Below are 144,179 nucleotides of genomic sequence, written 5' to 3'. Positions count from 1 at the left end.
CAACCTATACGAGGTCAAGACTCGGTATCGATGGTCGTAGACCGGTTGACTAAATTATGCAAGTTTATTTCAACCAATCCAACCATAAAGACTCATGAATTAGTTGGCAAACGAAAAATTCCAATATGTTAAGGATTTTCTCCAAGAACATATGGATATGCAAAAAATCGCTCATCAGAATGTCCGACAAGTGCGGCTTTAGAAATTCTGAAGGGTAGGCTAACACCTAAATTATCTCCAAGATATTGTGGACCTTTCAAGATACTCAAGCGAGTTGGTGATCGTGCTTACAAGCTCTCGTTATCGACACACTCTCGTGTCCATCCGGTATTTCATGTAAGCAGTTTACGTAAACGTTTACAAGGAAACGACAATGTCATTGCAATACCAACAGATTGGTCGATTTCGTTGAACCTTCGTAGCAAGATAGACCTAAAGAACGCTCCACTTGGGAAAACATTAGTGTTCTTCAGAAGACGTTTCCCACTTTTGTTTTCAAGGAGGAAAACACTTCTCCAAGGGGGGATGACAAACCTATACAAAGCCTCCTTACATTTGCACACTTTGTCCTCTTGTCCTTTTATGACAAAACCGCGAGGCTGCGTTACATAAACTTCCTCAAATATGTCACCATTCAAGAAAGCAGTAACAATGTCTGATTGATGTACATCCCAACCAAAATGAGCTGCCAATGCACATAGAAAACGCACAATATTCATACAACAAGTCGAAGCAAAATTCTCTTCATAATCTATGCCTTTTTGCTGTGCATAACCCTTTGCAACAAGTCGAGCCTTATGGCGATCGATCTCACCATCCGGCTTGCGTTTCAAGGTGTAAACCCACTTCGTACCAATGGCCTTTTGCCAGGAGGCAAATTACATAAAGTCCATGTGTCATTTTCTATAAGTGCATCATATTCTGATTGCATGGCAGCCATCCAATTTTCTGAATTTTGTGCTTCATCAAAAGACAGAGGCTCCTCAACATCATGTAAACTAGACACAGCCAAAGCATAACAATCTGATGCATAAGATGCATGGCGAGAGCCTGAACCAGTACGACTAGACAAAGGTGCATCCAATTTACTGTCACGCAAAGTGTGCACCAACCATTTTGGCAAACCTCTAGCTTGCTCATTTTCATCCCTTTCCTCATCAAGTACATCATGTACATCTGCATCAGTAATAGGCTGATCTGTAACATTTTCAGAAACCCCCATAGGCTATACATTTGCCTCATTGGAAATTCCATTTGTATTTCCACCACTGAAAAGAGGCAACAAATTGTCATAAATGTCCTGTGAACTTACATTACTGTCTCTAGTACATGACAGCAAGGACTGAACAGAATCTTCCACAAACACTACATCCCGTGAAACCAGAATACGTTTTGTTTGCGGATGATACAACCTGTAACCTTTGCTTTCAGCACTATAACCAACAAAAATACATTTGACAGCCTTATCATCCAATTTTATGCGCTGTGTTTTTGGCACCAAATCATATGCCAAACAGCCAAAAACACGCAAGTGCTCAATAGAAGGCTTTCTATCATGCCATGCTTCATATGGAGTAATAGACTGCAAAGCTTTCGTAGGACACCATTTAAGTACATAAGTGGCACACATGATGGCCTCAAGCCAAAAAGAATGCGGCCAAGCTTGACTTTTGACCATACATCGTGCCATTTCCGTAAGTGACATGTTTTTCCTCTCAGCAACACCATTTTTCTTAGGTGTATAAGGCACTGTATATTGGTGTTTTATCCCACAACTAGCTTGAAATGCATTAAATTCATGAGACATATACTCCCCCCCTCGATCGGAACCGAGGGTGCCCATAGTACATTTTGAGACATTTTCAGCCATAGCCAGAAATTTTTTGAAGCACATAAAAACTTCAGACTTGGCTTTAAGAGGAAATACCCATGCATGCCTGGAGTAATCATCTATGAAAGTCACGAAGTACAAGTAATTGCCCCAGCACAGAGTTTGCATGGGCCCACAAACATCACTATGCACAAGCTGCATGTGGCCCAAACTGAACCATCCTTTCGAAAGTTAGAACGTTGCATCTTACCCAAAATATAGCCTTCACAAACATGTTTGACAGGTGCTTCAAGAGGCGGCAAAGAAGCAACCATATCAGATTTCTACAAACGCAGCAACCTGGCAAAATTAAGATGACCAAAACATGCATGCCAAAGTTTTGCATCTGAAATAGCCCTTGAATTTGCAACAGCATTTGCAAAATTTTTTCCACACTTGTCATACAAAGTGATCTTATACAGCCCACAGCACAAAAGCCCAAATGCAACAATTTCATCACCAAAACTGAGATCATGAACTGTACATCTGTCATCCCCAAATTTGACTACAACTCCAAGTCTAGCAAGTGCGGATATAGACAAGAGATTCTTTTTAATCCCAGGTACATAAAGTGCATCAACAAGTGTGAGCAACAGTGAGCACAATCTTTCCAACTCCCTGAACTGGATAAGAGGCATTGTTGGCACAAGTGACAGAATTCTCCTGAGGGACAGACTCGAGAGAGGTAAACAATTCACGATGTGAGGTAATGTGCTTTGTAGCACCACTGTCGAAATACCACACATGTGAATCTGCAGCAACTGACAAGCATGCATCATGGACAGTAGGATTGTAAGTGCACTCTGTGCTGAAAGCCCATTCTTCATCAACATCAACATCACGGCATCAAGAACAGTCTGCACAAGGGAGCTGTCCAAAATGACTTCACCTACAGAAATAAGTTGCTCATTGATATCCTTGACACTAGCAAGGAAAGTGTCCATATCATCTTCCTCATGCATAATCTTCGACTCCAGCTCTTTACGCAGCAAAGCAATTTTAGCCTCATTGTGGCTTGCATAAAGACCTGCTAGAATATCCCAAACCTGTTTTGCAGATTTTGTTGAACGGATGTGAGGAACAATGGTGCGCTTCACAGACAACGCAATCAATGCATGAGCCTACGCATCCTTTACATCCCAACAAGCTTGTTCTGTCGTAGGCAAAACAACTCTTATAGTAGCAATCCTTGCAGCAAGACCTGCAACATTCTCAACATCGCCTACATCCTCAGAACCAGGACGTACATCAATGCCCTGCACAATGTTCTAGATGCCCTTTGACACAAGAACATGTTGCATCATATAAGCCCGCATAGGGTAGTTGTCCCCATCCAACCTGTCCTCAAAAGCAAACATCTTGAACACATCTGTGTTGTTGTTGTCAGCCATGGTAAATGATGCACCTGATGTGAAAATTGCCCGAAAATAGGAGAAATGGAGCGGGAACAACACGTGCTATATAGCACAAACCGTAGAAGACGATAAGGCACCTGTTATGCAGAAAATGGCACTGACAAAAATTTTGCACAAAATGACGAAATAACTTGTGCAGTACTGCCTGTAGTGGAAACTGAGCCCGAAATGAGCCCAAATCAAAAATTTGAGCAGACGAGGCTCTACAAGCTCTCCCAAAATAATTGTCGACCTGCGAACGCTAGCCAAAGCTCATTGAAATCGGAGAAAGTGAGCAGGCGTGTACTGGAGTAGTTGGCGACTAAGCCCGGGAGGACGCAACCTGCTCTGATACCAATTGTTGGAATTAGGGTTGCAAAGAAACACACACAGCTTGGAGAGGACAAAGGAAGCTCAAGGCACACAATAGAGAGTATATTACTTAGTGTGCAATGGAAAGATAGATTGCCCTAGAGTGATGGGCGTATATACAATGCACGGGGGAAAAAGCCTCCTAAAGAGGGAAAAATGCCCCGGCGGTCCTAGTGTGTTCACACACATCACTACCACATGTATATGGTAACAAGTTCCAATTTGATAGAAGATGAAGATTTAAAAGCTACACAAAGATCACCACCAAAATCTCCTCCGAAGAAACAAATTCTGCCAAAAAGTACAATGGATCTCTTAAAATCAAAAGTTGCCCAAATGCAAGGAGACAATGCTCATTGATTGCAAGCCTACATGGTGTAATATTGTGTATTATTTAGATGTTGTTTGAAAACATGTTGCACTTTTCTTTGTTATCCAATAGAACATTACATTTGACACTTGCTCCATTTCACTGCTAAGGATGATAGCTCAGGGGGTATTCACTAGGGTTATCGTATGGTATGACATGAGTGTACAATAGGGGGGTTTTCTAAGCCCAAATGGATAGATTTTCCATAGGAGGGTCCCATATGTAGGGGTTAAAAAGGCAATTTTGTTGCACGCAGGTGGCACCCCCCTATTACTACTAATGAATCCCCTGTGTGATAGCTATTCTCATTAGTGCTTCTATTGAAGATTTATTTCCATAGTCTTGTTTTGATCTAGCTTGGTCTCTATGGAAGGTGACTTAAGACTTTGAGTTCCACTTGTACTTCCATTTGCTTCTTGGTTGTTTGCAACCTCGATCTCCTTTACTTCTTGTCTTTATGTTGCTTCCATCTCATTGGCTCGTATGGTTGTCATCTGTTCTATTTGATATACACTTACTATTGCTTGATCTGCTTTAAGTTCTTTTGAAGTTAAATTGGTTGGGGATGAAACATCTTCAATAAATTTCTTTGGCATTGATCTCCATTTTAATTGTGCTTGAGGACTTTGTGATATCTTTCGCTGTGTGACAAGTCCTGGTTTTTATTCTTGGTTGTCTTTGAAGACTGCATCTATTTTGCACTTTGTATTTCTAGAACTTGATGGGCTAGCGGCATTCCCAAGAAGATGTTTTTTGCTATATCTTTTGTTGTGATCACATGGACTTGGGCTATGATGTCTTTGAACCTATTTGAATGGTGGTGGAAATGATTCCCCAGCACTCTACTCATTTGTTTCAAGATACTTCTAACGAATTTAGGAGCATCTCAGCTAGATGTGTTGGTCACATTTTTTCCAAGTGTGAAAAGTCATGAGGTTTTTTTCTAGCTGAAAATATAACTTTACTTTGCTTGATAGCTTTTCTTGATGTTCACCAGTAATGTTGCACTTGATCTTCTTAGGATCTTTTTCTGTACTGACTGGCCTTATTGTGATGGTGTCCTTGGATTGAACTTTTGTTACATTTTCTTTGCTTTGTGCACCTTCTTCAGACGATGTTGGCTCGTTTGTCTTAGATACGACACCTTTAGGATAGCAGAGCAATGCGAGGTCTGGATGCATGTAAAGGAGAAATGGTTGCTATTCTTAGCATCTACAAGCATGAGAGTAGGTCAAGTTTCAAGTAAATCCTTCAAAAGACATGCTTGTAGATGTCATCCTTGGACATCAGTGGTGTAACATTTAATGGCCTAAAAACTTGTGTGTAGCGGAAATTAGCATGAACATAGTGGGCATTTCATTAGAATAGATTCCTAATGAGAATTACAAGAGTGCTTGGGTGGAGAGAGCAACAAAAAGCATAAGACCTAGTTAGATAGCATGAACAATACTTTCAAAAGAGAGAGAAATTAAGCTATTGACAACAGTTGAGGACCGGATTTACATGGAGCTGGTCCCCCCTCCAAAAGGCTTTGTATTATGGTTTCTCCCATCAAGAGAGACATTGTACAATACAGTTCTTTGTGTTCCTTCAAGACGAGCTAGTGCAATGAAGATGAAAGCTTCATGCACCAAGCAAAACACTTATCAACCACAACATCAATTGTCTCCAGTCTCAGACCCAAGACCTCACACACCTTCGAAGATGATGAGAGCTAGCGGGGTATGAGAGTAGATTGAGAGGAAGAAGGAGTATTCTTACGAGAAAGATGTACATCTCCTCACATAATCACTCATATTAGCATAGCTTAGCTTAGTAATTAGCATGGTAGAGGAGATGAGCATGCATTGAATCTTGGCTCTTGGTTGGATTTGCATCACAAAGCCAAGAGTTGTTGGTGTAGGCCTCCCTTCTCACAAGCTTGGAGTAGGTGATAAACCTTGAGAAGGAGAGAGAGTCTTCTTTACTTCACACATGAGATTGTGTGAATGTGTGTGTGATAATGCCTTGCAAAAATCAGCCGCCTCTCTCTCTTGGTCGACCCCTCTTGCTATTTTCTCATGCTACCCTCTCATTGGACCTCCCTAGGGCTAGCCAATGACAATTAAGCAGCATAAGTGATAGCCTTCTGACATGTGTCCCCCTTTTCTCTTTTGTGAGAGCTTTAGGTAATTTAATAATTCAATTAAACTCTCATTGGACCCCTTTGCCTCTTGGCCAATAGGAATCAGGCAAGCCATTGGGCTGCTGAATGCTCATTGGACCCCTTGGGAGACTGTCCAATAGTCTTCTAGAGGGCTTAATTCTCATTGATTCTTTTATTAAGTGTTTTTAGATTAATTAAACTAGATTTAATATATCCTAATTCTCATTGGTCCACCTCCAAGGCCATCCAATAGGAATTAGGTACACCTTGTGGGCATCTGGGCTAGGGAGCTGACATGTGTCCCTCATTCCCTTTGTGTAAAGGGAGCTTGTGTGTGTGTGTGTGACTATCTCTCTCATCCCCTACAAGCAAGGCTCGCCCCCTCCTATGTAGGGATTGCTAAAGACTTTTGGGGCACACACAAAGCATCCAATTTTCCCAAAGTTAGACCTTTGGACACAACCTTTGAATTTTGGAACCTTAGCATTTTGGAAGTCTTAATGGGCTGAACCTTAGGGTCTTTTAAGCCCATTATTGCACATGGCTCTTTTGCAGATGGCCCCCCCTTCGGATCCCTATTTTCCCTCCTTTGGATCCCTATTGTGGGGCCGGTCTGCTAGCTTAACCAATATTCTAGCCTTTTCTCCCCTGGCACTTCCCCATATTAAGTGATCAGTTTAACATGAGAAAATCATTTAGGAGAATTAGATATTGATTATTATGACATTACCTCTCTCTTGAAATCATAGTCGTCCTCAACTATGGGGTAGAGAAGATAAAGCATATTCATTAGTCCTTTTCTTAGCGGGTAGAGGATCCCTATGTTACCCTACGACATCATTCCACAATGGATGACTAGTCCATTTGGCGCTTGAGAGTCTGATGCTGCCGCAAGCATGTCTGCACATTAGTCCTATCAATCTTCCATAGTAGAGTGACAAGCTCTACTTGGTGTTTGGGAGACGTTGTCTCCGCAAACTTGATCTAAGCATGCATACTACTTTATTTTTGTGCACAATAAAGAAAAAGAGAGTCTTATAAGACAAAAACTTTGTTCATTTTTAACATTTTGTACATTTGCTTACTCTTGGGAAGCATTGTAAGCATTGACAAGGTTTAGATTATCCTTTAATTGTATGCCTTGCATCCATCTAGCATCTTCAAAAGGATAATTACTTAATAAGATATCGTCGGATAGTGTTACCGCCTCTTAGTACCTTGTTTTCATGTCGGAGAATGGACTCGGGCTACAGCACCTCTTCTTGGTCCTCGATTTCTGGTGGGTCTTCAGTAGTTGGTTCTTAAGGTGGCTCTCCTTTGTAAGGCTTTAATAGGCTCACATGGAAAGCATTGTGTATGAGCCAATGATTGGGCAACTTGAGTTGATAGGCCATCTCATTGATTGCCCTAAGAATCTGGAAGGGACCATAGTACCTTTTTGCTAGTTTAGCATAGTACTTTTGGTGTCCCGTATGATTCTTGCCCGTCGTGTGCCTTAATCGAGCCTTGGGGAATTTTAATAAGACACAATCATTTTCTTTAAAGGCTTGGGCTCTTCTATGCTTGTCAGCAGCAACCTTTTGCCTTTGTTGTGAGATAGAGATAGCATCCTTAATCTTTTGAAAAGATTCTTGTAGGTCTCGGCTATACTCATCTGCAACAAAGATCTTCCCATGATGTACCTTAAGTAGCAAGGGACTTTTTTATCTTCCCTCAATCACCTCGAAAGGTGATTTTCCTGTGGAAGTATGTACAGCCGTTTGTTCTTTAGATTTGGCCCTCATCATATTCGATAGGTTTTGGGCCTTTCTTTTTCTTTTTTTTTGTATCTCTTCTTCTTTGAGCAGCCTCTCTTTGTTGATGTTTTCTTTCTTCTTCTGCCCTTTGCATCCTTTCTTGCTCATCGTTTGCCTTCTATTTTCTTTGCTCCATCCTCTTGGTGAATGACGACACTGGCTTCCTTTCTTGAGTAGTGGGATCCAATTGCCCGAGCTCATTTTTCTCTTCATCGGTCTCCGATTTAATTGATTCATAATTCTTGGCCCCTTCATCTCTCACACATTCTGGTTGTGTTGTCCTTGTAGCTTTGGTGGCCGTGCGAATGTGGATGGTGCTTCCACCTTCTTGGTTTTTGGTTGCCATACTCTTTCTACCCATTCATTTGAGTTTGCGGCATCTTCTAGTGAATCTCGCTCTTCAATTAAGCAAGCCGCCATTTTGGTTAAGAATTGACTCCCTCGAGGTGTGGGATGCTGGATGGTTTAGCCCACTACTTTTTCTCTAACAACTCTATGAGCCGATCAAAGCCCCATTTGGCTAAATCTACAGGTGCATGCTTATATTGTGGTATTAACTTGTCGAATGTCAGGGCTACATTACTACCAGGCCTGGTGTATTTGGTTTGTCTGCTAAAGTGGAGGTGCCGATACAAAACCCTCATCAACTATTTTATTCTTCTTTCCTTGATGCTTTTAAATGTTGGCAGCTTCATGGTAGCAAAATCCTCATCGGCATATCCTTGAGGCTTCATTGGTTCTCCCCTCAACAATTTTGTGATTTTTGCTATGCAATCCGGGTTGACTTCGTCTACCTCGGTAAGAGTTGCTATCATCCTATCTTCATCTACCTTATGTAGAGTGGTGATCAATTCATGAGATTTTCTATTATCAGCTCGTATGATTGGTTCGAAGAGGAAATCCTCAATTCCTAGCCTTTATATAGCTTTGTCGGCATTTTGAGGTGTGTATGCAATGGTATTAAAGTCTTTGGGCATCTGGGGTGCCTCCCACCTCTTTCCTTGTTCATCATTCCATACGCTATTGAAAACCTTGAGGCCATGCTAAGTTTGAATGGCCTCATTGACATAACAAGCTTTGGACCCTGTGATGTGATCCATGTCTACTTGGTAGCTTTCCTTCTCCTTGAGTTTGTAGATGCTTCTATTTTGCTTTTTTTTTTTAAGTATCTATTCTTGTGGTAAACAAATGATGAATCCAATTTTTAGTTGGCATGAATGTGAGTCATTTGTGCCGTTATTGCTCTTGAAAGTTAGTTTGGTCAATATCTTGAGCTTAGAGTGTCCAATTTTGACATGCAAGGTGTCATTGGAATCTCCTTAACACTTATCATGGTCAACTCCCATCTCAAAAAGTTGACAAATGGCAGATATTGTGGTAGGTGTCATTTGTGCCAAATATGACAGTTCTTCTCATATCTTGTATGTTCACCTTTCCCTGATCCCATCCATGCTATGCATGATTAGTTTGGACACCTAAAACTTCAAATTAGGCCCAAAAAGTTTTTGGACCCCATCTGACTTGGTCCTTCCAGAGTTAAGTTCGAATTTTTGACTTCTTGACCTACTTTACGACCTCATTTTTGCATTATACTCTTCAATTGGGTTCTCTAAACTGGCAACATGCTATAGTTTGTCAACTTGCCTAGCTCAAGTGCAATTTTCTAGTCATTTGGCAGCAACCACGATATCTATCATCTGGGGCGAAATTGCACAAATTTGGTACCCTTTGATTCCTCTTGATGTGTGGAGCCTATTGCTACCCTGCTTGATCAATTTGGATCATTGGTTTGATCACCACTTATTATTTCCTCTTGTCAGGAGTCTGGTTTGTTAAGCAAGCCCTAATTATGGTTTGGCAGTTGGGTTCAACCCTTCCATATAGCCTCCTATAATCATTTATGTGCTTCTCAAGGCTTGGCTGTAAACTTTGTCCTCTGGACTAGCTACTTTGCCAATTTTTAGAAAAAACGCACTGAAATTGCACTTTCTGGTGATAACTTAAACTTTCGTCAAATTTTTGCCCCATTCCCTATGGAAATTTGTTCTTCATGGTTAGGTTGAGCTTATGGTCAAAAAATACAAGGCTTTTGCACAAGTTTAGCCGAGTTTTGCAATTTTCTACTTGTCACACTGTGAAACCTGTAAATCTTGAGTGGAGAATTCCTTGTTGGTCCAAATTGAGCAAATGAGGTATCATTGGGACCTGTTGGCCTGTGGAAACTTTTGATGCTAGATTTTACCTGCTTTGAGCCTTGTGGAAGCAACTGTGGTACCTATCCTCTGGGGCAACATTGCATAACTTCGGTATGGTTGGGTTCCCCATGCCAAGGAGGTCCTGTTTGGGTCATGCATCTTTGATTTGGTCACTTGTTCTTTGATTGAGGGTAGTTTTTGAGATCCTTGGTACTTTCCTTTTTTTGTTGGGTTTTATATATCCAAATGAAGTGATCATGGCCTCACTGGAACCCTCTCACGATGTGCAACCTTTGGGTATGAAGTGTTCCTGTTTTAGTGTAAGGTGGCAACTACCGCGGTAGCTGTCATTGGGACTTATAGCTAGCTTGGGTCATATCCCTACCTTCTCCATGTTTTGTGGAGTCCTTTGATGCCCTGCACCTATCTTTTGGACATTTCTACTTTGTGCAGTGTCCAATTCTCTACGTGAGGTGCCTAGACCCTGTTTTTGTGTTTTGGTGGATGGGTTAGTTGTTTGCATGCATACACATGTTCTATGAGCATTACAAAACTTACCACTAGATTTGCTCTCCATGGGAATGCCTGATTTGTGCGTATGGGCTCTCCAAAGCATGCGTGTGGTTGCTTCCTTGCTCTTCTCGCAAAGTCACTAGGTGGAAATGACTAGAAACCCTATGTTAGTATATGTGCCTAGTGCTTCCAAAAACCCATTTTCCTTTTTTATTCCATCATTCCTTGTGCATACCTTATATTTTTTATGGATCTTTCATTTTTGTGTTTGGACTTTGTATGACCCAGATACGACGGGTTTACCAGCTACTGCTATATTTAAGCCAAAATTTGACGTCATCAATTTGCTTCCAAATTTTTTCTGTGAGTTCGTTTTATAATGGAATTTCATTGTTTTTCTTAAGATTCTCCATTTCTTTTTTAAAAAAATTATTAGAATTATAGGAAGAAAATCCTGAAAAGGTACTAAAAAACGATGAAAATTCTCAAACTTGAGCTAAATTAAGCCAAAATCAATCTAAAAATTAGTCAAAATTAGATAAATTTTTCTTGGAATAGAAAATTAATATTTTTTCTATGTAAAAAGTGCTTTAAGCCATCCTTAGTCTATTTTTGTGACCAAGGTTGACTGCATTATTAACCAAAAAAAGTATGAAAAACTTTTGTATGAAGTATATACAAGAGTATGGGGTTATTTTGGCCTTGACTTGTCCAAATCCCCCTTTACTTGATTTTCTGGCATTACTTAGCATTTTTTAGAAAATATTCAACCGCAATAAAGCACAAGAAGGTTTAAGCCGATTGTAAAATAATGCCTGGTAATATATATAAGCTTTTTTGCATGAGTTCTTCCATGTGTTTTGACATGTCTCCCCCCTCCCGTGTCTGAGTCCTCCTGTACGAGTTGGAAATTATGGGTTCAAGGTGGGTGGAGCCATAGTTCTTGGTCTGTATAATCATTGTTGGAGTATGGAAATACGTGCTTGCATAGATAGCTAGAAAAATTCGACAAAACTAGCCGTGTCCATGGATTGCCTAGTCAGTTTTGGCTGCCAGACTTGTTGTTTCTATACTTGCTTTGATGCCTGGTGAGTTGATGTTTGCATTGTTTTTTTTTCACTGGTATCCAGATCCAAAGCTGATGTTTTTGTGCTTGATATACTTCTTTGGCTATCCCAAATTTCATTGTTGACTTGGTTAATTTTGGATTGTTGAAGTGGTGCTTTGTTGGTTTGTTGGCAATATATCAGGATTCAGCTGGTTGCGCTTTGGAATCCAAATAACTCCTATGATTTTTGAGCTTAAATCAACATCTTTGGCACCCATATTCTTGTGGATTTATCAGGGGTGGTCCGTATGGGTATGTTAGATGTTACTGAAGTCGTTTCTGGTGTTTGGGTATTGAATGATGTTTCAACATGTATTTCATCTTTCTAACCCAAATGTGCTTTGTTTTAAGTTGTGACTTTGGTAACCATCTTGGTGTTTTCTTTGGTAGTTGTTTTGTTGGATTCTTGGTTGATGATGGTGTGGATTGAGCTAATGCCATCTTAGCTGAATTTGTTGTCGTTTGCTTGGACTCTTTGGGAATCCATTGCATGGTTCCTATAGGAAAACTTTCTTTACCCTTGTTAGTATTCATTTCCATTGTTGTCCCTGGGTCTGTGACTTTGGTTAATGGAACCGTTTTCTTCTCTGATTCAGCCTAAATTTGGATCATATTGGATTGCCAATCTATCTGAACATTGTACATCCTTTATCATGGCTGTCTTAGGGTAGTAGTTTGTGTTGGTTTTGATTGTCTTCAACCACATAGAATCTATGTGGGTAGACATAGTTATCGATTTGAACATGCAAGGTAACCAATCATAATGCTTTGATCCAATGATCACTATAGCTCTGCATCTTCTATGATATCTTGTGGAGCTATGCTTCTTGGCCAATCTGCTTATACAAGCTAAGGGAAATGATGTTTCCTTGGGCTCCTATGTCAAGTAGAGTGGTGGCGTCGACTTGGTTGGGACCGATCTTGACTCTAATCATTGGGTCCACTCTATCCTCTTTGAATTTGTTTATGGAAATGGCATTGATCCATAGTGGTCTCCCATGTTTTTTTTGCTTGCGTACAATCCTTTGTTGAGCCATCCGTTCCTTGGCTTCTATCTGTGCTTCTTCAAAAACCCGTTGCTTTTCTTTTGTCCATTGTTTCTCATCATGGATTTTTTGTCGCATTTCTAGGGTTACTAGTAGATGATACTTCTTTAACTTGCATCCACTAATCCAGTTAGGTATTTTCTCTCCATTTAATCTTGCAAGTTTGATGCACACTTGGTGACAAATTTTATATCACAAATGGTCCCCTCCCTTGTTTTTGGAGTTTCTTAGCATGTGGTTTCGTGTATACACCAAGACGTAATCCCCAATTTAAATTCTTTTGACTGCATATGCTTGTCGAAGAACTCCTTTTGGCACCTTTTTTTAGCACAGATTGACGCTACCGCTTGAGGGCGTAGCTTTTCCAGCTTTTCCAATTCATCTATCCTTGATGACTATTCATGACCGGTCCATTCTAGTTGCTTAGCTACTCACAAATTTGGGATTAAGAATATAGTGGGGAGAATGAAATTAAGACCAAACACCATATTGTAGGTGTCATTCCAATGAATGTCTTGTAGGTCACTCTATATGCCCAAGGCTGAATGTAGGTTTTGGTCCCAATCTGCTCGTAGTTTTGTCACAATTTTTGTCAATACTATGCAAAGTGTTTTATCAGTAGCTTCTGCTTTGACCATTGGCTTGTGGATGGTACGGGGTAGATTTATTCTGAATAATCATGAATTCGTAAGTAAGATTTTCAATAACTTCATTTTAAAAATGTGTGCCTCTATCACTGACAATTTCTATTGGCAATCTGTGTGTAGTGGTTCTAGCATCTGCCTTTTGTGTGGCTCTTGCTTTGGCCTATTTTGTGAGATAGTCCGTGGCAATAATGATATATTGGGCAAGTGTGAGGTCCCCAATCTTGAGAAGATTGGGGTGACTTGATAGATGGTCATCCTTTATTCTCCTTTTGCATTGACGACACCCTACTCCGTTTCCACAAAGTAGAGATATGAGCAACAGAAGAGAAGAAGTCCTCTATCCATCATATTTGTGGTTATAAGGGTCATACATCACAAGCCAGGTCGATAAATCAAGGCAACTAATGAAAACTACTTCCTAACATAAAGATGAAATCCCATTGACATATTTAGAATCCATAAACAACATCTTTTTTCCCACGTCTAAGAGGCATGGCCGCCATCCATAAACCATAAAAATGATATGAGACTTAGTCTAACTAACTAGAAATCTTGTGAAAAGTACCCGACTAATTGAGTCCATAACTTTCAAAAGCACGTAGATTTTGGGACATCTCGACTCTTGGCACAATGATTCTCTAATTTCACTTCTCTTAATAAGAGGGAGTGGAGAGTTTCTCGACTAATCGAGACCACCCATTCTTGACTGGCAACTTGAGCCACCTCCACTTTCCACCCCACACTCACACTTTGTAGCTTGTTTTCTAATTACTACCACACTGTTTCACATACACAAATATTATTCTTTTCTTAATTCCACGCACAGGTTCTTTCATCCAACCCTTCAAACATCACCAAAACATTTCTTTCTCAAACATGGTCTAATGAAGACAGTCCTATAGTTCAGCAAAAATGAATCTTTCAATTATTCTTAAGAGTTTGCCGCTACCCACGGACTTTCTCTGTTTAACCAACAGAGCCTTTGTAAAGGATTTACTTATTCATTAACTGTGAAATGTACATATTTTCCCAGTCGCTAACCGCAAGGGAACATCCCGCTAACCGCAAGGCATGCTGTTAACCACAAGGCATCTTGCTAATTGCAAGTGACAAAAAAAGAGAGCCGATAACCTCAGCTTAATCTACGCTAAACGCGGAATCACCTTGCTAACTGCGAGTTTCATCTGGAAACAAGATATTCTTTCAGCAATTATTTTCTTTAAGTGATTTCTCAACCATGATTAACTAAATTCTAATATCAAACTGAGACAATTTATCAAACACTAACCATAAATCAAACAATTCTTTCTCACTCTATGAAATCATATGCTTGTTTCTTGTGATATAATCACGTTTTTTGGACAGTTTAAGGGAATTCTTAGGCTTGACTTATCGATCATCATGTATAACGATGCAGAATTATAAATTCATCTTACCGGATTAGCAACACGTTTGACTATCTCTCGTGGTTGAGGTTGGACAGCTTCGACTTCTATCGCAACCAGTACCTTTGCTTGAGGAACAATTGGAGTAGTTGATGCCTTCCTCTGCACCTTTCTTGGAGGTGGAGCGACATGAGCATCCTTCGAGCTTCGAGTCACTCACTTCGGGACCATCGTATTGTGAAAGAGAAAGGCTAAAGTGAGAAAAAAAATTCAAGAATTTGAGAGGCAATGCGATGATGGTAGAGAAAGACTTAGGGATGGAGATGGCTTGAGGGTAAGAGCTTGAGGGAGAGAGGTTGAGGGAGAGAAGGTAGATCTGACGTCAAGGCAAGAGAGTTTTCGCTTCTGAGAGTGTGTGTCTCAAAGTGAAGGGAGATGGGTCTTTATATAGGCTCTCAAGGCCAGCTAAGAATAGAGGGAAGCAAGGAGAGATAAGTTCGTGCACGTTTGCGGCTCTTAAAAAAATAAAAAATAAAAATATTATTAATTATTTTGCAGACACGGAATCCGATGCATGATTTCGAGCCTCTAAGAAGAAGCTTGGCTTCCAAGAATAGAGATCTAAACTAAGCTCCTCCTCTCTCTTTTTTAAAAATATTCTTTCTTTCCTAAAATTACTCCTCTTGCTCCTTCTCTTCTAAAATTACTCCTCCTTTTCTAAAAGGTCAACTCTTTATTTTAGATACAATCTTGAGGCTTAAGTTCCCATCAACCTATTGTTTTCAAGTGAATAAGGGTCATAATTAATAGCTCTAGAGTCTGATTTTTGATCCAATCGTTCCATTAGAATGCTCTTTGAATTAATAAAATGCAAACCTCAAATATTTGCAAAGTAAATGAAATACTTTTATTGAAAAATGTTGGGTACATTACAATCTCCCCAACCTAAGGATTCGAGATTTCCTCATCTCGAGAAAAAGTGAGGATAGTCCTTCTTTAGGGTGGCTTCATCTTCACATGTTGCATCTTTTTCAGGATAGTCTTGCCACTGAACAAGGTGTTCTCTGAGAACTCTATTTCAAAGAATCTTCTCTTGAGACTCCAAAATTCTAGAAGGTTGGAGTTCCAAGATGTTTTGAGTAGGCATGACAATTTTGTTCATCGTTGAGGAGTCGATCACCACTGGAAATATAGGGCTTTAATAAGTTTACATGAAATACTTCATAGACTTTGATGTGAGCTGGCAACTTCAACTTGTAAGCTTGGGTTCCTATACACTTGGTCACTTCGTAAGGGCCACAATAACGTGGGCTAAGCTTCTTATAATTTCCAAGTGATAAGGTACTTCTCTTTGGATGAATTCGAAGCAAAACCTTGTCACCTTGTATGAATCTTCTTTTGGATCTCTTGCTATCCGCATACTGATTTTGACAATCTTGAGTTGCCTGAATATCCTTTCGGATGGCTTTTGTTTGATTTTTCATTTCTTCCAACATCTTCTTAGATGCTTCAACTATGATAATAGGGTCAAAAAAGTTGAGTGGAGAGACACATTCTTGACCATACAAGGCACAAAATGGGGTCATACCAATGCTTTCATGATGAGAAGCATTGTAAGCATATTCCACTAGAGGTAAAAATTGAATCCAGTGCTTAGGTTCTCAACTGCAATAACATCTAAGAATATCTTTGATGACTTGGTTGACTCGTTCTGTTTGACCATCTGATTGAGGATGGTATGCGATACTAAGTTTAATTCTGTTCCAATTGGCTTGAAGAGTGAGGTCCAAAATTTTGAAGTGAACTTCACGTCTCAATTGTTTACAATCCATTTGGGCAATCGATGCAATCTAAAAATCTCTTTAACAAATAGTCGTGCAATATCAGAGGCGGTAAATGTTGTCTTGACTGGTATGAGAGGCGCAACCTTCGTGAGTAGGTCAACAACTACCATAAGTGAATTATATCCTCCTTGTAACGTAGGTAATCCAATGACGAAGTCCATACTTATACACTCCCACTTCATTTGGGGAATGTCCAATGGTTGAAGTTTACCGGGAAGTTTAACTCTCTCAGCTTTAATTTTTTGGCATGTTAAGCATTGACGAACATAGCATAGAACATCTTCCTTTTGCCCAATTGAATACAAACTTTCTGTACGGCATTGAGAGTCTTCGCATATCCTGGGTGTCCTGATGTAGTGCTATCATGGGCCTCAAATAAGATAGCCCTCTTTAAGTTAGGGTTCTTTGGTACACATAACCTATCTCTATAATAGAGGCAAGGTCCATCATGTGAGAAGTGTAACATTGAAGGTATATTCTTTGAATCCCCATATTGAACAAAGTTAAGCTGCCTTTGATACTCTAAATCAGATGACGCAACTTCCTTAATCCTTTCAATGATTGGTATGTTGGGTATAGATATGAGGCTCAAAAAGGGTTTTCGACTGAGTGAGTCTGCAACCATGTTTTCTTTTCCAGGATGATATATAATATCAAAGTCAAATTCTTGCAAAAGTTCAACCCATCGCCTTTGTCACATATTCAAGTTTTCTTGGGTGAAAATCCACTTTAAGCTCTTATGATCGATTATAAGTCGAAACTTCCCTCCTAATAAGTAGTGTCTCCACAGCTTCAAAGCGTGAATGACTGCCAATAGTTTGAGATCATGGGTGGGGTAGTTATTTTCATGAATCTTAAGCTGACATGAGCTGAAATCTATTGGTATGACTTCTTGAGCTAATACTCCTCCAACTTCTATTCCACCAATGATGACTTCAAAGGCCTGATTGAAATCTGGTAGCTTTAGGCACGGTGCTATCATCACATACTGCTTAAGTTGGTCAAATATTTCTTGGTGTAGTGGTCCCCAGCTTATCTTCACTCCTTTCTTCAAAAGATCGGTCAAGGGTGAAGCAATCACTGCATAATCTTTTATAAAGATTTTATACCATCATGTGATTCCCAAGAATCCTCTAAGCTCACTTGCATTTGATGGTTAAGGCCATCTAACAATGTCTTGAACTTTAGCAGGGTCCACTGAGGTTCCTTCATGTGAAACAATAAATCCCAAATACTCAATCCTTGAAGTGAAAAATGAACACTTGCTCATCTTTGCATATATCTTGTGTTCTCAAAGAATATCCAACACCTTTCTCAGGTGGTCTTCATGTTCTTCTTCATCCTTTGAGTAGATTAGAATATCATCAAAGAAGACAAGAACAAAGTCATCTAGGAACGACCTGAAAATATCCTGCATCGATTTATTGAATGTAGCCGGAGCATTAGTGAGACAAAATGACACTACTATAAACTCAAAATGTCCATATGAGGTGTTGAAAGCTATCTTTGGAATATATGATTCCTTTATTTTAATTTGATAATAACCAGATCTTAGATCTATCTTTAAGAAGACCTTGGAACCATGTAGCCTGTCCAACAATTCATCGATTCGTGGGATAGGATAGTTGTTCTCAACTGTTACCTGGTTTAGTCCTCTGTAATCAATGCAGAGTTGTAAAGTCCCATCTTTCTTCTTCTGAAAGAGTACTAGAGCTCCCCAGCTTGATTTACTCGATCTAATAAATCCTTGTTCTATAAGTTGATGAAGTTGTTCTTTCAATTCAATGGTCTTTGGTAGCGCCATTTTATAAGATCTCTTTGACACTGGTTGACTTCTTGGAAGAATCTCTATCTCATGATCAATCTTTTGATTTGGAGGAAGAGAGGTGAGATCTTCAGGAAAGACATCTGAATATTCATGAAGCCAAGAGGGTTTTATAATGCTTGGTTTTGGATCGATCTTATTCAACTTGACCACATATATTTGTTGTCCACTCCTCATGCCTTTGAGTAGACGGTTGGCTCTAACTAAGTGAATCTTTGGAATCCCATTCTTTCCCTGTACTTCGACTTCCTTAGCCTCACTATCTCTAAAGCTCATACTACCTAGGCCACAGTGGATGCTAGCGTGATTCTTGAATAACCAATCCATCCCAGGAATTCCATCATACATCCCAATTGGTAGGGTTCTAAAGAAAGCTGAAGTAGCATGTCCTCCTAGTTCAAAGTCAAGGGTTCCCACAGAATATCGTGATACCACGAATTTCCCATCAGCCAATTCTACTATCATGGGTTTAGCTTGTATTTTATTCACGTTCAACTTTTGTAATCATTTTGGGGATAAAAAAGAATGAGTACTGCCACAATCAATGAGGAGGTTGAAAGGTTTACCTTGATAGGTTTCTGGTGTTTGAATAATAGAAAATTGTCTTTGGGCTCCAGGATTGTCAATAGCTACATAAATTCTTGCTCTCTCTTCTTCTTCACCAAGGGTAGGCTCTCCTAAGATTGCATGTACATGGGCATTCCTACCTTGACCTCTTCCAAAGGCTCTCACTGCTCTTCCTCGTCCTTTACCTTGTCCATTGTTGTATCCAAAAGGGCGGTGTCTTTGATCTACTCAGTTGTTGTTGATGCTCTATTAGTCAGACATGGACATTTGTTTCGATAATGCCCCAACTCTCCACACTCAAAGCATCAAACATCCAAGCGTGAAGGGTTTTGAGCATTAGCAGCATAAGCTCTTTGTGGTTTTCCATTATTATTGGGAAGCCTTTTGGTCATCTGGCACCGTTAAAACTTTGATTTTGTTCAACTCTCCTTCTAATCCCTTGCTACTTTATTAAGGTCTTAGCTTGTAGTTAAGCATCTTGCACAATAGTAGGTTCCATGGCTTCTAATCGTGAGCTGATTGGTTCTCTTAAACCTTGATAGAAATGGGCTACTTGCTGCTCTATCGTCATTGGCGGAGCATAACGCCTAAGCCTTACAAACTTTGGGTAGTACTCTTCCAAAGTTCAACTGTATTGCTTCAAGCTAAAGAACTCATTCATCTTCAATGCTTCGTGTACAGGAGGTAAGTATCTTTCATTCATTGCCTGTTTAATTTCCCTCCAACTCTGGGAGTTCTCCAATACTCCCATGTCACGACAATGTTGTTTCCACCATCATTTTGCTTCACCAAAGAGACGAAACATCACTAGCATCACTTGATTTGCAGGTGTAGTCTTTGCTGCCAAGAAGTAATCATCCATAGCTTCGATCCATACTTCTGCATCCTTCTCAATATCGACACCCTCTCCTTTAAAAGAAGGTGGCTACATTTGTTTCAGCAATAACTTCTTCTCCTGAATCTCGGTATAAATAGCATTGTTCTGAGAGTTTTCTATTATAGGAGTGATTTGAGGGTTATCCTGAGTATACGCATATATTAACGTTAATATTCATAAAAACCCAAAACACTAAGGTATTCTTTGGCTTAGACTTATCCAGTCCACTAAAGGTTCAACCACATGACTTTATTATTCATGACTTATCCAGTCTATTAAAACTTAACCATGTGACTTGACCGATTCTAACTTATTCAATCCATCATAACTTAGTCACGTCACTTAACCAGTCATGACTCTTGTCAATCACACGATTTAACCAGTCATACAATTTTTATTTTTATTTTGCAAAAAAACAACCCAATCAAATGACTTAACCAGTCAAACAATTCTTTTGAAGCAAAACATTACTATCCATAAACTCATCAAAAAGCCATATAGGGGTCTACATTAGATCTCTCCATGAGAATATATAATAGTTGACATGTCATAAAATATTGGTGGTTGGTGATGTGGATGTAAGAAGCGAAACACAAGAGGAAGCTTGGGGTAGCCAATGAAAACTTTTTCCTTGAAGGTCAGTCGAGTGTGATTGTTAATAACAACTCGATTGGTAGGGATAATTGATGTCACTTTGTCATAAACCCATCGATTACAAATTGTGACTCCATCCCGGGCCATGACAGTTAGTGGTGCTTTGTAAAATTGAAAGTATGAAACCAGCTTCAATTCTTTAGCCCACTTGATCTCCAAGTGTTCAATGTGACGTGCTCCGATAGCAAAGGTTGTTCCACGAATCCAATGACCTTTATATAACCATGTATTTGGTGGGTCAAAGTTGATGTGAGGTGCAAAAACCTTGTCAAGGATGTGGAACACATTCTCACAAAATTCAAATATTGGTGATTGGCAAGCAATGTGATATATTGCCTTAAAGATAGTTAAACATTCGGTGTCCATAAACTTGTGCTACAAAACAGATAGGGTAACAGTGTCAAGCAAGTATTCATGCAATCAAGCCCAAGAATAGTATAGACGGTTCAAAAACTAAAATTTAAAACTAAGGCTCTGATACCAATTGTGAGGTCCCCAACCTTGAGAAGATTGGGGGGACTTGATAGATGGTCATCCTTTATTCTCCTTTTTTGTTGACGATACCCTACTCCGTTTCCACAAAGTAGAGATACGAGCAACAGAAGAGAGGAAGTCCTCTATCCATCATATTCGTGGTTATAAGGGTCATACACCACAAGCCAAGTCGATAAATCAAGGCAACTAATGAAAACTACTTCCTAACATAAAGATGAAATCCCATTGACATATTTAGAATCCATAAACAACGCCTTTTTCCCCACGTTTAGGAGACACAACCGCCATCCATAAACCATAAATATGATATGAAACTTAGTCAAAGTAACTAAAAATCTTGTGAAAAGTGCCCGACTAATTGAGTCCATAACTTTCAAGAGCATGTAGATTTTGGGACATCTCGACTCTTGGCACAATAAGTCTCTAGTTTCACTTCTCTTAATAAGAGGGAGTGGAGAATTTCTCGACTAATCGAGACCACCCATTCTTGACTGGCAACCTGAGCCAGCCCCCACTTTCCACCGCACACTCACACTTTTTAGCTTGTTTTTTAATTACTACCACACTTTCACATACACAAATAGTATTCTTTTCTTAATTCCACACATAGGTTCTTTCATCCAGCCCTTCAAACATCACCAAAACATTTCTTTCTCCAACATGGTCTAATGAAGACAGTCCTAAATCTTTCAGTTATTCTTAAGAGTTTGCCGCTATTCGTGGACTTTACCTGTCTAACCAATAGAGCCTTTGCAAAGGATTTACTTATCTAAAACATCATGCATGGTCCATCGCAAATTGCTCCTACATGTAGCACAATTTAGAACATAACTATGTACATCTGCATGAATACTAGGCCAATACACTCCCAATTTCTTTAAGCGCTGGTGTGTCTTCTTTTGAGAGCAATGCAAAGCTATGTCTTGTACATGGGCTTCCATGAGATAGCATTCATATCCTTTTGGACTGATGCATAGCCGTAGGATCCCTTCGGAGCAGAGATGAAAAAATCATCCACATATTAGTTGAAAGTTTTTTGCTTGTCTGATTGTTTTTTGCTTACGTTGTGAGCGGGATGAAAACACACACAGCACCTCTATAACGACCCGACACACACTCTTGGGAAGATACACACACACACTAGGGGGCACCACTCGGCTTACACAACACACCTGGCCGAGACAGGAAACACACCTATGGAGTGAGAGGAGAGAGATTATCCACTTGCCCACTCCACACAGAGACACACACACACACACACCCAAAAAAACTCAGCTCAAAAGAGGAGAATTTCTGATGTTTAGATACAATTGAGCTTGGGCCAACACCAATGGGGCAAATAGCTCACACAATATAGGTAAAATAAGCCACATACAATCACAAACTAGAGCAGAAACTTCGCTCATAGGAGAAACTTACACAGAAAAACAGCAGGAAAAGAGTGAGGAATTTGGCAAAATGGACAGCGCCATCGCGCCCGGAACGGCCCAAAACCCCAGTCTACAATGTCAAAGTGCTCAAATCCGACCTCGGATGAGCAGTTTACGGCCAAAACAGGCTCCAAAAACACCAAAAACACACCTGCGGTTGTTCCTCCTCTCTTCTCCACGTTTTTTCTAGTCTTCTCTCTGTTTTTTCAGTTCCCACACTTAGCTTTATTAGTTGGGCACCCTTGGCCTTTTAGATGACCTCAAACAGACCCCGAACAGGCCAAAAACTGACCTCGCAGTGCATAATTGTCACCTTTTTCCATCATCCGCACACCTGGCACTCATTTCTTTTCAATAATGCGTCTCGTAACCACATGAAGTGGCCCCAAAAAGTGGTCCTAATGATGACCTTTTTGCATAACTCTCACAAGAAAACACCCACGTTGTGTCCATCCTCATCCGCGTGCAAATATTGACCCCGTTCGCCCTCCTGACGCCACTAGATGCCATCTGACGCACCTGCTTACCTCATGTCGTCGGCCCGTGGATAGCTTCCTCGAGAAGTTTTATGCGCTATAAACTCCTCATTATTGTAGAAAAAACGTACTGGTACTGGTGATAGTGAAAATCGATGCACTATGTACATGCTGTCCTACCTGTACACATGTGGGCCCCACGTAACCACCTGGCTCTGGAAAATGGGCAATTCTTTATTTGATGCACTATGCATGTGTATGTACATATGCACAATCCCTTGCTCCAAAAAACTCCTGACATAATTTGCCCACCACCTAGCCTGCTAGAGCATTCATGCTCAGCAGCAGCACTAGTAGATGCTCATTCCACCTGGATCAAAAGGCCAAAGACATATTGCCTGATTCACAAGAAGAATCATAACACCACACCTACATTTGTCAACAATCAACCAAAATGCACCATAGGCATATCCAACTAACACATCCGCCCTGTCTGGAGTTCCAAAAGCATAAATATTGCATGCCACATTCAACCCAACCGATAGAGACAACTCAAGTGACTCATCACCTGGCATCGTGGCTTCACCAGCCATGGCAACAACCTGCAAATCATGCACCCAAGTAGCTAAAAGCATTGTGTGAAGGTAAAGTTGTTGATATCCAAAGCACAAAAGTATCCCCGCAGCACACATATCCCTAGCATAGGCATCCACATAGCTGAGATTGGACTCATATATGCCAAACCCCTTCTCATCATCATAAGCATACTCATCATCACATATAACTTTATCCACATCATAATCATGGCTAGCACCACTATCCATAGCTTCTAGCATGGGTTCATCAGTCTCAAAGAATACAGATCCCTGCTCTAAACCACAATCATGCTCACAAATTGGTTCAATCACTGCACATACATCAAAATATGGCTTCAAAACAGGCTCCACATCCAACAAATCCACAAAATGGCTCTCAACCTTGCCCTCTTCCCTAATTTCCAAGGAACTAGTATCCAAAGATACGTGCTCATCATCAATAACCTCAACCTCACACTCACACCCAGAATCACAAGGTACACAAGTAGCCAATGCATCCTTTTCAAGACTTTTCAATCCTGTATCCAAAGCATTACTCACCTCTTTAAGCTCTTCCATAAACCTGTCAACCTGCAAGACCTCTTTACGCTTCACAATAGACCTTGGGAAGAAACGAGAAACATCATAGGATAGGCTACTTTTCACCTGCTTAGGCTTAACTTCATCTTCCATGTCAAATCCATCTTGCACATGCATACCTGTACTGATACCATGTTCCTCAAGACGCTTAAACTTCCATTCCTTGTGCTTTGCAATGCATACCGCATCTTCAAAAGACTCGGGCGTCTTCAACTCAACCTCGAACCGCAACCAAGGTGACAAACCATCAACAAAAGAACTTTTCTTCAATGAACAAGGGGGGGTCTCATCCTTAAGAACAACACACCAACGAGTCCATAAATCTATAAAACCTTGTACATAGGCATCAACACCTTGACAAGAACCTTGCTTAAGAGCATTGAGCTCATTCCATACTGCATTTGCATCTTCCACAACCGGGAAACGCTCTAAAAAAGCTTCTATAAACTTGTCAAGACTCAAACCATAAGAAGAAGCCACTGCTTCTTTAGCTTCCAAATCCATGAACCAAACACGGGCCTCATCTTTCAAAAGCGATCCAAATAGCCTCAAAATCTTCTCCTCATCACACATATTGTTGCTTATGCTTGCCACCTCGACTTGCTCCAGAAAGTCTTCCGCATCTTCACCACTTCTTCCATGAAATTCCGGATAAGAGAAAGCCATGGCTACCCAAGCTACTATGCTTTGAGAACCCCTTTGAACACACATGCAAGAACCCAAGACTTCACTACCCAATCCCCAAAAACTTCAATGGAACTTAGTTTTAGATAAGGACAAACACATGCACATCAAATGAGTTTTCATAGTTGATCATCGGAATTACAACAGGCAAAGGACATTCCAGTATCTCCCTTAATCTTCTTGGCCCGAACATAAAGACTATGCACTCCTGGAAAAAGATCTTCCTGGACACATGAACATTTATCTGGATTCTCTGAGTTAAATGAAAAGGAGTAAATTGAGGGCCATTTTGATCATCCATTAAAGCCAACCATGCAGCTCCCAAAAAGGCACACTTGACTCAACCTCTGATTTTGCCAAAATTTCAGAAGCATAACAGCATAAATGGCTCAAAATACCAAAAAACCAGCCATCATAACTTGGAAAATTTCGACAGAGTTTCCCCAGAAGTAGAGCAGTAGGAACCCAAAATATAGACTGTCTATGTATGCATAAACTGTCAACAATAGAACCCGAGCATCAAGTAGGACTCACTAGTACATAGCCTATGGCGAGGTCATGAAAAGGGTGCTCCAGCTACCTGTATCACCGAAAGGATCTCCACATTTGAGAATCCCCCAGCTCAATAAAACCTCGCGCTATCAACCCTCACACGAAGGCTAATGCAAATCGCGTACAGTCAAGTCTCAGAAATAACTATCTTCCAGACCAAGTCTCAGAAATGGCTGGGACTGCCAAATAAAACCATATATGGCTCCACAAAGGCGTACAATGGCAGTTTCCACAAGTAACGTACAATCCAACAGACAATGCACTCAAACAGGCGCCAAATGATGCATACCCACGACAACTGCAACTGACTCCCACTGTCAGTGTAACACTGAACTCCAGCTACCTGTACCTATGTGGATCACCTGTAACCTATAACCTGTAATCTGTAATCTGCAACCTGCAACCTGTAGCCCTGAATCTCGAAGCTTGAAGCTCGAAGCAGAAGGTACTCGAAGAAGATCCTCCGTGGGGGCGCCAAAAGAATGTGAGCGGGATGAAAACACACACAGCACCTCTATAACGACCCGACACACACTCTTGGGAAGATACACACACACACTAGGGGGCACCACTCGGCTTACACAACACACCTGGCCGAGACAGGAAACACACCTATGGAGTGAGAGGAGAGAGATTATCCACTTGCCCACTCCACACAGAGACACACACACACACACACCCAAAAAAACTCAGCTCAAAAGAGGAGAATTTCTGATGTTTAGATACAATTGAGCTTGGGCCAACACCAATGGGGCAAATAGCTCACACAATATAGGTAAAATAAGCCACATACAATCACAAACTAGAGCAGAAACTTCGCTCATAGGAGAAACTTACACAGAAAAACAGCAGGAAAAGAGTGAGGAATTTGGCAAAATGGACAGCGCCATCGCGCCCGGAACGGCCCAAAACCCCAGTCTACAATGTCAAAGTGCTCAAATCCGACCTCGGATGAGCAGTTTACGGCCAAAACAGGCTCCAAAAACACCAAAAACACACCTGCGGTTGTTCCTCCTCTCTTCTCCACGTTTTTTCTGGTCTTCTCTCTGTTTTTTCAGTTCCCACACTTAGCTTTATTAGTTGGGCACCCTTGGCCTTTTAGATGACCTCAAACGGACCCCGAACAGGCCAAAAACTGACCTCGCAGTGCATAATTGTCACCTTTTTGCATCATCCGCACACCTGGCACTCATTTCTTTTCAATAATGCGTCTCGCAACCACATGAAGTGGCCCCAAAAAGTGGTCCTAATGATGACCTTTTTGCATAACTCTCACAAGAAAACACCCACGTTGTGTCCATCCTCATCCGCGTGCAAATATTGACCCCGTTCGCCCTCCTGACGCCACTAGATGCCATCTGACGCACCTGCTTACCTCATGTCGTCGGCCCGTGGATAGCTTCCTCGAGAATTTTTACGCGCTATAAACTCCTCATTATTGTAGAAAAAACTTACTGGTACTGGTGATAGTGAAAATCGATGCACTATGTACATGCTGTCCTACCTGTACACATGTGGGCCCCACGTAACCACCTGGCTCTGGAAAATGGGCAATTCTTTATTTGATGCACTATGCATGTGTATGTACATATGCATAATCCCTTGCTCCAAAAAACTCCTGACAACGTCTCTGTTCTGTCTTATTGAATTCACCCCCGTATGTCAAAAGATTGACTATCTCTTGAAACCATTTCAATGTTGAAGAGGTAAGCGTTAGGTATATCATCATCCACTCCTTTTCAGGTGCTTCGCCATTGGGCAACCTTGAGAGATGATCTGCTCTAAGATGTGTCTTTCCATTTTTTATCACTACTGTGAAATCAAACTCAAGCAATATGATGAAACAACAAACTATTCTTCCTGCATTGCAAGGTTTGTTTACTAGATACAAGAGGGCTTGGTGATATGTGAAGAGGACAAATTTGTTGGCCAAAAGATAATGCCAAAATTTCTTTACAACATCTATCATTCCTAACCCTTCTCATTCCATGCCAGTGTAATTCTTTTTCACATTGTTTAGCTATTTGCTAGCATAACAGACTGGAAATTCAATTGTTCCTTCTCCTAGTTGAGCTTAGATACAGCCTATAGCAAATGCCGAGGCATCAATGTGAACATGGAATATCCTATCCCAATATGGTGCCTTGTGTATTGGTGCTAATTAAGTGCTTCCTTCAGCTTTATGAATGACTCTTCACACTCTTTTGTCCAGTCAAAGACAGCTATCAACCTATATAAGGGGTGTACAATGACGGCATATATATATATATATATATATATATATATATAATGAATTGTTGGTAGTATCCATAGTGTCCCATGAAAGATTTTAACTGTTTGACATTGGTTGGTCATGGCATTTCCACAATCACTTGATCTCATCAAGATCCATAAATATACCATTCTCCGAGACAATTTGTCCTAAGATTCTACCTTGTCTTACCATGAAGACACATTCTTTATAAAATCTAATATCTAACCAACCCTTATGATTTTCTCACATTAAACTGATCATTTAATGTGGGAGAATAAACGAGAATAAGGGTTAGATCTAGACATGTTCTTACAGATGTATCTCACCATGGGGCCAATGGTAAAAAGGTCCAAATACAAGATGGTCTGTCAAAGAGCGAGGCTACCCAATGGAGCTTGAAATACCTTAGGGTTAGCTTCATTCAAGGCCTCCAAAGGTTAGTTTTAAAAAGTCCTTTGACCTTAGGTAAGCTAGGAGCTTGAGGTGGGAACCCGGGCCAAGCTTGAGATGAGTCGTGCTTGATGACTAAGACGCTTGAGGTACTTGTCGTGATTGATGACTAAGGTGCTTGATATGCTTGTCATGCTTGCTGACTAAGGTGCTTGAGGTGCTTGTCGTGCTTGCTGACCAGGGAGCTTGAGATGCTTGTGGGAACATTACCCAAGCTTGCATTAGGAAGAGGATGGGGTGTAGGAGGGCCGCTTTATTTGCCACGAGCTTATAGAGGTAATTAACATTTTGACGAATAGGTGTACGTCATGTGTGCAAGAATGGTGGGTGTGTAAGAGATGTGTAAGACTGGTCAAAGGATGCACTTTTCCCCATCACAAAAAGAAGGTGGAAAATTTTATGATTTTTGGCCTTCCATAACTCCCGCATATGATCTCCGATTTGAGCGGAGATCATAGAGCTGCAATCTATGCATTGAGCTCTTTCCATAGATATGCTACATGATATGGTTTTACTCGCTAGATTTTAAATTCTATTTTGGGGGGAACTTTGAATTCAAATAAACTAGCCGTTTTGCTTGTTTGAATTCAAAAATTGTCTTTTGATTACTTTCTTAATACTAAAGGTTTGACTTCCTTAAACTTCCAAATAAAGAGACCCTCCTCGACCCCATTCTCTTCCTAAAATGAGGTGCTTTGTCATGCTTGCTGACTAAGGTGCTTGAGGGTAAGGTGTTCCACAAAGTCAACAACTATCCCTACAAGGAGGGGGCAAGCCCTACAATAGGGGGTTAATTCCCTTGACAAATTCAAGAGGTAATACCTTCTCAATTGGGCAATCTAATGAGTGAAAACTCAAGCACTATCACAAACGAAACCAAAGCACCAGTCAATCATGACGAAGAGGTAACTTCCCAAGCTACATTTCCCAATTGTGCACATATATGTGGTCCTAGAAATTATAGGAGAGCTAGAAAAAGATAGTGTTCAACTTGTAGAACTTGGTATGTAGAACCCACAAAGCCTAAACATATCTATATACATGAAGCCTTTGAAAACTCAAAGTATAGATTTATAAAGGTTTTAGATACTATCAAGAACTTTAAGATCTTTGCTAAGACCGCCCTTAAATATGGCTTCAAAAGAAGGTTTCAAAAAACTTTGTGCAACAAATTTCACACTTGGCAGACTAGGATCAAATTTCAACTAATGAAAAAAGGACTATGGGAAGTCATTCAGGGAAGCAACGAGGCTAGGGTTCAAACACAAGAAAGTTTAGCTCAAGGGGAATTCAAAAATCACAAAGCTCTAGGCATCATAGGAGAAAATCTACATGATACCTATTGTAACATTTAATGGCCTAAAATCTTATGTGTAGCGGAAATTAGCATGAACATAGTGGGCATTTCATTAGAATAGATTCCTAATGAGAATTACAAGAGTGTTTGGGTGGAGAGAGCAACAAAAAGCATAACACCTAGTTAGATAGCATCGACAATACTTTCAAAAGAGAGAGAAATTAAGCTATTGACAACAGTTGAGGACCGGATTTGCATGGAGCCGGTCCCCCCTCCAAAAGGCTTTGTATTATGGTTTCTCCCATCAAGAGAGACATTGTACAATACAATTCTTTGTGTTCCTTCAAGACTAGCTAGTGCAATGAAGATGGAAGCTTCATACACCAAGCAAAACACTTAATCAAACACAACTTGAATTATCCCCGTTCTCAGACCCAAGACCTCACACACCTTCGAAGATGGTGAGAGCTAGCAGGGTATGAGAGTAGATTGAGAAGAAAAAGAAGTATCTTACGAGAAAGATGTACATCTCCTCACATAATCACTCATATTAGCATAGCTTAGCTTAGTAATTAGCTTGGTAGAGAAGATGAGCATGCATTGAAGCTTGGCTCTTGGTTGGATTTGCATCCACATGCCAAGAGAGTGTTGATGTAGGCTTCTATCTCACAAGCTTGGAGTAGGTGATGAGCTCTCCATTAAAGCTTGGGAGGAGATAGAGTATTTTCCCTTCACACATGGTCAAGTGTGAGAGTGTGTGTGTCAATATGCCAAGCAAAAATCAGCCCCCCCTCTCTCTTGGGCGAGCCCTAGCTGCTAATTAGGTCTGGCTTTTGCCTCATTGGACCTCCCCAGGTCAAGCCAATAGGAATTAAGCAGCATAAGTGATAGCCTTCTGACATGTGTCCCCCTTTCCCCTTTTGTGAGAGCTTTAGGTAATTAAATAATTAAACTAAACTCTCATTGGACCCCTTTGCCTCCTGGCCAATAGGAATCAGGCAAGCCATGGGGCTCCTGAATGCTCATTGGACCCCTTGGGAGACTGCCCAATAGTCTTCTAGGAGACTTAATTCTCATTGGTTTCTTTTATTAAATGTTTTTAAATTAATTAAACTAGATTTACTCTAGCTTAATTCTCATTGGTCCACTTCAAGGGTCTTCCAATAGGAACTGGGCACACCTTGTGGGCATCTGGCCTAGGGAGCTGACATGTGTCCCTCATTCCCTTTGTGTAAAGGGAGCCTGTGTGTGTGTGTGTGGCTTTCTCTCTCATCCCCTAGCTTTGGGGCTCGCCCCTCCCATGTAGGGATGTGCAAAGACTTTTAGGGCACACACAAAGCATCCAATTTTTCCTAGGGTTGACCTTTGGACACAACCTTTGAATTTTGGAACCTTAGCATTTTGGAAGTCTTAATGGGCTGAACCTTAGGGTCTTTTTGGCCCATTGTTTCACATGGCTCTTTTGCAGATGGCCCCCCCTTTGGATCCCTATTTTCCCTCCTTTGGATCCCTACTGTGGCCGGTCTGCTAGCTTAACCAATATTCTAGCTTTTTCTCCCTTGGCACTTCCCCACATTAAATGATCAGTTTAATATGAGAAAATCATTTAGGAGAATTAGATATTGATTATTATGACATTACCTCTCTCTTGAAATCATAGTCGTCCTCGACTATGGTGTAGAGAAGATAAAGCATATGCATGAGTCCTTTTCTTAGCGGGTAGAGGATCCCTATGTTACCCTACGACATCATTCCATAATGGATGACTAGTCCATTTGGCGCTTGAGAGCCTGAGGCTGCCGCAAGCATGTCTGCACATTAGTCCTATCAGTCTTCCATAGTAGAGTGACAAGCTCTACTTGGTGTTTGGGAGACGTCGTCTTCGCAAACTTGATCTAAGCATGCATACTACTTCATTTTTGTGCACAAATAAAGAAAAAGAGAGTCTTATAAGACAAAAATTTTGTTCATTTTTAACATTTTGTACATTTGCTTACTCTTGGGAAGCATTGTAACCATTGACAAGGTTTAGGTTATCCTTTAATTGTATGCCTTGCATCCATCTAGCATCTTCAAAAGGATAATTCTTAAACTTAATAAGATATCGTCGGATAGTCTTACCGCCTCTTAATACCTTGTCTTCATGTCGGAGAATGGACTCGGGCTGCAGCACCTCCTCGTGGTCCTCGATCTCCGGTGGGTCTTCAATAGTTGGTTCTTGAGGTGGCTCTCCTTTGTAAGGCTTTAATAGGCTCACATGAAAAGCATTGTGTATGAGCCAATGATTGGGCAACTTAAGTTGATAGGCCATCTCATTGATTGGCCTAAGAATCTGGAAGGGACCATAATACCTTTTTGCTAGTTTAGCATAGTACTTTTGGTGGCCCGTAGGATTCTTGCCCGTCGTGTGCCTTAATCGAGCCTTGGGAAACTTTAACAAGACCCAATCGTTTTCTTTAAAGGCTTGGGCTCTTCTGTGCTTGTCAGCAGCAGCCTTTTGCCTTTGCTGTGAGATAGAGATAGCATCCTTAATCTTTTGGAAAGATTCTTGTAGGTCTCGGCTATACTCATCTGCAGCGAAGATCTTCCCATGTACCTTAAGTAGCAAGGGACTTTTTGATCTTCCCTCAATTACCTCGAAAGGTGCTTTTCCTGTGGAAGTATGTACAGTGTTATTGTAAGCATACTCTACTAAGGGTAAGTACTTCTCCCATTGGGATCTTTGATCTACTTCCGTTACATAGGCTTTTAGTAGATCAAGAATGGTTAGGTTAGCTATTTCACTTTGGCCATCAGTTTGTGGATGATAGGCCGAAGAGAAGTTTAGCCTTGTTCCTAAATTCTCAAAGAGACCCTTCCAGAAATTACTGGTCATTCTAGGATCTCTATCCGACACTATGGACATTGGCAAGCCATGGTACTTGAAAATTTGTGAAATGAAGAGGGTTGCCATTTGATGGGCTTTGATAGTCTTTTTGACAGGTATAAAATGAGCTTGTTTACTGAACCTGTCTACTATCGTCCATATTCCCGTATTCCCATGGATAGACTTAGGCAATCCAAAGATAAAATCCATGGATATGCTCTCCCAAGGTGAATTAGGGATTGGCAATGGTTGAAGCAATCCAAGTTGCTTCCCTCTATCAAATTTTGTCTTTTGACATACCACACATTTGGAAACATACTCGTGTATGTTCACTTTCATGGTAGGCCAATAGAAATATGTTTCAATTCCCTTTAGGGTAGACTGAATCCCTCTATGCCCCGCATATGGGGGAGCATGAGATTCATACATTACTTTCTCACGTAGTGAGTTAGTAACACATAGTCTATTGCCATAGAGAAGATAACCATCTTGTAAAGTAAATGGTTCTTCTTTCTTCCCTAATGCAAGGGCTGAAATCACATCTCTAAAATCGGGATCAATAGCATAATCATCTATCATTGAAGATAGATCATTGTGAGTTGCTATGGAAACCGCATTCACTCTCGGTCGTCTTGAGAGTGCATCGGCTACTTGATTATGCTTGCCAGCAATGTGAGCAATATGAAAATGAAATTGCGAAAGAAAATTTGCCCACCTCATTTGTTTGTCGGAGAGCTTGGTCTGCGTCATGAAGTACTTAAGACTTTGGTGATCCGTTCGCAGAATGAAAGGAGTCCCCAATAAATAGTGCTTCCATGAGTCTAAGGCATGTAGAACTGCAAGGAGTTCTTTTTCGTATATGCCTAAAGCTTGCTCAACAGAGTCGAGCCTTCGACTCTCATAGCCTATGGCGTGCCCTTCTTGGAGCAGAACAGCCCCAAGGCAATCACCACAAGCATCACATTGGACCTCAAATGGTTTTGAGAGATCCGGTAGTGTAAGCACAGGTTGAGAGATAAGCTTTTCTTTAAGCTTTTCGAAAGCATTGTTCTCCTTAGCAGACCACGTATACCTAATATTTTTCTTTGTTAGGTCATGTAATGGTCCTGCAATTCGTGAGAACTTTTCTATGAAGCGTCTATAGTATGCACACATACCTATAAAGCTTCTTAGTTCATGAAGATTCCTTGGTTTAGGCCATCCTTTTATTACCTCTAACTTGGATGGATCCATTTGGATTCCATCTTGAGAGATAATGTGACCTAAATATTGAATCTCTTGCAAGAAAAATTCACTTTTCTTTCGATTAACATAAAGTTTATTCTCTCTTAAAACTTGAAATATTACCTGGAGGTGTTGCTTGTGTTCCTCCAATGAATTAGAGTAGATGATAATATCATCAAAGAACACTCCAGTGAAGGTTCGATGAGGCCTGAACAGCTTCTCCATCAAGCGGTTGAATGTGGCTGGTGCATTGGTCAAGCCAAAAGGCATGACAATGTATTCGTAAAGACCAAATGTAGTACGAAATGCGGTCTTTACAATGTCTTGATCAACTATCCTTATTTGATGATAGCCACTTTTTAGGTCAATCCTATTGAAGTAGGTCCATCCTTGTAGCTTATCAAATAGGTCTTCTACCCTTGGAACGGGAAACCTATTCTTGATAGTGATCCTATTTAGTGCTCTATAGTCGACACACATACGATATGTGCCGTCTTTCTTTTGCACTAATAGCACAGGTGAGCAAAATGGAGATGAGCTAGGCCTAACCATGCCCTTCTCAACTAATTCATGCACTTGCCGCATAATCTCCTCTTGTTGAGCTTGAGAAACTCTATAAGGAGGTTTGTTAGGCGGTGAACTTCCTGGAAGAAGTTCAATTGCATGGTCGTCATTACCTCGTTTAGGAGGTAGCTCACAAGGGATGTCGTCAATAAAAACATCTTGAAACCCCTTGAGAAAATTAGATAACTCTAATTCCTTTTGGTTGCTTTTATTTTCTTTTGTTAAAGCATTAGGTTCATTTTGAGAATCTTTAACAAAAATGATGTACACGGAAATAGAGCTCTTTATTGACTTGTTGAAAGCTGGTGTATGTACAATGGGGATGGTGTTACCCATCTCCTTAGCATCTATATACATGTCCTTTTCCCTGAACTTAAAGGAGATTCTCCTTTCAGGAAATTTAACATCGGCAGCCAGGCGGTCAAACCATGGGCCCCTAGGATTACATCCTCATGCTTGAGAGGAGAGATAAAGAAGTCCTCTTTGTCCACATAGCCTTGGACATGAAGCCTCAATTTCCCGATTAAGGGAGTGACTGAAGCTTCTTGCCCCTTGAAGGCACTGTCTGCGGGTAGGATATCTCCCATCTCGTAGGATTGTATGCCTAGCTTGGTGGCTAACTCCATAGATATGAAATTGTGAGTAGAACCAGGGTCAAAGAGAATAAAAGCATCATGTTCTCTTACCTTTCCCCAAGCATGGCATAGAGAAGATCCTTTGTGGTGAGTTTGGTGAATCTCCTCCTCTTGGATTTCAACCAAAGAAGCTCTAGGAGGATCTTGGCGGTTGTTCTTTTGGGGACAAGCGCGGTATGCATGCCCTTGTTCGCCGCACTTGAAACACCGGTTATCTTTACGATAACGCTCAAGCTCTTCAGGAGAGAGTTTATTCTTTCCTTTGTAAACTCCCTTCTCTTTAGCTTTGTTGGAATTGCCCTTAGGAGACTTTTGGACATTGTCCTTCCCCTTAGGCTCATTGGAACCCTTGTTTTCCGGGGGCTTATTATTTCTTTTACCCCCCGTTTGGAAATTGATTCGCGAGGCCACCATAGTATGGTGTATTACCGCCGATATGGTACGTGGCCTTTGGGAGTTGACATACTCCGCCATTTCTTCGGTTAAGCCCGCACAAAATTGTTGCTTTTGCTCTCCAAAATCCAACTTTTTGAAGACAGTGGCTTTGAGTTGTAGGTCCCAAAACTTGTCTACATATTTGTGGATGGATTCATTGGGAGAGAGCTTTAAGCTTCGCCATTCGGTGAGTACTTTGTCTTTGGCATCGGTGGCCAAAAACTGCTTCATAATGGAAGCTCTTAAAGCCTTCCATGTTCGTGGAGCTTCACCGTTGGCTCGTAGGCTAGACCACCATTGTCTGGCGGACTTTTGAAAGTGCATAGCTACATGGCGTAGCTTAGAGGACTCCGTGAAGCCCTCATCTCCAAACGCCGCATCGAATTGCTGGATAAAGGCCAAAACTTTGTCTGTAGCACCAAAGGTGCCATCATAGGTAAGGAAAGAGATGCTCTTCCCTCCCTCTTTGAATTTCTTCAGCTTGGACGACCTCTTCCATGCGGCATAGGATTTCCTATGGCCTCTTCTTTTTGATGGTTCAAAAGCTGCACCATCACTTGCTTCAGAAGATGAAGAATTTGAAGAAGGTGGAGAAGAGGGTGACCTCTTTCTCGCCTTTTTCTTGTCTTGATCTTTGTCGTCTTCACCATAGCTTTCATAATAGGAAGAGGATGAAGAAGATGGAGAAGAGGGTGTCCTCTTTCTCGCCTTTTTCTTCTCTTGCTTTTTATCATCCCTCTTTGAATTATGGCGTGGAGAAGAGTGTAATGGTCTTCTCCGCTTTGGTGGTGATGGAGAGCGTTTAGCCCGCCGTCTTCGTGGAGCCATCTCCGCCGAGGTGACGGGAGACTCGCTTCTTTCTCGTTCCTTCGGTGGAGGCTCTTGAGTTCTCCTTTGGGAAGGAGATGCATCATCAAGAAGTAAGTTCTTGAGCCCTTCATATGGATTCTCTTCTTCTTCCCGAATCGGAGAGAGACCTCTTTTGGTAGTCTCACAAGGAGGCTTCCTAGGTGTTCTCTCGTCATGGTGATGAGCTTGGAGAATCCCGTGAGCACGGAGCTGCCGTGGCACTTCACTTTGGAGAGATGGATTGCCCATGGCTTGTTGAAGCCTAGAAACTAGATAGTTAACAAGCATTGAAGCATCATTAGTAGCTTGCTCATGAGCAAAATCAAAGTTATCAACATTAATTTCACTCTCTTTACTATTGTCAGCCATTCTAACAACTTTTAGGTATAAACTTTTTAGGTGTACTTTGGCACTTCAAGCCCTAGTTGCTACTCCTCTTTACCCCTTTAGAAAAAGCACTCAAGCTACTGTACCCGCGGCTCGAATACCATTAATTGCAAGGAATAGAAGAGAGGGTCTTTCGACACCAAAACAGCACCGGCTCCTGTCAAGCTTCTAATAGCTCAAAAGTGGTTAAGCCGTAGGCAAGCCCCGTAGGACTCCACTATTAAGACCATAGCTCTCGACGGTGATGCCCCGTTAACTGCACAAAGGCAGGCGCACTGCAAGGCTGAAAAATCCCTATTCTACTTACTCACAGGCAATTAATAATACCAACCATTTGTAGCTAGCTTGAGGACCTCCCTTCTTGAGCAAGAAAAGAGAAACCTTGAGCTCTGATACCAATGTAACATTTAATGGCCTAAAATCTTATGTGTAGCGGAAATTAGCATGAACATAGTGGGCATTTCATTAGAATAGATTCCTAATGAGAATTACAAGAGTGTTTGGGTGGAGAGAGCAACAAAAAGCATAACACCTAGTTAGATAGCATCGACAATACTTTCAAAAGAGAGAGAAATTAAGCTATTGACAACAGTTGAGGACCGGATTTGCATGGAGCCGGTCCCCCCTCCAAAAGGCTTTGTATTATGGTTGCTCCCATCAAGAGAGACATTGTACAATACAATTCTTTGTGTTCCTTCAAGACTAGCTAGTGCAATGAAGATGGAAGCTTCATACACCAAGCAAAACACTTAATCAAACACAACTTGAATTATCCCCGTTCTCAGACCCAAGACCTCACACACCTTCGAAGATGGTGAGAGCTAGCAGGGTATGAGAGTAGATTGAGAAGAAAAAGAAGTATCTTACGAGAAAGATGTACATCTCCTCACATAATCACTCATATTAGCATAGCTTAGCTTAGTAATTAGCTTGGTAGAGAAGATGAGCATGCATTGAAGCTTGGCTCTTGGTTGGATTTGCATCCACATGCCAAGAGAGTGTTGATGTAGGCTTCTATCTCACAAGCTTGGAGTAGGTGATGAGCTCTCCATTAAAGCTTGGGAGGAGATAGAGTATTTTCCCTTCACACATGGTCAAGTGTGAGAGTGTGTGTGTCAATATGCCAAGCAAAAATCAGCCCCCCCTCTCTCTTGGGCGAGCCCTAGCTGCTAATTAGGTCTGGCTTTTGCCTCATTGGACCTCCCCAGGTCAAGCCAATAGGAATTAAGCAGCATAAGTGATAGCCTTCTGACATGTGTCCCCCTTTCCCCTTTTGTGAGAGCTTTAGGTAATTAAATAATTAAACTAAACTCTCATTGGACCCCTTTGCCTCCTGGCCAATAGGAATCAGGCAAGCCATGGGGCTCCTGAATGCTCATTGGACCCCTTGGGAGACTGCCCAATAGTCTTCTAGGAGACTTAATTCTCATTGGTTTCTTTTATTAAATGTTTTTAAATTAATTAAACTAGATTTACTCTAGCTTAATTCTCATTGGTCCACTTCAAGGGTCTTCCAATAGGAACTGGGCACACCTTGTGGGCATCTGGCCTAGGGAGCTGACATGTGTCCCTCATTCCCTTTGTGTAAAGGGAGCGTGTGTGTGTGTGTGTGGCTTTCTCTCTCATCCCCTAGCTTTGGGGCTCGCCCCCTCCCATGTAGGGATGTGCAAAGACTTTTAGGGCACACACAAAGCATCCAATTTTTCCTAGGGTTGACCTTTGGACACAACCTTTGAATTTTGGAACCTTAGCATTTTGGAAGTCTTAATGGGCTGAACCTTAGGGTCTTTTTGGCCCATTGTTTCACATGGCTCTTTTGCAGATGGCCCCCCCTTTGGATCCCTATTTTCCCTCCTTTGGATCCCTACTGTGGCCGGTCTGCTAGCTTAACCAATATTCTAGCTTTTTCTCCCTTGGCACTTCCCCACATTAAATGATCAGTTTAATATGAGAAAATCATTTAGGAGAATTAGATATTGATTATTATGACACCTATATACATGATATAGGTGATTGCAAGATGGTACAAGAAGCCTGGGAAGTATTGGACAAGACCTTTGGAGCAATAAGCAAGGTATCAAAAATCACCCTATTCATTCAATTCTTTGGACTTGAGAAAGACTTCTTATTAGTATGTCAACATACTTAAATATTTTCAAAAGTCTTTTAGCACAATTAGTTGGCATCAATAAGCAAGTTGATAATGATATGAAGATAGTTGTCTTAATTTAGAGTATCTCTCATCTTAATGAGTATTTAAACTTAGTCACAACATTGACTCACATACGGCACCAAAGTCAATAGAAATAGAAGCTTCATTGTTGGAGGAGGAAAAATGCCTCACCACAAATAGTGCTCTATACTCAAGAGGTAAGAAGTATGAGCAAAAAGGCACAAACTATAGCAAAAGTCGCCTTCCTGTAAGGAACAATACAAATCAATAGAAGAACATCAAGCCATAGTGCACTTTTTGCGGCAAGCTCAACCATATTGAAGAATTTTTCTTTCAAAAGTAGAAGATCAAATCCCTGCTCATTAAACAAGAAGAAGAAGAAGAAGTCAAAGAATATGAGGCGACAATAGCAATGGCCAAAGGCAACGCCCCTTTAGTCAATGAAGAATGGGTATTCTAAAAGTCAAATCAACTAATTGGTTTGTGTTTAATATTTTCCTATTCCCCCTTTTGAATCTCAAATACTTGGAGATTTTTGTATACGATGTATCCTCTGGTATTGTGAACCATCCAAAGATGTATCCACATAGAATCTTGGATGTTGTATCCTTGCTAGTAGTAACCCTTGTATGACTCCATGAATATGAGAGTGAAGGGGCGATTGTTGGGAGACACTCACATATTCTATGGCACGAACCATAAAAGTGTTGTTAATATCTTAGGTGCACATGAGGTCCTAAGCATGAATAAGTCAAGAGTTTTCTCCCTATACCATAGGCTTTTTAGTCTTGCAATAGATCGCATACACTTCGCATTCTCTCTACCATAAATCACTATACCTACTCCTAGGATTTCATTTGTTGTTTCTCACCTCTTCTTTTCATTGGAACAACACACTAGATTAGACATAGTTGATCCCTTGATATAGGACATGATCACCCACTAATAGCCCTCATATAAAGGGTATATTTTCTTTGTATTGTGAGTTATGCACTTTAATATACACTTCTACTTTATTTTGGCTATGTAGCTCTCTCCTAGTTGATAGGAGTGTGCCTTTTTTATAAGCTTATGTTAAAGTAATAAATGCTTGCTTAATTATGGGCTAGTTAGATATGAGCATTGCATTGCTACTCTAGCTAACTAGAGTATTTGATCCAACGCCTCACATCCCATCCTCTTGCCCTTATATAGGCAAACCCCCAAGATCAGTTTAGACTGGCCTAGGGCCTCTACATCCTTGGCATGACACTACAACCCTTTCTGTTTCTCTTAATATAAGGTGCTATATCTAATGTTTCTCTATTCTGCAGCTGCTCAAAAAGGTTTTCTCAAGCTTTTGAGAGTCATCAAATTCAAGATATTCCATAAGTCAGGTAATACTTAATGCGGTGATTATTTTCTATCTAGAAGTACAAAAGGCATCTTGGAAACATTGATGAGAAACGATCCAGTGGATGCTGAGTTGTTTTTATAATATGACAGCAAATGGGCTAGATCTAGTGGTAGGATGTGTATAATTTTCTTTGGTTAGGACTAGTCCCAAACTAATAAAAGGGCATTTCTTATCAAGAATATAAAGTTCAGTATCATCAGAGGGGTATTATACATGCTAGGAATTGATGGGGTGCTTTAACGATGTGTGCCTATGCTGGGAAAAATGCAAGTTCTAACAAAATCTCACAATGGGAGTGCAGGCGGTCATTTCTCCACTAACATCACTTACAAGAAGATTTTGCAATTAGGATTATGGTGGCAAAGCATGATGGCTGATGTCAGGGCCTTCTGTAAGACTTGTGATATTTGTCAGAAAATGGGACCCATACAACCATTAGGGGTATTTATGAAGTGGGGTATGGACTTCATTGGTCCATGCAGGAAAGTCACCCCAAGGAAGAACAAATACATTGTCATGGCCACGTATGTCATTAAGTGGGTTGAGGCCAAGGAATTATCGAATAACACTACAAAGTCGATGGCATGGTTCCTGTATGAGCACATTGTTTGCAGATTTGGATGTCCAATTGAGATAGTTTTAGACCACGGCACTCACTTTATCAATGAAACAATTCAGATCCTGACTAAAATCTTTTTGATCAAGCATAAAAAATCCACAGCTTATTATCCAGATGCAATCGACGTGGTGAAAGCAGTAATAACATGATCAAGACCATTATGACAAAGATCGTTTAAAAGGAGCCACATCACTAGGATGAAAAGCTTCAAACATCGGTTTGGGCATAAAGAATAGGTATGACTCCATTCAAGATGGTATATGGCACAAAGGTAGTAATGCCAATGGAGTTTATAGTTCCCAGTCTCAGAATGGTAATAGAACATGATGTGGATTTTAATGCAAATCTGAAAAAAACAAGCTAGATAAGCTACTAAAGTTAGATGAAATCGGAGAGAGAGACATGTTGGAACAAGAAGTTGTTTAGCAGAGAAGGAAACATTGGCATGATAGCATTGGAAGGTTTGGGAATTTAAGAAGGGGGGTCTGGTATTATTGTATCAGTCAAAGTCACGCCCTAAGAAATCTAATATGAAAGCATGGTCAAGTCCATACGAGATAGATTGGGTTTTCTCATAGCATAGTCAGACTTAAGGATTTATCATGATTACTGTTGCCAGGGGTCTATAATGGCACCAAGATCAAGCTATACTATTCTAGATCATACAAACCTCTAGCACCAATGCTACACAACACACCAATTCAAAATCACATGATGAGCGTTTGGACCTGTTCAGTATCGGATCAAAGGTAGTGGGAGTGGCTGAAGGTTGGAACCAAGTGGGGCATTCAGGGATTGTCCCAATGTAAAATTAGATAAGGGAAGAACCGAAGGAGATTGGTTTTCATAATAGTAACAGTGGTCTATTATGATCAAATCTTTTGGGGAATCTTGGTAGCATTCATGACAAGGACGAATCAATGCATGTGCACCGTGCCAAAAACGATGGTCAAAACCTCGAGGCGCCAGACAAGTGGTGCATTCATGGCAAGAATTAGGATAACTATGAGGTGTATGCACGACCTTACCCTTGTTCCTCAACATCTCACATGACTTGCACTCTGACCTAAAGATCTCTTTGTGCCATTGCTTGCAACACCTATGTCTACATCACTTGTTATGTGCGCATCACTATCTCCCTCACCTTCTTTAGTGTTTGCTACACACCCGGCACTCCTACATATTCTTGGTTTGAGTTGCAGTCTTCATCCAATGAGTTTTCCTTCTCCATGTAGAGCCTCTTGCAAGGTTTAGATATGGTAAAGAAGGGGCAGCTCATGTCGCATGCTATGTAAGCTACCATGGACGATAAGGGAGAAAAACTCAAAGAGACCTTGCAACGTGTAGAGCAACAATGTTTGGTAGCACATTACAACATTGGAAAGTACAATTTTCATATGAATGAAAGATCATTGTTAAAGTTATGGGACAGGAAGGTGGTGGTAGAAGCAACCAGAATTTCCTTTAATGTTGGTATCATTCAGTAGGTCATCGTCGATAATTTCAATACTAATACAAGAGCATTTGAAATCAATGGCAAATTGGTTCATATGGCATTGAAAACCCTAGTCTCACTTGTTTCACTTGCCATTTTCTTCAAAGCCTCAATTGTGCTCAAATGACAAAAGGAAAGCAAATTTTTGAAAGAAAATGACCAAGCAAAGAAGAAACGAAAGGCTGGAGGACAGGGCATCCCAGTCTCAGCACTAGAATTTTGACCAGCATATAACTTTGCAGCTAGAGCAAATCAGTCTGAAGAATAACCCTATTTAAATATCGAAGAATCTTTTCAACGTGTTGCTTGCAGAACATGAACCTTAGGCAATGATTAATCTCAGCTCAATCTTGTATTCGGAACCAAACGATGAGAGGATGGCAATGGGACAATGGGTCGGAGGGATGGTGATGACAATCAAACTTCTCCACCTCCTCTAGCACCTGTCTCAACTACAAGTGGACAACATAGCAGTGACACACAAACCAACTTAACAACAAACCAATCAGGCTCAGTTTGATGAAACTCAACAACAAACGCAACAAGGGTCAACGGTGCAATAACAAGCTCATGCTATGAACATGCTAAGTAAGGGAAGAACAATATTGGTAGATCTTGATTTAGACACTAACCTTGGCAACTCTCTCGAATGTTTAAGTCTGAATAAGATATTTACAGAAGGAGAAGGCACTTCAGATACAAGAATTTTAAAATGATAATGATGCATATTCAGAATTAGAAAGATTCCAGATGTTGTATGTGGGGGCCACATGAATGGTAGATTAGTGAAAGATGGCTTGCTCTCATGAGCAGACCACTTGCCAACTGCCACTTCATTCCAACACAATTCAGCTGTTGGAATGAGTACCAAAGTACATACTCACTTCTAATGACGTATTGGTGAATCCTCATGTGCAACAACCGTCTATTATGAATATTCAAAGCTTAGGGCTCTAGTTGGAAATGTTGGTGACAATCAATCTTCATATACATGCATGAAAGATATCATATTAGAATCCTTGCTCACCAAGATGCAGATTTCCATGAGGATATTGGATCAGAAAATAAAGATATTGCTGGAGAACAATGCCTGCAACAGCAAAGGACCAAAGACTAGAATGAGTTTGAAGGAGCATGAGGTAGCTTTGAAGAGTCTCTTTCATCTGATTAGAATTTTTAGAAAAATGATAATGGAGGAGAATTAGGTTGTGATGAACTTCATAGACTTAGTTCCTGACTCTCCAGTCATTATGTATGCATTACCCATGAGTTGAAGTAGCTTTGAAGAGTCTCTTTCATCCGATTAGAATTTTTAGAAAAATGCTAATGCAGGAGAATCAGGTTGTAATGAAATTTGTAGACTTAGTTCTTGACTCTCCAATCATTATGTATGCATTATCCATGAAAGATGATGAGTTGCCCATATTCTATCCTACTCTATATCCAAAGTATAATGAGCTTCATGATCAACAAAAGTATCTCAAAAATTGTTAATCAAATAAGGGAATGGTATGAGCAAACCAAAGCTTTTTGGGTTACTTGGAAGAATGTCCTCAATGATATTGAATAGATAACCATAGTGTTAGAGCTGAAAGAGGATCTACACAACTTTAGAGGCATGATGAATCAATGGAGGGACCAAATTTGTACACTACTCAGGTGCACCAATGAGCTCCTTCATTTGTTGGTAGAAGCCTCCAAGATTATAGAGAAGAACCTAACGAACAAATCAACATTTGAACCACATACTAGAGAAATGGCTGAAGTTTTGTTCAAAGCTCGAATCGAGGCTAATCAACCATTTCCAGAATGCTGGATACACACCACATTAGTCTGTCACAAACTAGCCAGAGCTAGACTCACTAGGGAAAGGTGCACTCTGTATGATGAAAGACCTGGAATGCTCTAACACCATATGAAGTCAAGATGATGATTGATCGCAAGGAGTAGGAATCCATCTAGCGAATCATTCAGAAGGACAATGCTGGAGCAGATGCTCGAGGAACAAGTCAACCTCTGGCAATTCATGCATCACCTCAGACCATTCAAAAGTCAACATGGAAGAAGACTCCAGATAAGAGGAAACGGTGACACCCTAGAGATCATGTACAGAAAGCCCAAGAACCAAGGTGTTACACAATTGAAGTTTAAGGGAAGTCTAAGATCAGCTAAAGAGCGATCTGGAAGGAAAGTGGATGACTATCCATCTCCAAGGATATTAGTCATTGTCAAAAACATACTTAGAATTTGGAATACGCCAAAATTCAAATAAAAGGAAGGAGGAATGTAGACGGTGGGAGCAAGTCTTAGTTGGGCCCCATTACAATGATTAGGAACTGCCATATAAAATTACCATCATTAGTGTACAGTGTACATTCAATCAAAACCCAATTTGGGTACTTATAAATAGAACCCATTACATTCTGGAGTCTAGAGTTATCCTTTTGTACTCACTAAGCATTTGATCTAAGCATCATTTAACTCTTTTGTAGCTTTATCTGGTACCATTTATAGACAATCCAATATCTAAATACATATAATTTCTAGTCTCTTGTCTTCTTATTTCCATTTTAGTCTTTATATCTAGTTTGTCTGCTATCTGAAGTTTGTACAAATGTTGAATTCATCTTGGCAAGGTCATTTTGGCTATCCTCCCTTCTGCTTGATAAGAACCACCTTTAGAGTTGAACCACTTCCCAAATTCCTTGGGAGCTTACCTAGTTCTCAAATGGTCTCTACTTAGCTCTTGGTTTCTCTCTCTATGCGTAAGAGGGATATCCCCTCAGTGCTTGCAGTTTATTGCATGTCATGGACATCACTAGTGTAAAACCCAAAGGAGACTGAATCCTGGATCCTACTCCTATCCAACCTTTTATTGGAGGGCCCATGGCCCTTTGCCCTAAATGGATCCCCTATCCACACCTTCAGTCCGACCCTTGGCTAAGTCCTTGTCTCCCCTAGGTTGGGCCCTGCCCTCTAGCCCTTGGCCTCACATTACTCCTCCCTTGGAGAAGTGTTTTCCTCCTCAAAAACAAAAGTGGGAAACTTTTTCTTAAGAGCACTAATGTTTTCCCAAGTGGCACCTTCTTTAGCTTGATCTTTCCACTTGATTAAAGCTTGTCGACGTAGATGATGACGTGTACGTAAATCATGATAGTCAAGAATCCTCTCATATTCATGCGGTGGGGTAGGAGGTTCAACAAAATCGACCAGAATCTGTTGGTCAATGACATTGTCATCCCCATGTAATCATTTACGTAAATGGCTTACATGAAATACCGGATTGACACGAGAGTGTGTCGAAAACGAGAGGTTGTAGGCACGATCACCAACTCGCTCGATTATCTTGAAAGGCCCACAATATCTTGGAGAACTTAGGTGTTTGCCCAGTCTTCAAACTTTTTGAATGCTCTAGCACACGTAAAAACACTTCTTCCCCTTTCTCAAAGGTAACTTGCCAACGTTTCTGATCAACGTACTTCTTATATCGGTCCTGCACTTGCCGGACATTCTGACGAGGGAGTTTCAGCATATTCATATGGTCTTGGAGAAAATCCTTAACCTACTGGAGTTTTTTGGTTGCCAACCCATCGCAACGAGTGACCTAGGTTGAAAACCATAGATGAGCATGAAAGGACTAAATCCAGTCGTGACATGCTTAGCACTATTGTAAGCAAACTCAAGAAGAGGTAGATACTCTTCCTAGTCTGTTTGTTTCTTGCTAACGTATGCGCGTAGCATATCCTCTAGCACTTGGTTAACTCATCCAGTTTGACCATCCGTTTTTGGATGATCGGTTGTACTGAGGTTGAGTTGTGTACCCAATCGTTTAAACACAGCCCTCCAAAAATGACTGTTAAACTTGGGATCACAATCACTTACAATGTTATTTGTCAAGCCATACAACTTGTATAGATTGTCCACAAATAACTTAGCTAATTCTAGAGTCTTAGTGGTCAACTTTGTTGGAATAAACTTGCATAGTTTAGTCATTCGGTCTAGCTATGACCACCCATATTGAGTCATGACCTCGTACAGTGGTTGGTAAACTCACAATAAAATCCATAGAGATACGTTCCCATTTCCCATAGGGAATCTCTAAAGGATGTAAGAGTCCTCCTGCCTTCAGGCACTTTCCTTTGTTAACTTGACATTTTTGGCAATGCAAGACATAATCTTGAACAAAGCCATGTAAACATGGCCATTAAAACTATCGTCATACGAGAGCATAAGTCTTTTTTATACCCGGGTGCCCTGCACTTGGACTGTCATGAAATTCATAAAGAGAATTTGGCGCCAAATGTACGTGTCCGTCGGTACACAAACTCTCCCCTTGTGGAGTAGGTACCCATTATTGATGGAAAAATTCTTCCATCAGTGCAATTCATCACTCAATGGAGGAGAACTGTGTGTGGAGGTGAATGACACACTACCAGCATTGGAGTGAGAAGGATCCCTCCTTTGCACATGGCTCCACACTTTGGAGTATGCATCATCATGCTCATATTTGCCCTTTAGAGAATCCAAAAATTCATTGCTGCTAAGTTACGTGAACAAAAGAGAATTGATCCCAGGCTTACGACTAAGAGCATCAGCCACCACATTGTATCATCCTTTACAATACAAGAGCTTTGCGCCATACTCCTAAAGGATCTCGTCCCACCTGGCCTTTCGACCCTTCAAGTATGTTTGTTGCGTAAACCATTTTATGCTTTCATGGTCAAACACAATCTCAAACTGAGCTCCATACAAATAATGTCACCATGTCTTCAAGGCAGACACTATTGCATAGAGTTCACGTTCATGAGCAGAATAATTTTGTTGCATTGAATCAAGCTTCTTGCTTTCAAATGCAATTGGCCTCCCCTCTTGTAGAGGACTGTTCCAATATCACAGTTACTTGCATCCGTTTCCAAAACGAATGGTTTCAAAGGATCCAAAATAGCTAGAATAGGAGCTGTAGCTAATGCATCCTTGAGTGTATCAAAACTATGCTGCTGAGCACCCCCCCATTGGAAGGTCTTTCCTTTGCCTTTCAGTTGGTCCGTCATGGGAACAGAAATAGTAGCATATTTTTTAACTTATCTTCGATAAAGACCTAAGAAAATCTGTAACTCTTCTAGATTTTTAGGAGAAGGCCACCTCCGAATGGCATCCACTTTGGATTGATCCATGTGCAGCCCAGTAGCTGAGATAACATGCCCAAGATAATGAGTTTCCTCTTTGAGAAAATCACACTTGGATTCTTTGGCATATAATATATTTGTTCGTAACAATTCAAACACCTGCCTTAGATGTAACAATTCTTTGGCATATAATTTATTTGTTTGTAACAATTCAAACACCTACCTTAGATGTTGCAAGTGTTCTTCCTCAGAAGCACTATATACAAGAACGTCATTGAGAAAAACGATATCAAATTTGCCCAAGTATGGTCTCAAGACACTATCTATGAGTGTCATGAATGTTGCAAGCGCATTGGTTAACCCAAAGGCATAACCAAAAATTCGTAATGTCCAAACCTTGTTTGGAATGCACTTTTGGATATATCAGCAAGTCGAATACGTACTTGGTGATAGCCCGACTGCAAGTCTATCTTCGTAAAAATACGATCATGAATGAGCTTGTCAAACAACTTTTCCACGCGTGGTAATGGGTACTTGTTCTTAACAGTGACCGTATTTAATCCACGGTAGTCTACGCACATGCGCATACTACCATCCTTTTTCTTTACTAATAGGATAGGAGAAGCCCATGGTGAAGAACTCGGTTGGATAAACCCTCTGCTAATATAATCAACAAGCTAACATTCCACCTCATCAGCTTCAGAATAACTCATTCTGTAGGGTGGTTTACTGACTGGTTTGCTGCTTGCAACCACGTCGATGCCATGTTGCATAGATCGTGTTGGTGGTAATCTTGATGGAAAATCACTAGGAAAAACATCCTGAAATTCCTTCAATAAAATTTTTAATTCACTAGCAACCTTTGCTTGTTGAGAAGTATCCATTGCTAGAAGAGATGGGAGAGAAGCATGCGGCATTGAGGAATGTTCAAAAGAGTCAACATTGGAAAGAAAATGACACAATGAGTAACACAAGAAAACTTCATCTATTTCATTATCAGAAACGAGCTTCATAAGCTCTGTTTTACATATTAGTGGTGAGGAAGGCACATCCTTCTCTCCTAACAACAACACATGTGCGCCATGGGATTCAAACATCAGGCTGTTGTGCTCGTAGCTACGCTTCAGTGATCGTCCTAGGCTATGCAATCATTCCCTACCAAGTACCACATCTGCCCTCTCCATATTCATAGCCTGGAAATCCAAGGATGTGGAATAGCCTTGTATTTCCAACAGTACAACTATGACTTGAGTATCCCATACTTCGGCATCATAATCATCATTGCGACCTTGTAGCAGTGGGAACTCGGAGTTTGGGGCAATTTGAGTTTTTCCACTAATCCATAGTTAATGAAATTGTGAGTAGCACCATCATATACGAAGATGCGCACCTTGTGCCCTTGAAGAGATCCGTGCATACGCACTAACTCATGTGGATTGAAGGTCTATTACCACATGGAAGCTGTGATACAGCATTCATGCAACACCACCGCTGTGTGTTATACCTCCACCATGGAGAAACGTGAGGAAGACTAAAGAAGCAGCAGTTGCACCGTGTGCATTGCTTTCTCCTTGTCGTGAGCAACAGATTTCCCCTTAGGACAATCCTTTTTGCCATGGCCACTTCCTAAGCATTGAAAGCATAACTTCTCTTTTTTAGCCTTCTCAAATTCCTTAGGAGAGAGAGGACCATGAGATCCCTTGGGTTTTTTAGATGCTTCAAAATTGGCTACTAGAAATTTTCTTTTATTGTGCCCATACTATATGCATGTATTACCATGTGTATTAGCAGGCACGTTGTAACATTTAATGGTATAAATAGCTTGTAAATATCGGAAAATAACTTAACATACTGAGCATTTCATTAAGAGCAAGTTCCTAATGAGCATAGAAGAGTGCTTGGTTGGAGATAGCAACATTAGCATAACACCTAATTAGTTTGGCATAACAATACTTGAAAGAGGGAGAGAAATAGAAAGATTGACAACTATTAAGGACCAAATTTACATGGACCGGTCCCCCCTCCATTAGGCATTTGTATTATAGCTTCTCCCATTAAGAGAGACTTTGTACAATACAATCCTTTGTGTTCCTTGGTAAGAACTCGTTGGTGCAATAAAGATGGAAGATTCATGCACCAAACTTACACGTGATAGCACATAACATCAATTCCCTCGCGGTCTCAGACCCAAGACCTCACACACCTTTGAAGATGGTGAGAGCTAGCAGGGTATGAGACTAGATGTAGAGGAAGAAGAAGTATTATCACGAGAAAGAATTATTTATCCTCACATAATCACTCTTAATAGCTTAGCATAGCTTAGTAATTAGCATGGTAGAGGATATGAGGAGGCATTGGAGCTTGTCTCTTTGTTGGATTTGCATCACAAGCCAAGAGTTTGTTGGTGTAGGCCTCCCTTATCACAAGCTTGGAGTAGATGAAGAGCTTTCCATTAAGCTTGAGAATGAGATAGACTTTCTTCAATTCAGACATGAGCTTGTGTGAGTGTGTGTGGAATATGGGCATTAAGGGCCTTTTAGGCGCGCACACACACACACACACACGCGCGCGCGCAATTTGGGCCTTGAATCTGCAGGGAAAATCAGAGAATGAGGGTGTGCATGAGAGCAAGATTGAGCAAGCTTTAGAATAGGCAAAAGAAATGTGATTTTAGCATGGGTGGGCTTGACAGAAAGCACTTGAATGGGGCTACGCACACACACCAAATTGCAAATGCCAATTTTCTAAATAATGAGACGCTATTGAATGCAAGATGCAAGTTCTTAATGGCTAAATTAATGTACTCTAATGCTAATCAGGCTTCCAATTGGCCAGTGAGTAGTGGCCCAAGAGTCTTTAGCTCAAGAACATGCTGATGCTAGCCAATGGAATACTAATTTGGCATGCATGATGTAATAGAAGAGCAAACCTAATGGATCTAGCTAATGATGATTAATGAATGCTAACTGTACAAACACTCAAATCGATAATAGCAAACCTAGCTAGCATAACCGTCGCTCTGCAGATACCCATTGTTGGGAATGCAATCGTGCTAGCTATGGTGGATGAAAGAGAAACATAGCGCCAATGTGTGAGTGTGTGTGTGTGTAAGCAAGGTTATCACTCAAGTGAATTAGGTTCCGATATAGAATTAGCTTGGACTCATAAACACAATCTTGAGTATTGACTTAGCTTAGCACAAGCTCACCATAGACAAGCATGTAGTGAGTTGTGTTTATTCGTTCATGAAATGAGCTTTAAGTAGATCTACGGCCTTGCTCCACAGCATGTGGGATAATTCCACTCTTCTCTCCTTGACTCACGCTTTAGGACAAAGCTCACACTAAAAAAAAAATTCTTCCAGGGAACTTGATGTTGTCCGCCATGCGATCAAACCATGGTGCCCCTAGGATTACATCCTCATGCTTAAGGGGAGAGATGAAGAAATCCTCTTTGTCTACATAGTTTTGGACATGAAGCCTCAATTTCCCAATTAAGGGAGTAACTGAGACTTCTTCTCCCTTGAAAGCACCATCGGCTGGTAGGGTATCTTTCATGTTAAATTCTTGGATGCCTAGCTTAGTGGCCAACTCCGTGGATATGAAATTGTGAGTATAGCCATTGTCGAAGAGAATGAAAGCATCATGTTCTCTTACCTTTCCCCAAGCATGGCATAGAGGAGATCCTTTGCGATGAGCATCTTCTTCTTGAACTTCAACTATGGAAGCTCTGGGAGGTTCATTGTGTGTGTTCTTTTGTGGGCAAGCACGATAAGCATGCCCTTGCTCCCCACATTTGAAACAACGGTTATCCTTGCGATAACGCTCTAGCTCTTCAGCAGAGAGTCTATTTTTTCCTTCATAGACTCCATTCTCCTTAGCTTTGTTGTTGTTGAAGTTGCCCTTCAGAGACTTTTGAACATGGTCCTTCCCCTTAGGCTCATTACGGTCTTTGCTTTCCATGGGCTTAAGATTTTTTTCAACCCCTTGTTGGAAGTTGATTCGTGAAGCCACCGTAGTATGGTGTATGACCGTTGAAATAGTGCGAGGCCTTTGGGAATTGACATACTCTGCCTATCTTTAGATAAACCCACAGAAAAATGTTGTTTCTGCTCTCCAAAATCTATCTTTTGTTTGACAGTGGCTTTGAGATGTAAATCCCAAACCTTGTCTATGTATTTGTGAATAGATTCATAGGGAGAGAGCTTCAAGCTTCGCCATTCGGTGAGTACTTTGTCTTTGGCGTTGTTAGCCAAAAACTGCATCATAATGGAAGCCCTTAAAGCTTTCCATGTTCGTGGAGCTTCACAGTTTGCTCGTAGGCTAGACCACCATTGCTTGGCGGAGTTTTGGAGATGCAAAATAACTTAACATAGTGACCATTTCATTAAGAGCAAGTTCCTAACGAGCATAGAAGAGTGCTTGGTTGGAGATAGCAACATTAGCATAACACCTAATTAGTTTGGCATAACAATACTTGAAAAAGGAGAGAAATAGAACGATTGACAACTATTGAGAACCGGATTTACATGGAATGATCTCCACTCCATTAGGCATTTGTATTATAGCTTCTCCCATTAAGAGAGACTTTGTACAATACAATCCTTTGTGTTCCTTGGTAAAAACTCGTTGGTGCAATGAAGATGGAAGCTTCATGCACCAAACTTACACATGATAACACATAACATCAATTCCCTCGCGGTCTCAGACCCAAGACCTCACACACCTTTGAAGATGGTGAGAGCTAGCAGGGTATGAGACTAGATGTACAGGAAGAAAAAGTATTATTACGAGAAAGAAAAATTTATCCTCACATAATCACTCATAATAGCTTAGCATAGCTTAGTAATTAGCATGGTAGAGGAGATGAGGAGGCATTGGAGCTTGTCTCTTGGTTGGATTTGCATCACAAGCCAAGAGTTTGTTGGTGTAGGCCTCCCTTATCACAAGCTTGGAGTAGATGAAGAGCTTTCCATTAAAGCTTGAGAAGGAGATAGACTTCTTCAATTCACACATGAGCTTGTGTGAGTGTGTGTTGAATAATGCCTTCACAAATCAGCCCCCTCTCTCATCTTCGTCAACCCCTATTGCAAGTTACTCATGCTGGCTTCCTATTTGCCCTTGAAAAGCTTAGCCAATAGTATTTGAGCAAGCTTTTTACTCTTGTTGGTTTCCTATTGGCTCTTGAAAAGTTTAGCCAATAACATTTGAGAGGCCTAGTCAGGAGCCTTGTGACAAGTGTCCATCCTTTTTCCCTTTTGTAAAAGCTCAGATAATTAATTTAATTATCTGAATTCCTCTTAGACCTTTTTTTTTCTGGCCAATAGGAACTAAACAAATTTATGAGCTGCTTGATTCTCATTGGACCTTTTGACTGTCCAACATTTTTTTAGGGAGACTAATTCTTATTGGTTGTTTTTTTAAGCATTTATAAAATAAGAAATTAAGTTTACACTAGCTCAATCCTCATTGGTCCACCTCTATGTCCATCCAATAGGATTCAGGCAAGAATTGAGGGTTTTTTTGCATGCCTGACATGTGTCCTATTTGCTTTGTGGAAAGGGTAAACTGATGAGTGTTTGTGTGTGTGTGTGTGTGTGTGTGTGTGTGTGTGTGTGTGATTTATCTCATCCCCAGTTATCTGTCATCTTCCCAGCTCACCCCCTCCTTTGTCCTTTTGATGGTTGTCCTTTTGTTGACTACTAGAGTTAGCACTTTTAGTCACTAAGCCAAGTTCCCATGGCCTATGACCTTTAATGTCAAAAAGTTGGAACTTTGCCCTATGGAAGTCTTAATGGAGTTAAACCTAGAGGTCTTTTAAACTCCATTGATGTACTTTGCTCTTTAGCATACCATCCCCATCTGGATCCCCAATTTCCCTCTTTTGGATCCCTTGTTGAGACGAGTGGCCTGGCAGCCTTTCCAATATCTAGCCCTTGCTCCCCCTAGTATTTTCCCTATATTAATGATCAATTTAATATGAGAAAATCATTTGGGAAAGTAGATATTAGGTTTTTATGACATTACCTCTCTCTTAATATCATACTCGTCCTCAACTATAAGGTAGAGAAGATAAAGCCTAATCATTAGTCCATTTGCTAGCGGGTAGAGGATCCCTATTTTACCCTACGACATTGTTCTAGAATGGATGACTAATTCATTTGGTGTCTGAGAGACTGATGTCTGCTCATTAGTCCGTATCAATCTTCCATAGTAGAGTGACAAGCTCTACTTGGTGTTTGGAAGACGTCATCACCACAAACGTGATCCTAAGCATGCATACTTCCTAACATTTGTGCACAATAAAGAAAAAGAGAGTCTTATAAGACAAAAACATTGGTTATTTAAAACATATTTACATTTGATTACTCTAGGGAATCATTGAAAACATTGACAAAGTTTAGGTTATCCTTTAATTGTATGCCTTGCATCCATCTAGCATCTTCAAAAGTATAGTTCTGAAACTTAATAAGGCATCATCAGATAATCTTACCGCATCTCAATACCTTGTCTTTGTGTCGAAGAATGGATTCAAGCTGCAATACCTCTTCTTGGTCTTCAATCTCGGGTGGTCGGTTTTAATAGTCTCACATGGAGAGCATTGTGTATGAGCCAGTGGTTGGGAAACGTGAGCTGATAAGCCATCTCATTGATTGGCTAAAGAATCTGAAAGGGGCCATAGTACCTTTTTGCTAGTTTAGCATAGTACTTTTGGTGTCTTGTAGGATTCCTTCCCGTTGTGTGCCTTAACCGAGCCTTGGGAAATTTAAGAAAGACCCAATCAATTTCTTTAAAGGTCAGGGCTCTTCTGTGCTTGTTAGCAGTAGCCTTTTGCCTTTGCTGTGAGATGGATATAGCATCTTTAATCTTTAGCAAAGATTATTGTAGGTCACAGCTATATTCATCTGCAATGAAGATCTTCCCATGTACCTTAAGTAGCAGGGGACCTTTTTATCTTCCCTTAATTACCTCAAAAGGTGCTTTTCCCGTGGTTGTATGTATTGTTTTATTGTAAGCATATTCCACTAAAGGTAAGTACTTCTCCCATTGGGACCTTTGATCTACTTCAGTGACATAAGCTTTTAGTAGATCAAGAACTATTAGGTTAGCTATCTCACTTTGGCCATCCATTTGCGGGTGATAGGGCGAAGAAAATTTAGCCTTGTACCTAAATTCTCAAAGAGACCCTTCCAGAAATTGCTAGTCATTCTAGGATCTCTATTTGACACTATTGACATTGACAAGCCGTGGTACTTAAAGATTTGTGATATAAAGAGGGTTGCCATTTGATGGGCCTTAATAGTCTTTTTGACAGGTATGAAATGCACTTGTTTGCTGAACCTGTCTACTATTGTCCATATTCCCGTATTCCCATGGATAGACTTAGGCAATCTAAAGATAAAATCCATGGATATGCGCTCCCAGGGTGAATTAGGGATTGGCAAAGGTTGAAGCAAACCAGGTTGCTTCCCTCTATTAAACTTTGTCTTTTGGCAAACCACACATTTTGAAACATACGCTTGTATGTTCGCTTTCATGGTAGGCTAATAGAAGTACATTTCTATCCCTCTTAGGGCAACTTGAATCCCTCTATGCCCTACATATGGAGGAGCATGAGATTCATATATTACTTTGTCCCGTAGTGAGTTAGTAACGCATAGCCTAATACCATAGTGAAAATAACATCACATCTTTAAAATAACCATCTTGTAGGGTAGATGGTTCCTCTTTCTTCCCAAGTGCAAGGGCTAACATCACATCTTTAAAATCGGGATCGATAGCGTACTCATCTATCATAGAAGATAGATCATTGTGAATTGCTATGGAAACAGCATTCACTCTCGGTCGTCTTGAGAGTGCATCGGCTACTTGATTATGCTTGCCATCAATGTGAGCAATATGAAAATGAAATTGCAAAAGGAAATTTTTCCACCTCATTTGTTTGTCGAAGACCTTGGTTTGCGTCATGAAGTACTTGAGGCTTTGGTGATCCGTTCGCAGAATGAAAGGAATCCCCAATAAGTAGTGCTTCCACGTGTCTAAGGTATGTAGCACTGCGAGGAGTCCCTTTTCATATATGCCTAGAGCTTGCTCAATGGAGTTGAGCCTTCGACTTTCATAGACTATGGCATGCCCTTCTTGGAGCAAAACAGCTTTAAGGCAATCACCACAAGCGTCACATTGGACCTCAAATGGCTTTGAGAGATCCGGTAGTGTAAGCATAGGTTGAGAGATAAGCTTCTCTTTAAGCTTTTCAAAACCAGTGCTCTCCTGGGTAGACCATGCATAATTAACGTTCTTTTTTGTTTGGTCATGCAATGGTCCTGCTATGAGTGAAAAATTTTCTATGAAGCAATATGCACACATACCTATAAAGCTTCTTAATTCATGCAGATTCTTTGGATTAGGCCATGCTTTTATTACTTCTAACTTTGATGGATCCATTTGGATGAATCGCTTGTAAGAAACTTCACTTTTCTTTTGATTTATGTAAAGCTTATTCTCTCATAGAACTTGAAAAATTATTTGGAGGTGTTGTTTGTGTTCGTCCAAGGAATTAGAGTAGGTGATTATATCATTAACAAACACTCTAGTGTAATTGCGGTGAGGCCTAAAGAGCTTCTCCATGATGCAGTTGAATGTAGCTGAAGCATTGGTCAAGCCAAAAGGCATGACAATGAATTCGTAGAGACCAACCATAGTTCGAAATGCGGTCTTTACAATGTCTTGATCCACTATCCTTATTTGGTGATAGCCACTTTTTAGGTCAATCCTACTGAAGCAAGTCTATCCTTGTAGCTTATCAAATAGGTCTTCTACCCTCGTGGAACAGGAAACCTATTTTTGATAGTGATCCTATTTAGTGCTCTATAGTCGACACACATACGATATGTGCCATCTTTTGCACTAATAAAACTGGTGAACAAAATGGAGATGAATTAGGCCTAACCATTCCTTTCTCAACCAACTCATGTATTTGTTGCATAATTTCCTCTTGTTGAGCTTGAGAAACTCACTAAGGAGGCTTATTAGGTGGTGAGCTTCCTGGAAGAAGCTCAATTGCATGGTCATCATCCCCTCGTTTTGGACGCAATTCATTAAGGATGTTGTCAATAAAAACATCTTGAATTCATTAAGGAAATTAGATAACCTTAATTTTTTTTTATTCCCTTTATTTTTATTTCACAAATCATTAGGTTCATCTTGAGAGTGTTTTACAAATAATGTACGTGGAAATACAGCTCTTTATTGACTTATCAAAAGCTTGCTTATGTACAAGAGTTATGGTGTTACCTAACTCGTTAGCATATATGTACATGTCTTTGTCCATGTACTTAAAGTAAATTCTCCTTTCAAGGAACTTGATGTTGGCCGCCATGAGATCAAACCATGGTGCCCCTAGGATTACATCCTCATGCTTAAGGGGAGAGATGAAGAAATCCTCTTTGTCCACATAGTTTTGGACATGAAGCCTCAATTTTCCAATTAAGTGAGTAACCGAGACTTCTTCTCCCTTGAAAGCACCATCTGTTGGTAGGGTATCTCTCATCTCAAAGGCTTGGATGCCTAGCTTAGTGGCCAACTCCGTGGATATGAAATTGTGAGTAGAGCCATTGTCAAAGGGAATGAAAGCATCATGTTCTCTTACCTTTCCCCAAGCATGGCATAGAGGAGATCCTTTGCGATGAGCATCTTCTTCTTGAACTTCAACTATGGAAGCTCTGGGAGGTTCATTGTGTGTGTTCTTTTGTGGGCAAGCACGATAAGCATGCCCTTGCTCCCCACATTTGAAACAACGGTTATCCTTGCGATAACGCTCTAGCTCTTCAGGAGAGAGTCTATTTTTGCCTTTATAGACTCCCTCCTCCTTAGCTTTGTTGTTGTTGAAGTTGCCCTTGGGAGAATTTTGGACATGGTCCTTCCTCTTAGGCTCATTACGGTCTTTGCTTTCCATGGGCTTAATATTTTTCTCAACCCCTTGTTGGAGATTGATTCATGAAGCCATCGTAGCATGGTGTATGACCGCTGAAATAGTGCAAGGCCTTTGGGAGTTAATATACTCCGCAATATCTTCAGATATACCCGCACAAAATCTGTTGTTTTTGCTCTCAAAAATCTATCTTTTTTGTAGACAGCACTGCTTTGAGATGTAAATCCCAAAACTTGTCTACGTATTTGTGAATAGATTCGTAGGGAGAAAGCTTCAAGCTTCGCCATTCGGTGAGTACTTTGTCTTTGCCATCGTTAGCCAAAAACTTCTTCATAATGGAAGCTCATAAAGCTTTCCATGTTCGTGGAGCTTCACCATTTGCTTGTAGGCTAAACCACCATTGCTTGGCGAACTTTTGGAGATGCAAAATAACTTAACATAGTGAGCATTTCATTAGGAGCAAGTTCCTAATGAGCATAGAAGAGTGCTTCGTTGGAGATAGAAACATTAGCATAACACCTAATTAGTTTGGCATAGCAATACTTGAAAGAGGGAGAGAAATAGAACGATTGACAACTATTGAGGACCGGATTTACATGGACCGGTCCCCACTCCATTAGGAATTTGTATTATAGCTTCTCCCATTAAGAGAGACTTTGTACAATACAAATCTTTGTGTTCCTCGGTAAAAACTCGTTGGTGCAATGAAGATGGAATGCACCAAACTTACACGTGAAAACACATAACATCAATTCCCTTGCGGTCTCAGACTCAAGACCTCACACACCTTCGAAGATGTTGAGAGCTAGCAGGGTATGAGACTAGATGTAGAGGAAGAAGAAGTATTATTACGAGAAAGAAAATTTCTCCTCACATAATCACTCATAATAGCTTAGCAATTAGCATGGTAGAGGAGATGAGCAGGCATTGGATCTTGTCTCTTGGTTGGATTTGCATCACAAGCCAAGAGTTTGTTGGTGTAGGCCTCCCTTATCACAAGCTTGGAGTAGATGAAGAGCTTTCCATTAAAGCTTGAGAAGGAGATAGACTTTCTTCAATTCACATATGTGCTAGTGTGAGTGTGTGTGGAATAATGCCTTCACAAATCAGCCCCCTCTCTCATCTCGATCAACCCCTATTGCAATTTACTCATGTTGGCTTCCTATTGGCCCTTGAAAAGCTTAGCCAATAGTATTTGAGCAGCTTTTTACTGTTGTTGGTTTCCTATTGGCTCTTGATAAGTTTAGCCAATAGCATTTGAAAGGCCCAGTCAAGAGCCTTGTGACAAGTGTCCATCCTTTTTCGCTTTTGTGAAAGCTCAGATAATTAATTTAATTATTTGAATTTCTATTGGACTTTTTAGTTTTCTGGCCAATAGGAATTAAGCAAATTTATGGGCTGCTTAATTCTCATTGACTGTCCAACATTTTTTTAGGGAGACTAATTCTTATTGGTTGTTTTTTTAAGAATTTATAAAATAAGAAATTAAGTTTACACTAGCTCAATCCTCATTGGTCCACCTCTATGTCCATCCAATAGGATTCAAGCAAGAATTGGGGGTTTTCATGCATGCCTGACATGTGTCCTATTTGCTTTGTGGAAACGGTAAACTAATGAGTGTGTGTGTGTGTGTGCGCGCGCGCTCTGTCTCATCCCCAGTCATCTATCATCTTCCCAATTCGCCCTCGCCTGCTCCTTTATCCTTTTTCTGGTCATCCTTTTGTTGACTACTAGAGTTAGCACTTTTAGTTACTAAGCCAAGTTCCCATGGCCTATGACCTTTAATGTTAAAAAGTTGGAACTTTGCCCTATGGAAGTCTTAATGGAGTTAAACCTAGAGGTCTTTTAAACTCCATTGATGTACTTTGCTCTTTAGCAGGCCATCCCCATCTGGATCCCCAATTCCACTCTTTTGGATCCCTTGTTGAGACGACCGGTCTGGCAGCCTTTCCAATATCCAGCCTTTGCTCCCCCTGGTCTTTTCTCTATATTAATTATCAGTTTAATATGAGAAAATCATTTGGGAAAGTAGATATTAGGTTTTTATGACATTACCTCTCTCTTAATATCATACTCGTCCTCGACTATGAGGTAGAGAAGATAAAGCCTAATCATTAGTCCGTTTGCTAGCGGGTAGAGGATCCCTTTTTTACCCTACGCCATCGTTCCAGAATGGATGACTAATCCATTTGGTGCTTGAGAGACTTAGCTGCCACAAGCATGTATGCTCATTGGTCCGTATCAATCTTCCATAGTAGAGTGACAAGCTCTACTTGGTGTTTGGAAGACGTCGTCGCCACAAAGATGATCCTAAGCATGCATACTTCTTAACATTTGTGCACAATAAAGAAAAGAGAGTCTTATAAGACAAAAACATTGGTCATTTAAAACATATTTACATTTGCTTACTCTAGGAACATTGAAAGCATTGGCAAGGTTTAGGTTATCCTTTAAATGTATGCCTTGCATCCATCTAGCATCTTCAAAAGTATAGTTCTTAAACTTAATAAGGCATCATCGGATAATCTTACCGCATCTCAATACCTTGTCTTTGTGTCGGAGAATGGACTCAAGCTACAATACCTCTTATTGGTCTTCAATCTCCGGTGGGTCTTCTATGGTTGCTTCTTGGGGTGGCTCTCCTTGGTAAGGCTTTAACAGGCTCACATGGAAAGCATTGTGTATGAGACAATGGTTGGGCAACTTGAGCTGATAAGCTGTCTCATTGATTGGCTTAAGAATGTGAAAGGGGCCATAGTACCTTTTTGCTAGTTTAGCATAGTACTTTTGGTGTCCTGTAGGATTCTTGCCCATCGTGTGCCTTAATCGAGCCTTGGGAATTTTAAGAAAGACCCAATCATTTTCTTTAAAGGTGAGGGCTCTTTTATGCTTGTTAGCAGTGTGTGAGAGAGAAAGAAGAATATCTTGATTTGAAAAACAATCTTGTAGCCATAGTATGCATCACAAACGGTGACAATTAACCGTGCTAATTATGCCGTTTGTCAAAGCTTTGCCAATTCGTGATTCCACCTGTTCAAATACACCGATTGAACGTAATCGTCTCCTTGAAAACATCGGAGTCAACTTGAAATTTCAAAGAAACAAGGGAATAGATAGTTGTTTGAAAATCTCAAAGCTGCCGTAAGTTAACCTTGACTCACCTCGACAATTTCTGCAATTGTGGAGAATCTGCAGAAAATTGACGGCCTGTCAAAGAATTTCCCGGCCACTTGTCGACGAGGTTATGTCGCACCTTGGCCGACAATCCGGTGAGATAGTGTGTACGCTGTGTACGGGGTGTGTGTTGGGGTGGGCATGCACCCTATCGTAAATAATTTGCCCAAGGACAAAGGCCTTAGGGCACTGCAGATAACAAACCAGGCCAAGTTTTGGGGATGGCGTTCTTTGCAGAGCCACTGAGAGAGAGAAATGGAGAAGGCAACGTTTGTGTTGCTCGACCACCCGCGCTTCAATGACGCGTTTTGTGCAGCCAGTCGGGCCTCGCACTCCCGTAGAGCTCCACAACATCGAGTTTTGAGCAAGTCAACTGAAAGGGCGGTGGTAATGCGTGTGCTAGTCTCCACCCAACCGTGCTAACTTATAGACTCCCCCTAGCGTACACATTGTCCGGCCATGCCGTTGGCCTTGCCCATAGGACCCATGTCCTTACATTATCCCCCCCTTGGAGAATCATTTTCGTCCTCGAAAACGAACATAGGAAAATTTTTCTTTAAGTGCGGAGACATTCTCCCATGTAGAACCTTCTTCAGGTCTATTTAGGCATTTTACCAACACCTGTCATCTGACATGATGTCTGGTGTGAAGCTCATGAGAATCCAAAATCTTTTCGGGCTCATGAGGAATGCTTGGTAGTGGGATAAGGTCAACCAACACACCTGTGTCAATGGCATTATCATTTTGTCCTAGCTGTTTTTGTAAACGGCTAACATGAAAAACAAGATGAACCCGTGAGTGCTCTGGAAGAGCTAACTTATAGGCCACTTGACCTATACGTTTGAGAATGGTAAACGGTCCACAATAGCATGGTGAAAGTTTAACAACTTTTCCTATCTTCAGACTTTCTAAATGCTCCAGAATTGTGAGGAAAACCTTGACTCCTTCTTCAAAAGTAGCAAGACGACGATGCTCATCTGACGTACTTCTTATATCGATCTTGAGCTTGCTTAACATTCTGTCGAGCAACTCGAAGCGTGTCAAAATGTTCTTGGAGAAAATCCTTCGCTTGTTGTATCTTCTCCTTAGCCAACCCCACCGTAACGGGTGATCTAGGTTGAAATCCATATAAAAGCATAAATGGACTAAACCCTGTAGTCACATGCTTTGAACTACTATAAGCAAATTCCAATATAGGTAAGTAGTCTTCCCAATTGGTTTGCTTCTTGCTAACGTACGCTCATAGCATATCCTCTAGCACTTGATTAACTCTTTCTGTTTGACCATCTGTTTCTGGATGATGAGCCGTACTTAGATTAAGTTTAGTTTCCAACTTTTGGAACACAGCTCTCCAGAAGTGATTATCAAACTTTCGATCTCTGTCACTAATGATACTAGCTGGAAGACCGTAGAGTTTATATATATGCTCTACAAATAGCCGTGATAATTTTGGTGTTTTAAATCTAGTCTTAGTGGAAATGAATCAACCCATCTTTGTGAGACGGTCTACAATTACCCAAATGGCATCATGGCGACGATATGTAGTAGGTAGTCCTACTACTCCATAGAGATACTCTCCCACTTACATTGTGGAATATCTAAAGGATGTAAAAGGCCACCTACCTTGAGGCGCTCTGGCTTATTAACTTGGCACTGTTGGCAGTTTAGTACGTACTCTTGAACGTCATGATGTAAGCTTGGCCAATAAAATTACCGTCGAACTAAGGCACACGTCTTACGAATACCTGGATGACCAGCACTTGGACTATCATGACACTCAAATAAGATTTGGTGCCTAGTGTCTGAGTCGTTTAGCACACATACTCTACCTTTGTGGAGTAAGTAGCCATCATCAATGGAAAATTTCTTCTATCGCTTAAGCTCTTCCTAAGTAGGGGTGGAGCTCTGTGTGTTGGAGTTTCTATCTGTGCGTGCAGAGACATGTTGATCTGGCTGTTCAGAGACATGTGAGTGTGAGGGATCCCTTTTTAAAAAATGCACTCTACACTTTAGCATATGATTGATCTTGTGCACACTTGCCACGTAATGACTCCAAAAATCCACTCTTTAGTTCCGTCAAAGCAAGTGAATTAATCTGAGGCATCCGACTTAGTGCATTCGCTACTATATTATATCGCCCCTTGCGACATCGTAGCTTACAATCATAATCTTGAAGTATTTCTGCCCATCTAGCTTTATGGCCCTTCAAGTTTGTTTGAGTAGTAAACCATTTGATACTCTCGTGGTCAAAAACTACTTCAAACTCGGCACCATATAAATAGTGTCATCACTTTCGTAAAGCGTGAATGATGGCATAGAGATCTCTCTCATAAACAGAATAATTCTGTTGAGCTCTCTTCCCTCCTGCAGAAGTACCGCACCAATGGCTTTATCACTAGCATCAGTCTCTACCACAAACGGCTTAAGTGGGTCGACGATTGCTAGGATGGGAGCAGTGGCTATAGCTACCTTGAGCTGTTCGAAACTACGTTTTTGGGCTTCCTCCCAAGAAAAGGTCTTACCTTTTGCTTTAAGTTGATCCGTCATGGGAACGATGATTTTGGCATAGTCACGGATATACTGTCGATAAAATCCAGTCATGCCTAAAAATATTTGAAGCTCCTCAACCGTGTTGGGATGTGGCCATCGAAGAATGGTAGTGACCTTGTCAGTATCCATCTTGATGCCAGAATAAGAGATCACATGACCGAGGTAATGTATCTCTGTTTTAAAGAAATCGCACTTGCTTTGCTTAGAATACAACGCGTGAGCTCGTAGCTGTTCGAACACTAATCGTAAGTGTTCTATGTGTTCATCTTCAGTCTTACTATAAATGAGAATGTCATCAAGGAAAACCACAACAAATTTTCCAAGATAGGGACATAAGACACTATCCATGAGTGTCATAAATGTAGATGGAGCATTGGTTAGACCAAAAGACATAACCAAAAATTCAAAATGTCCGAACCGTGTTCTAAAGGCAGTTTTGGAGTTATCTTGCAGTAGGATATGTACCTGGTGGTATCCTAAACGAAGATCTATCTTCGTATAGTATCTTGCCCCATGGATTTGATCAGACAACTCATCTACTCTTGGCAGAGGATACTTGTTATTGATGGTTATGGCGTTTAATCCGCCATAATCTACACACATGCGCATAGTACCATCTTTCTTTTTACCAATAGAACTGGTGATGCCCAAGGCGAAGTGCTAGTTCTAATGAAACCACGAGCGAGGTAGTCAACCAACTAACTCTCAACCTCCTTGGCTTCTTTAGCACTCATACAATAAGGTGGTTTACTCACCGGTTTATTGCCTAGCAAGACATCTATGCCATGATGCACATCACGTGTAGGGGGCAAACTCGGTGGTAAATCACTTGAGAACACATCGCTATACTCCGTGAGTAAGTGAGTTAGCTTTTGCCGTGCAAAAGGAGAAAGTAAACTAGAGTTATGTTGAGATGGAGAATCTTGTAATTCCTATAATGTTTGTTTTACAACAGCTACACGTTGCTCTATAGAATTAAAATTGAGAGCACTTTGCTCGTTAGATTTTTTAACATTTTGTTTATCAGTAGAATTCATTGCAGTTAGCATACCATTAGAATTCATTGCACTTTGAACACCATTACTACAATTCACCGCACTTTGCTCTTGAGAATTCACGAGACTTGGAGACAAGCAGTAACACAAAAATACTTTATCTATTAAATCTGCTTTATGCAAAATAGAAAGCTCGGCTATACATATAAGAGGGGCTAAACCATGCAGCCACTCCCGTCCTAAAACTACATCAACACGGTCCATGTTCATAACTTGGAAGTCAAGGGTCATCGTATGATCTTGAACAATAAGCTCAACCCCTTGAACTAACATGTCCCATACTTCTTTATCATTCCCAGAAAACTGCTCCACCACATACTTGTGAGAGCAGGGAGTTCGTGTAAGCTTCAATTTCTTGACTAGCTTATAGTTTAAGAAGTTATGAGTTGCACCATCATCCACTAAAGTACGAACATGTTGTCCGTTAATAGTGCCATGCATGCGAATCAAATCATGGGGGCCAAAGGTGGTGGGCTGCCACATTGAAGCAGGCATATAACACTTGTGCTTTTCTTCCATATGAAGAACCTCTGCAGCACAATATTTAGGAGATGAATCTAATGTGAGGCATTGCACCGTGTGCATGGCCTTTTCTTTGCCTTGCAAAAGAGGACAATCTTTCTTGTTATGTAAGACATCTAAAACACAAATTGTGTTTCTTTGCAGACTCAAAATCAGCAGTGTTGAGAGACCCACGTGGAGTATCTCATGATTGCTTAGGCTTCTTAGCCTCTTGTGGGCGTGGAGAGGTAGATTTTCTCTTATTCCTCTTGGAACGTGTGGGAGATCTACCTCACCATTGGCTCTTAGCCACATTGCTCTTAGCAAAAGTATTCTTAGAGTAGGGAACATTTCCTTTCCTCTCTTCGTCATCATCATATCTTTGGGCATGACTGATGGATTCTTCCAATTTTTTTGGATGTTGGCTCTTGACATGAAGACGATAGTCTTTGTCAAGACCCCTATTAAAACCCCGTATCTTCTGGAATTCATCTAGACCTTCTAGTTTTAATATGATTTTTTGATACTTCAAAAGGTACTGTGAGAGAGAGGCCAGACATGCGGCATGCATCCCATGCTAACCAATTCTTATCTTCTTCATTGGAGTCCAAAAACTCTTTGGAGAAAGAAGCTTGAAATGCAGCCCAAGACGGAGGACGAACATCTATTGGAAATATCATCCACCACTTATAGGCCTTGCCTTTAAGAGATATACTTGTTTCCACAACCATCTTTATATCCGGGGTGTATCTCAATCTATGAATATCACTCCATTTGTGTAAGAACATATTGACCGCTTCCTTGTTGCAATCACGCTCTTCCCTATGAAATTCAAGAATGGTAATATTCTTGAGTAATTCATTACTACCTTCTGCATCTTCTGCAACATTTGTCTCTTGGACTCTTTGAGTCGTGTGAGCTTGGTTCCTTTGAACCGTGCCACTTGTGGCTCCTTGAGTTGTCTGTGAATTCATAAATTTCACAAGTAACTCCGTAAGATTGGTAACATTTGCATTGAGTGCAGAGAGTTTTCTTTCAAGTACGCTTTGGCGATGTTCCAAAGTCTTGAAAGAAACCATATCTACAAGCCTATGATCTCCTAGATCATCATCATCATGCATATTAGTGTCAGTAGCACCCGTGGTGCCCTGATTTTGATCTACGTGCTCAAAATCAAACTTTGTGTAGGTGGGATATCCTCACTAGCCATGGTCAACACACACTAATGCAACGAGAGAAAAAAAAACGACAACTTGTACCTTGAAAATTTGAAGTCTTTGTGTTTTGTATGCTCCGTAATTTACGTGCATGCGAACCTCGCCTTGTGGGAATTTGAGCTCTTCACTTGTCGTTCGTTGTAAGAACACCTTTGACAATTCTTCACAAAAATTCGTCATTTTTGTGAAGGCTTTTCTTCACTTTGAAGCTACCTCCTTGAGGAAAAAAGGATTTTTGGAGGAAAACTTGCCTTTCTCCAAGAAGTGAAAAGGAAGCGTGAAGCTACTTTCTTGAAGTTTAAAGCTTTCCCTTTCCTTCTAGTTTTCCTTTCAACATAAGTAGGCTATCTTTCCTCGTTATACACAACAAGGGTCAATAGCTTGATGGTAAAGTGTTGGCCTCTTACCCTCATGGGGTGGGTTCAACCCTCCTTCATGCAAGGGTTAAGCGGGCCTTTCTACGCATGTAGCCAGCGGAAGCCTTGGAGCCTTGATGCCGTCGAATTGCCGGTTGAGTTTGCCTTAGTCGTCCGCTGTGGAGAATGTAGATGGGGTGGCCACGGTCGACTGTCATTGTTTCGTCCATGCGTTGTGCACAGGAAAGCGAGCTTGTCTTCTTCGCTGCGCAACAGAGATGTCTCTGTCTACGGAACGTGGGAGAGAAGCAGAGCATCGCATGCACATGCAACCCGCTTTTAGCCTCCTCCCAAAAATAGCTCGGATACCAGTGAAAGGGCGGTGGTAATGCGTGCTAGTCTCCACTTAACCATGCTATCTTATAGCCTCCCCCTAGCGTACACATTGTCCGGTCGTGCTGGTGGCCTTGCCCATAGGACCCATCTCCTTACATCAACCGTCACCTCACCTCCCCTCGCCTCAAGAGATCCTGCACACGACGGTTCCCTTCGTCCTCCTCCTCGCCTTGCAAGAGGTGAATTCCATGGTATACATGCAAAAAAGACCACGCCCTCTGCCCCAAAAATAGAACTAGCTCTGATATCAATGTAAAACCCAGAGGAGACTGAATCCTGGATCCTCCTCCTAGCCAACCTTTTATAGGAGGGCCCATGGCCCTTTGCCCTAAATGGATCCCCTGTCCACACCTTCACTCCCCCGGCCTTTGGCCTAAGTCCTTGACTCCCCTAGGTCGGGCCTTGCCCTCTAGCCCTTGGCCTAACAAGTAGGGCCAGCCACCTTTACTTTCAATGACCTAATCTATGGTAGACCTGAACCATTAATTGCCCTTCTCTCTCATAACTGGCCCTTGCCTCCCTTGCCTAGACATACCATCCTCCCCTTAGTTGGCGGATGCTATGAACCCCCCTCTAACTTTGATTTGTCAGCCTCATGTTCCTCCATTTTGCTTACCTAACTATGGCTCCATTCTTTTCTCCCTCATAGCAAGATCCTTATGTATGCAAACTTTTTCCCACCAAGGCGACCTTATCCATATAGTCGCCATCATGTGGGGTCTCCTACCCAATAAGAGCATGGGGCCCAAAAAACATTGAGAGGAGGTGTGTGAATACCTTGGTTGTTTGGGTCATAAGAAAAGATGGAGAAGGCAACTTGAGAAGAGCGGCCTAGAGCTGACCATCTTGTAGGATATTGAAAGAAGTTGACTTAGGATGACATGCTTAGAAGAGCTGGCCATATTAGAGGATAAAGGAAGCTTTTTTTGAGTAAAAAAGAAGAGAGATGCTCACAAGAGTGGGTGAGAAGCTACCAGGAAAAGGTGTGTGTATAGAGGTAAATTGCTATGGGATGAGAACAACCTAAATGGGTCTACTCACAAAGGCAACAAGAGCTGGCATTGGGAGAGACTCTACTCCTCACGAGGATGCTGCGAGGATAGCTACACTGTACCGACGGACAATAGGAGCTGTAACCTCATTCCTAGAGAGAGGTGAAGAGCTAGTGAAAATTGAACTTATAATGATGAAAAGATATATGTACATACATATCTATAGAAAAAAATCACCTTCGTGCAGGTGAAAATTGAACTTACAACAATGAAGAAATATATGTACATATACATCTATAGAAAAAATTATAGGTGCATATTTCATTTACAAAGCATTAAACTCTACACAAGGAAAATAAATGCGTACTCCATCTACTTCTTCTCAAGATCTCTTAGCCGCCAATTTATGTTTATGTTGGTATATTTTTCGTTCATTTTTTAATCTGTTGAAGGTCTTAGTACCCCATATAGTGAAGGTCTTTCAATCCTAATTGCTAGACATGTGTCCCTCAAAGGGGCCTTAAAAGTCTTAAGAGAAAGATATCATGTCTTTTTAAATGCTATTCCCAAAGGTGCATTTATTTTGTTGGCATATAAAAGAGACTTTAGAGAACAAAAAATTAAAGAGTGCATTCATTCATAAGAGTTCGATCCCATGATGTGAAATGATTTTTTTAATATTTTAATTTACAAAGAGTCCTTTCATTTAAAGACATTATAAAGATTCATTCCATTAAATTGTTTCATTGTTTTTTATGTTTATTAAATCTATTTTTTAATGATAACATTAAAATATTTTTTTGTTTTAATTAATCAATGTGTTTTTATTTTATTTTTGTTTATTTTTATTTTACTTTGTTTTAAAATGCCAATGCGTATTGTGCATCTTTCACCTTATTTCCCAAGTGTCCCCCCCCCCCCCCCCCCTCCCTCCTCCAATATATAAACCATTTGTGATTATGTATGTATAATTGATAATACAATTTTATGTTATAACACAACAAAAATGCCATGTGATCGTGGGCACTTTTTGAAATTACTTTCCATAACTCTTATACTTACAATTTGTGATTATGTATGTATAATTGATAATACAATTTTATATTATAACACAACAAAAATGTCTTGTGATATATTGTGGGCACTTATTTAAACTTACTTTCCATAACTCATAACTCTCCAGCTAGGGCTCCCTACTACTTACAAGCGTGCGTCTGGAGTAACCATCATAACATTGGTTTCTATCTGAATAAGGAAAAAATACAATGAGGTCTGCTCCCGGCACCTTCGCACGTCCCTCCTGCTCCCTCATGCCCACGTCGACTCCTGCAGACTACTCGCTCACGCGGCACAGACGAATGTGAGAGAGAGAAGTCCAGTTTTACCTGAGGAGTCGGACTAAAGAGAGAGAGAGAGAGAGAGAGAGAGAGAGAGAGAGAGAGAGCGCATCGTCGAAGATTTTGTACCTCCATGATTTTCCAGAATCGTTAGCACATACTTGTGTGGTTTATCTGCAGGTTTAGGCGTGTACTTTTGTAGGTCGTACAATGGTTACCCAACATGGGCGGAAGCTTGCATACGAGATCATTTGCAACCAATTTGGTGAATTGGTTGGGGTACGCCTCTTGTTGTGCTCTCTTTCTTTTGCTTGTGCACTTTCTGGTTTGCAAGTTCTGTAAACTAGCTTCTTGTTGTATCTTTTTTGCTATTTTACAATTTGGTTAGTAGTATTGTGCAGACTGTTCTGTAAACTAGCTTCTTGTTGTATTTCTTTTGCTATTTCACAATTTGGTCAGTAGTATTGTTTAGTCTACACTCCATCTTTGGAGCCATGGAAGGGAAACTCACAAACATGGTAGTCTATGCTACTCTTATGGTGGGAAGCACCAATGAAGTGGCTACAGTTCAAGCGAGTTTTTACTTCTTCACGGCTCAGTCAAGAGTACAAAGGTGATGTGATCACAGCTTGAAATCATTTGTGGATGACCAAGGAAGACACATTGGACACCTATTGTGAGAGATTCTGGGATGCTTTTCTACCGGCTTCTTCTTTCAAAAAGATTACCTTTAAGCAGTAGATTGAACGATTTTGCTGTGGTCTACCTATAGAGATACGTGACTATTGTTTGTTGAAGAAGTTTGAGTCTATGCATTGACTATTGGGGCATGCCAACAAGGGTTTGCAATGCATGTGGGTACTCTTACATATCCCACTGACGAACTTTTCACAGCTCGGACCGACAAAACTCGAACAACGGCAATAGAAGAAGGGAAAATCTTCCGAAAAAGAAACCTTCCGGCCCTCAATTGTCAGTAGATCAGCGAGCTGAGTACTACAGCCGAGTACTACAAGGAGGGGAAGTGTTACGGTGTGGGGAATTGGGGCATGTGTTGACCCGGCGTCCCAACAAGCCAGAGAGCTCCAGAGCAGCAGAGGAGCGGGCAAGAAAAGGGAAGATGAAAGCAAGACTGGTAGCAGACTTTGTGGGGACCGACCCTGATCAGATGGACGAGAGTACAAAACTTTGCAGAGCGTGGGGCAAAGTGCGAGACCAGGAAGCCCTTATTTTCTTTGATGGAGGAGCCAAGGCCAACTTCATCTCAACCGAATTGGCGGCTCAACTTGGAATTACGCTAAAGGAAATGGGACCACCGATAGAGGAAGTTATAGCGGCACTCGGACGAGATGTTGCCATTACACATGTCATTGGCAAACTACGGTTGCATTATCAGGGGTATTTAGGGCATGAGGACTTCTACATCATGCCTTTGGAAGGGTATGACGTCCTCTTAGGAATCCCTTGGTTCCACAAGAACAAGGCAGTGGTCGACTATAGGGCGATTAAAGCTACCTTGAAGATTGAGAAGGGTAAAGATATTGTACTCAATGTAAAATTGAATGGCGAGTTCGTTACTTTTGTATCGGCTTCGGCCATTTCCAAATTAATAAAATCCAGTCTGTTTGTTTACTCCATTTTCTTGAAAGAGTTGAATGACAATAAGACGTCAAATATGTCCGATCTAGAGAAGGAATGAAAAGATTTTCTGCAAGCTCAGGCTGATTGTTTCTCTGAAGGCTTACCAGGAGAGTTACCTCCTCAGCATCGTGAAGATCACACGATTGATTTGATTCCTGGCAGTACACCACTGAATTGGCCACCTTATCGAGTTAGCTGAGCCCAAAATGAAGAAATTATGAACCAAGTGAAAGAGCTTCTTGAGAAGGGTCTTATCAAGCCCAATATTTTACATTATTGTTCTCTTTCTAAAGAAAGGTGGAAAGGTGGATCTTGGAGAATGTGCATTGAGTATAGAGCTCTTGACAAAATTACCATGAAGAACAGATTTCCTATTCCCAGGATCGATGATACACTAGACAAACTTTAGGGTTCTACTTTCTTTAGCAAAATTGGGACATCATCTTCTCCAAGAGTAAGATAGAGCATAAACACCATCTGCTATAGGTTTTCCAGGCACTGCAACACCGTCGATTGGTAGTAAACTGGGAAAAGAGTAAGTTTTTCTTGCCAAAGATACACTTCTTGGGACACATTGTCTCAGCGGAAGGTGTAAAGATGGAGCCGGCCAAGGTTGAGACCATTCATGATTGGCCGGATTTGAAAATGTATATGAAGTTCGAAGCTTTTTGGGTTTGTGTCCTTATTATCGGCGGTTTATTCGAAAATTTGTGGAGATAGCTTCTCCATTGCATGTGTTGACTGAGAAAGGGGTTCCTTTTTCTTGGGGACCGTTGGAAATTGCAGCCTTTTGGACTTTCAAGGAAAAGTTGACAACGAGTCCACTGTTGGTTTTACCAGCCTTGCAAAAGCCCTTTGAGGTCTTTAGTGATGCTTGTGGTCCCAGTTTGGGAGCAGTCTTGATGCAGGAGGGCCATGTTATAGATTACAAGAGTAGGATGTTCTTACGTCTTGAAGGGGTTGCATACATTCATGAGAAAGAGCTTTTGGTAGTTTATCCATGCTCTTACATAGTGGTGACATTTTCTGCTCAAAACCGATGTTAGTGTGTTCAGTGATCATCAAAGTTCACGCTACTTCTTATCTCAAAAGCAACTCTTGGAAAGACAAATGCGGTAGGCTAATATTCTGTCACAGTTCCACTTCCAGATTATCCATGTTCAGGGATAGTCTACAGAAGAATTTGGTGGCAAACGCGTTAGTTTATGAGAAGCAAGTTTTAGATGTGATCGAGAAAATTGGTTCAGAGAAAACAACTTACAACACAAGTTACATAATAACTAGAAGAAGTAGGGGTACACAACAAAAGGGTGGCTACACTAAACCTCATATAGTAGCTGCAATGTCTGTAGTCACGAGGGTTGTTGCAGAATCAGGTTGCATGCTTGGTGATGTCACAAGCCATTGATTTTGGCTACTTCGGTGATTCAATATAGAAGCTTCGAGGATATGATAGATCGGTACGCCACCGATCCTGTTAGGTGCAGCCGAATGAATGTTTGCGCTTTGCTCAAGATGAGTGCTCCGAACTGTGCTCAAGGTTCCTTTTGTTCTTGTGGAAGGTAGAGCCTTCCGTTCTTAATGAGAGAGTGCTATGATCACAAACAAAGTGAATGGACACTGTGCGTGCAAGTGTATGAGACTGAGAGATAGAGATAGAAGAGAGATAGGACACCAGAGACGTTGTAAAACCCTCCTCCGAAGGCCCCACTCTCGTCGGTGAGAGTGGTCTACTATTGATTGCACAATCTGGTACAAATGTAATGCATGGGACTGATGCAAGTCTAGGCTATGTCGGCGATGACAACGGGGATGACGAAGTCGACCTAAGGGCTGAAATTTGCAATCTTTTATCTGCTGTCCAAAAACGCTATGGGCTGAAATCTGCTAATCTTCTATCTGCTGAATTCTGACTCTATGTCGGTGACGACGATGCGAGGACGACGCGTTGAAAACGCAGATGCTGAAATCTGCGTTTTCCGGGCTGAAACTTCGGCGAGGAACTACTGCGGGAAGGTGAGATTTGCGAGGTTCGGGACTCGATCTGCGATGTCTGACCGCTGAAAACTGAAAACGCTGATCCTAGGGCTGATTCTGTCGCGATAGATCTGCAAAACTCTGAGGTTGCTGGCAGATGCAAAAACGCTATGCTGATCTGCTGTGGTCTTGTTGCCGTGGCTCTGCAAATGCAAAACGCTGGCTGATCTGCGGTGTCTTGTCCAAAAACGCTAGCCAAGATGTTGTGGAGCAAAAACGCTAGAAGCCTTTGGGGTCCTGCCGAGAAGGTGCCTGTTGAGCGGTGCTCCCGTTGCCTCTTCTGCCATTTAGTGCTAACTTTGGTTTGCTTATATATTTTCTTACCCAAATTGCCCTACCTACTTTTGTTGGAAAGTCACTTAAATTAATAAGTGAAAAATGTAAAAAATAGGAAAAATAGGCTAAATGCACTGGAAATTCCCATGATGGAATCTGATGGGAATACTGATGATCATGTTGTGTGCAACCAGAGGATATGCATCTATACTAAGTGACTGGGCATGCACGGTCTACGAATAGACTCACAAAAGTGCCAGATCACTTCTAATCTAGACTGACTGAACCTTGATTATGCTGTAGCTTGTCCACGGACACATAGGGTTGGATGTGTCACCTGACATCCCCTCCTTTTCAAAGTGAGGTATTGGTACCGAACTGTATGGCGTCGAGGGAGATCGCCAATAGCATCGGGAATCCTGGAAGGGACTCTTCACCGGCCCACGCTGATGTGTGGGTCGTGCGGTACTTGAACTTCATAAAGGTCTGCAACGCTTGCTTCTTTGGGCCGCGCCGAAAGCGACACAAAGTCTTCTGTGGCTCCTTCCTTGCTTCAACTTCGTCTAGAGACCTGCTTCTTTCGTCTTGAAGAATCTCCATGGCTGAAAATTCCAGAACCCATTTCCAACACAAAACCATGAACATACCTATTCCATGTAAAGTGAAGGGAAAAAATCTTGTCTTCTCTAAAGACTGTGTATGCAATGTAGATGAACATAGAGATGGAGTGACAACCGTTCATCAAACACATGCAAACAATGAGATCGAATCTTTCTCTTATGATCTAGAGCAATTAACTGTGGCAATTCACAACGGAAATGCGTATGCTTGGTGCTCATACTTTCATGTGTTCTTTCTACTACTGTGTAATGCCAAGGAAGAGACATGGAATGTGACTTACTTACATACATACTTTTCAGCTTTTCATGAACAATCTGCATACATTCATGCTCATCCATGAGAGAAATGTGCTCAACATACAATATGTCATGCCTAGGAAAAGGGATCACATAAAGATGCTGACTAAAATATAGGAAACGATCACGAATGAAACACTTGAACAATGGGTGCGTATCAATCGTACGAACACATAATACTTCCTGTGAGGGTTCTTTGGACCTAGGCTCGAGAGCCAAGATCGACCCTTCGGGAGCTATCAAATCTTCTTGTGGGGGATCTGTGGACCTTGACTTGAAAGCCAAGATCGATTCTTCGTGATTGATCGAATCTGTAACGAGGTTAGCTTCGCTAGAAAAAGCATCCACTAACACATCATCCTTGTGACAATCACATCATCTTCATGGAAATCATCATGCTTGTGAGAAATCACATTGTGATCATGCAAATCATCATGCTTGTCATTAGCATCCAAATCATCATGCTTAGCAATATCATTCAAATCATCATGCAAATCATTATCATTTAATTCATCATGCTTCTCATAATCATGCAAATCCTGTGTGTCATGCTTGGGAGAAGAAGAGACTGAGAGAGTCTTCGTCTCCTGATTCTCTTCAATTGGTGCCTGCACATTAGAGAATAGTAGAACTGTCACAAAGTGATGACGTGGCGGACAGCAAAAACCCTAATTTCTGCCAGAAACCCTAAAATTCCTGCAAACCCTAATTTTTGCCAAAAACCCTAAATTCCGGAAATCGCGGAGGCGGATTATTATTATTATTATTATTATTATTATTATTTTTTTTGTGGAAAATGATGAGCGACGCGAATTTTGCTTTTGCTTTTGCTTTTTTTTTTATAAAAAAAAAGAGAAAAGACTCTCTAAGAGAGAGAGAGAACTGATGCTTTTGATTTTAAAATCTTTTGGGGCTTTGCTTTTGGGCATCCCTTGTAACCTTTAAATTAGTGGTGAGGGCCTCACTTCTCAGAGCATCTGGACGCAGAGTCTGAGAGTGAAACCCTAACCGCTCTCTTGTACTTTGATGATTGATTAATACAAAAAGAAATACCGAAAGGGGCGCCAGTCTTTGGGGCCAATATCTCTAGGCAGGGAACTCCGCCGGGCCAGTGCAAATCTATTGTGATCTGTGAATTGTTTTGAAGTGGTTATTTGGCGCTGTCGCGGTTGATTCTTGACTTGGAGTGTCCAAGTTTGTTACAGTGGTATCAAAGCACGGCCGATTTCTCTTCTACGGGAAATCCGATCCCCGAAATTTTTTTCCGCGGCACCTATGGCTTCAGGCAATGATCAGTCGACTCCCTCTGCATCTGGAGATGCGGGCTGGGATCACAACGAAGATTCAGACAAAGAGTATGGCCCGCCTTGGCCTACTTAGGCGGAGCGGCGAGAGATAGAGCGTCGCCAGTTGATCGGCGATGCAACAAAGATGATGCTCAATTTTGCCAAGGACCCGAAGATGGCAAAATATATGAACCAGACCTCTTTGGAAGAGGTACACATGAAGTGACAGAGAACCACAACACCACTCCCGAAACCTGCTCTCAAGAAACCTTCTGCCTCCAAGAAAATATACGGAGCAGGAACTGGAGAACGTGGTTGATGCACGGATTGCTCAGCTTTTCGACGTGCAAAAGAAAGACAAAAAGCACAGCAAAAAGCAGAAGAAAGGCACTGACTTCCCGGGATATTTGGGTCGTCGGTTGACATTTGACAAGGCAAAGAAACGGAAGAAGCGTGTTCGATTTGAAGGAGTACCCAGTTCTTCTTCTTCTTCTTCTGACAGTTCTTCTAGCTCCTCGGATTAGAGCGAAGAAGACAGAAAAAGCAAAAAGCGAAGCAAGACACAAAGCTTCGGAAAGGGCAAGAAAAAGGCAAAGAAGGCTACATCTCGCCCAGAGACTGACAGTTCTACTGAGGACTCGTCTACAGACAGCTCAGATTCCGATGACGGAAAGTTTTATGTGAACAAGAAGAATTTTTTTTACAAGGCCAACGAGTATGACTTTCTCGAAGATAAAAGCAAGAAAGTCCGAGAGTTTAAAGAAGGTGGCCACTCGATCAAGTTTGATACTTTTCAGGAGACTCAGATGCTTCTAAGGCTTTGTCTTTTATTCAGCAGTTTGACATCGCTTTCGCGGGAGGACGCTATTCAGAGCACTCCAAGATTGGGAGAGCTGCCTCTTACTTTAAGGGGAATGCTCGTACTTGGTAGTCCACGCTTCTATTAAGCAAGACTGTGCCAGTTACATGGCTGAAATTCAAGAGGCTTTTTATTTCTTCTTGGTTGACTCAAGAGTTTGAGCGAGATATACGAGCTGCTTGGAACCATCTCCGGATGACCAAGAGCGATACAGTGAATTCTTATCGTGAAAGATTCTGGAGCTCTTTTCTACCCGCCTCTTCATTCAAGAAGATCTCATTCAGAGAACAGATTGAGCAGTTTACCTTGGGTCTACCTACAGAGATCCGAGATCACTGCTTGGAACAGAAGTCAGCTTCTATTCAGGAGTTGATGAGTCATGCGAAGCGGGGCTTTGCCATTCACTCTGGCAGTCTGACCTACCCCACAGATGAGGCCATGACACAACGAGCCGAATAGACTTCTGGGAATGAAAGTAGAATGAAAAAGAGCAACCCAGAGAAAAAAAAAAGGATGCACGACCCAAGCTTACTCCTGAGGAGAGAGCTCGCTTCATCAGAGAGGGGAAGTGCTTTGGATGCGGGGAACATGGACATATTTCCGCGAAGTGCCCTGATAAGGCACAGAAAGAACAGAATGATAAAGACGACGACAGGTTTGAGAGTTCGAGAGCAGCTGAGGAATGTGGCAGAAAAGGCAGATAGAAAAGTAGAACTGGTACCACATGGCGTGGGACCTGCATCGAATCTAATGAATGAAAGTACAAACTTTGCCGCTTTCGGGGCAAAGTGAAGGATCAGGAAGCTCTTTTGAAGGAGCCAAGGCCAAGTTCTTTTCACTTGGAATTGGCGGCTCGATTTGGAACTACGCCCGACAGACTGACGCCACAGGCGGAGGTAGTTCAACTGGCACCCGGATGGGATGTTGCCATTACACCAAGCATTGGCAAACTTCGTTTGCAATGACAGGGGTGTTCAGGGCACGCGAGTGACGTTCTACTCGGGATCCCTTGGTACCACAAGAACTACGCCGTGGTTGACTACCGGGCCGAGAAAGCGACTTTGATAAATGAAGGGCTTAGAGATTGTACTTGATGAACTTCAGTTTTCTTACTCATTCTTTTGGGAGAACTGAACGATGGATAAAGATTGAATATGTTTTGACCTGAAGAAAAGAATGCCAATATTTTTTTTTCTCCACGCTCATGCCGATTGCTTTTGAGAGGGCCTGAAGATCATACCATTGATCTGATATCTGGAAGCACGCCACCGAATCGGCCACCTTATCGTGTGAGCCGAGTACAGAATGAAAAGATTATGAACTCAGTGAAAGACCTCTTGGAAAAGAGTCTTGTCCAGCCTAGTACTTCACCGTATTGCTCTCCAGTGTTGTTGGTTTTGAAGAAAGACGGATCTTGGAGAATGTGCATCGATTATAGCACTCTCAACGAAATCACCATCAAGAACAGATTTCCGATTCCTAGGATCGATGATATACTCGACAGGTTACAGGGATCCTCGTGCTTTAGCAGGATTGACTTGAAGAGTGGATATCATCAGATCAGGATAGCGCCAGGAGATGTCTACAAGACAGCTTTTCGGACGACTTTTGGGTTATTTGAGTTTTTGGTGATGCCTTTTGGCTTAACCAATGCTCCTGCGACATTTAACCGGATGATGGATAGGATTTTTCGAGAGTACAGGCTATTTGTTGGCACTTTCTTTGACGACATCATTGTTTTCTCCAAGAATGAGGCAGAACACAGAGATCATCTGCTTCAAGTCTTTCAGGCATTACGAGATCACACATTAGTGATTAATGCTAAGAAAAGTGAATTTTTCCTACCAGAGATACATTTTTTGGGACACATTGTGTCAACAGCAGGAGTGCAAATGAACCCGGCCAAGATAGAGACTATCCGTGATTGGCCCGATTTGAGGAATGTCCATGAAGTTAGAAGCTTCTTGGGACTGTGTTCGTACTACAGGCGGTTCATACGAAAGTTTGCAGAGGTTGCTTCCCCTTTGCATACCTTGACACAGAAAGGAGTACCTTTTTCGTGGGGACCCACAGAGGTGACTGCCTTTCGGACATTGAAAGAGAAATTGACTACAAGACCAGATTTGACTTTGTCGGACTTGCAGAAGTCATTTGAAGTATTTTGTGATGCTTGTGGTCGTAGTCTGGGTGCGGTCTTGATGCAAGAAGGCCATGTCATAGCTTACGAGAGCCGTTTGTTCTCTAGGCCGGAGATGACAGCACAGATCTATGGGAAAGAGCTTTTGGCGGTTATCCACGCTCTTACTCAGTGGCGGCATTACCTACTCGAAGCGGATTTTACTGTCTTTACAGACCATCAGAGTTTGCGCTACTTCTTGTCACAGAAGCAGCTTTTGGAAAAACAGATGCGATGGGCGAACATCTTGTCACAGTTCCACTTCCAGATTGTCCATGTGCAGGGACAGAAGAATGTGGTGGCAGATGCTTTGTCTCGGAAACCGTTGGTTCTGGCTATTTCCGCGATACATCATAGAAGCTTCGAGGATATGGTCGATCAGTGTGCCACAGATACAGATTTTGCAGATATTTTCACACGGATACGGGATGGGGAGACAGTAGCTGGATACTCCCTTCGGGAAGGCTACTTGATGAAAAAGACTATGTTGTGCGTTACACAGCCGTTGAGGGAAAAGGTTATGATTGATTGCCACTGTCCACCTTTTACGGGTCACCGCGGCATTGCTACCACCATGAAAGGGGTAGAGAGAGATTTCTTTTGGCAGAGACTGAAGAAGGATGTGGAAGAGTTTGTGCGCAGTTGCTTGGTATGCCAGAAGGTCAAGTTTGACAGGCATAAGGCACAGGGATTGTTATAGCCTTTACCCATACCCACCCGCCCCTGGGAAAATATTGAAATGGATTTCATTTTTTTTTGATCTCCCGAGAATACAGAATGATCACGATGATTTTCCGATTACATGGCACGCCTGAGACGATTGTCTCCGACAGAGACCCCAGATTTATGAGTTTGTTTTGGAAGGCAATTTGGGAGAACATTGGCACGCGGTTGCAGTTCTCGTCATCGTTCCACTTGCAGACTGACGGGCAATCTGAGATTGCCAATTCAGTGATTTTAGATTTATTGAAGTCTTGTATCTCGCATCAGAAGACTCAATGGGAAAAGAACTTACCTTTGCTGGAATTTGCCTACAATAACACGATACACTCTTCAACGGGGAAGATGCCATGTGAGATTGTTGAAATTGCTGCGAAGGTTTCATCCTTCCTGAGCATGAAAGATTAGAAATTTGAAGCGGATGAATATTCGCGAGACTTGGATACGACTTTTGCCAAGGTTCGCGAGACTTTGCAGGAGTCTCAAGAACGACAGAAAAAGGCAGCGGATCGCCATCGTCGCGACTGGAAACTGAAGGAGGATGATTGGGTGCTCTTACTTTTGAGAAGGCACGCCTAAGAAAGAAAAAGGGAAAGGAGAGGCCTTTTCCAAAGCTTAGTATGCGATACTACGGACCTTTCCAGATCACTGACAAAATAAATGATGTCTCCTTCCGATTGAAACTGCCAGATACTTGGAGGATTCACAATGCATTGCATGTGAGTCTCTTGAACCCTGTTAAGGGTGATGTGCCTGATGATGGGGAGCCTGATGAGCAGCCCAAAGTGGAAGAAAACGAGGAGATCCTTGTTCCTGAACAGATTTTGGCACATAATGATACGAAGAAAGGTAAAGTCTGAAGGCGGTTCTTGGTTAAGTTCAAGAACTTTCCTGCATTTGATGCGAAGTGGATGGAGGAGGAGGACCTAGCAGATACTCCTCGGATTGTGAAACTTTACCTCGATGTTTTGGTTTAGCATAGTCTACTCCAAACGGAACCCAGAAACTCAGCTTGGCCGAAGATCTGGTGCAGTGGGATGCACAAGAGGGGAGTTACTCCGCTCCTTTGTCAACAGATGCCTCGATTTTGATACTAAAGTCACTGATGTCTCTTTGAGCTTCAGGGATACTGAGAGCTGACAGTATTCTGCTGGATGACTTTATGAAATGGAATTCCTGATTATGATACTGATTTGTTCTTGACTTCTTGTGAGTGCAGGAACTGATAGACGAAATGATTGCAGCATTTTGGTCTACTTGATCTCGAATAGACATGGTTGCAATAGGGGTTAGTCAATCGGACATCGATGAGGTCCCGATTGGACCTAGATGTGATTGCTAGCTACATTGCCGATAAATCATGGTCTAAGATCCGAATGAATGTTGAATGTCATGTGATGTCCTGTGATGTCTGGTGATGTCCTGTGATGTCGTGTGATGTGACTGTCGATTTTGTACATGTGCTAGATGTGCGTTCCTAGTACGTAGGTACTAACAGTCAGTGTCTGCTAAGATGGTTTATGGCTTTTGTCGGTTTTGCAGGCGTAATCGCGGTCGATTACAATGCTTTCAAGAGGGGGGTATGTCACAAAGTGATGACGTGGTGGACAGCAGAAACCCTAATTTCTGCCAGAAACCCTAAAATTCTTGCAAACCCTAATTTTTGCCAAAAACCCTAAATTCCGGAAATCGCGGAGGCGGATTATTAATTTTTTTTTTTTTTTTGGAAAATGATGAGCGACGCGAATTTTGCTTTTGCTTTTTTTTTATAAAAGAAAAGAGAAAAGACTCTCTAAGAGAGAGAGAGAACTGATGCTTTTGATTTTAAAAGCTTTTGGGGCTCTGCTTTTGGGCATCCCTTGTAACCTTTAAATTAGTGGTGAGGGCCTCACTTCTCAGAGCATCTGGACGCAGAGTCTGAGAGTGAAACCCTAACCGCTCTCTTGTACTTTGATGATTGATTAATACAAAAAGAAATATCGAAAGGGGCGCCAGTCTTTGGGGCCAATATCTCTAGGCACGGAACTCCGCCGGGCCAGTGCAAATCTATTGTGATCTGTGAATTGTTTTGAAGTGGTTATTTGGTGCTGTCGCGGTTGATTCTTGACTTGGAGTGTCCAAGTTTGTTACAAGAACAAACTCTTGCATGCGTTGATGTATATGCGCTTCACGCTCTAACCGTCTTTTTTTGCGCTCGCGAGCCAATTCGGCTAGTCTTTCTGTGGACTCGCGATTCAATGCCGCGTTTCTTTCTGTGGCCGCCAAGCGTGCTTGCTTGCACTCACGCTCTATGGCTGCCATTCTTTCTTCGAGCCACACTTCTTGTTGTCTACCTTGTCGTACCATCATGTCCATCATTGCCTTGCACCAAGCTTCCATAGGATCTGGTGCAATCCTTCGCGTAGATGGGGAAGGGGGAGGGTCGGAAAAACCTCCTGCTGGGGAAAATTCTTCTTCGTGTCTCTCATGCTCATCACCTCTAAGCGAAGTATCCATGCCGCTTCGAGTGATGACCATCAACTGAAGTCGTGGGTTCTTGTGGGTTCTTGGGGTCGTGGGTTCTTAAGTTCTCGAGGAACTTGGGTTCTTGAGGGTCTTGGTTCTTGGGGTTCTTGAGTTCTTGAGAGTCTTGAGGTTCTTGAGGTTTTCTTTCACTTGCAAACCGTGTTTGAGAAGGATCTTCTTTTCATCCGAGTTCTACTCTTTTCCGCGGGCGCACCCCTTGGCGGCCTTGCGCTCACACCAAGGTTGCTTTTTCCCACCTCACATCGATTGGCCGACCGCTAAGTGCACGGTCTGCTCTCAATGATTGAAAAGAGACACAAGGGGAGGCTGGACAAGCCCTTCTTTCTTGGGATTTCTGTCACTCTTCAACAAAACACGATTAGGAATCCACATGCCCCAGCGAACTTGGGTTCGTGCGACCTCAACAAGCAAAAAAATTATTGTGGTTCTTGTGGTTCTTTCCTTGAGTGATACACAACACTGCCAAAGCTCTGATACCAATGTTAGGTGCAACGGGATGAGTGTTTGCGCTTTGCTCAAGATGACTGCTCCGAAATGTGCTCAAGGTTCCTTTTGTTCTTGTGGAAGGTAGAGCCTTCCATTCTTAATGAGAGAGTGCTATGATCACAAACAAAGTGAATGGACACTGTGCGTGCAAGTGTATGAGACTGAGAGATAGAGATAGAAGAGAGATACGACACCAGAGACGTTGTAAAACCCTCCTCCGAAGGCCCCACTCTCGTCGGCGAGAGTGGTCTACTATTGATTGCACAATCTGGTACAAATGTAATGCATGGGACTGATGCAAGTCTAGGCTATGTCGGCGATGACAACGGGGATGACGAAGTCGACCTAAGGGCTGAAATCTGCAATCTTTTATCTGCTGTCCAAAAACGCTATGGACTGAAATCTGCTAATCTTCTATCTGGTGAATTCTGACTCTATGTCCGGGCTGAAACTGCGGCGAGGAACTGCTGCGAGAAGGTGAGATCTGCGAGGTTCGGGACTTGATCTGCGATGTCTGACTATTGAAAACTGAAAACGCTGATCCTAAAGCTGATTCTGCCGCGATAGATCTGCAAAACTCTGAGGTTGTTGGCAGATGCAAAAACGCTAGGGCTGAAAATGGAGTTTCTGTCGCCGGGATTCTGCAGATGCAAAAACGCTAGGCTGATCTGCTGTGGTCTTGTCGCCGTGGCTCTGCAAATGCAAAACGCTAGCTGATCTGCGGTGTCTTGTCCAAAAACGCTAGCCAAGATGCTGTGGAGCAAAACGCTAGAAGCCTTTGGGGTCCTGCTGAGAAGGTGCTTGTTGAGCGGTGCTCCTGCTGCTTCTTCTGTCATTTAGTGCTAACTTTGGTTTGCTTATATATTTTCTTACCCAAATTGCCCTACCTACTTTTGTTGGAAAGTCACTTAAATTAATAAGTGAAAAATGTAAAAAATAGGGAAAATAGGCTAAATGCACTGGAAAATTCCCCTGATGGAATCTGATGGGAATATCGATGATCATGTTGTGTGCAACCAGAGGATATGCATCTATACTAAGTGACTGGGCATGCACGGTCTACGAATAGACTCACAAAAGTGCCAGATCACTTCTAACCTAGACTGACTGAACCTTGATCATGCTGTAGCTTGTCCACGGACACATAGGGTTGGATGTGTCATGTGACAGATCCAGATCAACATCTCAGCGGTGAAAAAAGCACATGTGTGTGGGCATGGATCGGGGGGGTCGTGAAGGGGGGGCTGCTCAGGAACTGTGTACAGAGATGATGTATACTGGCCCCAGGTCTCTGCAGAAGTGATGGCAGGTGGGGGGAGTGCTCATGAAAGAGCCGCCATGCCTCACGTGAGTCCTGACTCAAAGAATAGCTGGTATAGATCTTGCTCTAGGCGAGCCAAAAATGCCCTCTTCTTCCGCCGCACTAGGCGTCGGAAGTCGGTCTGTGACTGTGTGAGTGATGTCCCCCAAAAGCACCTCCCTCTGAAGTCTAGCTCTAGTGTCCCGGCATTCCTCATCATACCAACTGTTCTGGGGCATGCTCCCTGAACGGCGTCTCTGCTCAGGCTGGGTATGTGGGTATGCCTCAGCTGCTGCATCATGTAGTGTCTGTGTCAATATAGTAGTAAGCTCCTCCAGAGGTCGCCCTGGCTCCTCTGTGCGCAGGCGTCTGTAGATCCCATCTATGTATACAGAGTCCGTGTCCCGCGTGAAGGTGTAGCGCGCGCGCGCGCGCGCGAGAGAGAGAGAGAGAGAGAGAGAGAGAGAGAGAGAGAGAGAGAGAGAGAGAGAGAGAGAGAGAGAGAGAGAGAGAGAGCGAGAGAGCTTTTGATTGTTTTACTGTGTTCTCTCTTGCAGAAAGTCATTCGATGTCTCTTATTGAAGGGTCATCTATCCCTCCCGGAGTTGGCAAGATTTTCTGAGATAGGTGCCACACAGCTTCGAAACTGCCTTCTTGTTCTCATCCAGCATAATTGCATTCAGGGCTACAGAGTTGAAGTTGAAGGTACATGAACAGATACTTTGTGCTAGTTCTTGTTTTTGGTATTAGTGATAAGGTCTATTTGTATATGTTACTCAATTGTTGCAAATGACTTTTTTGATGGTCCTTCATGATTGCCGATGTTGAGCCGAAAGCTGTGTGTCTTCTTGGATGTTTGGGCCTTTTAATAATTGTGGAGTTTGTGTTTAAGACCTCAAACCAGCAGGACCAAAGTTTTTACATTGTAAAGTAGAATACATGATTATACGTATGCCTCTCTGCGTGGTACCTTTGACTGTGCTCCCAGCTCCCATCTTTCTCTGTTTGTGTGCATATAAACTTGTCTCAGATCCATTGTCAACCTTAGTTTGTGACTCTGCAAGCCATTTTATCTTGAAAGCTAGACCAATTTCTGTAAGGGGAAAGGGTATTATGTCTTGTCTATACTTAACTCATGTGAACTACTCAGTATGCTTACTATTACTGATCAAGCTAGTATGGTAAGTTCTAAGCTTGTCTTGCTTGCATATTTCAAGAGCTTTTTTCTTGAAGTTTTATATTTTTAAAGATATTTTTGTTCATTGTCATCATTTATTGCTTCATGCTTTGCTAACTTGAAAGATAGTGTAGGTGTTGGTCTGGCGTCATCAAAGGGCTTCACCTCTTATGTTGCTATTCTCAGTAACATCCTTCACAGGATGCGCTTTCCCAAGTTTTTGATGCTAGTGCGCGAAGATCTTGGGGAAGAGGTAGCAGTTGCTTTCAATATCTTATAAGTAAAGTTGCTGCTATTTTTGGATTCACTTTTGTTTTAATCCATAAAAAACATTTTGATTTCACATATTTTTGAAGGCTTTACAGAGTTTGTCTAGTACAATTCATATCTGCTCTTTTTTTTGTGTGTGTGTGTGTGTGTGAGAGAGAGAGAGAGAGAGAGAGAGAGAGAGAGAGAGAGAGAGAGAGAGAGAGAAATGAAATGAAATGATATATTAACGTCTACAAAAGGCCAAAATGACCTATGAGACCAAACTGATTACAATGTTGAGTCTAGTACCAAGTCTGGGTACAAACAAAGAAAACTACAAACTAGAAATTGAGATAGGAGTGCTACCGACTCCTATGGGTGGCTGGTAAGCTGAGCAATGGTATAATGCCACAAAGGCACAAAGTGGGGATAAGTGTCACCATGATACAATATAGCAGTAGCATGAAGCCTATCTTGATCGACACTCTAGGTGTCGCGCTAGAATCTCGTGGATCCTCTGCCGCAATCTCCATCGGTGCTGCGTGGCTCCCCTCCTCAGTCGTGGTCGTCTCGATCTCCCCAATTCTATAGCTCAGTCAATGAGAGTACCACTAGTGTGTATGGGTGGGAACCGAGCTCTGTGGTGGTGGTGGCCTCTCTGCCTCTGTGGTACTCGGACTGAAAAAATTTGAGATGTGTCTCTGGGACTGTCTCTGTCTATGCCCTCTCAATAGAGAATCTCTATGTCTCTGTATCTCAAGTAGAAATAATCCGAGACATCTCTGATCGTGATATCTCATGACTCTATCTAACGAGTCAAAACCATCTCTGAATAAACAGTGAAAGTGTTCCCGTATCTCATAGTAGACTGTGCATTGACATATGTAATGAAACTCTGTCTCTGGCTCTGCATGGCATAATTGACATATCCTATTGTCTGCTGGTATGCCTCTGAATCTACCTGTCTCAATCCCAAGCTGGTGTGAAGATGTGCGTATCTGGCCTATGGCACATCGTAATCCATGAGATAGGTGTGTGTCCATGTAGCTGGGCCGTGTGACAAATCTGTCTGTCGTGAGTTGGAGAAGATGCTCTCTATAGAAAGCCTTCTTCGTACTCAACTCCCGTGATGGCTCTATCCATGTCCTCCTGGTATCAAGCTGGATAAGATCCTGCCGAATGAGTCTAGTAATCTCCATCCGTGTAAGAGCCAAAGATGGTGCATCAAGAGAATACTGGAAAGGGGGCAGCCTGTCCATGCTGAAACCATGCCTCTGAAACCATGAACTCATCTGTGCATACCAACATGATGTATCTCCCTGTAATGCCAGCTGTCTGGATGACTCGAGCAAGCCTAGCATATCTGTCCGTGGTGGTGTCCCATAAGCTGTGTACAAATGATACTAATCTGGTAAGTGCCTCAATCTCCATAGGTGGGGCAGCCAGCTCCGCTCTTATGATGTCATGTGGAACTGAGGCCTTGGCTCTAATTAGCCTAGAAATCATAGATACCAAGGGCCTCTCCATATTACTCCATCCAGCACTGTCAACAGATGGTCCCCAAACCTGAACCCTGTAGTGCATAACTGAAGTGACCAAAGTGTCGAAGAGCCAGAGCTTTGTTCGAGGTTCCTGAAACTGAACCTGCGAACAAATCCTCTCTAAACTGCCTAGGGTTGCATAGGCACGAGTCAATCTAGTGTCTGTTGCCACTTTCACTGTGAACCTCGGTCCACTAAAGACCACCCCAAGATATGTGTGCATCAGTGTACTCCATACTGTCCTGACCATATGTGAATGTAGGTGCTGATCTCCTGACCCACTGTGGCGTGGTATTAAATACCATGACCTTGGTTTTACCAAGGTTGACACACAATCCACTATTCCCTGCAACACTATGCAATGCGTCCAAATGTCTCTGCGTACCCTCTAGTGAGTCTGATATCAACACGATATCGTCAGCATACAATAAAAGAGGGATCCATGTCCCTGCAAGCTGAGCACCTCTATCTCCTCCTCTGTTAATATAATCAGAGACCTCATCAACATACATACCAAATAAAGTAGCGGACAATGGGCATCCCTGTTTCACTTCGATAGTGGAGTGAACTATGTCAGATATCCCCTCTGGTGTGCGTACATGACCCATCACTGAACTGTAGAATGCCATAATCCCCCATATCAGCTCTGTGGGTACCCCCAATTCCATAAGTCGGCGCATCAATCTGGCCCTCGTACTGTGTCAAAAGCTTTGCGGAAGTCCACAAAGCTGCAATATATCCGTCTACCATGTGCTCGACCCTCCTCAATGATAGCTCTGAGTGTAAAGACATGATCCAGTGTGGAGAAACCCCTCCTGAAACCAGCCTGTCCAGGTGCCCGTATGCCCATAGTCTCTGCCCAACTGCCCAGCCTATGCTCAAGGATGGATGCATACAACCGTGCCAATGTGTATCCTACCATGATAGTACGGTAATTCCCCGACACTGTGGGGTCTCCTGTCTTGAAGATAGGTACAATAGTATACAATCTCCAAGACTCAGGAAAGCCCTCACACATGACACGGTTGAACAACCGTGCAAGCATCTCTACCAACAAGTCCCCAGCATGTATAATGTGCTCTGCTACCAAACCCTCATGATCTTGTGCCCGTCTGGTCTTCATCCTGTCAATGGCCTCCTTTACCATCTCAGTGGTAAAGAAGGTGCTCGTAGCCGGACATGGCTGTGGTGGATCTGGTAGTGGTGGTTGTCCAGGTACAGTGTATGATGATGCTGCATACTGCCCCCATATCTCCGTAGAAGTAATCACTGGTAGGGGAGACTGCTCATGGAATAGACGCCAAGCCTTTGTTGAATCTCTACTAAGGAAGAGTTGATATAAATCCTGCTCCATTTGGACCAAGGAAGCTTGCTTCTTCCGTCGTACTAGTCGTCGTATAGCAATACGAGACTGTCTATAGGTGATCACTCCAAATGTAAGCTCCCGGTGGATCTGAGCTCTCCTCTGTCGACACTCCTCATCATACCAGCTGTTCTGAGGCATGTGCCCAGAACGACGTCTCTGACCAGGCTGAGTGTGTGGGTATGCCTCTGTCGCTGCCCCGTGTAATGTCACTGTCAGCATAGATGTGATCTCCTCCACTGTGTATATTGGCTCTGATGTGTGTGTGTGTGTGTGTGTGAGAGAGAGAGAGAGAGAGAGAGAGAGAGAGAGAGAGAGAGAGAGAGAGAGAGAGGAAGGGCTTTTGTTCGCGCTGCTGCTTCTTGTTTCTGCTCTCGCTGCTGCCTACAGCTTCTGCGCGTGCTGCCTCTGATCCCCTCGGCGCTTCGTGGTGTTTCTGGGGTCTCTGAACGTGTGAGGGAGGACTGTTTGTTGCCTGTATCGGTGGGTTAACAGTAGGTCAGGGTTTGGCCTGGGTGCTGCTTCACCTGTATAATTTTGTTTGTGTGTGTGTGTGTGTGAGCCGACAAAAACAAAGTGTGTGTGGGTGAGTGCATGTGTGAGAGTGTGTATCAGGAGTAGTGTGTGCTCTACTGCTTTGGCGAGGGTGCAACAGATTACTCTTGCATCTACAAGCGATGCAAAGCAATGGGCTCATCATTGACGGATGCTTTGTCTCTCATTAAGGAGTGCTTGCATGAGGGTTTTGAGGATTCTTGTAGAGCCAGGGAGGGTCCGGAACCAGAGAAAGAGGGTCCAACAATCAATGGATCCTGTCACCCAATATGCATTAAATGCAATAATACTTTTTATTCCTGGTAAAATGCCTACGGCACATGATGTGGGACAATGGGTGGATTTTCCAGCTTAAGTGACAAGTGGTTCGAGGAGCTTATTTTGGGGCCTGTGGATTTTGTGAGGTCTTGTTGGCCGATAGTGAAGCCAGGGATGCTCTGCTTGGAATGTCACCGTTGTTCTTAACACGCAAATGACACATGTATTGCCATGGGTTCTTACCAAGGATTATCAGAGTCTTAATTGACATAATGTTCGGTATGGGTGGAGGTGGTGGATTTTTCCCGCATGTGGCATCACTTTCTTCCGCTACTAGCTACTGAGCTGGGCAAAGTGGTTTGCCCTCTCAGGTTGGATGTGAATACCAATATATTTTGCATCTTGTGGGATATAGATATCCCCACACCAAAAGGCATCACGATTAATTCGGGAGACCCTTTAATAGGGAAATGACCCTTTAAGTTGAAATGGGACAAATTTGCCAACTCATGTTGTTGTGGTAAATTTGATCATATGCAATCAGAATGTTCGGAGCCACCTCCAACCTCCCCTTTCTGCTTTGTTGCCTCCACAGCCTTCTCCTCGCATGAAGTCCTCTTCGAAACTTTAGCATAATAGTGTTTCAACGTCTACAACACATTCTGTCACAAACTGCTAACGAGTCAAGTCACTGAAGAACAGAGTCAACCTTCAGATCCCGGCCGAGGGGCCTAAACCCTAAGAAGAAGCCGAAGTAGCAGGAGGAGTTTTACCAACTTGCAAAGTCTTACGAGTGGCCTTATTTTTAAAGAGAAGTTCCTGCCAACTTATGGAACCCCATCCGATGGGGCCCAAGTGACCCAAAGACATTAACGTAAAGCAAGCCCCCCCCCCCCCCCCCCCCCCCCCACACACACACACTCAATGTAACAGACTTGGACACTCCAAGTCGAGAATCTACCGCGACACCACAAATAATCACTTCGAAACAGTTCATAGTTCACTTTTGATTTGACACTGGCCTGGCTGAGTTCCGTGCCTAGAGATATTGGCCCCAAAAACTGACGCCCCTTTCGGTATTTCTTTTTCTATTAATCTGCAACTCAAAGTACAAGCGAGTAGTCGGGACTCACTCTCAGACTCTGTGTCAAGATGCTGTGAGAAGTGAGAGCCCAAACTACCAATAAATAGATTTACAAGGGATGCTAAAAGCAAAGCCCAAAAGCTTCAAAATCAAAAGCATGTTCTTTTCTCTCTCAAGCTCTCTTGAGCCTAAATAAAGCAAAAGCAAAAGAGCTCTCTCTCTCTCAAGTTTGCGTAGCCAAAAAGCATAACAAAAGCTACCGTAAAAATTGTCGTAAATTCTGCCTCATTTCACGGGATGCCACGTCAGTAGTACGGAGTTTCCAGGTTTTGCGTCGTAGATTGCGTCGTGATTTTCGAACAAGTCTGCCATGTCACTGTTTGCCACGTCATCATTTCTTGCAGGGGTTTTTTCCCGCGGGGACTATCCATGCCTGGGTAGTGTGTGTGTACGCAACGTCACTAGTTTGTGACATAACCCCCCTCTTGAAAGCATTGTAATCGCCCTCGATTACACCTGCAAAACAGACAGAAGCCATAAATTGTCATACAGACAAACTTTCTGATGAACCGCCAGTAGGAAGAACATAAGCCCAAGAAGCTTTCAACTTCATGGACTTCTCCAAATCGGGCCAATCACGGATAATCTCTATCTTGGCTGGGTCCATCTGTACTTCTACTGCTGAGACAATGTGTCCCGAACAGGTGTATCTCTGGGCTCGGCTCACATGGTAAGGTGGCCGGTTCGGTGGTGCGATTCCAAGTATCAGAATTAATGATATGATCCTTAGGACGAGCTGGTGGCAACTCGCCGAGTAGGCCCTTTGAAAAGCAATCGGCAGGAGTGTGGAGAAAAATCTTGGCGTTCTTTGTTCAGGTCAAAACATATTCGACCTTCATTCATTGTTCAATTCTCTCCCAAAAAAAATATGTGAATAAAGAAACTGAAGTTCATGAAGTACAATCTCTGAGCCCTTCTTTTGTCAAAAGTCGTTTTCTCGGCCCGGTAGTCAACCACAACGTCGTTCGTGTGGTACCAAAGGATTTCGAGTAGGATGTCACAATTTCCCAAGGAAATTACGTAGAAATCCTCGTGCCCTAAACACCCCTGTCATTGCAAACGAAGTTTGTCAATGATCGGTGTAATGACAACATCCCATCCGGGTGCCTGTGGCCTCAGCCTATCGGCCGTAATTCCAAATCGAGCCGCCGATTCCAAGTGAAAAGAAGTTGGCCTTGGCTCCTTCATCAAAGAAAAAAGAGGGCTTCCTGATCCTTCACTTTGCCCTAAAAGCGGCAAAGTTTGTACTTTAATTCATTTTATTTCGGTTCAGGCCCCATGCAATGTGGTACCAGTTCTGCTTTTTATCTGCCTTTTCTGCCACGCCCCTCAGCTGCTTTGGAACTTTTTGGCCTTTCTTCATCATGTTCATTCGGTGCCTTGTTAGGGCACTTCGCGGAGATATGCCCAGTTTCCCCGCATTCAAAACACTTCCCCTCTTTGATATAGCTGATCCTCTCTTGACGAGTGAGCTAGGGTAGGGCCTTTAAATATGAGGCCATGGGCTCATTCTCTAGCATGCTTCCAGGAGAAGGTGCAGGGTTTGGAGTATGGGCATGTACTGTGTTGATGCAATATAAAGAAATACTGAAAGGGGCGCCAAGGTTTGGGGACAATTCTCTCTGGGGTGGAATTCCACCACTCTGTGTTGCCTGTCATCTCTCTCTCTCTCTCTATGTCTCTCTCTCTCAGTTCAATTGTTATTGAAGTGCTAAAAGTCTGTTCAGTCTCTTCTTTTCTATTGGCACGTGGTGCCCGTCTTGTGACAGTGGTATCAGAGCATCAGGCGTGTGCTTTTTTGAAAGCATACCGGTCCTACAAAAGAGCAGACAGAGGAAACCAAAGACTTTTGGAATTTGATTTGAAGTATCTGACCCCGGACTTACTAGCCACTTCCACCCTTACTTCATCGTACATCGGGCGTGCTCTGCTCATGTTTTATAGGGCATAAGCCATAAAGATCACTTGCAAGAGAAGGATCCTAGATTTGTTTCGAGTCACTGTTTTTCTCAAAAGCAGTGCCATGCAGATGTTGATGTCTATAGCTACCAAGCTGCACACTCCAAGAACTTGGCAAGCTTTCAAGAAATTTTTTGCCCAAAGTTGTGTGGTTTCTGACATCTTCCTTCGGAGTGCAACTTCTGGCAGAGGGGAGTATCCTGAAATGCTTGCCATGGAACCCTAGCAGATTATAACTTGATGTCACGTGACACATCCAACCCTATGTGTCCGTGGACAAGCTACACCACAGCAGGGTTCAGTCAGTCCAGTCAGTCTAGATTTAGAAGTGATCTGGCACTTTTGTGAGTCTATTCGTAGACCGTGCATGCCGGTCACTTGGGATAAATGCATATCCTCTGGTTGCACACAGCATGATCATCAGTATTCCCTTCAGAATCGAGCAGGGGAATTTTCCAGTGCATTTAGCCTATTTTTCCTATTTTTGGTATTTTTCACTTATTATTTTTAAGTGACTTTCCCAACAAAAGTAGGTAGGGCAATTTTGCTAAGTTAATATATAAGCAAACCCAAGTTAGCACTTTCTGGCAGAAGAGGCAGCAGGAGCACATGCTCAATAGGCACCTTCTCAGCAGAACCCCCGCAGAACCCCCCAAGTGACCTAGCGTTTTTGCTCTCAAGCAACAGCCTAGCGTTATTGGATCAGATCAATGCAGCTCAGCCAACGTTTTGCATTTGCAGAGCCACGGCGACAAGACCCCAGCAGATCAGCCTAGCGTTTTTGCATTTGCAGAATCCCGGCGAAAGAAACACCAGAATTCAGCCCTAGCATTTTTGGTTGCAGATTAGCTCCGGCGTTTTGCACCATCATCGCGACGGAAACTTCAGAACCATCAGCGTTTTCAGTTTTCAGCAGTTAGACTTCGCAGATCAAGTCCCAAACCTCGCAAAGCTCACCTTCCTGCAGCAGTTCCTTGCCGCACGGTCAGTTTCCGCAAGGTTTACAGTTTCAGCCCGGAAAACGCAGATTTCAGCATCTGCGTTTTCAGCGCGTCATCGTCGCATCGTCGTCATCGACATCGTCACTGACATAGAGTCAGAATTCAGTAGATAGAAGATTAGCAGATTTCAGCTCGTAGCGTTTTTGGACAGCAGCAGAAAGATTGCAGATTTCAGCCCTTAGGTCGACTTCGTCATCACCGTCGTTCATCGTCGACATAGCCTAGACTTGCACTCATCTTGAGCAAAGCGCAAACAATCATTCCGCTGTACCTAACACTTGAATTTCTCGACATCTCTCAGTAGATGTCTCTTCACGAGCAGATGACCTTGGAGGTCCAGTGCGATTGCTATCTTGGGACTACTATCACGAGTCTGTGGCAACTAGCTTTACTTGTTGATTTCTTTTTGGGGGAAATTTATTTGACGTTTAAAGCACCCCTCTGGAAATGCCAATGCCCAAGTTGCATGGTGTGAGGCGGACAGTGAGAGTCTAGGCCGGACGGCCAGTGAGCACTAAAGTTGGACAAATGGACTAAGGTTAGCCACGGTGGGGCTACGAATGTTAATCACCTGATGATAGCTGGCCTACATTGCATTTTTGGATGTGGTTCCAGTGGTGATTGATGGTCAGATGACCAGTGTGAGTGCCATGGAAGCATCTCCTAAAATTTAGGGAATTGCTATTTTGGACCTGAAAATGTGTTCGCGTCATTAGCTCTGGAATAACAGGGGGAACATTTTATTACTCTGCTGCCAAGTCAATTGACGCATCAGTTGAGATGTTTTTAGCCAAGTTGGCCAAAGTTGGAAACTGGGCGAGGTGTCACTACTCCATGAGCATTTCTGCCACTCTGGGCGAGCCTACAAGAGAAAGCGGGCGCCATTTTCAGCTAGCAGGTGGATGCAACAGGTGCAAGAGCTATGGAGTGCTTCCTTTCCCTCTTATGTACAGTACGGTGCTAGGAGTGATGCCCTGCTCGCTATGCACTGCTCTCTCTCTCCCCTACGAGCAGTTATGTTATGCCCCTCAAGTGGGCTTCTCATTTGACCAATGTACAATTGTGTGGATTCATGCGCGATTGCCGCGGCAAGAGCCTCTTGCATAGGTACTGGATTAGCTAGTGGCTAATCTCCCGTAGGTACAGGTGAATTCGGAGAGGTTTCACGTAGAAATCTCGTCCGATTCAAAGGGCAAGTAGCCCTACAAGTGTGGGAGTTTGAGGACTTGCTACGGATGCGACCGGCACGCGAAACGGAGCCCGAAACAGGGAATTACAGCTTGCTGTGTATTTTTGCACGTTTAGGGTTTCGGCCCTAAATGGACCCTAATACCCCCAGGAGGTTCGGGGAGGAGGGGGACCGCTGTAGAGGTGATCTGGTGCATTTTCGGGGCAGAAAACAGAGAATTCAGCGTGCTGCAGATTCTGGTCAGGTTTTGCGAAGTGTCCGTATGCGTCGGGGAAGTCATCTATTGCGTGGGGATATTGACTGTGAAGCGTCCTAGTACAATTATGTTGCCGAAATCAGGCCAGAACAGATGGAATTCAGCCCGGATTATGCGGGACAGCTTGGAGGAAATCACAGGTTTTATTCCCTCTGTTAAAGAATAAAGAAATACCGAAAGGGGCGCCAACCTTTGGGGCCTACATGTGTCACTGTCTGCTTGGGAGCATTCTAGCTTCTTGGCTGTGCTTTTGTTTTGAAGTGTAATTCCAATCTCAGTTATAGGTTCCTTTTAAGTCATTGCTTTGTGTCGCAAAGTCAAGTGTTATAGATCGGGTGAAAGCTAACGTCTACCGCCCTACGAGCCGGTTTCAACTACCATCGCCGCCAAAGAAACACTGTCTGTCCAAGAGCTGATGGACCATGCTGTGCTCGGCTACGACCTTATCGAATGAACCTAACCCTAATTTTTGGTGCAAGTTTTAGGATGGAAAGTTGGTCGACTTTTTGAGCTCGACTAATGTCGAGATTGCTTTTTAAGTTTGAAATCTGTTTGAGAACTTGTTTGGTGATCCTGTTTAAAATTTGTTTGAAATGGATGGTATCTGTTTTGAACCTGTTTTGGTGCTGATTTGAATGTTTGACTCTGGTTTTAATACGGGTTTCATTGATTGGTGATTTTACTTCCGGGTGGAGTAGTGACAAATGATGTTTGAGAATGCTTGCTCATTTATACTCATGGCCCGGACCCTTGTGGTTATTTGCGGGGGGGAGTATTGAATGATTGAAAAGTGTTGTTTTTTCTCATGGCCCGGATCCTTGTGGTTATTTACAGGGGGAGTATTGTTGTTGTTTACTCATGGCCCAGACCCTTGTGGTTATTTACGAGGGGAGTATTGTTGTTGTTACTCACGGCCCGAACCATCAAGGTTATTTGCGGGAGGAGTGATGAGGGAGTCGTTGAACAACTCATGGCCCGGACCTGGATGGTTATTTGCGGGGGGAGTGTTCATCGGCGGCTTTATGTTTCTATGTCTTGTAACATGCATATGTGAGCATTTGTGTTGCATTGTGATGTGCCAACCACTGAATATTCCTAATTGGATGAGATTGCCTGGGTATGTAATTTTAGTGCATCAAGACACTCGTAAAAGATCAGTGCGGTCTAGGTGTGATGGCTAATTTTACTATGCGGGAATATCAAGAGTTCCGCTCTGGACAAAAGGAGAAGCCAACTCCTTATCAAAAGAGTCGAAAGGAGAAGCTAACTCCTTAACAAAAAAAAAGAGAGCAAACTGATTGTCTCTCGGATTCGTTGGGTTAAAGGCCCAAATGGCCCCCTTTTGTGTATAGTTTTAAAGATTATTAACCTTTGGCCAAGTTCACATTGAACTTGGCCATTAACTTTAAATTGTTCCTATACATTTTAATAAAGGGAATGTGAGTTAATTTTAACTCACTCACTTATTCCCCCATCCATTGAGTAGCGCTCCCTCTCTCTCCCGCTTTGTTCTGCTAGCGCCCTCCACTCTGTTTGCACTCGCCCCTCTCCAAGGTGCATACCTTGCACTTCTTCGTGTGCTCTTTCACTTGCACACACCGCTTCGTGCTCATAAACTAATATCAGAGCCCAATTAGGGTTTGCTCCCAAACCTGCAAACGCTGATTTTCAGCCAAGGAGGTCAACTTTCACGCGAGATTTTGCAATTTCATCGCCAAAGGACTCGTCTCCGGACACTAGAGAGCTCCCGGCAAGTCAAATTGACCTAAAACAGGCTGAAATTAGGTCAAAATCAGCAAATTACAGGCTATGACAGCAAAATACAGGTTTTGCAAATCATGTATTAAGGTGTGGGAACATCTTTGCTAGGTCCCCACTATCCGAAAACATTGAAATTGCCGAAAAATAGGTCCCAAAACAGGTTTGTTCAGCAAATTTCAAATTTACGTAGGTTTTTGCAAGTGTTTTTATGATGCGACTACATTGGGGAAAGTGCAAATTGATGCAATATACGTACGTTTGACAAATTTTTGGCTATGTATGACCATTTGTGGCTCAATTTCGTGCAATTTGATGCTACAAATTGGGGCTTTTGCTCATACATGCTTCTAAAGGCTATGTATTAGCCTTATGTATGTTCTGTGAGCCTTGTGTATGTATTAGCCTTATGTATGCCTAAATTGACCTATTTTGCCTCAAATTGCTCCTGTGACCATTTGGAGCTGTAGTGTACACCTCTGTGAGGCTATACTCTGGTTTTTGTGCATTTTGCCCAAAAATTCAGGGTATTAGCCCTCTTATTCGTGCAATTATGGCCTCATCTTCTTCGGATGTGAAGAATCTCTTCGAGATTAGGAGGTTCGATGGAATAGGTTTCGATCTTTGGAAAGACAGGATCCATGGAATCCTATTTCTTGAGGATTGTGAAAGGGCACTTGAACAGGTAAAGCCACAGAATATGACAGATGAAGCATGGGTTAGCCTGAACAGGAAGGCTGTTACATACATTAAAATGGCCATGACCGATGAGACAGTCATTGATGTGAAAGGTCTCACAAGTGCTTTTGATGTGCGGGAGACGTTAAAGGGAATGTATGAGAATACAACGCCTGTCAACCAAGTACATTTGATGCAAAAACTTGTGCATGCAACTAGATGAGTCCAAGAGCGCTGCAGTGCACTTGTCGTTGTTTGCAAGTACTTTGTCACAGTTACAGAATTCAGGCTTGCCCCCTTTTGATGATAAGTTGAAAGCTATCTTCTTGCTTATGACCTTACCTAAGTCATGGGAAACATTGGTGGTTTCATTGTCCAATAACCCCAATTTGATCTTTGATGGTGTTAGGGGTTCTATCTTGAATGAGGAAATCAGGAGGAAAGCAAGTGGAGAGGGAGGCAGCTTTGCCAACATGGTTCGAGGTAGGACAGAAAAGAAGGATGTATATGCACAAAGGAGTAAGAGTAAGAGTAAGGAAAGGGGAAATGCAAGCAAAGGCAAGGGTGATGTGACTTGCTATCAGTGTGGTAGGAAAGATCACAAGAAACCAGATTGCAGGTACTACAAAGTCGAGTTAGAATGGAAAAAGAATGGCGGAGACAAAAAGAAAGAGAAGAAGGAAGTCAAGACAAATGCACAGGATAGCTCAAAGGACAAAGAGAAGGCCAATGTGGCTTCTAGTGTTGTGATTGAGGAGTTGTTAGATGTAGAGGACATCTTGTGTGCCACTTTGTTAGATGATGATGCTTATGACATTGATGTCTCTCTTAATGTTCATTCACAGGACATGCAGATCACCAAGAGTGATCTTATTGATGCTTTGTTGACTGTCAATGATGCATTATCCCAGACTTGGATTGTTGATTTCGGTGCTTCATTTCATGTGATTCCTATCAAGGAGTGTTTCTCTACTTTTGATGCAGGCAAGCGTGGCCATGTATACCTTGGAAACAATCATGCATGTTCCATTGAGGGTATTGGCACTGTGCATCTCTCCATATATGGCACAAATGAGCTTGTCTTGCATGATGTTAGATATGTGTCGGGAATCAAGAAGAGTCTGCTTTCTGTTGGTCTGATGGATATGCATGGTTACAGCATCTTGTTTGAGAGAGGATCATGGAAAATGACTAAAGGCTCAAGGCTGATTGTAAAGGGCACAAAGAAAGGGACACTTTACTGCATGCATGGAAAGGCCGTATTGGGCAAGTTTATTGCATTAGCTGAAATTAACTCACATGGAGTTGTGGCACAAGAGGCTTGGCCATATGAGCCAAAAGGGCCTTTCCAAGCTTTGTACTTTGAACAAGCTTGATGCTAAAGGCACAAAGCTTGACTTTTGTAATGGATGTCAATATGGCAAGCAAGTAAAGCGTTCTTATTACTCTGGTGTCTCTCGTAAATTTGTGTGCTTGATCTTGTACATTCTGATGTATGTAGCATGCCTACTAAGTCTATGGGAGGTGCATGCTATTTTGTCTCCTTTGTTGATGATCATTCTAGGAAAATTTGGGTTTATTTGCTTAAATCTAAGGATGAAGCCTTTGCTGCGTTTAAGAAATTTCATGCATTTGTGACCACCCAAACAGGTAGAAAGCTAAAATGTTTGCGTACGGACAATGGGGAGGAGTTCACAAGTGCTGAATTTAACAAATTTTGTGAAAATTTGGGCATTAAGAGGGAGCTTACTGTGCCATACAATCCCTCTTCTAATGGTGTGGCTGAAAGATTCAATAGGACACTTTGTGAGAGGGTGAGATGCATGCTATCCACAACTAATCTCTCTCATGGATTTTGGGGAGAAGCTTTGAAAACTGCAGTGCATATATGCAATCGATCCCCTCACATGTCTTTGAAAGGTGACATCCCTGAAGAGGTTTGGTATGGCAAGCCTGCTTCATATGATCACTTACGCATTTTTGGTTGCGAGGCTTTTGTGCATGTTAAGACCTGAGTTGAGGAGTAAACTAGATGCTAAGTCCATTAAAGGCTTTTTCATGGGATATGGTGAAGAAGGCGAAATGGGTTATAGGATTTGGTTACCTCAGCTCAAAAGGGTTGTACGCAGCCGGGATGTTGTTTTTAATGAGGCAAGGCTGCTTCAAAACAATTGTGCCTCAAAGCATGACCATAAAAAGGTCAAATTTCAGCAGGACCAACCACCTGTTAGGCCTATTTTTGACCCTCAGGATGCACCACATATGGCTGAAAATGTATATGATCGAGTGGTGTTTGAGCCAGATGATGTTGGGCAGCAAATTGAGGCTCCTGAAGGGCATTTGCAGCCACGAAACAACGCTGAAAATGGTGCTGAAAATGATGTACAGCAGCCCATTGTTGATGATTTTATCATGCCACCTGATGTAAACCCATTGCCGGATAATGTGGATCATTAGGTGAGACGGTCTACTCGTCAAAGACTGCCTGTGAGCAGATATGATCCCTCTTTGCATTACATTATGTTGACAGATGAGGGAGAGTCTCTTACGTATAAAGAGGCAAAGACATGTGAGCACAACGACAAGTGGGAGCTTGCTATGCAGGAAGAGATTAAAGCTTTGCATGCTAATCATACTTGGGATTTGGTGGAATTGTCCAAAGGAAGGAAGGCTATTCCTAACAAATGGGTGTATAACATCAAGACAGTTGATGCAAAATCCAAGTATAAGGCAAGGCTAGTTGCAAAGGGATATGTTCAAAGACTTTCAAGAAGTGTTCTCTCTTGTTGTGAGGATGACCACTTTGCGTGTATTGTTTGCCATAGTGGCTGCTCTTGATTTGGAAATGGACCAAATGGATGTACATACCGCTTTCTTGCATGGTGATGTGGAAGAAGAGATTTACATGAAGCAACCCGAGGGTTTTGTTATTCCAGGCAAGGAACATTTGGTATGTATGCTAAATAGAAGCTTGTATGGGCTGAAACAATCATGTAGACAATGGTACAAGAAGTTTGATCGCTTCATGCTTAAACATGGTTACAAAAGAAGCCATGAAGACCATTGTTTGTATACCAAATGTGATGAGGATGGCAGCCCTATCATTCTTGTGCTCTATGTGGATGATATGTTGATAGCTGCAAAGAAAAGAAGCACTGTTGATGCTCTTTAAGGGCAGCTGAAATCTGCATTTTCAATGAAAGATCTTGGGGCAGCTGAACTTATACTTGGAGTGCGTGTTACAAGGCAAAGAGACAAGCGCCTATTGTATTTGTCGCAAGAAAAGTACATTGATAAGGTGCTCGACAGATTTACATGGTTGAAGCAAAGCCTCTTGGTGTGCCATTACAGCCATATGTCAAAATCTCCAAGGATGATTGTCCCAAGTCAAAGGAAGAAGCCAATGACATGCAAAGTGTGCCTTACGCTTCAGCTTGTGGTTCACTTATGTATGCTATGGTTGCTACTAGGCTTGACATAGCCCATGCAGTGGGAGTTGTGAGCCGGTTTATGGCGAACCCAGGCAGGTTGCATTGGGATGCACTAAAGTCCATTATGAGGTACTTGAAAGGGACTAAAAACAAATGCCTTTGTTATGGTAAAGGACCATTGGAGTTGAAGGGATTTTGTGACTCTGACATGGCTGGTGATGTGGACACACGGAAATCCACAAGTGGCTATGTGTTTACTCTTGCGGGAGGTGCTGTTTCATGGTGTTCTAGATTGCAAAAGATCGTTGCATTGTCTATGACAGAGGCTGAATATATTTCAGCCACTGAGACTTCCAAAGAAGCCATTTGGTTGTCACGTCTATGTAGCGAGTTTGGTTTGCCTGACAAGGAACCTATGCTTGGTTGTGATAGCCAGAGTGCCATATGCCTGGCAAAAAATGCCATGTTTCATGCACGCACAAAGCATATTGATGTGTGGTATCACTTCATACGAGAAGTGCTTGAGGATGGCCTTATTACATTGGTTAAGGTCCATACATCACAAAATCCAGCAGATGCTCTCACTAAGTGCTTATCTAAAGCACAAGATCATCTATGCATAGAGATGGTGGGAGTCACGTAGCTTAAAGGCGCCATTTATGCCTTTAAGTGGGAGGTTGTTGGGTTAAAGGCCCAAATGGCCCCCTTTGTGTATAGTTTTAAAGGTTATTAACCTTTGGCCAAGTTTACATTGAACTTGGCCACTAACTTTAAATTGGTCCTATACATTTTAATAAAGGGAATGTGAGTTAATTTTAACTCACTCACTTATTCCCCCATCCATTGAGTAGCGCTCCGCTCCCTCTCTCTCCCTCTTTGTTCTGCTAGCGCCCTCCACTCTGTTTGCACTCGCCCCTCTCCAAGGTGCACACCTTGCACTTCTTCGCGTGCTCTTTCACTTGCACACACCGCTTCGCGCTCATCAGGATTGTCCCTCGGAATGACCAAATTTTTGAGCTAACTTGAGTTGTTTTGCAGATATGCTGTAATCGTGGACGATTACTCTCTTTCAAGAAGGGGGGATGTCACAAACTGTTGACGTGTCAAAGCCCTGAAGAATGGAGCCAACTTGCAGATCGCGGCCGAGGGGCCTAAACCCTAAGAAGAACAAGTAACAGAAGAAGAAGTCCTACCAACTTATCGGAACCCCGATCGATGGGGCCCCAATGACATCAAGGAATTAAAATAAGGCGGTTATTGAAGTGCCAAAAGTTTGTTCAGTCTGTTCTTCTCTATTGGCACGTGGTGCCCGTCTTGTGACATGGGGTGGAATTCCGCCACTCCCCGTCTCGTGTCGTGCATCTCTTTTAGTTTAGTTGTTATTTGAAGTGCTTAAAGTTGTTCAATCGGTTCTTTTCGGTTGGCAGGTGGTCCCCGTCCCCCGTGACACCTTCCTTTGTGGATAAAGGGAAAGGAAAGTAGGTATTGATGTCCACAACACCTCAGTCCATAGCTTCAAAAGGAAAAGAAAGGGAAATGGGAAAAGGCAAGGATAAGGACACATCACAGGATGCTTGGATCGTTCAGACGGTCAAGGTTCGTACTCCAGCTTCTTTCCGTAATTATGTGCCCCCCTTGAAGACTACATCTCAAATGAAGCTGCCATATAATGACAATAAATCGTTGGCGGAGGCATACGATAAGGTGGTGCTTTCGTATAAGGAAGCGGTCACACGTAAACTACCTACATCGCTGGGTGCACTTCAAGCCATGTCTGCTAGCCCTTGTCAAGATATACATACGACTGCTTCTTCAGCGAATTAGGATGTGCCGATGGGCACCAACACTTAATTCTCTTGTTCCTTTGCCCTTTGTACATACCGTATAGTATGCATGGTTCTTTGAGGTGCATTTCCTATAATGTGCGTGGGTTATGCAATCACGACAACTGGAGGCTAACTAGACACTATGTACATACATGTAAGGCAGATGTGGTAGTTCTTTAAGAGCATAATCAACATCATTTCGCGAGTCACATATCTTACTTTGCGGGATATCGGATCGCTTATGCAAGCAATGCTAATTATTTGGGAGTGCTTATGCTTATTCGTCATGAATTACGGGTGACTCTCTTTTAATGACCCAGCTGACAAGTGGATGGTGGTTCAATGTATTGTTAATGGGGAAGTCTTCGAATTTTGAGGGGTATATGCTTTCACAGCCTCTAGCGATCGAGCCAGATTATGTCGTGACATCTCCTCTTATTACTGGCATTCTGATGCGTTCCTTTGTAGAGATTTTAATAATGCTCCAAATCATGTGGATAATACCAAATCATGTGGATAATACTACTGGTCAATCGTATTTGTTGCGAGTGGTATGTCAGGCATGGGATCATATGATGCGCTCTTGTGATGCATTGGACTTGTGGCCGCTATTACACGATGGAGATGAAGGAATCACTTTTCAGCACAATGTTCGATCCTCTACAGGGCCCGCCTTGATTGCTGGTATGTTTTTCTTAGGCAGGAGTATGATGCCTTTGTGGGTGATTTGAGGATTGATTATACTTTATGCCTTTCAGATCATGCTCCCATATGTCTGACTTTACACTTTGGCCCATCTTTCAATGCCGCTTTTTTGTCGAGGAGACAGCTTTTACATGTCAATAATGCATACTTGAAGCATGAAATTTTTCGTGATATGATTATGGATGTGATTTCGTCCTTGATCTCCCAGATGCATATGAATATGGATGCTACGTGGTTCTGCTTCGTTATGCGTGTTCAATGTGTCATTAGTGATTATGGCAAGTACTATATGTCTCAGCTGCAGGGCAATGTTCAGCATGCAAGAGATGCATGTCAAACATTAATGCATATGGCTAATTCTTCCCGCTTTCGGAGGCTGGACTTAATGCACTCCTTTCAGCCCACACGATTATATGACATAATGATGACTGAAAATTGGCTAAATGGCAGACTCATGCACGTCAACATGCTTTTGTTGATAAGGGTTGTGCTTCCAAGTAGTTCTTCAAGCATTTGCATCATACTCGTCAATTGCATGATATTAAAAGAGTCAAACTTCCGTTCGGCCTTCGGGGAGTGGATGTCTTCTTTACAAGAGTTAGCAAAGGCTTTAGTTACTCATTTTGGCAAGATCTTTGAAGCCCCGCCCTGTCTTACACAAGAAGCCAAACAAGCATGCAATTTTTTTCCCATCGCATGTGGCTCTAATCCTATCCGTACAACATGCGCAAAATTTAGAGGTCCCTTTCACGGAGGCAGAGTTGCAAACAAGTTTGTTGGACCTTGGTAGATGGAAGTCGCCTGGTTGGGATGGGCTTACTGTCAAATTCTTCCTCTCCTTTTGGGATCACCTTAAGCAACCATTACTGGTTATGATGAATACGGCATGGGAAAAGCTGGATGCCCCCCCTGTCTTAGAAGGAAGGGCTGCTTAAGCTATTGCCAATGCAAGCTTTTTGTGAGCAATTTTCTCACTGGCGGCACATCACTCTTATGTCGGTGGTTTAGAAATTGATGGCCGAAATGATAGTCAATCGCATTAAAGATTACCTGCATCAAGAACTTCTCATATCGCGTTGACACATTACTAATAATCTCGCAAATGTCATCATTGGCATGGATTATGAGAAATACACTTTGTAGGATGTATTGGTTATGCAAGTTGACATTGAAAAGGCTTTTGATATGTTTTGGGATTACATTGTAGAAACAATGCAAAGGCTAGGATTTGGGCCAAATGGTCTTTCTTTTGTATGCTCATGGTACTTCTACTGGTTTGCTAGGTTGTTCTCTCACAGGCCCTTGGGCTTTGGGACGTTTGGTCAGACAAGGGTATCCACTTAGTGCTTTACTTTATGCAGTTGCTTCTCACCCCTTGTTGTTGCATCTTGAGCCTCTCGCTTCTTCTGGCTGTTTGCGTGGTTTGACATTACCTTCTAGGAAACAATTTATAGGACAAGCCTATGTTGATGATTCTCTATTCATGCCCAAGAACCATAAGGAGGATGTACAAGAGATTATGCACGCCCAACATTTATTTGGTTTGGTAGTTGGATTGCATATCAACTTTTGTAAATCCAAGTTACTGCCTTTAAAAGAATCCAATTGGCACGAGCTTCTCTGGCTAGGGGAGATTGTTCCTCCTGAGAACATAGTATGTCATCTTGGCTATCCGATTGGCTGGAATGTCTCTGCGGCACGGAAGTTAGACTGGGTACTCCAAAGATTGCAATTAAAGTTAAGCTATTGGAAATTGTAAACCTGGCCATTGCCTGTACGTCTCAGAATTGTCCAATGCATTATGATGGTGTATGTACAATTTTATTTACCGCTTTTATCCTCGCCTCAAAGGTGCCTTGGATCTCTTATGTCTGACATACTGGAGCATTTCTAGCGCACATCCACCCATAAGAAAGGGTTTCGGTTTTTATCTATGGATAAGTTATGCACACCTAAGGGATTGGCAGGGCTTAATATTTTGGATTTACAACTGCAGCCATGCTCCCGCTTGTCTTGGTGGAACAACAACAGCCCTAGATGCTTATGGTTTCGCATTTATGTGGTGGTATTGTCACTTCTTCTTTTGGTCACTGGCACTCTTCGTATTGGGATGTCATCTGTGGGCAACTTAATGGCTATATTCAGGGCTGTCCCTTTACTTCATCTCTTGTTGCTAATTGGAAGGTTGTTACCTTGCACTTTTCTTGGCATGATCGCCAATCTTCTCATGGTAACTCTCTCCAGTTGGAGAGCATTCACTGGAGTAAAGCGTTCTCTCTCACTTTGGTTTAGAGCTCTCCTCGACAAGCATATTTTCTTTCTCGGAAAGGGGTGAGACAGGTGGATCAAGTGGTGGATGACTCAGTGCAGGTTCTCTCCTTTCCCACTGCCGCTCTTTTGTATGAGCTTGGACTACATTATCGCCTTTTGTGGCAGCAAATTCAGCAGTTGCTTGCTGGTTTTCCCAGTGTCTCCATTGCTTGCGGATTGTCGGCTTTCGGATTGGAATCTTGCACACTAGGTTGGACTGCATATCAGCTGGCTCAGTTTATGCTTTGTTGCAGTCTCATGCATGGATTGTGTCTCATGGAAAATCAGCTGTGGTCACTATCTAAGTCTCAATTGTGGTGGCAAAGAACGCTGTCTTGCATTTGGAAGAATCATCTCCCTCTCAAAGAGTGCATCTTCTTATGGAGATGCATGGTAGGTGCGCTGCCTGTTGGTACTATGTTGCATGTGCGGTGCATTGGCTCCTCTCGTTGTGTCCACTGTCACGCGACTGACGAGTCAGTGATGCATTTGCTTTGGGGTTGCTGCTGCTCAAGGACTTTCATCAAGAAAGTGTTCTCTACGCTGCACCTTAGGTTTCCCTCTTCATCTTTCACAGACAGTTCTGGAATTTTAGCGTGCTCGAACACCCACAGGCTTCATTTGAGGTCTTCTTCAGTTGGGTCAGATTTTGGGTTATGTGGACCATATGGCATCAACATAACTCCCAGATGTTTCATGGCATGGAAATTGCTCCCTTTCCTTACTTCAAGTTTTTGCTTGGACAAGCATTTCACTTTGCCCTTGATGCGGGAGACATATCTCTTGCAGCTTACAGGATTTACTTTGATTGTTTCTAGTTTTCGGAGCACCATGGTGCTTTGTCTTTTGTACCTCTTATTTATAGTGGGTTTTCCTCGGTTTGAGGTTTCCCACTTGTAAATTCATTGAGGATTTACAAAAAAAAAAAGTGTGTGTGTGTGTGTTGGGCGATGTTAGCAGGTTCTTTCCCACCATCGGCATGTGACAATGTTAGTGGGGATAAGGTAATATATAGTCAATGCTATGCATGATGTAGCTTATAGTCACATTTTCTTGTTGATGACTACCATGAGTTTTCTCTAAATGTGATTTTGGGCTTTTTGTGAAATTTGAGGATGGCATGTGAGAGCCAGGTGACATCGAGGGAATTTGGAAATACTTGTTACCAGATGGGGTTTAGATCCAATAAATCTTAGGCGGCTAGTGATGAAGTTGAGATGACTTTTTAGCACTCTGATCATGCATTGAGGCCCCAAAAAGGAAGCTGACGGCTTTTATCTCGCAATATGCCTGCTCATAATTATTTTACTAAGATGGTCCAGGCCTTGTCTGTGTGAAAGTAGAAACTAGAAAACTTGGAAGAGCAAAGCTTACATAATGATCCATTGCTGCCTACTGATTTTTTCTGGTTATCTACTGAAACAGGAGAATAGCCGTATGCCTTAGTTGTTATTTTTGTTATCTCTGTCAACAGGCTGAAGCATTGACAGAGGGTCTTTTGGAGCATGGAAGGCTTTCGCTGGAGCAGTTGACCCAACGAGCGGCAGCAAGGTCTAGCAAAAGTAATTCATTTTTCCTTTAAATTTTTCTTCTCTCTGGAGATTACACCATTCTTTACATGCAAGTAGACAGACTCCAATAAAAAAGAATGCTGTGGGTTCTCGTGAGGATCCAAGCATGAACCTGTTTTCAAGATAGCGCTCAGCCAGCTAGACAACCCAAACAGTGCACATGATTAAGATATTCTGGAAAAAGAAAAGGATATCCGTTTAACCTCAAGCTGAAAGAGTCCAGACCAACTTTGAAGATGATTTTCAGAATAAAACAGAGCGGAACTACAGAACTGTGCAGGATTGTTGAACTGCTGAACCTTTGAGCTATTGCATTCTTGAATTTTCAATCAAAAATTTTGTGAAGCTTGTGAATTTATGTAACGCTTGCAATGGGCTGCTACCGTCCGCAAGCACACACGCACAAAGAAGCATGAAAATGTGCCTTCCCATATGGCCCTTTGCCACATTCTACTCAGATTAAGTAGAGCGTGATAATATGTTTGTATCACCTCAATGGGGCTGAGTCTGTAACAAATTGCTGACGTGTCAAAGCCTAAAGAATGGAGCCAACTTACAGATGCCGGCCGAGGGGCCTAAACCCTAAGAAGAACAAGTAATAGAAGAAGTGTCACAAAGTGATGACGTGGTTGCCCGAGAGCAGAAACCCTAACCCTAATTTCTGCCAAAAACCCTAACTGCTGAAACCCTAATTTTGGAAACCCTAACCCTAAAACCTGCAAACCCTAAATCTGCTGCCAAAAACCCTAAAACTGCAGAAACCCTAACCCTAACCCTAAGTGCAAATTTCCGTGTTTTGCGTTGGCTGATGACGTGCAGGCTGTAAGGATTTCCGTGATTTACGCTGGCAGCTTTGGCTTTGCTTTTGGACCAGATGCTTTTAAGTTTGAAGGCTTTTCACTGTAATTGCTTTTTAGGCCAAGGGCCTTTAAATATGAGGTTAGGGCTCATTCTCTGGCATGCTTCTTGGAGAAGGTGCAGAGTCTGGAGTACCGGCTTGTACTTTGATGATGCAATATAAAGAAATATTGAAAGGGGCGCCAAGGTTTGGGGCCAATATTCTCTGGGGTGGAATTCCGCCACTCCGTGTCGCGTGTGCTCTCTCTCTTTCAGTTTCAAATGTTATTGAAGTGCTAAAAGCCTGTTCAGTCTGTTCTTTTCTATTGGCACGTGGTGCCCGTCTTGTGACAGTGGTATCAGAGCATCAGTCGTGTGCTTTTCTGAAAGCATATCGGTCCTACAAAAGAGCAGACAGATTTTATTCGAGGTATCTTCGCCCTCCAACCCGGACTTATTAGCCACTCCCATTTTTACTTCATCGCGCATCGGACGCGCTCCCGTCTTCACCCCTCATGTCTTACAGGGCATAAGCCAATTAAGATCACTTGCAAGAGAAGGATCCAGATTTGTTTCAAGTCATTGTTTTTCTCAGAAGCAGTGCCATGCAGATGTTGATGTCTACAGCTACCAAGCAACATACTCCAAGTACTTGGCAAGCTTTCAAGAAAAAAAATAAAAATAAAAAAAATTTGCCCGAAGTTATGTGTTTCTGACATCTTCCTTCGGAGTGCAACTTCTGGCAGAGTGGGGTATCCTGAAATGCTTGCCATGAAAACCCTAGCAGATTATAACTTGAAATTTCTCGACATCTCTCAGTAGATGACTCTTTACGAGCAGATGACCTTGGAGGTCCAGTGCGATTGATATCTTGGGACTATCATTGCCGTCAAACAAACATTGTTTGTCCAAGAGCTGATGGACCATGCTGTGCTCGGCTACGACCTTACGGAATGAACCTAACCATAATTTTTGGTGCAGGTTCCAGGATGGAAAGTCAATCGACTTTTCGAGATCGACTCATGTCGAGATTGCTTTTTAAGTTTGAAATCTGTTTGAGAACTTATTTGGTGATTCTGTTTGGAATTTGTTTAAAATGGATGCTATCTGTTTTTAACCTGTTTTGGTACCGATTTGAATTGTTTGACTCTGGTTTGATACTGGTTTCAATGATTGGTGATTTTACTCCCGGGTGGAGTAGTGAGAAATTATGTTTGAGAATGCTTGTTCATACTCATGGCCTGGACCCTCTTGGTTATTTGTGGGGGGAGTATTGAATGATTGAAAAGTGTCGTTTTTACTCATGGCCCGGACCCTTGTGGTTGGTTATTTACGGGGGGAGTATTGTTGTTGTTACTCATGGCCCGGACCTGTGTGGTTATTTACGGGGGGAGTATTAAGAAGTCTGAGTAGTGGTTACTCTCAGCACCTCCAAACGACGCAGGCTATGGTCTGTGGGGCGTTTGGTTGTAAAAGGCCTCTATATCTCATGGCCCGGACCATTTTAGGTTATTTGCGGGAGGAGTGATGAGGGAGTCGTTGAACAACTCATGGCCTGGACATGGATGGTTATTTGCGGGGGGAGTGTTCATCGGCGGCTTTATGTTTCTATGTCTTGTAACATGCATATGTAAGCATTTGTGTTGCATTGTGATGTGCCAACTACTGAATATTCCTAATTGGATGAGATTGCATGGGTATGTAATTTTAGTGCATCCAGACACCCGTGGAAGATCAGTATGGTCTGGGTGTGATGGCTAATTTTACTACGTCGGAATATCAAGAGTTCCGATCTGGACGAAAGGAGAAGCTAACCCCTCGATCAAAACAGCCGAAAGGAGAAGCTAACTCCTTGATCAAAAGAGCAGAGAGGAGAAGCTAACTCCTAATAAAAGAGCAAACTGATTGTCCCTCGGAAATTTTTGAGCTAACTTGAGTTGTTTTGCAGATATGGTGTAATCGCGGACGATTACTCTCTTTCAAGAAGGGGAGATGTAACAAATTGCTTACATGTCAAAGCCTAAAGAACAAAGCCAACTTACAGATGCCGGTCGAGGGGCCTAAACCCTAAGAAGAACAAGTAACAGAAGAAGTGTCACAAAGTGATGACGTGGTTGCCTGAGAACAGAAACCCTAACCCTAATTTTTGCCAAAAACCCTAATTGTTGAAACCCTAATTTTGGAAACCCTAACCCTAAAACCTGCAAACCCTAATTTTGGAAACCCTAACCTTAAAACCTACAAACCCTAATTCTGCCATAGCAGCTAAAATACGCGTATTTTTTTTAAAATACGTGATGTCCCATATTGAAACGTACAATACGTCTCATAACGTTTTCTATCGTTGTTTTGCTCACATACGTCTTTTTCTAATTGATCAATTGCGTTTTAGAGCTTCAGGGTGCTTGTTTAAGTATGCTATGGCTAAATATTGAAGAGTCATTGAGGAGGTCCATGAAGCGCTTCATTTGTTCTTATTAAAGTATCATATCTAAAAAAGTTGACGTTTTTATTTTTTATACTCGTCTAGTACGCGTATTGTACATCGCGTATTAAACGTCTCGTCCCGTACTGTAGCTGCTATGAATTTTGCTGCCAGAAACCCTAAAACTGTAGAAACCCTAACCCTAAGGGCAGATTTCCGTGTTTGGCGTTGGTTGATGACGTGCAGGCTATACGGATTTCCATGATTTACGCTGGCAGTTTTTGGCTTTGCTTTTGGACCAGATGCTTTTAATTTTGAAGGCTTTTCACTGTAATTGCTTTTTAGGCCAAGGGCCTTTAAATATGAGGTTAGGGCTCATTCTCTGGCATGCTTCTTGGAGAAGGTGCAGAGTCTGGAGTACCGGCTTGTACTTTGATAATAGTGAAAGGGGTGCCAAGGTTTGGGGCCAATACTGTCTGGGGTGGAATTCCGCCACTCCGTGTCACGTGTGCTCTCTCTCTTTGAGTTTCAAATGTTATTGAAGTGCTAAAAGTCTATTCAGTCTGTTCTTTTCTATTGGCACGTGGTGCCCGTGTTGTGACAGTCACATCACTAGAAACTGAGGAAAAAAATATGAGGTGGCAGGTGAACAGACTGTGCACTTCATAGCTAGCACTGAAGATTCACATATCCCAAAATATAGCCTTATGTAAGTATGAGATGACTAAAAAGAAGGTGACCATGGACCCACCAAAGAAGGATCAGTAGAAGGACATCTGGACATTGAAAAGCAAGACTTATGGAGGAAAGTACGGCGTTGTATTTTGAGGCATGATGATTAAGGTGATGTGGTCGCTTTTGGTGAGGAAGGGCAGCCGATCGACATAGCCTCACCGCAAGCAGGAGGGAATGCTGCATGCACACCGGCTTTATGTGCCATGTTGACAAGTTGCCACTATTGCAAAGCCACGGTACGTCTAGGAAAGCCTAGGGGATCTTACTCTGAGCTTGTTTGCCGACTTTTATGCTGGATGGACCCTCAGATTAGAAATTGACCTTTCATAATTGGCTTTGCATACTTATTTTACGAGGTGTAGTTGGGTTCGATACACGTTTGTGGGCATCCTGTGGTGTCGACATGCAGCTAATGGGATGTAGATTTTAGATAGGGCAGCGGCATCCTAGGTGGAGGAAGTGACCTCCATGGAAGTCCATTTATGTGAGTTTTGGCTTCTGCCAGCAGCCACATGAGCTCATATAGTCCACCAGATTAGTCATGCAAGAGTTGCTCTTGGACAGCCACCGTGGTGGGCATAGATTCGGAGTAGACCATCTCAGAGGTACATCATCTATTGGGTACCATCTCTTGTATGCAATAGAGAAGTAATTGCGATTCTAGCAACAGAGTGGGGAGCCCTTTAGATGGTTGGTTGGGGTTCCATTGTAGTGGTGGTCATTGTAGTGGGGTTCCATTGTAGTGGTTGTCTCCTTCCCTCTTCTCTCTCAAGCTCACATTAATGCGCATGCCAGACAATGTCTCCAATAGTTCTAACATTCTCAATTTGCTCGAGCTTTTGGTGCTCCTTACTCTGAAATGGTATAACTGTGGTTGTAGCACCTCTTTTGCTCATCCCTTCACTCGCGTTTTTAATCCTCTACTTCAATGATCCCTCTCCATCACTAATGGTGGTTTAATGTATTTGTGAGGCATTTCCCTATCAGAGTGGCAGTGAAAGGAGAATTGGATGACGAACAGGGTGCAAGTGCGGTGACGACTCTCTCCAAGTGTTGACAGCCACTTGGACTAAAACTTGCCGGATCAGCAACAAAGGGATAGACAGCCCTCTACTTGCGACTAGATGGCACTTGGTCGGCAGTCATTGGTGATGATCTGACTTGTTAGAGATGTATTTTGGAGCCTAAGTCTTTGAGGCACTCTTTCTGGGTTTGTCCATATGCGTAGCTAGTGTGGATGGTAGCTTGTTGTTTGTTGATTAGAGTGGGCATCCATAATGGGTTTGTGACGTGGGTGGTAGTTGCATGGCTTTTGCAAGTTTTGGGGCCAGACACCTTTCTTCTGGGCTTGCCGATAGATCCGGTCTTCCTGCCTACTCCCTTAGGATATAGACCAGGCAATTTACCGATGATACTAGATGCAGGTTATGAGTTGGATTTCTGCCACCAAGACACAGTTTTCACCACGATATGCAGCATCACGCTTTGGACCATGTGGAAAGCTCATTGTGCCCACATCCTGGGCTCTCAGTCCTCCCCTACGTCCACAGTTTTGAGAGCCATTTGGAGAGTGTTGTTGCATACTCTTTGCAGTCAGTGGGATTCTTCAGCCGACTCCTTCAGCGCAGCGGAGCAGCATCGATGCGTCTTTCTTCACAGATGGGCGATATTATTAGTTTTTGACCTTTTTCCATGTTTTAAAGAACTCTAAAAATCTCTTCAACCATTGAGAATTTGGCAATGCTTCAAAAATCAAAGTAGAACCTCTCGACGAGCCCTTCGCATTGATGCAAACGGAATTTGATCTTGAAAATTTAAGGTTTGCAGAGCAGGAAATTAGGGTTTTGACCACTTTAGGGATTTCGTAGGTATAGCTTTCGGGATGTTAAGAGTTTCTAAGCAGAAACCCTATTTTTGTAACACGCTCTCTCTCCCAAGTGTGGTAGATTGGTCATGCCATTTCCCTCTCGAATAACAGGTCTTGAGTTCAACTCTCCTTGTTGGATAGATCTTTAATGTCTCTTGGGATAGTTTCCAACGATGTTAAAACTCTCTTCTTCTCCTTCTCCTTCTTCTTCTTCTCTCTCTCTCTCTCTCTCTCTCTCTCTCTCTTTGTGACCATGGGAGAGGTCGATGAGATCCGTCAGCTACCGATGAGAGATTTCATCTGAACCCACAACACCCCCCCCCCCAATTTCCTTTATTCTTAGTGTTTTAGTGTTAGTGTTAGTTCTTTGTAACTTTGTAATTTCCGTACTCAAACATGGTATCAGATTCACCAATTGTAACTTTTTGGTCTCATAGGTCATTTTGGCCTTTTGAAGACGTTAATATTACATTTCATTTCATTTTATTTCTCTCTCTCTAAAACATGGTATCAGATTCACTATTGGTCTCATAAGTCATTTTGGCCTTTTGAAGACGTTAATATTTCATTTCATTTCTCTCTCTCTCTCTCTCTCTCTCTCTCTCTCTCTCTCTCTCTCTCAGTGGAGGAGTGCACCACTTTACTGATTGAGACACTGCATGGTGCAGCGTCAGAGGCATACCCACACACTCAGCCGGGTCGGAGGCGACATTCTGGGAGCATGCCCCATAATAGTTGGTATGATAGGAGTGCAGAGAGATGAGAGCCCAACTTCAGAGGGATCTTCTTTTAGGAGTCATCACTTACAGACAATCTCGGATTGCTTCCCGGAGCCTTGTGCGATGGAAGAAACGAGCTTACTTGGCCCAGATCTAGCGAGACTTGTATCAGCTGTTCTTGAGTAGAGACTCAGGAGAGGCATGGCGATTCTTTCATGAGCACTTCCCTCCCCCAGTGATAACTTCTCCTGAGGTGTGGGGCCAGTATGCCTCATCGTTATATACGGTTCCTGGATAGTACCCCCTTCGATCCTACATAGCAATGCCCACCTACTAGCACCTTCTTTACCACTGAGATGGTAAAGAGAGCCATTGACAGGATGAGGACCAACAGGGCATATGATCATAATGGTCTAGTAGCAGAGCACTTTATACATGCTAGAGATATGCTGGTAGAGGTTCTTGCAGTGTTGTTCAATCGTGCCATGTGTGAGGGGTTACCTGAGACTTGGAGATTGTCTATTGTTGTGCCTATCTTCAAAGCAGGTGATCCTACAGAGCTTGGGAATTACCGCACTATTATGGTTGGACACACATTGGCATGGTTGTATGCATCCATTCTTGAGCAGCAGTTGAGTAATTGGCTAGAGGGTGAGGGTGTACGAGCAAAGGGCCAGGCCGGTTTCAGGAGGGGTTTCTCCACTCTTGATCATATTTTGACACTCAGAGCCATCATTGAGAAGGGCATATCACATGGGAGACAGATTTATTGTAGCTTTGTGGATTTTCGCAAATCATCTGACATAGTACCAAGAGCTCGATTGATGCGCAGACTGCAAGAGATGGGGGTGCCCATAGTGATGATTTGGGGGATTATGGTTCTTTACAGATCAGTGATGGGACATGTACGCACTCCGGAGGGGATATCTGATTTAGTTCACTCCACCATTGGGGTGAAAGAGGGTTGCCCATTGTCTCCTACTCTATTTGGTATATATGTTGATGAGGTGTCTGATTACATTGACAGAGAGGGTGATAGAGGTGCCCAGCTGGCAGGGACGTGGATCCCATTGTTATATGTTGATGATATTGTGTTGATCTCTGACTCACCAAAGGGTATGCAATGACAACTGGATGCATTACACAGTTTTGCAGAGGATAGTGGATTGTCTGTAAACCTTGGTAAAACCAAGGTTATGGTGTTTAATACCACATCACAGTGGATTAGGAGATCAGCACTGACTTTCACATATGGTCAGGAGATTGTAGAGTATACAGATGCATACACTTACCTTGGGGTTGTCTTCACTGGGCCGAGATTTTCATAGGGGAGAGCAGCAGAGACTAGAGTGACTAGAGCTTTTGCGGCCTTGGGAGGCTTGGAGAGGATGTGTTTGCAGGTTCAGTTCCAGGAACCTCGGACAAAGTTATGGCTCTTTGATACTTTAGTAGCCTCAGCTATGTTATATGGGGTGCAGATATGGGGACCTTCTATAGGCCAGGATGGTTGGAGACGTATGGAGAGGCCCTTGGTATCTATGATCTCTCGACTGATCAGAGCCAAGGCCTCCGTACCCCACGCTATCATTCGAGCAGAGCTAGCTGACCCTCCTATGGAGATTGAGGCGCTTACCAGATCAGTCCCCTTTGTGCACAGCTTGTGGGATACTACTAGAGACAGATATGCTAGACTGGCCCTTGAGTCTTCCAGACAATTAGCTCTTGAGGGGGACACTTCATGTTGGTACGTGCACAAATGACATCATGGTTTCATACGCATGGCTTCACCATGGACAGGCTGCCCCCTTTCCAATACTCTCTTCAGGCACCCTCGATGTCTCTTACACGGGTGGAGATTACTAGACTCATTCGTCAAGACCTGATCTAGCCGGATACCAAGAGGACATGGATAGAGCCGCCACAGGAGCTGGGCACGTGTAGTAGGCTACAATGTCACTTTCACAGGACACACAATTAGTATAGGTCTGGTTCACACTGGACAGACTCTCTGGGCTAGGCAGTGACACGTGGCAAGGATACGGACGGTGGTCTAGTGGACATCGTGGCCAGGTCACCACCACCACTCAGTTTGGAGATAGACTTAGATGGCTAACATTTATGAGCCGTTGGTGGCTCTTTATCTTGGGACATATGAGTAGTAGCTGTTGGGTCATCATGATCATCTTCTTCATATTTGGTCCAGCGTCATCGTCTAGAGTAGTGAGTCTATACACAGCACGTCTGCACCATCTCTGCACATCTGAGCCTCAACACCCCCATTGTATCCGTGAGTTCTGGGTTGAAGCTGAGTGTGTTGCCATGCCAGAGTCTATACTGGTTCCTTTGAGATAGTCGAGTCTTTATGTTCTGGTCTGCTGCTGTGTCTCTGTGTTGATTTGCTGTTATCTGTTGTTTCCTGTGTTTTCATTCTGTTTTGAGTGAGATGTCATGCACATTGCACTGAGAAGCACCCATTGTAGAGAGCACGACACACTATCCACGCTACAGGTGCTCTCATTTTGGCACGCCCGGTGGGACCTCATGTCAACAGCGTGTGACTACTATCTATCCTTTTTGTTGATTTCTTTCTTATTATTTATTTACTTTCACTTTTTGGAAACACCCCTTGGGAAATCTAATTGCCCTGCATTGCATAGCTAGTGTGGAACTGTCCAGAGGGAGTCCAGGCTTGAGGGCAAGAGAGCACTAAGGTTGGACAAGGACTATGGTTAGCCAAAGTGGAATCCTTTGCTACAGAGGCTACATTTCAATTTTTGATGTGGCTGCAGTGTACAAAGAGGGTCAAATGACCTAGAAAGATACAATGGCAGCATCTCCTAAAATTTAGGGAACTGCTATTTTGGGACCTGAAAATGTGTTTGCATCATAACCTCCGGAATGACAAGGAGAACATTTTCTTACTCTGCCGTGAAAGCAACTGGGCGACCGGTTGGGAGATTTTTAGGCGGCAACCCCGAAACGGGAAAATGCTTGTAAATGTGCCAAGTGGCACATTCTGGTGCACTTTCCTCATGCAAGAGAAGGTGGCGCTGAATTTGAAGGAAAAAGAGGCTCATTTGCAGATTTTGTCACAGGTTAAGAGCTATGGAGTGCTTCCTTTCCCTCTTATGTACAGTGCGGTGCCAAGAGTGATGCCCTGCACGCTACGCACTGCCCTCTCTCTCCCCTTTGGTAGTATGTTATGCCCCTCTAGTGGGCTTTTCAATTGACCAATGTACAGTTGTGTGGGTTTATGCGCGATTACCGAGGCAAGAGCCTCTTGCACAGGTATTGGATTAGCTAGCGGCTAATCCCCCACAGGTACAGGTGAATTCGGAGAGGTTTCACGCCATAAATCTCGTCCGATTCAAAGGGCAAGTAGCCCTACAGGTGCGGGAGCTCGAGGACTTGCTATGGATGCGACCGGCACACGAAACGGAGCCCGAAACAGCAAATTACAGCCTGCTGTGTATTTGCAGGTTTAGGGTTTTGGCCCTAAGCGGTCCCTAATACCCCCAGGAGGTTCGGGGATGCGAGGGGACCGCTGTACAGGTGATCTGGCGCATTTTCGGGGCTGAAAACAGAGAATTCAGCGTGCTGCAGATTCTCGCCATGTTTTGCAAAGTGCCCGTATGCGTCGGGAAAGTCATTCAAAGCGTGGGAATACTGACTGTGAAGGGTCCTAGTACAATTATGTTGCCGAAATCGGGCTGGAACAGTTGAAATTCAGCCAAGCTTGTGCGGGGCAGCTTGTAGGGAACCACAACGTTTATTCCCTCTTTTAAACAATAAAGAAATACCGAAAGGGGCTCCTAAGTTAGGGGCCAATCTGGTGTCGGTCTACTCATACAGGTGCAATCTAGCAGCTTGTATCCCTCTCCCCTTTGTTGTGTCTTGAAAGTACAGGTAAAGTGGGCGACAAATTAAATGGGTGAAAGCAAATAAGGTTTAAGTCTAAAGTCTACCGCCCTTTTTGAAAGTACAGGCCGGTTTCATGGTTCCATCGCCGGGATTAAATCACTTTTTCCCATAGAAGTGAGCCTTGGTCAGTTTGGGCTTGAAGACACAGGGGATCATAGACCAAACACAGGAAATTGCAATTATGGCTGACAAACGAGATGATGTGACTGAAGAGGTTTCCTCTTCGCAGGGTCAACAGACACATGAAGTGGGTGAGTCTTCAAGACCACCACAGACGGATGATGATATATTCAGGACCTAGTTGGCTACTGCTGTGGCTATGTTTACACAAGTAATGCAGAACCCGAGGTTTTTAGCTTTTCTGCAACCTCCTCTTCCGTCTCAGCAAGTTGGGTCACTGGATCATATTCAAAAGCATGTTAAGGCTCGAACACAGGTGATTCATACTGCACAGTCAATGGAAACACCTGTACACTTGACGGAGAACATGCAGTCTCCACAACCTGTGCCTAAGGTGCAAGAATAGGTGGCTGAGATGCCAGTCTTTCAAGCTGTACCAGTTAAGCCAGCCACTTTTCAGCAGCCTATAGCTGGTTCTAATGGGCAGGGAAGCAACCTACAGGCTATGCAACAAGTCTTCCCACCACCTTCAGTACACCCTGGCTATTTTGGAGGTGGATCGGTATTCCAGAGCATGGCTGGTCATGCACTTGGAAATCAGTTTTACACGCCAGGAACAGTGTTCGGGGGTGCTCAAACGATGATGCCTAACCCCATGTATGGTGTCACGGGCATGCTACCAGGGTTTCAAAGCACTCAGGGCCAATTTGGGATGCCATCGGTAAATTTTGGTATGGCTGGAATTACAAATCAGCAGCCAAATATGGCATTTCCAGGTCAACTTCATTGCGGTCAGGGAACACAAATGAACCCTAACAGTGTTCCCATGTTTCAGTCACTTCCATATGACAACTTAACGCCGTTGGAGAGGCCAACTCCGTACAAAGAAGGTGGCAAAGGTGTGACATTCACGACCTTTACAGGGTTTGATGACAGGAAGAAGGCTCTCTCATTCCTCCAGCAGTTTGACAAGGCCTATGCAGAGGGAAACTTTACAGAGGCTTCAAAGGTCCGCAAGGCAGCCACTTTCTTGACAGGGAATGCGGGACAATGGTGGACAACTTTATTGCTTCAAGGGCAAGCTCCGTCCACATGGATTTACTTCAAGTAGATTTTTGCAGCAGCATGGTTATGTGATGACTTTGAAGCAGATGTCATGACAGAATGGCACCAGCTTAATGCTGCCACTTGCAAGAATCTGGATGATTACAATCGGAAGTTTTGGAAAGCTCTCCAAAGGATTGAGAAAGTACTGTACGAAGACCAAAGTCACTACTTTGACGCAGCTCATCTAGGTAGCAAACACTGGCAATGGTTTTCTCAAGGGAGAAGATTGTGAATTCAATACAGGCGTCAAGGAAGGATCTCAGCCAAGAAAAATTCAGCGAAGAAGCACGTTCCCAATGAGGTTCCTAAAGGGACTCAGGAGCCAACCAATGTAGGGAAAGGCAAAGCTACGGCTGATTCAGAAAAGGGACCAGTGAAGAAATGGAAAAGACGTTTTCCTCGCAAGTCGGAAGAGCAAAAGGTCCTGAGGTCAGAAAACAAATGCTTCATCTGTGAGCATCCTGGCCACATTGCTTACAATTGTAGGACAAGAAAGGAAAGAAGGAGGACAAGAAAGGAAAGAAGCCCATGGATGGTCTAGTGCCAGATATGGTGGGCGACAAGCCAAATTCAGATGCAAGTGAGCTTTGCAGAGCATGGGGAAAGGTCAGGGATCAAAGGATGCTTATCTTCTTTGATCCAGGTGCCAAAGTCAACTTCATTTCCTCAGAATTGGCTTCCAAGTTGGGAATCAGACCTGAAGAGATGGGGTATACAGCAGAGGCAAGTTTGGCATGTCCTGGCCATACAGAGGCTGTGACACCCATCATTGGAAAGTTGCGCCTACATATCCAGTCCTATGTAGATGTTGAAGAATTTTACATCATGCCACTGGACGGACGTGATGTGTTGCTAGGTATTCCTTGGTTGTTTCGTGTACAGGGAATCATGGATGCCTACAACAAAAAGATCACTGTACAGAGCAGGGGAAAGACTCACATTCTGGATGTAAAGCTTAAAGGGGAGTCTATTCCCACTGTATCAGCTTCTGCTATTACTTCTGTAATGAAAAAGCATCTTTCTGCGTACTTGGTTTTTGCACGTGAAGTGTCAGATTGTGATGAATCAAATTTATCTGTGCTAGATAAAGAAAGGTCAATGTTTTTACAACAGTATAGTGACTGTTTTTCCGATTCATTACCGTCTCAATTACCGCCAGAGAGACCCGAGGACCATGCGATAGATTTGGTGCCAGGCAGTAGCCCACCAAATAAGCCTCCATACAGGGTTAGTGCGGCTCAGCAGAAAGAGATAATGGGCCAAGTACAGGAGCTGTTAGAAAAGGGGCTGATTCAGCCCAGTTTCATCCCTATTTTGTTCTCCAGTGTTGTTGGTGCAGAAAAAGGATGGCTCATGGTGTATGTGCATCAACTACCGTGAATTGAACAAGAATACCATCAAGAATAGGTTCCCTATACCTAGAATTGATGATATTCTGGACAAATTAGAAGGAGCAGCTATGTTTAGTAGGATAGATCTAAAGAGTGGGTACCATCATATCCGCATTAGATCAGAGGATGTGCACAAGACTGCTTTTAGAACAACGTTTTGCCTTTACGAATTTTTAGTGATGCCCTTTGGTCTCACAAATGCTCCTGCTACGTTCAATAGGATGATGGACAGAATTTTCCGTCCACACCAGCAGTTTGTTGGTACATTCTTTGATGACATGATAGTCTACTCAAAGAATGAAGAGGAGCATAGGCATCACTTGGCCATTGTGTTCAAAGAGCTACGCAGTCATAGGTTGCTCATCAATGCAAAGAAAAGTGAATTCTTTCTGGAAGAGATTCACTTTCTGGGACACATTGTTTCGAAGGATGGTGTCAGAATGGATCCTGCAAAAGTTGAAGCGATCAAGTTATGGCCAGATTTGAAGACGGTGCACGATGTCCGAAGTTTCTTGGGACTATGCTCCTATTACAGAAGGTTTATCCGAAATTTCGTTGAGATTGCTTCACCTTTACATGCTCTTCAAAAGAAGGCAGTCACCTTTAGATGGACACAAAAAGAGATTTCAGCTTTTAATCTCTCAAAGGAAAAGATGACTTCAGATCCAGTCATTGTGTTGCAAGATCTTAGGAAGTCATTTGTGGTCCAGTGTGACGCCTGTGGTAGTAGCATTGGTGCAGTGCTAATGCAAGATGGTAGGGTAGTAGCCTATGAGAGCAGAATTTTGCAAGGGCCAGAGATGACCATGAAGGTCTATGAGAAAGAGTTATTGGCTGTGATTCATGCGCTCTTAAGTTGGAAACACTACCTGCTAGGTGCAAACTTTGTTGTCCAAACGGACCATCAAACCTTGCGATACTTCTTGACACAGACAAAGTTATCTGAGAAGCATATGCGAAGGGCAAATATCTTGTCCATGTTCCATTTTCAGATTGTGCATGTGGAAGGCAAGAAGAACGTTGTGGCTGATGCCTTGTCAAGGAAGCCACAAATTTCAGCTGTGTCAATTCCTTATCATCATGAACTTGATGATATGAGAGAACAATATGCAAATGATGAAGATTTTGCAAGGGTCTTCGAGCAGCTAATGGATGGACAACATCATGAACACTATCTTCTCAAAGATGGGTTCATGATGATGCATGGCAGATTGTGTGTCACAAAGCCTTTGCGACGCAAAGTTATGGAAGAGAGTCATGTCTCACCGTATGCAGGGCATCGCGGTATCGATGCTACAGTTAAAGCGGTTGAGACATTCTTCTACTGGCCTACATTGAGAAGAGATGTGGATGCCTTTGTGCGAGAATGCCTAATTTGCCAGAAGGTCAAGTTTGACAGGCAAAAGGCACCAGGGTTATTGCAACCACTACCTATTCCAGATAAACCATGGGAAAGTATTGCTATGGATTTTATCTTTGATCTTCCGAGAACGCAGACAGGAAACGATGGTATTTGGACCATTATTTGCAGATTCAGCAAACAGGCTCATTTTATTCTTGTCAGGAAGAAGATAAAACCAGATCAGATGGCACGCTTGTTTATGAGCAATATTTTCAAGTATCATGGCATGCCACAATCGATTGTTAGCGACCGTGATCCACGCATGACAAGTTTGTTCTGGAGAGGCTTGTTTGAGAATATGGGCACCATGCTCAAATTCTCTTTGTCATTTCTTCCTCAAACAGATGGGCAGTCAGAAGAGGCAAATTCTACTGTTCTAGATCTGCTGAAGTGCTATGTGTCAGAGCATAAAGAAAAGTGGGAGCAATATTTGCCATTGGAGTATGCATACAATAATACAGTGCATTCATCAACTAGCAAGGCACCTTTTGAGATAGTTGAAGGTGGCAAGAAAGTTCCTCCCATACTGCATACAAAGGACAAGATATTTGAAGCAGATAAGTATGTTCAGGACATGGATGAAATGTACAAGAAGGTCAAAGTGGCCTTAGAAAAGACTTAGGCAAAGCAAAAGAAAGCAGTTGATCGTCACCGTCGTGAAGTGGTATATTCACTTGGTGATTGGGTGCTTTTACGCTTTGAAAAGGCAAGGTTAAAGAAGATGAAGGGCAAGGAAAGACTGTTTCCAAAGCTAAGCATGCGTTACTATGGGCCTTTTCAAGTGTGCGACATAATCAGTGATGTTGCATATAGGCTGAAATTGCCTGACAGTTGGAAGATTCACAATGCGTTTCATGTGAGTCTTCTCAGACCCTATGTGGGTGATGTGCCAGAGGATATGCCAGCTGAAGATCAACCGGAAGTCGAGGAACTTGACGAGATCTTGGTCCCGGAACAGATTTTGGCACATAAAGAAAGAAAAGTGAAAGGCAAGGTTGCTAGGCGTTACTTGGTAAAGTTCATAAACTATCCACCAATAGATGCTAAGTGGATGGAAGAAGGTGAACTTGCAGAGTCACCAACTGTGTTATCACTTTACCTTGAAGCCTTCGATTTGCAACCTACCTTGACCCCTTGAGTTTCAAAGCTACTTGGATTGTCAGTGTGACAATGGCTTCTGAAACAAGTGATGTACATGGTATTTAAAGTGACCTTAAATCAAGTACATGTTACATGAATGTTAGAGCTGTACAGATTGTCAGTTTGGCAATTGCTCTTATGGAATGTCCAAAAGTTTGGTTAGTGCTATAGAAGTGAGTATTTCTTGTCAGTTTGTCAAGGAAACAGTAATTGCTTCTATTAAAGGGTACATGTGTAACTGCATTCTTAAACTGTCGGTTTGGGTATGCTCGAAAGTGTTACTGGGCCCAACGTGTACTATAAGACAGTGGCAAAATGTGTAGCTACCATTTTGTCATTGGAAAGTTAGTGACTCAAAGCAATGGCAGAGTGCGAAGCTACCACTATGTCATTGGGACAAGGTTCAGATGCAGGCAATACATGTGTCGACGAGGTGTTGAGTACACCAGGGTTGACAATTAGCATGTATGTGTCGTACATGTGTCGACAGGTGTTGAATACATCAGTGTTGACTGTGAGCATGTACGACATAGATGCAAACGAGGACGTTTGAGATTTCAAGAGGGGGGTATGTCACCAGCGTGTGACTACTATCTATCCTTTTTGTTGATTTCTTTCTTATTATTTATTTACTTTCACTTTTTGGAAACACCCCTCGGGAAATCTAACTGCCCTGCATTGCATAGCTAGTGTGGAACTGTCCAGAGGGAGTCCAGGCTTGAGGGCAAGAGAGCACTAAGGTTGGACAAGGACTATGGTTAGCCAAAGTGGGGTCATTGACTAGCCAAAGTGGAATCCTTTGCTACAGAGGCTACATTTCAGTTTTTGATGTGGCTGCAGTGTACAAAGAGGGTTAGATGACCTAGAAAGATACAATGGCAGCATCTCCTAAAATTTAGAGAACTGCTATTTTGGGACCTGAAAATGTGTTTGCGTCATTACCTCCGGAATGACAAGGAGAACATTTTCTTACTCTGCCGTGAAGGCAATTGGGCAACCGGTTGGGAGATTTTTAGGCGGCAACCCCGAAACGGGAAAATGCTTGTAAATGCGCCAAGTGGCACATTCTGGTGCACTTTCCTCATGCAAGAGAAGGTGGCACTGAATTTGAAGGAAAAAGAGGCTCATTTGCAGATTTTGTCACAGGTTAAGAGCTATGGAGTGCTTCCTTTCCCTCCTATGTACAGTGCGGTGCCAGGAGTGTTGCCCTGCACGCTACGCATTGCCCTCTCTCTCCCCTATGGCAGTATGTTATGCCCCTCTAGTGCGCTTTTCAATTGACCAATGTACAATTGTGTGGGTTTATGCGCGATTGCCGAGGCAAGAGCCTCTTGCACATGTATTGGATTAGCTAGCGGCTAATCCCCCGCAGGTACAGGTGAATTCGGAGAGGTTTCACACTAGAAATCTCGTTTGATTCAAAGGGCAAGTAGCCCTACAGGTGCGGGAGCTCGAGGACTTGCTACGGATGCGACCGGCACGCGAAACGGTGCCCGAAACAGTAAATTACAGCCTGTTGTGTATTTCTGCAGGTTTAGGGTTTTGGCCCTAAACAGTCCCTAATACCCCCGGGAGGTTCGGGGATGCGAGGGGACCGCTGTACAGGTGATCTGGCGCATTTTCGGGGCTGAAAACAGAGAATTCAGCGTGCTGCAGATTCTCGCCAGGTTCTGCAAAGTGCCCGTATGCGTCGGGAAAGTCATTCAATGCGTGGGAATACTGACTGTGAAGGGTCCTAGTACAGTTATGCTGTCGAAATTGGGCTGGAACAGTTGAAATTCAGCCAAGCTTGTGCGGGGTAGCTTGTAGGGAACCACAGCGTTTATTCCCTCTTTTAAACAATAAAGAAATACCGAAAGGGGCGCCTAAGTTAGGGGCCAATTTGGTGTCGGTCTACTCATACAGGTGCAATCTAGCAGCCTGTATCTCTCTCCCCTTTGTTGTGTCTTGAAAGTACAGGTAAAGTGGGCGACAAATTAAATGGGTGAAAGCAAATAAGGTTTAAGTCTAAAGTCTACCGCCCTTTTTGAAAGTACAGGCCGGTTTCACCTGAACTGAAGTCTCACTCTTTGTTGAGGTACAAATCGAGGAGCTAGTTGGTTTACCTAGCCTTGCCTACCTCGCCTGCCCAATGCAGCCTGCTGGTCTGGTCTAGTTTCACCCAACACAGCTTAGTCTAGCTGACCTAGTCTCTGGCCCTGCTGGTCTGGTCGTCTCTCGCCTTGGTCCAACCAAGCTCTCGTCTGGTCTAGTCCTTCCTCGTCCCTGGTCCAACCAAGTGGTCTAGTCACTCGCCCTGGTCTAGTAGAGTCTAGACCGATGTTCAGCCAGTTAAAGGTCTTCTTTCCCAAAGATTCATTGGGTTTGTGGTTACTGCATGACACATACAAGGCGGTCATTGGAGCGTCAAAGCGCACTACTGAGTCCTCTGAAGTACTGCCGCAGAAGGCATCAACCCCTGTTACCTAGTAGAAGTCCACCAACCCCATCACCCATACCTCCACATACGGCATCATCCATTCCGCCATCCGGTTCTACATCTTCCAGGTCACCTTCCCCAGTAAAGCCCTCTCCCATTTTGTTACACACGTTAGAGCAACAGGCTCCTGAGCAAGAGGCCATGGAGGAGTTGACTAGTGTTTTGGCCAAGGTAAACATCAAGTTTCCTACTTTCAAGGGACTCTCCTCATAAGATGCAGACGACCATGCAAGGAGGTTTGTATCTCTCTGTAGAGGTCATGGTCTTAATAGAGAAGATGCTTATTTGGTGCTGTTTCTATCAACCTTGGATGGTTTAGCAGACAAGTGGTACAGTAAGTTTGCAAAGAATCACTTTCCAACTTGGGCAGCTTTAAGACAATAGTTCTGTGCAGCATTTAGGCCAGGTGACTTCCTAGAAAAGGTTTTGGATGAGTTGGCCAACATGGTGCTCCAGCCAGAGGAGACTTTTACAGAACTCATGACTAAAACCAAGTCTCTGGTTGCCAAGCTTCCTCAGCACCCCAGGGAATTTATGTTCAAGAAGTGGGTAGAAAAATCTCTTCCAAAGACGTCTCAGCCAAAACTACTCGAAAGTCTTCGACTTGAAGCATCTTTGGAGGAGTTTATAGCGGCCGCTACCAGGATAGAAGGAGCAAGGAGGCTTTTCAAGGACCCACTTTAGGTGGAGGCTGCCTCAGCACTCACGGAAAATCCCTCTGGCCCCTTGCTTTCTTTACGTAGGGAGTTAAAAGCAGTGAAGTTACAAAGAGCACTTCAAGAGGAGAGGTCTTCTCTCTTAGACCGGAAAAATCTCCACAGCAAGAGGCTTCAGAACAAATCAAGCGGGAGCTAGAAGAGCTCCGAGCACAGCAAGACACTAATCCGCTGATGGTGTGGTGCACCTCTTGTCGCTCTCCGGGGCATCCTCCTCAGGACTGCCCACTTCGAGCTTACTACCATTTCTGCGAGAAACCTGGCTATGATGACAAAGAGTGCTATTATCTGAAGGGAATGCGGCAACTACAACAGAGCCTCGCCCCCAACCTTCAACAAGGGTGACACCTGCATCCAACATGGTTTCACCCTATGGCCATCAAAACCCTATGCCACCTCTGTTGACAATACCTCCTATGCAAGGTATGCACAATAACTTTGCATCTCTCAGCTTTTATCATGCTAATGCTCCCTTAGTTCCCCAAAGCTTCTACACATCAGCATCTGTCCCCATGCAGCAAGGGCCGAGACCACCTCGCCCCTCCAATAGGCCAATTTTTCACAACAGGTGCGGGGAATATGGTCACTACCAAAGCAAATGCCCTCTGCCCGAAGGGTCCCCTCCTTGTCGTCATTGCCCTGAAATGAAGGATCACTACAGTAAGCATTGCCCTAAACTTCGTGCATCCCATGGTTTCGAACCCAAGTCAAAGCTAGAATGGGTTTACCTTTCCCAAGCTCAATTTGATAGCAGTTAGCACCTCAACCGCCCCCTTCTACCCACGTGGTTACCCCTCAAAATAAGCTGCAGTTGGTAGAGGAGCCATCAGGTGTCCTCACTCATGCCCACACAGCCGCTCTCCGTCTTAGCATTCCAGCAAGTTCAACTCCCCCACACATTCTCACAACAGTGGATACCATGCCTTTAGCTGTTGACAAGCCATCTGTAATAGACTTGGACACTCCAAGTCAAGAATCTACCGCGAAACACCAAATAACCACTTCAAAATAGTTCACAGTTCACAATTTTATTCGACAGTGGCCCAGCAGAGTTCCGTGCCTAGAGATATTGGCCCCAAAGACTAGCGTCCCTTTCGGTATTTCTTTTTGTATTAATCTGAGTTCAAAGTACAAGAGTGCGGGCAGGCGCTCACACTCAGACTCTGCGTCCAGATGCTCTGAGTTGTGAGAGGCCTGCTCACATATTTAAAGTTATAAGGGTTGCTAAAAGCAGAGCCCCAAAAGGTGAAATCAAAAGCTTCAAGTAAAAGCAAATGTTTTTCCTCTCTCTTTCTTTTAATAAAAGTGACGCTCCCATGATCAATTGTGGTGAGGAGGGTCTGCATTCTTCACCTCTCATTTCTCATGTACAGGCGAAGCTTGAATTACGAAGAGAAGCATAAGCGGCATTCATCTATGCCTCTCCAGTTACCCAAAGCATTAAGGCTCCAGACAGGTATTCAGCTTTGTTCACCAAGTATGAGCACCTCTTTTTGCAGGATGATCTTCCACCCCGTCTCCGTTCCGAGCGGCCGGAGGACCATTGCATCAAACTCACGGAGGGGGCACAACCAGTCTGTAAGGCTCCCTACCGTTTGAACAAGACTCAAGAAGAAGAGTTAGAGCGGCAACTCACGGAGTTGGTGGCCAGAGGATTCATACGCCCTAGTGTAAGTCCAAGACGAGAACCACGTGCCAAGAGAAAAAAACAGACTGAACAGACTTTTAGCATTTCAATAACAACTGAATTGAGAGAGAGAGAGACGACACGCGACACGGAGTGGCGGAATTCCACCCTAGAGAGTATTGGCCCCAAACCTTGGCGCCCCTTTCGGTATTTCTTTATATTGCATCAACACTGTACAAGCTGGTACTCCAGACTGTGTACCTTCTCCAAGAAGCATGCCAGAGAAGGAGCCCTAACCTCATATTTAAAGGCCCTTGGCCTGAAAAGCAGTTTACATGAAAAGCCTTCAAACTCAAAAGCTTCTGAAGCAATGCCAAAAAGCTGTCAGCGTAGTTTACGGAAATCCGTATAGCTGCCACGTCATCAGTCAGCGCAGAATGCGGAAATCCGTACAGAGTGCCACTTCATCATGCCAATTTAATTTTCGGAAATCTACCACGTCATCAGTTTTTGCGTGTGGATCCTGCTTTATTTTAGTTTCTTTATGTCACTAGGGCCCCATCGGACGGGGTCCCCATAAGTTGGTAGGACTTCTTCTTTTGTTACTTGTTCTTCTTAGGGTTTAGGCCCCTTGGCTGACATCTGCAAGTTGACTTCCTTCTTCAGGGCTTTGACATGTCAACAGTTTGTGACATCTCCCCTTCTTGAAAGAGAGTAATCGTTCGTGATTACAACATATCTGCAAAACAACTCAAGTTAGCTCAAAAATTTCCGAGGGTCATTCCAAGGGACAATCAATTTGCTCTTTTTGTCAAGGAGTTAGCTTCTCCTTTCGGCTCTTTTGATCAAGGAGTTAGCCTCTCCTTTCGTCGAGATCGGAACTCTTGATATTCCGGCGTACTAAAATTAGCCATCACACCCAGACCACAGCGATCTTTCACGAGTGTCTTGATGCACTAAAATTACATATCCAGGCAATCTCATCCAATTAGGAATATTCAGTGGTTGGCACATCACAATGCAACACAAATGCTTACATATGCATGTTACAAGACACAATAAACAGTGCCGCTGAGCACTCCCCCGAGACAAACGGTCTGCGGTATGAAGCTACTCAACGACTACATTGTCACTCCCCTCGCAAATAACCTAAAAAGGTCCAAGCTAGAGCTCAGAGGACTGTACAACCAAACGCTCCCCACACCACAGTCTGCATCGCTTGGAGGTTCACGCATACAACCAAACACTCCCCAAGCATCGGCCTGCGTCGTTCCGAGGTTCAAACAATACCAAAACAGTATTTCTTAGTTCTCCACCCGGGAGTACAATCACCAATCAATGAAATCAGTATTAAAAACCAGAGTCAAACAATTCAAATCGGCACCAAGACAGGTTCAAAACAGTTACCATCCATTTCAAACAAATTCCAAACAGGATCACCAAACAAGTTCTCAAATAGATTCTCAGACAAAATTCAAATCTAAAAAGCAATGTCGACATCAACCGAGCTCGAAAAATCGACCGACTTTACATCTTGAAACTTGCATAAAAAATTAGGGTTAGGTTCCTTCCATGAGGTCGTAGCCGAGCACAGCATGGTCCATCAGCTCTTGGACAGATTGTTTTCGTTGGCGGCGATGGTAGTCCCAAGATAGCAATCACGTTCGATCTCCAAGGTCATCTGCTCGTGAAGAGACATCTGGTGAGAGATGTCGAGAAATTTCAAGTTATAATCTGCTAGGGGTTTCATGGCTAGCTTTTCAGGATACCCCACTCTGCCAGAAGTTGCACTCCGAAGGAAGATGTTAGAAACCATATGACTTCGGGTAAAATTTTTCTTGAAAGCTTGCCAAGTACTTGGAGTATGTTGCTTGATAGCTATCAACATCTGCATGGTACTGTCTCTGAGAAGAACAACAGCTCGAAACAAATCTTGGATCCTTCTCTTGCAAGTGATTTTAATGGCTTATGCCCTGTAAGACATGAGCGGTGAAGACAAGAGCGCGCCCGATGCGCGATGAAGTAAGGATGGAGTGCCTAATAAGTTCGGGGTCGGGGGCCGAAGATACCTCAAATAAAATTCCAATAGCTCTGTCTGCTCTTTTGTAGGACCGGTATGCTTTCAGAAAAGTACACCCCTGATGCTCTGATACCATTGTCACAAGACGAGAACCACGTCCTAATAGAAAAGAACAGACTGAACAGACTTTTAACACTTCAATAACAACTGAATTGAGAGAGAGACGACACGCGACACGGAGTGGCGGAATTCCACCCCAGAGAGTATTGGCCCCAAACCTTGGCGCCCCTTTCGGTATTTCTTTATATTGCATAAACACTGTACAAGCCGGTACTCCAGACTCTGCACCTTCTCCAGGAAGCATGCCAGAGAATGAGCCCTAACCTCATATTTAAAGGCCCTTGGCTTGAAAAGCAGTTTACATGAAAAGCCTTCAAACTCAAAAGCTCCTGGCCCAAAGCAATGCCCAAAAGCTGTCAGCGTAATTTACGAAAATCCGTACAGCTGCCACGTCAGCAGTCAGCGCAAAACGCGGAAATCCGTACAGCCTACCACGTCATCATGCTAGCGCAATTTTCAAAAATCTGCCACATCATCAGTTTTTGCATGTGGATCTAGCTTTATTTTAGTTTCTTTATGTCATTGGAGCCCCATCGGACGGGGTCCCCATAAGTTGGTAAGACTTCTAGGGTTTAGGTCCTCGGCCGACATCTGTAAGTTGATTTCTTTCTGCAGGGCTTTGACATGTCAGCAGTTTGTGACACTTATCTTATTTGTCCGCAAGAAGGATGGTTCGTCTGGTTTGTGTGTTGATTACAGGGCTTTGAACAAGAAGCCTCGCATTGAGTATATCCTCGATAGGCTCGATGGGGCAAAGGTTTTCAGTAAGGTCGATCTCAAAAGTGGATACCATCAGGTAAGGGTATTTAAAGGGAACATCTACAAGACCACCTTTCGCACAGAGCGAGGGCAATGGGAGTATGTGGTTGTGCCTTTTGGATTGACAAGTGCCGTGGGTACATTTAACCGTCTCATGGTAGGCCGTTTTAGCGACATGATTGACGCGTGTATTTTTATCTTTCTTGATGATATTCTCATTTTTTCTGCATCGTGGGAATAACATGAAAAGGATGTAGAAAGGGTTTTAGCCCGTTTGGATGAGTGTCAGCTGTACATAGCAACTAAGAAATCTGAGTTTTTTCTGATTGAAGTTACTTATCTGGGCTATATCGTTTCTGCAGAAGGTGTCAAGCTCGATCCCGCGAAGGTAGAACATGTTCATAATTGGGATTTGCCCAAAACTGCATATGATGTGCATTCTTTTCTTGGTTTATGTCAAGCATATAGTTCGCACATAGAGAATTTTGCACGCATTGCCGCATCCATGACAAATGTTTTAGAAGGGATAAAATGTCACAAATTGGTGACGTGCCCCTGGATACACATACCCTGCTAGCTCAGTCTCGAAAAACGCACCGAAAATCGCGCTGATAAGTTGACACGTGGCAAACTGTACAGATGTCGCAATTTTCACTGACTGTTGATGTGGCAGGTTCTCCGCAAAACGCGTCGGGCTGCTGACATGGGAGTATGTACGGAATTCCGTAATTTGCGTTGGCTGCTTTTGGCTGGCAGTTTTTAAGTGAAAGCTTTTGGGACAGTTAGCTTTGGAGTTTGAGATTTTGGGGATCTGCTTTTGGGCATCCCTGTAACAATAAATAGGTCCACGGGCTCTCATTACTCAGGGCATCTGGACACAAAGTCTGAATGTGAGATCCTACGGACTCTCTTGTACTTTGTACACTGATTAATATAAAAAGAAATACCGAAAGGGGCGCTAGTCTTTGGGGCCAGTACCTCTTGGCACGGAACTACGCCGGGCCGTGTTGTCTTTTGTGAACCGTTTTAAACGGAATCTTTGGTGTGTAGCGGTAGAATCTTGACTTAGGGTGTACAAGTTTGTTACATAAAAACTCACCGACAGTGCGTGGTTTTGTCCGAGGTAGCCATTGAGGCTTTCGCAGCTCTCAAGGTTGCGGTGACAGAAGTGCTGTGTCTCATCCTTGCCTCTTGGGATGACCTGTTTGAGGTATGGACGGATGTGGGCAATGTCACCATGGGTACTGTGCTTCAGCAGCATGGCCGTCCAGTTGCATTTCTTAGTCGGAAGTTAAATAGTGCAGAAAAGAATTATGCCGTTTATGACAAAACTTTTGTCTGTCATTCACTCTCTCAAGCATTGGAAGCATTTTGTGTATGGTAGAGAGTTCATATTTCGCACAAATCATCAGCCCTCATGGCATTCACTATCCATCATGAGCATTTTACAAAGCATAGGACCCTTTTTTCCAAAATACACATTTTTCACTTATTTATTAATAACTTATAAGTGACTTTTGTTGGAGAAATAAGTAGGGCAAATTGCTAAGGAAATACAAAAGAAACCTGACAGTCACTTAGTAGAAGCAGGAGTATCAAAGAGAGCACAGGCATTCTTGCAGCAGGCCCTCCAGCGTTCCTTCCTGAGCAAGTCTCCCTCAGCAAGATTCCCCCAGCGTTTTCGGCAAGGCCTAATTAATAGCATTTTCAGCCAGTCTCCCTCAGCGTTTTCAGCCAGCCATCCTCAGCGTTTCAACAAGACATCATCAGCGTTTTTCAGCTAAGGATCATCAGCATTTTCAGCTTCAAAATTCATCCAGATCACTATCGTTTCAGCCCCCGAATTCAGCCAGATTCCAGCCCTTTGTTGCAGAGCAGGTAGCGTTTTTGGTCAAGCTTAGCCCTACGGCAGAATTCTCAGTTTTCAGCCATTAGTCGCCACCGCCGTCATCGCCTTGGTCGCCGCCGTCAACATCGACTTAGCCCTTTACTAGCATCATAGCATGAAGTCCATTGCATCAACACCATTGTACCAGATTTGTGCAATCGTTAGCATAGACCTCTCTCGCCATCGAGAGAGGGGCCCTTGGAGGAGGGTTTGAGAATCGTGTGGTGTCGTATTCTTCTCTCTCTCTTTGTCTTAGTCTCAACACCTTCATTCACAGTAGCATTCACTTTGTTTGTGATCATTGCAATCTCTCTCTAAAGGAACGGAATGCTCTCCCTTCCGTAAGTAAAAGGAACCCTTGAGCACAATTCGGAGCACTTACCTTGAGCAATATCAATATTCACTTCCGCTGCACCTTACATATATACTTTCCACTCCATCGATTTTCCACATTATGGAGTTTGGACTTTGGTGTCGTATTCTTCTCTCTCTCTTTCTCTCAGTGTCAGCACCTTCATTCACAGTAGCATTCACTTTGTTTGTGATCATTGCACTCTCTCTCTAAAGGAACGGAAGGCTCTCCCTTCCGTAAGTAAAAGGAACCCTTGAGCACAATTCGGAGCACTCACCTTGAGCAATATCAATATTCACATCCGCTGCACCTTACATATATACTTTCCACTTCATCGATTTTCCACATTATGGTGTTTGGACTCTGGTGTCGTATTCTTCTCTCTCTCTTTCTCTCAGTTTCAGCACCTTCATTCACAGTAGCATTCACTTTGTTTGTGATCATTGCACTCTCTCTCTAAAGGAACGGAAGGCTCTCCCTTCCGTAAGTAAAAGGAACCCTTCAGCACAATTCGGAGCACTCACCTTGAGCAATATCAATATTCACTTCCGCTGCACCTTACATATATACTTTCCACTCCATCGATTTTCCACATTATGGAGTTTGGACTCGGGAGCTCCTTGACACTCATCTTGACATTTATACTTGTGGTCTTGTCACAAAAGGCATGCTTGAACGATGGAAATAATAAGTTAGGAGAAAATATGCTAGAAAGAAAATAAGCAAGATGTAGAAAATTAGCTGCAGAGGGAAAATCAGTGAGAGAATCTAAAGAACATACAAAAGCCAACAGGCACGAAGATGGCCTTTATTGCCACATTCTGGCTGTTGAGCAGATGTAGATAGAAAGTGTCAAAATATTTCTTGATATTTTATATGCAGATTTTTCATTTACTGCACTCCACCAAATTTATATTGCCTTTATGTGCAGAGTCATATTCACAGCATTATTTTATTGAAGTTTAGCCTTTTATGTATACACAAACTATCAATCCTCTCATTAAGTGTAATTATCGAGTGGAAGCCTTGTTTAGATGTTTTGTTATTGATAATATAATTGAGGCAAAGGTCCATTCTCTTCTTTTCTCATTTTACTCAATTTCTTTGGGTTTGTCAACAGCTGAGGCAGAGATTGAACAAACGCTCAGAGAAACGTTTGCAAATCTTGTTCGAGCACATTATGTTGAACGCTGTCCTGCACCAGAACCGGTACTTCCACCAAGGCCACCTCCTGAAACAAAGAGGAGTCGTACCAATGCGGTATGATTTGGTCATATTTTACCTTGAGAGCTTTAAAACTTGTCGTGTACCTATCCTTGTACGTATATATCTAATGCTACATACAAAACAGATGCATGTATCTTGGGTGTACATCTGCAGTTACAAGTACATATATACCTACACATTTACATGCATGCATACAAAACATGCATCTATTTTGTGTGTGTGCGTGCACTGGCAGTTTCTTCCAGAAATTCATTCCATAGAGAAAGCCTGCGATTGGTTGCATGCATCATACAAGACATGCATCTATATCTTTTTTTGTGTGTGTGCATGTGTGCGTGCAATCGCGCAAGCAGTCTTTTTCCTGTGAGTGGTTTCCAAGTGTAAAACTAGTGATCAGCTGACAGTCATCAAATAGATTGAATTGTGTGAAGTGCTCATTTGCGTTTTTATTAACTCTCCTGAACAAAAGGTTTTTGGATTTGCAGACAACTTTAAGAGTTCTATATGTTTTGTCTTTACTTTTTCTTCTCCCAGATACCTGAGTAATATTATCTCAAACTAGGCTGGATTCTGACTTGCATCTCCAAAGTCTACTTTTTTCATACAGCATTTATTCTGAATACTTGCTCTTTCCACTGAAGGTGTAAGTTGTGGACCGTGGTCACGCGAAGCATAGTAATCAGTTATATTTTTACTGGTGCAAGTATGCCAAAACCGGCATAGTCACAGACTTGCATAGTAAATGACAAATAACTAATGCTGTGTGTGATTATCACGAGGCACCATTATCCTAAAATGTAACTGATAACTGTGCTTTGCATGACACTGCCTGCCTAATACTCCAACAAGCATCTTTTGGATAAGCTCATGGGCGGGCTAGAAACTTATCCGGTATCTTGTCTGAAGTAATGCTTCCAATTGGATCATGAATCCAGGTACTGAGGTGCTTAGCTTTGGAGCTTAAGAAGATTTTGTCTAATGTCTAAATAAGCATGTAATGGTTAAGTCTTGAATGTTGCCAAATCAGCCAAAAAAAAGCTAGCAAACAACTTCCTTTTTCCACGATGGAAGATGACATGAAATCAATTTATAGAAAAAGCTTACTTTTTTTCCAGGAGATTATTTTCACTAGGATTTCATGTAAAACATGAAAAATTTTCAGAGTCTTTTTGGGGGCAATGCAAAACATGTGGTTTAATTTTTGGAGCTTATATGTCACTTAGAGTTAAAGGACCTCTTCTTAAAAAAATCAATCTTCTTAAACATCAACAAATTTTTGATATTTGGACGAGGATGACCTAGCATCAAATGCTGCAAATAACATCACCCGGAAGAAGGATCTGCTATATTATTATTCTATCTCAAGTCTTACCAAAGAAATTTGTTTTGTGGCTCCATTCATCATCCAAAACTTTGCAAAAGAGGATGGCATCTTGAACTAATGAATTCTCAGTAAGGACTGAAGGGGAGCAATTGTTATTACTTTGTAACTTAAAATGATAAAAAGCATTGGCAATGGACAAGGCTTGTAGGAAAATCTTATTCTTTTTCTTGTTGAATGTGTCTTAGGGGCCACAAGAATTGAGGTGAGATTTCCATTCCACATTTTCTGGCTCCCTTTTAGACTAGTTATTTAGCCTATCCCTTTTTTTAGAGTGTTACTGCTTTGTATCATAATGTGATTGTCAGAATACGGTTTGCCTCTGCACAAAAACTAGTGTGAGCTATGGCTTTCGTATCTCTTTCTTGATGCTTGATACAAAAGGCAAATTATAGTCCTATTTATGATTGTAGTGGTTACAACACAGGATGCTGTCTTTCACTGTTGTCCTCTTTTGTGGGCACTTCTCTGAGATTTGGAAACCATTTTATCTTTTTGTTCAGGTTCCTCAGTCTCATAGGACTATTGAGACTGAAGAGAGTAGAATTCTTGCTGCTGCTGCACCGATGGAGGCTGAACGCTTTTTGTTGGGTTTGCCTGCTGCTGGAAATAAAGAGGCAAGTGATGATGGGATCTCATCTGCGATGGGTGCAGATGTGGGACAGAAGGTGAGGGGAGAATTGACGTAGTGAACAGAAGGGCATTTTTTGTCTCTTTTTGATCTTATGAATCCTAAGATGCTTGCAGCAGTTGTCACATAAAAAAAAAAAAGATACTATTCGCAAAGGACTTAGTCGACATTTCCTGGTGTTTGTGACTGAGTTTGGAAATCATTTATGTAAAACTCTGCCAAAATCTATACTTTCACTAACATAGAGAGGGATGGTGATGGATCTTGCAGTTTGACAAGCTATAGGTTCTGGCAAGCAAATAGTCGTGCATGTTGACGTAATGACCCGCGTGTGAAACCATGCTTGCTCTTTTCCTGCTCCTCGTGCAACTGGCTCACTACATCTGTTCTTACTAATACCCCCTTTTGTTTGTGGGTATTGCTATTGCGATAGGCTGCAACGATGGGCATTATAGAGTTGTAACTATGAACCTAGGCTGGCTGTTGAGGCTGACCTTATCTAAGTTGCCTGCATGACTTGGAAATATTGTCATAGTATGCTGGCGTACAATAGTCATTCTCAACAGCATGGACCTCTGATGGACATATTCCCTTTCTTGTAATACGTGAGGACTGGTCTCCTCTTAGACTCTCTTAAGACATGTATTTGCTGCAAATACACGTGAGGGTATACACTTGCATGCGCATATGCACCCTCAAGTATGGTTATTCACAGTGCATGCGCACACATTCCTCAAACGTGCATGGAGATTTTCCCTTTTTGTTCTCTCTTTAATCAACAAAAGTACAAATCATAGCCGGAGTGGAGCAATATTGAGTTGGAGCATACCACAGAGGTGTGCAATCTCTTGTTTTTTGATGCACGGCTAGTAACTAATTTGGGATGTACTGGAGCATGCAGCGAAAGAGAGATGCATTAGCTGCGGATGGGAAGACAATGGCACTGATTGAACTAAAAGAGGTCCTGTGGCGTGTAAATTTTGAGGAGTTTCAAAGGAGACTCAGACATCAGGTAATCTCATAAATGGTGAGTTATTCTGCACATTTGCATATATTCACGCTTAAGCATGGCAGATTTTGGAATCTTTACAAGCTTGTGAAGAAATTGAGTATTAGCAAAACTAACTTGTGGACCCCATTCTTCGAAATCTTTAGGCATGTGTCAAACAAGTGAGATCAAGAATAGATGCAGGTGCAGGGTCTATTCTTCAAGCTATGCTGGAAGCAACACGGAATGCGGAGACTGATGTCAAACAGCGATTTTCAGGTATTACTCTAAAAATATGCACATGTATACAGCTTGTGTTAGTATTATTTCATTTGCATGGATGGAGGCAGACAGAAATTTCTTTGGTCAGGTCATGGTTTTTGTGATAAAAAATCAACAATGCTATAAGATAAGGATTACACCATTGAATGTATCATGGTAGTTGGTTAAAGCAAGAATGAATTGTGCTCAGAAGCATTTATTTTGGCTAACTCTCTCTGCCAGACAAGGTCATCATGCGTTTTTATAAAACATCCTATGGTTAGAACAAAAATATACATATGCCAGTTGCTTGGAACAAAGGAATGACCTTGGGTAAAAGGTTGATTGCAAACTTTTGTTTTGTTTTAATATAAAGGATATATTCATAGTAACCTCCTATGGTATGCCCTTGCTAAGCAAGTGTGGTGAGTAGCCTAACAAGAACCGAGTCTTCTTACCCTAGCTAAGTTTGGCAAGTGCTCATTCCCATTTACTCTTCTTTGATGGCTTTATAAGGTTGTATAGGGAGTGATTACAAGTATTTGGTAGGAGGTACTTTTGTATTACATGTGTTGCCCTCTTAATCAAGCCTTGCACATACATGCTTGCAGCACCATTGTCTATGGATGCAATTATGCAAGCAGTCAGGGAAACACCTGATGGGCGAACAATGACTATGGAGCGGATCAGGATGGCACTTCATATGATGTGTGCAGAGTCGGTGGGGTTCATCACAAAGCAGAGTGACCAAGGATCACAGTATGTGATCAGTATCCTTATGCTAACCTTTTCTCAACTTCGTGATTTATTGATTTTTTTCTGAGGTTTCCAATCTTATCTGATCCTTTACATAATCGAGTAAGATTTACACAAGATAATTGAGGCAGCTCGCAAGTATGAGGTAAGGATCCCTTTATTTTGGAGGGCATTGGGTAGCCACTAGGGCAGAGGAAGAATCATCACCTTCTTTCATGTTTGAGATCAGAGTTCTAGGAAAAAATTGGGAAAGGAGGGTTGGTTGCGTATTGATAGAAGTATCTGGCCACTTGTGCTTTGGGTCATGGAGTTTGCTTGTGTTGTTGCATATGCATATGCATATCTTTGTTCTGTGATTATGGAATGGGGTTATATGTGCAGGGCCTTGTAACATGTAGTTTTTTTTGGGCAGCTCGAGGGTATTGTGCTAAAGCGCTATGGTAAAGAGACTTGCCGCATTTTTCGACTGCTTTCTATGAAGGGACAGTTAGAGCAAAAACAGGTATCCAGCTGTAGCTACTTTATTATTATTGATTGTTGGGTCCTAACCGTCAGGTTGTATGTGCAGATTTCAGATACTGCATTGGTAGCACTGACTGAAACCAGAGATCGTCTATACAAACTTTTGAAGGAGGAATATTTGCAGCTGCAGGTTAATCTACTTTTGTCTGTCTGCTACAGATTTTAGAAATTTAGGACCAGTTTAGCATATCTGTAATTTTATGAGAATAGAAGGTGCAAATTTAAATGAATGAGATAAGCACTGGTATGGCTCCTGCTTCTGATTATCATGGCATGCCCATTCAATCTTGCATCCAAGTTCAGCTTATTATGGCAGAGTGAGCACATTGAGCAGGTGGCGCACCATGAAATGTTCCTTGCATTTTGAAAAAAACGGTTATTATGCCAATGCAAATGAATTGTGAGAATGTACGACTAGTTAATAGTAGTTTGATTAAAGCCCTCTTCATGAGAGTAGGCAAACATTAGCATGCTAGTGTGAATGGGATAACTGAAGAGAGAGTAAACATTATGCTCAAATTTGGAGTATTCCTATATAACTAACTCGTGTTACGCTCGTCAGGAAGTGTCCAAAACTGCTGATCATGCTCCATCCAAGACCATTTACCTGTGGCGTGTGAACTACCCGTGTGTGGTTGAGCACATCCTCGAAGATATGTTCCGAGCAGCATCCAATGTTGGGCTAAGGCTAGCTCATGAACTTCAACAAGAACAAGAGGTTTGCGTTATTATGGATGGGGAAGGTATGGATTACATGTATGACTTGCATAACTGGTCTCTAACAAGGGCTTTATACAGGTTTTGGATGTGCTGCGGCAGTATCACCATTCAAAAACAACCAAGGATGCTCCTACAGTCACACTGACTCAAACACAACATGAACAGGTTAAGCGTATCCGTCGGGTTGCATCAATTCTAGAGGCATCATTGCTGAAGTTAGATGACAGCATTATGCTGTTCAATGATTGTTGAGAAGTGTGGAGAAGTTCTCTTCAGGTCATATGATGCATTCAAGGAGGGTTTATGAATGCTGTGTCATCCATTACTCTGTGTGCGGCCACAGCCAATTTTACACAATTGTAAGGTCACATTCGGGGAAGAGCCTTAAGAGTCTCATGTACATCATCTCTGTAGCCAAATGAAGTATAGATTTTGTTGAAGAGTGGAATGTAGTAGGACATGCTGGGGGGTCGAAAAGGGTTCACATTTGGAGATCACGGTCACTTAAGCAATGAGGCTGAGGTTTTTTACACCAGAAGCCAAGTTTCATGAGTCCGCACTCTATGATTTCATGAAATGATACCATATCAAAGCCACCATTGAGAGAACACCAGGGTTCAAGGTGTTATGGTCCAAGAGTAAATTGATGGTCTTAGGAGTCTGACCTTTTCATCAAGGTGGGCCTATTAGTTTGATTTTTTTAACCCAACAAGGCACACATTCAAACTTTCTTTGAAGTAATAGGAAAGCTTCACCCTCTAATCAACCAAATTTACTGAAGCTTACTGTTAAGCCTATTCATGCAAGTTAGTTTTATTATTGAGGAAAAGCACATTAGTGTCAATCAAGGGGCAAATTTACCTTTGTAACAGTTTTAAGGTACATGGAACCCATTGATGTGCTGACGAACATAGCTTTTTTGTTGGTGCCACCAGTGATGTAGGTGGGAATTGAGTTCGCAACTCAAATGCCGGACTACCTATAAGAATGCCTTTTGAATTAAAGATTCAATTCAGTTGAATCACTCTGCATGCTTTTCTATAGTATGATTCTTTGAATGTTTTAAGGATGTTGTCTTCTTATTCCTCAAGAATTGACAAGATGCTCGGCCAGGAGACTTGTGAGTCCATGACCTAATGACCTGGCAGACTGGTTTATGTTTTTCAATAAATGCACGCACTGGTCTTTGCATGGAGAGTATTTATTTTTCCACGTCCAAAAACAAAGGAAAAAAGGTGGAGGAGCCGAACCCATCTCCGGTATTCAGAACCTCCTCCTATGATTGTAAGGATGTGTAGTCCCTTTATATGTTTTTTTTCTCTCGTCTGAAACATGGTTTTTGAATGGTAAGAAGTGCATCTTTTGTAGTAAACATCCCCTCCTTTTTTAACAAGGATTTGTAATCCCTTTATATGCTTTTCTCTCTTGTTTGAGACATGATTTTTGAATGCTATTGAAGGGTACCCTTGGTGAAGCCATGTGTATAATATGGTGTCGTCTTTTTAAAAATTGAACTGGGTACGGTTACTTTGTGTAGGGAAACGTGGTTTTGTACGATCTCGAACTGTTTTTTAAGATTATGGGCTCCCCTTTTTGGGGCATGGGTGAACAATGTCTGGATTAGTAACTTAGTTTACCATGCTCGGGGATAATGTACTTTTCTAGGTGCTTGGCATGAATGCTTGATAAGTTTCCCATGTAGAGGAACTTGAGCGTATTGTATGACTCGGACTTCTCTTGTATTATATTAGTTTGATGAAATTATGGTATTCAAGTTTGTAAATGGGTATGGTGGTTATCCTTGTAGGGTAGCGTGTTCAAAAATCTGTGTATAGAGTTTATTAGGTACTTCTTATATAAGCATATATTAAGGGTATGGGTTGTCCCTAGGGGGTATCATTATACAATTGAAGATTTTTTTTTGTCAACCTCTGTTTGAGGACCTGCAATTAATGCAATACCATTAATAATATGTCCCATATTATGATGTTTTGTTGACTTGGTAAGTTTTTTTTTGAGAAAAAGGTTCCCCATGAAGGGGGGTTTGCATAAATACTATTGTTTAGGTACCTTTGTATACGGGCCTATGCAGTGCTATGCACGTACTGAATCTTTGGTTTTATATTGAGAATATGTGGCCTTTCACTTACAACACCTTGGAAATAGTTCTGAATGGAGTGTTGAATGCCATAGCACGGTTATGATTGTGTTTATTATTGAGTATTGATCTCATGTAGGATTTTCCATATATGGCACATAAAAATTCATGGGCTTTGTTTACTCGTTTTTATTTTACTGCATCATAATGTCAGCTTTGGATCATCTGGTGGTTGTTGAGGAGCTACCTTTGGCACCTTTTTTGTTTGGTTTTGGCGGGTATAATAACTCGATCTACTATATTTGGTAGATCTTTGGAAGTTGGTGGGTATAATAAGTCGATTCAACATATTTGATATATCTTTGGAAACTAACATTCTGTTTGTTTAGACACACATTTGGAAAATAGTGTAAAAATAATTTTGTTGGACGAAGGAGGGTTGGTAACAACAGACACAACTCACTTGGACTAGAACCTAGAAGGTCTCTTTTAGTTTGAAGACAACTGTAAATCTGAAAATGCGAGTGACATCGAAACAAGTAGAGAGTCTCTTGAGATGTACAAGAGGCATAAAGGACTAATGAATAATTGTCTTTCGTTGTTTGGATGTAGGTGAGGATCTCTCTCTCTCTCTCTCTCTCTCTCTCTCTGCTTTTTGAAGACGTTTAATATAACATTTTATCTCATTTCAATTCTCTCTCGCAGGTTAAGGACGGATGTGCCTTTGCCTTGGGTCGAACGTCCGATGTCCGACCGCCCACTAACTACTCTAACTTTTATTCTTTTTATACATAGAAGAATAAGGAGCGAGGGTCTTCTTGTCACTCTACTTCAAGTACCTTCAGATAAAGCTTATTGAGCTCTACTAAACTCACTTTGCTCACAAGTGGTATCAGAGCTATGGTAATTTCCTAACGCTTCCTTGCGCGTGCATCACACCTAGAAGACTAACATTTGTTTTTGAGAATTGGATATGGTTATAGAGGTTAGTTTAACAGAGCTAGATAAGCTTTGTCAGAAGGTGTTTGAATGGTATCATAGTCGCTCGTTCGATTGCTAGGCTTTTGATAGTTTATGTATACTATATATGGATTTTACTACTAAAACACTCAATATTTGTTTATGATCTATGCAATTTTGGTGAGATTTTTTGAGATTTTGCTTAGATTTCATGAGGAGCTCTATCCATTTTTTCACAAATTCTAGCTATGCTTTCTATGTATTTGTAGCTTACTCTCTGATGGTTTGGTGGTCAAGATTTACTCCCGGTGTTGATAGTGATTGGTAGAGCTACGAATTGCATATACGCGGATTGCATTGATGTGATTTCATGCTTTAGTGCAATGGTAAAGTGATCTCCCACTTTTTATGTGCGTGTTTTTCTTCACTGATATGGCATTCATTATGTGTGACAGATTAGAGTTAAGAGTGACCATTCATGAGAGAATGAGTCTTGCTCTTATCGATACTTGCATTATTGGCATTGTGGTCACTCATGACACATCATTGGTTTAGGCGTATTAGATAGTGACGGAGATGTACGCATGATGCAGGATCGATTTTGACATATACTAAAGAGGTAGTTTTGTATGCCAGTGACGATGATGTCACGTTTACCTCTAGTGTTCCTTTTGCTTCTATGTCTGATAGAGATGATAATTGCTCCTAATAGTTGTTAATAAGTATGCAACATTCCACAGTCACATTATATTGTGAGTGGTTTAATACTTTTGGTTGTGAGAGCCTTGGTTGTATGTATCTTGCTGACTGAACAACATACGATATAGAGGGTGCAGGAGATGTATGCTTGCCATTACTTAGTGGTGTATTTTATATGCTACGACATGTGCATTATGCTCTTGAGATTGCATAAAGCTTGATCTCAGTGAGATGCTTGGTATTGCTTTGAGAGCATTCTTTCTAAATGTAGTTGCATCATAGTCATTGCTTGAGGAGTTAGGTCCTACATCATCTATTCACTTCAGGTTTCTCATATGCTAGACATCATAGTCTTAGTGACGACATTGACGTGTTAGGAGCCAGATATGAGACATGTTTCATTACCGGGTGAGCTCGAGTATGCTCAAGAGATAGAGCATGCAAGACAAAGAATGTAGATGTGCAGGACGTGTCAATGAACTTTTTAGAGACAAAGGTAAAGCAACATGCTCTAGTGAGACACAATAGTTGTCATCAGAGTCTGTGCAGATAGAGGTAGAGTGGGTCTTCTGCCTAGAGACACAGACAAAGATGACGAATATGGAGTTCTTTGATATGCTTATGGGTGAGAGGACATAGCCATCCTAGTGTCGGTGATGACATATCCATATGTGACCACCTTGTAATAGATCTACAAAACTTTTTGGATTACAATACAAAAAACCTTTGTTCTCCTTTGTCGGTTGTCATTTGTAATAGCTATTTTTTGTTTATATTAAACAAGGACACATAGATACACAAACACACCTACCTTTATTTGGACTTGGAATTTATTGGCCTCACTAGCTCTCCATACCTTGAAAACTTTGGACTTGATTTTTTCCAGACTATTGTTCTTTGGCATGAGCACTCTCTTTTCTCCAAAATGGATTGGTTTTCGGCTATTACATTGGGAATTGTTATACCCTCCTCTAATGAACAATCAATGAGGAAAGATATGTTGACTTGGTGGGAACTTGTTGTAGTATATTAGTATGGAGAAACTGGTATTCATGTAAAAGGGTATGCTTAGTCTTGGGACAACGGGTCAAAAGTCTTCACCTCCCTTTTTCCTATGTTGCTACCTCACTTTGTTGCGAACTCACATCAAGACTCAAGCTTGGGTGCACTCTATTTCTCCTCTCTACACTATTGATCTTCTACACATGGCTACTCGTGGAGAGGTGGCCGCAAGTGCCAATTCCCAAGTAATGGTTTTTGATGGCTTAGTATAGTAATTGAAGATTTTGAAAATTGAAAGTGGATATTAACTAACCTTACACCTTGGGTCCTTGCTCAAAAAAATGTTTGTGTTATTGTTGTAATGAACAATTCATGGTCGCAACTAACACTTGTAGCAAGGGGTTTACCAAATATTTTAATACTATAGACTCACTTGGAGAATAGACTTTTTGGTATGTATTATTATTTATTCATGTGGTTGATTAATTCATACATAGCTATAAGTTTCACTTTCTTGTAGTTCACATCTCTAAGGAGGAATTGATTTTTTTTCCCCTCGTGGAGATACTATCTAGTCTAGTTGACAAGATGTCATCTTCATACAACTCTAAGGAGGAATTGGATTTTTTCTCTTGTGGAGATAAATCTCTAAGGAGGATTTTTTTTTTCCCCTTGTGGAGATACTACCTAATCTAGTTGACAATATGACATCTTGATGCTTGGTAAGAGATTCCTTGGATGGTAGCTCTAGTCTAACATAGTAGGTGCTACAAATGAGACTGCCCTTATCTAACGTTTAGGCTCATATACAAATGCTGATTTAATGTACACTTGGGACTTATAAGAAGGGTAGTTTGGTTTGCTATTCTACAATAGAATCGTGTAGTTTTCAAATGATACTAACTATTTGATCTATGGTTACTATAGACTATATGAAGATCCTTAACCACCCTAATGACCTTATCTAAGGTTTAAGCTCATTTACAAGTTTTGATCTAATGTACACTTGGTACTTATACGAAGGGTAGTTTGGTTTGCTAATCTACAATAAGAATCATATAACTATGGATCTATGGTTATTACAGACCATATACAGATCCTTAACCCTAATGATATAGGAATTTTCTGATTGCCATAGACCTAAGGTTTTATAGCTTGACCATATTTTCTAGTGTGCTTCTACATACTGTGCACTTGAAGTTCTGTTGAATTTGATGAATAAAGAGATTAGATACAACATGAATGAAGAAAATTTTACTACACCTTGCCTTTTGCATTGACTATTATTCTCAAAAATTAATTTTGTATTGAGATGCTATCAAGTTGAATTAAAGAGAGGTTGAATTTTTTAATCTGGCTAATGAACCTTCTGTGGATAGTTGGACATTCCTATCGTCCACTCTTACATATCTTAT

The 144,179-nt window shown here is 42.4% G+C and overlaps 1 protein-coding gene across 2 annotated transcripts; it reads left to right on the top strand.

Moving 5' to 3' along the window:
• The first annotated feature begins 68,562 nt into the window (after nucleotides 1–68,562).
• Nucleotides 68,563–139,029, top strand: LOC147445505 (RNA polymerase III subunit RPC82 family protein). 2 transcript variants are annotated; one of them, XM_086525010.1, is made up of 15 exons: nucleotides 68,563–68,722; nucleotides 68,880–68,978; nucleotides 83,481–83,628; nucleotides 84,235–84,353; nucleotides 105,798–105,885; nucleotides 132,640–132,779; nucleotides 134,631–134,795; nucleotides 135,660–135,770; nucleotides 135,914–136,025; nucleotides 136,619–136,777; nucleotides 136,871–136,908; nucleotides 137,176–137,265; nucleotides 137,332–137,415; nucleotides 137,848–138,003; nucleotides 138,084–139,029. In XM_086525010.1, the coding sequence occupies exons 2-15, from the start codon at nucleotides 68,910–68,912 to the stop codon at nucleotides 138,255–138,257; spliced, it is 1,653 nt and encodes a 550-aa protein (XP_086381136.1). In that variant the 5' UTR covers nucleotides 68,563–68,722; nucleotides 68,880–68,909; the 3' UTR covers nucleotides 138,258–139,029. The 2 variants fall into 2 exon arrangements, with proteins under 2 accessions (XP_086381136.1, XP_086381137.1); XM_086525011.1 differs by lacking the exons at nucleotides 68,563–68,722; nucleotides 68,880–68,978 and having other exon boundaries at nucleotides 83,490–83,628; nucleotides 84,230–84,353.
• Nucleotides 139,030–144,179: the final 5,150 nt, after the last annotated feature.

Source organism: Adiantum capillus-veneris, chromosome 12, assembly GCF_014529385.1.
Source record: "Adiantum capillus-veneris isolate H3 chromosome 12, ASM1452938v2, whole genome shotgun sequence".
NCBI classification, from domain to species: Eukaryota; Viridiplantae; Streptophyta; class Polypodiopsida; order Polypodiales; family Pteridaceae; genus Adiantum; species Adiantum capillus-veneris.
This window is presented reverse-complemented; position numbering and strand designations above follow the sequence as displayed.

Excerpts from the sequence above, each read along its gene's own strand:
- LOC147445505 (XM_086525010.1), top strand. The coding sequence starts at position 68,910 with ATGGTTACCCAACATGGGCGGAAGCTTGCATACGAGATCATTTGCAAC. Across the intron at positions 105,886-132,639 it reads GGCAGCAAGGTCTAGCAAAA|CTGAGGCAGAGATTGAACAA; the intron begins GTAATTCATTTT and ends GTTTGTCAACAG. Across the intron at positions 136,778-136,870 it reads AGGATCACAGTATGTGATCA|ATTTACACAAGATAATTGAG; the intron begins GTATCCTTATGC and ends TAATCGAGTAAG.